The sequence below is a fragment of the Xenopus laevis genome, chromosome 2L, assembly GCF_017654675.1.
Source record: "Xenopus laevis strain J_2021 chromosome 2L, Xenopus_laevis_v10.1, whole genome shotgun sequence".
NCBI classification, from domain to species: domain Eukaryota; kingdom Metazoa; phylum Chordata; class Amphibia; order Anura; family Pipidae; genus Xenopus; species Xenopus laevis.
This window is the reverse complement of record NC_054373.1, coordinates 65,245,407-65,389,585: the sequence shown is the minus strand read 5'-3', so window position 1 is coordinate 65,389,585 and position 144,179 is coordinate 65,245,407. Positions and strand designations below refer to the sequence as shown.

Sequence of the window (144,179 nt, the reverse complement as noted above, 5' to 3'; positions counted from 1 at the left end):
GTCTTCTGTTTGAGGCCTGCCTCATTTAATTCTTCTGGCTCTAATATAGAGTTGATTACAACATGACTGCCGCTGCTGTTGCTACTAATGCCTCGTTATTTGGCCAAAGTCTTCTCTGTTTGAGGCCTGCCTCATTTAATTCTTCTGGCTCTAATATAGAGTTGATTAAAAGTTACATGACTGTTGCTGCCGCTGCTGTTGCTACTAATGCCTCATTATTTGGCAAAAGTCTTCTCTGTTTGAGGCCTGCCTCATTTAATTCTTCTGGCTCTAATATAGAGTTGATTAAAAGTTACAACATGACTGTTGCTGCCGCTGCTGTTGCTACTAATGCCTCATTATTTGGCAAAAGTCTTCTGTTTGAGGCCTGCCTCATTTAATTCTTCTGGCTCTAATATAGAGTTGATTACAACATGACTGCCGCTGCTGTTGCTACTAATGCCTCATTATTTGGCAAAAGTCTTCTCTGTTTGAGGCCTGCCTCATTTAATTCTTCTGGCTCTAATATAGAGTTGATTTAAAGTTACAACATGACTGTTGCTGCCGCTGCTGTTGCTACTAATGCCTCATTATTTGGCAAAAGTCTTCTGTTTGAGGCCTGCCTCATTTAATTCTACTGGCTCTAATATAGAGTTGATTATAACATGACTGCCGCTGCTGTTGCTACTAATGCCTCGTTATTTGGCAAAAGTCTTCTCTGTTTGAGGCCTGCCTCATTTAATTCTTCTGGCTCTAATATAGAGTTGATTACAACATGACTGCCGCTGCTGTTGCTACTAATGCCTCGTTATTTGGCCAAAGTCTTCTCTGTTTGAGGCCTGCCTCATTTAATTCTTCTGGCTCTAATATAGAGTTGATTACAACATGACTGCCGCTGCTGTTGCTACTAATGCCTCGTTATTTGGCAAAAGTCTTCTCTGTTTGAGGCCTGCCTCATTTAATTCTTCTGGCTCTAATATAGAGTTGATTAAAAGTTACAACATGACTGTTGCTGCCGCTGCTGTTGCTACTAATGCCTCATTATTTGGCAAAAGTCTTCTGTTTGAGGCCTGCCTCATTTAATTCTTCTGGCTCTAATATAGAGTTGATTACAACATGACTGCCGCTGCTGTTGCTACTAATGCCTCGTTATTTGGCCAAAGTCTTCTCTGTTTGAGGCCTGCCTCATTTAATTCTTCTGGCTCTAATATAGAGTTGATTACAACATGACTGCCGCTGCTGTTGCTACTAATGCCTCGTTATTTGGCAAAAGTCTTCTCTGTTTGAGGCCTGCCTCATTTAATTCTTCTGGCTCTAATATAGAGTTGATTACAACATGACTGCCGCTGCTGTTGCTACTAATGCCTCATTATTTGGCAAAAGTCTTCTCTGTTTGAGGCCTGCCTCATTTAATTCTTCTGGCTCTAATATAGAATTGATTTAAAGTTACAACATGACTGTTGCTGCCGCTGCTGTTGCTACACATGCCTCATTATTTGGCAAAAGTCTTCTGTTTGAGGCCTGCCTCATTTAATTCTTCTGGCTCTAATATAGAGTTGATTACAACATGACTGCCGCTGCTGTTGCTACTAATGCCTCGTTATTTGGCAAAAGTCTTCTCTGTTTGAGGCCTGCCTCATTTAATTCTTCTGGCTCTAATATAGAGTTGATTACAACATGACTGCCGCTGCTGTTGCTACTAATGCCTCGTTATTTGGCCAAAGTCTTCTCTGTTTGAGGCCTGCCTCATTTAATTCTTCTGGCTCTAATATAGAGTTGATTACAACATGACTGTCGCTGCTGTTGCTACTAATGCCTCGTTATTTGGCCAAAGTCTTCTCTGTTTGAGGCCTGCCTCATTTAATTCTTCTTGCTCTAATATAGAGTTGATTACAACATGACTGCCGCTGCTGTTGCTACTAATGCCTCGTTATTTGGCAAAAGTCTTCTCTGTTTGAGGCCTGCCTCATTTAATTCTTCTGGCTCTAATATAGAGTTGATTAAAAGTTACAACATGACTGTTGCTGCCGCTGCTGTTGCTACTAATGCCTCATTATTTGGCAAAAGTCTTCTGTTTGAGGCCTGCCTCATTTAATTCTTCTGGTTCTAATATAGAGTTGATTACAACATGACTGCCGCTGCTGTTGCTACTAATGCCTCATTATTTGGCAAAAGTCTTCTCTGTTTCAGGCCTGCCTCATTTAATTCTTCTGGCTCTAATATAGAGTTGATTTAAAGTTACAACATGACTGTTGCTGCCGCTGCTGTTGCTACTAATGCCTCATTATTTGGCAAAAGTCTTCTGTTTGAGGCCTGCCTCATTTAATTCTTCTGGCTCTAATATAGAGTTAATTACAACATGACTGCCGCTGCTGTTGCTACTAATGCCTCGTTATTTGGCAAAAGTCTTCTCTGTTTGAGGCCTGCCTCATTTAATTCTTCAGGCTCTAATATAGAGTTGATTACAAGATGACTGCCGCTGCTGTTGCTACTAATGCCTCGTTATTTGGCCAAAGTCTTCTCTGTTTGAGGCCTGCCTCATTTAATTCTTCTGGCTCTAATATAGAGTTGATTACAACATGACTGCCGCTGCTGTTGCTACTAATGCCTCGTTATTTGGCAAAAGTCTTCTCTGTTTGAGGCCTGCCTCATTTGATTCTTCTGGCTCTAATATAGAGTTGATTTAAAGTTACAACATGACTGTTGCTGCCGCTGCTGTTGCTACTAATGCCTCATTATTTGGCAAAAGTCTTCTGTTTGAGGCCTGCCTCATTTAATTCTTCTGGATCTAATATAGAGTTGATTACAACATGACTGCCGCTGCTGTTGCTACTAATGCCTCATTATTTGGCAAAAGTCTTCTCTGTTTGAGGCCTGCCTCATTTAATTCTTCTGGCTCTAATATAGAGTTGATTTAAAGTTACAACATGACTGTTGCTGCCGCTGCTGTTGCTACTAATGCCTCATTATTTGGCAAAAGTCTTCTGTTTGAGGCCTGCCTCATTTAATTCTTCTGGCTCTAATATAGAGTTGATTACAACATGACTGCCGCTGCTGTTGCTACTAATGCCTCATTATTTGGCAAAAGTCTTCTCTGTTTGAGGCCTGCCTCATTTAATTCTTCTGGCTCTAATATAGAATTGATTTAAAGTTACAACATGACTGTTGCTGCCGCTGCTGTTGCTACACATGCCTCATTATTTGGCAAAAGTCTTCTGTTTGAGGCCTGCCTCATTTAATTCTTCTGGCTCTAATATAGAGTTGATTAAAAGTTACAACATGACTGTTGCTGCCGCTGCTGTTGCTACTAATGCCTCATTATTTGGCAAAAGTCTTCAGTTTGAGGCCTGCCTCATTTAATTCTTCTGGCTCTAATATAGAGTTGATTAAAAGTTACAACATGACTGTTGCTGCCGCTGCTGTTGCTACTAATGCCTCATTATTTGGCAAAAGTCTTCTTTGTTTGAGGCCTGCCTCATTTAATTCTTCTGGCTCTAATATAGAGTTGATTTAAAGTTACAACATGACTGTTGCTGCCGCTGCTGTTGCTACTAATGCCTCATTATTTGGCAAAAGTCTTCTGTTTGAGGCCTGCCTCATTTAATTCTTCTGGCTCTAATATAGAGTTGATTACAACATGACTGCCGCTGCTGTTGCTACTAATGCCTCGTTATTTGGCCAAAGTCTTCTCTGTTTGAGGCCTGCCTCATTTAATTCTTCTGGCTCTAATATAGAGTTGATTAAAAGTTACATGACTGTTGCTGCCGCTGCTGTTGCTACTAATGCCTCATTATTTGGCAAAAGTCTTCTCTGTTTGAGGCCTGCCTCATTTAATTCTTCTGGCTCTAATATAGAGTTGATTAAAAGTTACAACATGACTGTTGCTGCCGCTGCTGTTGCTACTAATGCCTCATTATTTGGCAAAAGTCTTCTGTTTGAGGCCTGCCTCATTTAATTCTTCTGGCTCTAATATAGAGTTGATTACAACATGACTGCCGCTGCTGTTGCTACTAATGCCTCATTATTTGGCAAAAGTCTTCTCTGTTTGAGGCCTGCCTCATTTAATTCTTCTGGCTCTAATATAGAGTTGATTTAAAGTTACAACATGACTGTTGCTGCCGCTGCTGTTGCTACTAATGCCTCATTATTTGGCAAAAGTCTTCTGTTTGAGGCCTGCCTCATTTAATTCTACTGGCTCTAATATAGAGTTGATTATAACATGACTGCCGCTGCTGTTGCTACTAATGCCTCGTTATTTGGCAAAAGTCTTCTCTGTTTGAGGCCTGCCTCATTTAATTCTTCTGGCTCTAATATAGAGTTGATTACAACATGACTGCCGCTGCTGTTGCTACTAATGCCTCGTTATTTGGCCAAAGTCTTCTCTGTTTGAGGCCTGCCTCATTTAATTCTTCTGGCTCTAATATAGAGTTGATTACAACATGACTGCCGCTGCTGTTGCTACTAATGCCTCGTTATTTGGCAAAAGTCTTCTCTGTTTGAGGCCTGCCTCATTTAATTCTTCTGGCTCTAATATAGAGTTGATTAAAAGTTACAACATGACTGTTGCTGCCGCTGCTGTTGCTACTAATGCCTCATTATTTGGCAAAAGTCTTCTGTTTGAGGCCTGCCTCATTTAATTCTTCTGGCTCTAATATAGAGTTGATTACAACATGACTGCCGCTGCTGTTGCTACTAATGCCTCGTTATTTGGCCAAAGTCTTCTCTGTTTGAGGCCTGCCTCATTTAATTCTTCTGGCTCTAATATAGAGTTGATTACAACATGACTGCCGCTGCTGTTGCTACTAATGCCTCGTTATTTGGCAAAAGTCTTCTCTGTTTGAGGCCTGCCTCATTTAATTCTTCTGGCTCTAATATAGAGTTGATTACAACATGACTGCCGCTGCTGTTGCTACTAATGCCTCATTATTTGGCAAAAGTCTTCTCTGTTTGAGGCCTGCCTCATTTAATTCTTCTGGCTCTAATATAGAATTGATTTAAAGTTACAACATGACTGTTGCTGCCGCTGCTGTTGCTACACATGCCTCATTATTTGGCAAAAGTCTTCTGTTTGAGGCCTGCCTCATTTAATTCTTCTGGCTCTAATATAGAGTTGATTAAAAGTTACAACATGACTGTTGCTGCCGCTGCTGTTGCTACTAATGCCTCATTATTTGGCAAAAGTCTTCAGTTTGAGGCCTGCCTCATTTAATTCTTCTGGCTCTAATATAGAGTTGATTAAAAGTTACAACATGACTGTTGCTGCCGCTGCTGTTGCTACTAATGCCTCATTATTTGGCAAAAGTCTTCTTTGTTTGAGGCCTGCCTCATTTAATTCTTCTGGCTCTAATATAGAGTTGATTTAAAGTTACAACATGACTGTTGCTGCCGCTGCTGTTGCTACTAATGCCTCATTATTTGGCAAAAGTCTTCTGTTTGAGGCCTGCCTCATTTAATTCTTCTGGCTCTAATATAGAGTTGATTACAACATGACTGCCGCTGCTGTTGCTACTAATGCCTCGTTATTTGGCCAAAGTCTTCTCTGTTTGAGGCCTGCCTCATTTAATTCTTCTGGCTCTAATATAGAGTTGATTAAAAGTTACATGACTGTTGCTGCCGCTGCTGTTGCTACTAATGCCTCATTATTTGGCAAAAGTCTTCTCTGTTTGAGGCCTGCCTCATTTAATTCTTCTGGCTCTAATATAGAGTTGATTAAAAGTTACAACATGACTGTTGCTGCCGCTGCTGTTGCTACTAATGCCTCATTATTTGGCAAAAGTCTTCTGTTTGAGGCCTGCCTCATTTAATTCTTCTGGCTCTAATATAGAGTTGATTACAACATGACTGCCGCTGCTGTTGCTACTAATGCCTCATTATTTGGCAAAAGTCTTCTCTGTTTGAGGCCTGCCTCATTTAATTCTTCTGGCTCTAATATAGAGTTGATTTAAAGTTACAACATGACTGTTGCTGCCGCTGCTGTTGCTACTAATGCCTCATTATTTGGCAAAAGTCTTCTGTTTGAGGCCTGCCTCATTTAATTCTACTGGCTCTAATATAGAGTTGATTATAACATGACTGCCGCTGCTGTTGCTACTAATGCCTCGTTATTTGGCAAAAGTCTTCTCTGTTTGAGGCCTGCCTCATTTAATTCTTCTGGCTCTAATATAGAGTTGATTACAACATGACTGCCGCTGCTGTTGCTACTAATGCCTCGTTATTTGGCCAAAGTCTTCTCTGTTTGAGGCCTGCCTCATTTAATTCTTCTGGCTCTAATATAGAGTTGATTACAACATGACTGCCGCTGCTGTTGCTACTAATGCCTCGTTATTTGGCAAAAGTCTTCTCTGTTTGAGGCCTGCCTCATTTAATTCTTCTGGCTCTAATATAGAGTTGATTAAAAGTTACAACATGACTGTTGCTGCCGCTGCTACTAATGCCTCATTATTTGGCAAAAGTCTTCTGTTTGAGGCCTGCCTCATTTAATTCTTCTGGCTCTAATATAGAGTTGATTACAACATGACTGCCGCTGCTGTTGCTACTAATGCCTCGTTATTTGGCCAAAGTCTTCTCTGTTTGAGGCCTGCCTCATTTAATTCTTCTGGCTCTAATATAGAGTTGATTACAACATGACTGCCGCTGCTGTTGCTACTAATGCCTCGTTATTTGGCAAAAGTCTTCTCTGTTTGAGGCTTGCCTCATTTAATTCTTCTGGCTCTAATATAGAGTTGATTAAAAGTTACAACATGACTGTTGCTGCCGCTGCTGTTGCTACTAATGCCTCATTATTTGGCAAAAGTCTTCTGTTTGAGGCCTGCCTCATTTAATTCTTCTGGTTCTAATATAGAGTTGATTACAACATGACTGCCGCTGCTGTTGCTACTAATGCCTCATTATTTGGCAAAAGTCTTCTCTGTTTGAGGCCTGCCTCATTTAATTCTTCTGGCTCTAATATAGAGTTGATTTAAAGTTACAACATGACTGTTGCTGCCGCTGCTGTTGCTACTAATGCCTCATTATTTGGCAAAAGTCTTCTGTTTGAGGCCTGCCTCATTTAATTCTACTGGCTCTAATATAGAGTTGATTATAACATGACTGCCGCTGCTGTTGCTACTAATGCCTCGTTATTTGGCAAAAGTCTTCTCTGTTTGAGGCCTGCCTCATTTAATTCTTCTGGCTCTAATATAGAGTTGATTACAACATGACTGCCGCTGCTGTTGCTACTAATGCCTCATTATTTGGCAAAAGTCTTCTCTGTTTGAGGCCTGCCTCATTTAATTCTTCTGGCTCTAATATAGAATTGATTTAAAGTTACAACATGACTGTTGCTGCCGCTGCTGTTGCTACACATGCCTCATTATTTGGCAAAAGTCTTCTGTTTGAGGCCTGCCTCATTTAATTCTTCTGGCTCTAATATAGAGTTGATTAAAAGTTACAACATGACTGTTGCTGCCGCTGCTGTTGCTACTAATGCCTCATTATTTGGCAAAAGTCTTCAGTTTGAGGCCTGCCTCATTTAATTCTTCTGGCTCTAATATAGAGTTGATTAAAAGTTACAACATGACTGTTGCTGCCGCTGCTGTTGCTACTAATGCCTCATTATTTGTCAAAAGTCTTCTTTGTTTGAGGCCTGCCTCATTTAATTCTTCTGGCTCTAATATAGAGTTGATTACAACATGACTGCCGCTGCTGTTGCTACTAATGCCTCGTTATTTGGCAAAAGTCTTCTCTGTTTGAGGCCTGCCTCATTTAATTCTTCTGGCTCTAATATAGAGTTGATTAAAAGTTACAACATGACTGTTGCTGCCGCTGCTGTTGCTACTAATGCCTCATTATTTGGCAAAAGTCTTCTGTTTGAGGCCTGCCTCATTTAATTCTTCTGGCTCTAATATAGAGTTGATTACAACATGACTGCCGCTGCTGTTGCTACTAATGCCTCGTTATTTGGCAAAAGTCTTCTCTGTTTGAGGCCTGCCACATTTAATTCTTCTGGCTCTAATATAGAGTTGATTACAACATGACTGCCGCTGCTGTTGCTACTAATGCCTCGTTATTTGGCCAAAGTCTTCTCTGTTTGAGGCCTGCCTCATTTAATTCTTCTGGCTCTAATATAGAGTTGATTACAACATGACTGCCGCTGCTGTTGCTACTAATGCCTCGTTATTTGGCAAAAGTCTTCTCTGTTTGAGGCCTGCCTCATTTAATTCTTCTGGCTCTAATATAGAGTTGATTACAACATGACTGCCGCTGCTGTTGCTACTAATGCCTCGTTATTTGGCCAAAGTCTTCTCTGTTTGAGGCCTGCCTCATTTAATTCTTCTGGCTCTAATATAGAGTTGATTTAAAGTTACAACATGACTGTTGCTGCCGCTGCTGTTGCTACTAATGCCTCGTTATTTGGCAAAAGTCTTCTCTGTTTGAGGCCTGCCTCATTTAATTCTTCTGGCTCTAATATAGAGTTGATTTAAAGTTACAACATGACTGTTGCTGCCGCTGCTGTTGCTACTAATGCCTCATTATTTGGCAAAAGTCTTCTGTTTGAGGCCTGCCTCATTTAATTCTTCTGGCTCTAATATAGAGTTGATTAAAAGTTACAACATGACTGTTGCTGCCGCTGCTGTTGCTACTAATGCCTCATTATTTGGCAAAAGTCTTCTGTTTGAGGCCTGCCTCATTTAATTCTTCTGGCTCTAATATAGAGTTGATTACAACATGACTGCCGCTGCTGTTGCTACTAATGCCTCGTTATTTGGCCAAAGTCTTCTCTGTTTGAGGCCTGCCTCATTTAATTCTTCTGGCTCTAATATAGAGTTGATTACAACATGACTGCCGCTGCTGTTGCTACTAATGCCTCGTTATTTGGCAAAAGTCTTCTCTGTTTGAGGCCTGCCTCATTTAATTCTTCTGGCTCTAATATAGAGTTGATTACAACATGACTGCCGCTGCTGTTGCTACTAATGCCTCGTTATTTGGCAAAAGTCTTCTCTGTTTGAGGCCTGCCTCATTTAATTCTTCTGGCTCTAATATAGAGTTGATTTAAAGTTACAACATGACTGTTGCTGCCGCTGCCGCTGCTGTTGCTACTAATGCCTCATTATTTGGCAAAAGTCTTCTGTTTGAGGCCTGCCTCATTTAATTCTTCTGGCTCTAATATAGAGTTGATTAAAAGTTACAACATGACTGTTGCTGCCGCTGCTGTTGCTACTAATGCCTCATTATTTGGCAAAAGTCTTCTGTTTGAGGCCTGCCTCATTTAATTCTTCTGGCTCTAATATAGAGTTGATTAAAAGTTACAACATGACTGTTGCTGCCGCTGCTGTTGCTACTAATGCCTCATTATTTGGCAAAAGTCTTCTCTGTTTGAGGCCTGCCTCATTTAATTCTTCTGGCTCTAATATAGAGTTGATTTAAAGTTACAACATGACTGTTGCTGCCGCTGCTGTTGCTACTAATGCCTCATTATTTGGCAAAAGTCTTCTGTTTGAGGCCTGCCTCATTTAATTCTTCTGGCTCTGATATAGAGTTGATTACAACATGACTGCCGCTGCTGTTGCTACTAATGCCTCGTTATTTGGCCAAAGTCTTCTCTGTTTGAGGCCTGCCTCATTTAATTCTTCTGGCTCTAATATAGAGTTGATTAAAAGTTACAACATGACTGTTGCTGCCGCTGCTGTTGCTACTAATGCCTCATTATTTGGCAAAAGTCTTCTCTGTTTGAGGCCTGCCTCATTTAATTCTTCTGGCTCTAATATAGAGTTGATTAAAAGTTACAACATGACTGTTGCTGCTGCTGCTGTTGCTACTAATGCCTCATTATTTGGCAAAAGTCTTCTCTGTTTGAGGCCTGCCTCATTTAATTCTTCTGGCTCTAATATAGAGTTGATTAAAAGTTACAACATGACTGTTGCTGCTGCTGCTGTTGCTACTAATGCCTCATTATTTGGCAAAAGTCTTCTCTGTTTGAGGCCTGCCTCATTTAATTCTTCTGGCTCTAATATAGAGTTGATTACAACATGACTGTTGCTGCTGTTGCTACTAATGCCTCGTTATTTGGCCAAAGTCTTCTCTGTTTGAGGCCTGCCTCATTTAATTCTTCTGGCTCTAATATAGAGTTGATTACAACATGACTGCCGCTGCTGTTGCTACTAATGCCTCGTTATTTGGCAAAAGTCTTCTCTGTTTGAGGCCTGCCTCATTTAATTCTTCTGGCTCTAATATAGAGTTGATTTAAAGTTACAACATGACTGTTGCTGCCGCTGCTGTTGCTACTAATGCCTCATTATTTGGCAAAAGTCTTCTGTTTGAGGCCTGCCTCATTTAATTCTTCTGGCTCTAATATAGAGTTGATTACAACATGACTGCCGCTGCTGTTGCTACTAATGCCTCGTTATTTGGCAAAAGTCTTCTCTGTTTGAGGCCTGCCTCATTTAATTCTTCTGGCTCTAATATAGAGTTGATTTAAAGTTACAACATGACTGTTGCTGCCGCTGCTGTTGCTACTAATGCCTCATTATTTGGCAAAAGTCTTCTGTTTGAGGCCTGCCTCATTTAATTCTTCTGGCTTTAATATAGAGTTGATTTAAAGTTACAACATGACTGCCGCTGCTGATGCTACTAATGCCTCATTATTTGGCAAAAGTCTGGTGGGTGTCTATCAAGGCTCCTACTGCTGTTGCTGACACTACTGCTGCATTGTCGGCAATTTTTTTTTGTAGTTGAGGCCTAACATGGTTTCTAAATAGGTTGCTTATAATTTTGCCGCTAAGTTGGCTAATTTCTTCTGGTGGTTGAGGCCTAACATGGCCTCTAAAAATGTTTCTTCGAATACTGCCACATTGTTGGCTAATTTCGTCTGGTGGTTGAGGCCTAACATGGCTTCTAAAAATGTTTCTTCGAATACTGCCCCATTGTTGGCTAATTTCTTTGGTTTGAGGCCTAACATGGCTTCTAAATATGTTTCTTCGAACACTGCCACATTGTTGGCTAATTTCTTTGGGTTGAGGCCTAACATGGCTTCTAAAAATGTTTTTTCGAATACTGCCACATTGTTGGCTAATTTCTTCTGGTGGTTGAGGCCTAACATGGCTTGTAAATATGTTTCTTCGAACACTGCCACATTGTTGGCTAATTTCTTTGGGTTGAGGCCTAACATGGCTTCTAAAAATGTTTCTTCGAATACTGCCACATTGTTGGCTAATTTCTTTGGGTTGAGGCCTAACATGGTTTCTAAATAGGTTGCTTCTAATTTTGCCGCTAAGTTGGCTAATTTCTTCTGGTGGTTGAGGCCTAACATGGCTTCTAAAAATGTTTCTTCGAACACTGCCCCATTGTTGGCTAATTTCTTCGGGTTGAGGCCTAACATGACTTCTAAAAATGTTTCTTCGAATACTGCCACATTGTTGGCTAATTTCTTTGGGTTGAGGCCTAACATGGTTTCTAAATAGGTTGCTTATAATTTTGCCGCTAAATTGGCTAATTTCTTCTGGTGGTTGAGGCCTAACATGGCTTCTAAAAATGTTTCTTCGAATACTGCCACATTGTTGGCTAATTTCTTTGGGTTGAGGCCTAACATGGTTTTTAAATAGGTTGCTTATAATTTTGCCGCTAAGTTGGCTAATTTCTTCTGGTTTTTGAGGCCTAACATGGCTTCTAAAAATGTTTCTTCGAACACTGCCCCATTGTTGGCTAATTTCTTCGGGTTGAGGCCTAACATGGCTTCTAAAAATGTTTCTTCGAATACTGCCACATTGTTGGCTAATTTCTTTGGGTTGAGGCCTAACATGGTTTCTAAATAGGTTGCTTATAATTTTGCCGCTAAGTTGGCTAATTTCTTCTGGTGGTTGAGGCCTAACATGGCTTTTAAAAATGTTTCTTCGAATACTGCCACATTGTTGGCTAATTTCTTTGGGTTGAGGCCTAACATGGTTTCTAAATAGGTTGCTTATAATTTTGCCGCTAAGTTGGCTAATTTCTTCTGGTGGTTGAGGCCTAACATGGCTTCTAAAAATGTTTCTTCGAATACTGCCACATTGTTGGCAAATTTCTTTGGGTTGAGGCCTAACATGGTTTCTAAATAGGTTGCTTATAATTTTGCCGCTAAGTTGGCTAATTTCTTCTGGTGGTTGAGGCCTAACATGGCTTCTAAAAATGTTTCTTCGAATACTGCCACATTGTTGGCTAATTTCTTTGGGTTGAGGCCTAACATGGTTTCTAAATAGGTTGCTTATAATTTTGCCGCTAAGTTAGCTAATTTCTTCTGGTGGTTGAGGCCTAACATGGCTTCTAAAAATGTTTCTTCGAACACTGCCCCATTGTTGGCTAATTTCTTTGGGTTGAGGCCTAACATGGCTTCTAAAAATGTTTCTTCGAAAACTGCCACATTGTTGGCTAATTTCTTTGGGTTGAGGCCTAACATGGTTTCTAAATAGGTTGCTTCTATTTTTGCTGCTTAGTGGGCTAATTTCTTCGGGTTGAGGCCTGCCTCATTTAATTCTTCTGGCTCTAATACAATTGATTACAACAATGCTTGCTGGTTGGTTGTCAAATGTATTCACACTATTATTACCCCTGAAACGACTGCGGCCAAAAGTCCTGTGCCTCAGTCATTATTCTTTCTTTTGAAATGATAGGAGTGCTCTAAAAATGTATACAGGGAGGGCATGTGTATGTAGCAGTAACTGAGTGAAACATAGGTGCGAATTGCTCTTCCCATTGATTTCAAAGCAAAACATGGCATATATACATTTATCACTGTGTACAAAGCTTAAAAGTAAGGGAAATGTTTTAATGGTAGCCCCAAAGCCATGTCTGGTCTGGGAGTCAAAATAGGCCCTGGCATTCAAATTACACAGAGGCCCAAACAGGCCCCAAACATCAGCCCAGTAAATTTGACTGGAAACCAACCAACCTGGCAACCCTGGGTGACGCAAACATAGCCATAAACACAGTTTGCTTAATGGAAAGAGGAATTTCATTCCTAGATGATGTCCATCTTAAATCCCACTTTCAGCTGCATCTGCTATTTTGCAACTTTCAACTTCACAAGCAGTCTTGTCCCAGTTTGCTGTCCATAACCTTCAAAGAGAACACACGCCATCCTTTGTTTCCAAACACTTTACACAACGTATTCATAGATCCAGTGCAAAGCCCTTAAATGGGTGGTTCACCTTTAAGGTAACTTTTAGTATGCAATCGTATGGCAAATTCTAAGCAACTTTTAATTTGGTGTTAATTATTTGCCTTTTTCTTCTAAGTTCTGACTCTTTGCAGCTTTTAAATGTGGGTCAATGAGTTGACCCCAACTAAAAAGCAAGTACTATGTCAGGCTACAAATGTATTGTTAGTCATTGCTACTTTTTTCCATTTAGGCCTCTCCTATTCATATTCCAGTCTCTTATTTAAATCAATGCATGATTGCTAGGGGAATAATGTTACTTCTAATAGTGCCTAGTTACCAAATATAGTGTGACTTAATATCATAATTTATTTAAAAAAATCAATGTATTTGAGTGTTACAGTAGTAAATTTATCAATTTCGTCGTCGTCGCGACGAGATTCGTCGCCGCGCGACGAGACTCGGCCGTGCGCCGTGCGCGCGTCAAAAACGGGCGTCGCCACTATAAATAGCCCCGCCCGTGCTTACAGTTGTAGGAGTGCAGTTTGAAAATGGCAGGACCTGGCATGATGAACAGAGACCAGCTACGGTACTTTGTCAGGTACCTCCACCAGGAGGGATACGACAATATCCCTCCTGGTGTGAGAGGCATCCAGGCGCTCCGGCGGAGCATAATGGAGAGGCTGAGGCGCAGGCTGCGGAGGGAGTTCCGCTTGCGCTTAAGCCTAAGGGAGCTCCAGAGGATCTGGAGTGATCTCAAAAGGCGCCACTGCGCATTTGTTGAAGAGCTGCGCGTGGAGGTTGAAGGTAGAGTTATTTAAAAAGAAAACATCTTATAATGATTTTACAGCAAAAATGTATTTAAGTGAATACTGTAATTAGGATTGGAACAGTTGACTTTGACTGACTGACATAATTGCAGACAAGTTAGATAACAAGTAAATGAGCTGTCAAATGGAGATTATTTAAACAGATTATAATAGATTTATTTAAATGGAATACATGGGTTTCCCTTCTTAACTACAATAAAGCCACTTGATTCCTATTTATTTTGGTATTTTGGAGCAAATGTGTATTTGTTTAGGCCTGTGACAAGGCTAATAAGAATTTTACTTCACATAAAGGTAGATTTATTTAAACGGAATAAATAGGTTTCCCTTCTACAATAAAGCCACTTGATTCCTATTTATTTTGGTATTTTGGAGCAAATGTGTATTTGTTTAGGCCTGTGACAAGGCTAATAAGAATTTTACTTCACATAAAGGTAGATTTATTTAAACGGAATAAATAGGTTTCCCTTCTTAACTACAATAAAGCCACTTGATCAGGCTCGGATCTGTGGAAAGGCCACCAAGGCCCGGGCCTAGGGCTGGAGGATTTTAGGGTGGTGGCATGCTGCCCAACCACACCCATATTGGTTCAGAAACACTGGGGATGCACAGGAGATACAATAGTTTCCCATGCAGCAATCCCCATTGCTACTGTCCAGATGATAAAAATTTGCCCGAATAAAGGGGAGGGGACAGGGGCGACGAATGGCAGTGGGCCTAGGGGTGCCTACTATGTAAATCTTGCCCTGCACTTGATTCCTATTTATTTTGGTATTTTGGAGCAAATGTGTATTTGTTTAGGCCTGTGACAAGGCTAATAAGAATTTTACTTCACATAAAGGTAGATTTATTTAAACGGAATAAATAGGTTTCCCTTCTTAACTACAATAAAGTTAATTTTCCTGTAGTTACAACATGACACCTTATCCTGTATAATTCATACTGTACAAATGCAATTGCTGTGTTACTCAAACCTGACGAGGCAGCACCGCCTCCTGTCCAGGCGGCACCACCACCTCACCGGGCAGCACCACTACCCGAACGGGCAGCGGCACCACCACCGGACCAGGCACCACCACCTAACCAGGGGCTCAGTGTAGGCACACAAACTGAACATGCCTACTATGACTCCTGGTCACCCTGGTCCACCAGGTCAATGCCATGCGCCAGGATCTGGGAGAGGTCAGGGACATAGTGGAGTCCCTGCAGAGGGTAATTGCTCCTCCTCCTCCACTGTAATTTATTTTTTTGACCTAGCAGCACCGTTGTGCTATTTTGTAAATTAAAAAAGTTTTTTTATATCTCTATATTTTGAGTTCATTTTTCATTTGACTAAACTAATACTCACATGGTACTTGAAATTGTTTGGATTCTAATAACACAACGATGACTATTCTTAATCGGAGTCATTAAAATTACATTACATAGTATTTCAGAATCATTACAATTACATGAAAATATAAGGTTCATTCACATAAACATATGGTTTATTCATTTTTATCTGAGATACAAAGCATCCAGATACTATCTGTTCAGATTTATTAGTTGTACTTGTGTTAGTAATCTACTATTAGATATATAAAGTACAGTTGGTACTTTTTGGTTAAACAGTGATATAGAGTAGTAGTAGATACCATTACCAGTTGACCAGAGGTAATGTAAAAAATCCACAAACGTTAAAAGTTTAAGAAACTTGCAAAATGGGAGCCATTTTTTTCAAGATAGGAGTCCTCTAACACTGCAGGGCATGTGTGTAGCAGTATACTAAGTGAAACACGCATGTGTATTGGTCTTCCCATTGAGTCCAATCCAATTCAGCACATTCAGACACAAAGCAAAAGATACCATATTCATTTATCATCACAGACTACAAAGCTTGAAACTAAGGGGAACATTTTTATCTGTAGCCCCAAAGGTGAAAAAAGGTTATACAAACAAAACACCCATAGAAGATGGGTTTCATCAAATTGCACTGCGCGTCAAAAATAACGTCGCGCGTTAAAACACTTATTTGCGTCCGCGACAAAATATTTTGACGCGAGACGAAATCGGGCCGCACGTCGCGTTTCGCGAATTTTTCGCCGTTTCGCGAATTTCGCTGGAAATTCGCAAATAATTCGGCGAAGCGAAACGCGACAGATTCGCCCATCACTAGCTCTGAAATATAAAGTGATATGTTTTACATGGACACTAGGAATATAGCAACTTGAAGACAGCGCAGCATCACAGCCATTGCCATAGTCTATATATGCCAGCAAACGATCAGCAGCTTTCAGGTTATCAACCCTATTGTGACTGTTGGAGCTTCATCATTAAAATCAGTTTGTGCATCATAGATGCATGGTATAGCTGTTTGCATTAGCACTTGGCATCCTGACTCCAGCCTGCAATTCTGCAAACTTCCAGCTAAATCGGAATTGTGCTACACAATCTGGGGAAGCCGATACACTGCAAGAAATAGAATTCCTTTCAGATCAGGGAGTAAACCTTGAACCCAGCGCAAAATCAAAGACACACAACCAAATTTACTTGGAAGGTTAAGCAAAGGTTTGAGACTGATAAAGAGGAATTGCTTTCTAGTTTTAACTATTTGTGGTCTAAAATGGTTAACTATATGCCTGCCATTTCTCAACCTGCCTTTGGTCCTCTGCAACTCAACGCTACTCTTAAACAATCAATTGCTACCTATGAGAGTTACCAGCAACTGTTTCAATCGGCTTCTCAGCTGGGTCAAGTTGTTGCTATGGGTGACTTCAATTATCCAGACATTAACTGGGGTAACGGGGTTGCTAAGACAGAAAAAGCTAGTAGGTTTTTATTCCAGCTCGTTCAAGAACCTACTAAGAATAACTCTCTTTTTGACCTTGTAATAACTAATAATACTGAACTCATTTCTAACATTTGTGTGGGTGAGCATTTATTGAATAGTGATCATAACAGGGTCTCCCTTGAGATTCTGTTGCAGAAGCAATTCTATAAGGGAGTAACTAAAACACTTTATTTCAGACGTGTAAACTTTGAAAGTATAAGGGCATCTCTGCAACAAATTAATTGGGAAATGCTTTTCACAGGGTTAAACACAGAACAAAAATGGGAAGTCTTTGAAATGCTGCTTAATAAATATACTTGTCAGTATATTCCACTTGTAAGCAAGGAACGTCGTTGCAAAGCAAAACCTTTTTGGTTCAATAGAAGCGTGGTGTTGAGGTGGGTAAGAAAAGACGTGCTTTTAAGGCTTTCAAGTTAGCTGGGACAGCCAAATCATTTATAAGGTACAAGGAGGCCAATAAATCATGCAAAGAAGCTATAAGCCAAGCTAAAATTGCTATAGAAAAGGATATTGCAGCAAGCAGTAAAAAAAAATCCAAAAATATTTTTAAAATATGTTAATAGTAAAAAAATTAAGCAGGAAGGGGTGGGACCCTTACTATCAGAGGTGGGTCAGCTGGTTGATGAAAACAAAATAAAAGCGCAGATTCTGAACTCATATTTTTCATCTGTCTACACAAATGAGGAACCAGTAAGTGAAGGTTTCCTTCTTAATAGTCCCAATTCTAGTAATACAACTAATGATGCATGGTTCACACATGAAGAAATTCAAAAGAGACTAGAACATGTTAAGATTAACAAAGGTCCGGGGCCAGATGGTATTCATCCCAGGGTAATTAGCGAGCTTAGCCCTGTGATTGCCAAACCTCTTTACTTAATTTTTCAGGATTCATTGAGATCTGGCATAGTGCCGAGAGACTGGCGAATTGCTAATGTGGTGCCTCTATTCAAAAAAGGATCCCGTTCTCAGCCTCAAAACTATAGGCCAGTTAGTCTGACGTCAGTGGTAGGAAAGCTTTTCAAAGGGTTAATAAAGGATAAGATACTGGACTTCATAGCAAATCATAATACTATGAGTTTGTGCCAGCATGGTTTTATGAGCAATAGATCTTGCCAGACTAACTTAATTTCTTTTTTTATGAGAAGGTAAGTAGAGACCTCGATTCTAGGATGGCAGTGGATGTGACTTACTTAGACTTTGCTAAAGCATTTGATACAGTGCCACACAAAAGGGAACTGGTTAAATTAAGAAATGTTGGCCTGGAACATAGTATTTGTACCTGGATAGAGAACTGGCTAAAAGATAGACTACAAAGAGTGGTGGTAAATGGAACATTTTCTAATTGGACCAGTGTTGTTAGTGGAGTACCGCAGGGCTGTGTACTAGGTCCCTTGCTTTTCAACTTGTTTATTAATGACCTGGAGGTGGGCATTGTAAGTACTGTTTCTATTTTTGCAGATGATACTAAATTGTGCAGAACTATAGGTTCCATGCAGGATGCTGCCACTTTGCAGAGTGATTTGTCTAAATTGGAAAACTGGGCAGCAAACTGGAAAATGAGGTTCAATGTTGATAAATGCAAGGTTATGCACTTTGGCAAAAATAATATAAATGCAAGTTATACACTAAATGGCAGTGTGTTGGGAGTTTCCTTAAATAAGAAGGATCTAGGGGTCTTTGTAGATAACAAGTTGTCTAATTCTGGGCAGTGTCATTCTGTGGCTACTAAAGCAAATAAAGTTCTGTCTAGCATAAAAAAGGGCATTAACTCAAGGGACGAAAACATAAATATGCCTCTTTATAGGTCCCTGGTGAGGCCTCATCTGGAGTATGCAGTGCAGTTTTGGACTCCAGTCCTTAAGAGGGATATAAATGAGCTGGAGAAAGTGCAGAGAAGTGCAACTAAATTGGTTAGAGGGATGGAAGACTTAAATTATGAGGGTAGACTGTCAAGGTTGGGGTTGTTTTCTCTGGAAAAAAGGCACTTGCGAGGGGACATGATTACACTTTACAAGTACATTAGAGGACATTATAGACAAATAGCAGGGGACCTTTTTACCCATAAAGTGGATCACCGTACCAGAGGCCACCCCTTTAGACAAGAAGAATAGAACTTTCATTTGAAGCAACGTAGGGGGTTCTTCAGTCAGGACAGTAAGGTTGTGGAATGCACTGCCGGGTGATGTTGTGATGGCTGATTCAGTAAATGCGTTTAAGAATGGCTTGGATGATTTTTTGGACAGACATAATATCAAAGGCTATTGTGATACTAAGCTCTATAGATAGTATAGGTATGGGTATATAGAATTTAATTAAAAGTGGTGAGGGGTGTGTGTATGGATGCTGGGTTTTCATTTGGAGGGGTTGAACTTGATGGACTTTATCTTTTTTCAACCCAATTTAACTATGTAACTATGTAAATACACCAACTTCTAAAAGCACTTCAAAACTGCAGTCATAGAAAGAAGCAAAGGTATTTGATGAGCTGAATCTAAACAGAGACAGCTTAGTATTGCAAACAAAGACAAAGGCAGAAGTGAGAATTGTAAAACTTCATGCATCCAGATCTCATGGTTCTGTATCTAGTAGACACTCCACAAGATCCCCTAAATCCCTACATTCCGTCAACAGCTTATTCAGGCACACGCTGAAGTCACCAAGGTCCAGGCAGCCTTTGCTAAAGGGAAAGCAGAAATGGAAGAAAGGAAGCAGAAGCCACACGCAAGGAAGCAGAAATAGAAGCAGAAGCTCCACGGAAGAAAGCAGAAATGGAGGCCTTGGTAAAGCAGTGTGAACATGCCATAAATCTGGCAAGGTTGCATGTCTTAGCAGAAGAAGCTAGTGAGAATGAAATAATTCTTAGCAGTCTAACAGACATAAAGTGCTTTGAATGCATTGCCAACTACGTCATAAATTATAGCAGAAGACATTAAGTTGCATATAATGTAAAAGGCTCCATAGATGCTACTCCAAAACTTCAGCTCCTGGCCAACATGGCTGTATACAATCCTAAATGATCAGAGTAACCAATCTCTTACAAGAACAAAGTTTTATGACCTGTTTACCATAAAGGGAGATGCCCTTCCCTACAGCCTGGGCACCTGTGCCGGTACTATAGAAGTCTATGGAAGATGAGTCAGTGGTCTCGTAGTAACTCCTGTGAATGGCAGTATAGAAATATCATTGCCTGCTCTCATTGAGTGCAACCAGATTCCAACTAAAACAGATCCTACTCCTACAGCCACTTCTCACCACCCTCACTTGAAATTTTTAGCTGATCAGCAGTACCTGCCTTCGACAAAATTCTGACATCCTTCTCCTACTTGGCAGAGATATTCTAAGAATGCACAAGGTCCCCCAACGAATCAATGGAACTCATGTCCCATATGCCAAACGCCTGGACCTAGGCTGGGTAAGCATAGGCAATGTCTGCCTGGGAAAAATTAGAAAGCCTACAATGGTTTCTTCCTTTAAGACATACGTTTTGTGTAATGGACGCAATTCTTGTTTTGAACAGTGTCCACTCCATTACTCTTTGAAGGAAATACTCTGAAGTAACGGTATGCAACAGAGCGTCACACAAGGTGATAACCTCGGCATCACAGTTTTCGACGTAACCACTTGTAGATCATACAAGCATAGTGGGAGGAAAAGGCACTTAAAAATAAAGAAAAAAAGTCCCTCATATACATTAGGTAGTATGAATCTCATATGAAGATATAAGAATTTTCAGGTAATGTGACTTGTCAGTGAAACATAGGGTATTGTTAATATTCATGTCATGATGTATCTTTTGGACTAATTTCTTTGAATCCTGGTCCATTGTGAGCAGACAGTAAAGGTTCTAAGCAACAGAGAGCAACAAATTGGTTATATCTGCAGTATCCTATACTCCATCCCAGGCCCGGACTGGCAATTTGTAGGTTCTGGAAATTCCATAGGGGCTGCTGTAAGTTCCCATATACAATCACTATTTATTGGGCTGATAGATGGCTGTTTGGGCCTCTTTGTACTTGGAATGCCAGGGCCTATTTTGAATCGTAGTCCAGACCTGCTCCATCCTATACATTTTAACCTTACCACTGGAAATTCCTAGGCCATGACAATGGCATAAATACACACCAAACAGTCCAGTGGCTATAAATTGCATTTAGTGTAAAGCCACACTGGGCATTTTGCTGTCCAAGTGAAAGAGCTTCACGCACAGGCAAAAAATTTTACTGCAACAAAATATTATGTGTGCTGAATGTATGCTCAGAGTTAACAATACCAAGGTATTAGGAAGATTGCCTGCAGTTTGCGGACATTTGTATGTTCTACCATTTCATATCTTAACACAAGCAGGAGAGATTCTGTGGTTTTTAATTTAAGCTATGCTACAACATTAGCCCCAGTTTGTTCTAAAATCTTTTACATGTATATTTCAGTTTGATTAGTTTCTCCTAAAAATTACAGTTTCACTAAATTACATAACTTTCCTTTTTAATTAAATTACATATATGTGACATGTGCTTTATACAACTGCTTCAATCACTACCTTAATTTGAAGGTTTCGAATACGCTTTTCAAACCCTTCTCCCTTAATATGCAGCACGACAGTTTATGAGTAATTGGTAAGGGAGAGAGAGAGAGAGATATATCAGATTTTCAATAATTTAATGATCTGATCGATGGGATGTAGTTAAATGCAAGAGGCAGCATACAAGACAGAAAGGGTATACAGTGTGAGGGCCAAATATCTTAAGCTGAATTAACATTCATGTTCTCCATTTGAGAATCTAAACCACAATTTTCTGTCTTCTTTCCTCTTTCCTGTTGCTTCTTCTGCTTTTTGGAGAGTTCCTGGTCAATTGGAGCTGGTTTTACAAACTTTATAATATCCTTTAGACCTAAGAAAGAAGAAAAGATGGAATTTGTAAGATTCACCAATAAAAATGTTTCTCTTTATCACTCTTGCAACATTTTTCAAGAACTTTTATTTCTTCTACATTAAAGGATATATGAAGCAGTATACCCTTCATTTTATACATCCCTTCATTGTATTCAAGGCTTGCACTGAATATACCGTTTGCCTAGTGTTTTAAGTAGGAAATATTAATTACATTTTTGATTTCTTATACTAAATAGTCCAAATCTGAAAGTAAAACCCCATTCTACTTTCTACTTCTTGAGAACACAGTAAAACAAATAAGCATCCACTGAAAAACCCTCTATATAAACAACTTCTCCCCTTCCCAAGTTGTAGCTCTTTAGGGTGGTGGCACAAGTAGCGTTCCGGGGAGATTAGTCGCCCAGCGACAAATCTCCTCTTCTTCTGGCGATTAATCTCCCCGAAATGTCTTCCCGCTGGCTAGAATGTAAATTGCAGGCGGGATGGCACTCGGATCCCTTAGTTTTTCCGAGGTTGCCCAAAGTTGCCTCACAAGGACTTTGGAAAACTAGATCTTTGGACCTTGTGCAATATTTTCTACCTAGAGCTAAGCAAAACGCACATTAGCACTATCTATGGCCCCGGACAATAACAAATGAGCCCTTACACATGCAAACAGCTTCCAACATAAAGCTCACCAGTTACAAGCTTTTTCACGGTTAAAAGGAAATCAACAATCAGAATTTCTCTCATCTATAAAACTCACCTGGAGGCATAAAGTCCCTGAGTTTCTCTGGTATAACTATGCCTTCCTCTGTCTGATAGTTCTCTAGGATTGCGCAAATTACACGGGTTGTGGCACACATAGTAGCATTTAACATGTGTACGAACTCTACCTGTGAGACAAAAAGTTAATTCTAATGAGTATTAAACATTACACATACATTTGAATTTATACTTTATATTCACTTTGGGGTAAAATGTTGCATGCTGTAAAAGAAATATGTTAATCTCATTCAGATCCAATCAAATAGTGTATACTCATATTACTCTTTTTTTATCTTAAATGCCTGCAATATTGCAAGAATGGCAAATTTAGGTTTTCAAAGTAAACCTTTACTAATAAGATGAAAACGGAATTACACTGCTATAATTATGTTCAAAGAAATACGGTTGCTCTTTCTACTGTGTTACACCATGTGAATTGCAAATAATTTATTCATACATTTAGGTCATTTAGGAGTTTTAATAATAGAGCACATCCATCTCAGTTCGTAATGATCTCATGTTCTTAGAATTAACCAGCACAGTATCATGCAAAAATTGTCGGGCAGATACTGCCACAACTATTTAGTTCTTATCCCTGTCATATACAGAGTTGTGATGTGTGGGTTGACCCAAAACCTGTGGTGACCCGTGGGTTGACCACTGGCTGGGCGTGCTCAAGGTGGAAGTACACCCCTCCACTGCTCCCAATGATTACCGCTCTTGGAACTAGTGGCGCGTACAGAAGTAGCATACAGAGCGAGAAGTTGCAGGTCCAACAATGGCAACATTTTGCAGGTTAGGGTCAGGTGCAGGTTAACATTTTGAGGGTTTTGGTTTTCCTAACCTGCACAATACTACAACGGATGTTTTCTTCATACTCTTTTGCTGGGTGCTGTTCTCAAGATGTACCACTAGCTGGCACAACTGACAATGCAGATAATATAGGGGCTATAGCAGTGAAGCAACAGTGGCACCATGTGTTTTATATGCAATATCAGCAAGGTTCACAACTGATTATGACAATTATGTCTTTTCTCTCTAAAAATAAAGGATGGTTTCTCCACCGGCACGTGCTATGAACCTGAAGTGGAGGACTGGGAGCAACATAAAAACATAGATCAGGCATGAAGGGGTATTTTCTTGTTGCCTGTCTAATGTTCCAAGACCAGTTCACATCAACTGGTGTAAACAACAACAACTCTTTTACATTGTGTTTCATGTTTGTGAAGAAGGTGTCCTGCAAAATTTGGGCTCTGTACAGTCATCACTATATGAAAGGTAGGGCACTGAAAAATGTATCAACGTTATATTTTAATGTTTTATCTAATAAACATGTCTATTTTTTATCTGCCCTGTTTCCCACAGTTCATCAGTACCTTATCCATCATCTTCTTTGTCTGTCCATAGCGGATCCGCAGCCGACGGGCTTGGTAGTCAGTGCAGTTAGAACAAGAGACCAGCTCTCTGAATGCACTGGAGCCAGGAAACCAGGCCTCTAAATCCAGCTTCTTACTGGCAGCATGATTCAATGAGCCTAAAAACAAAATAAATACTTTTTGTCAGGACATTGACTTTTTTCAAGAAGGGATTGCTCTTTCTCTCTTTATACACCAAAACAGCCGAAAAAAATAGTAAAACTATTTTAGAGTAACAGAACTGGCGACAAACAAATGTGTTGTAACTGGTATAAATAGCTAAATCTTAACCTTTAATAATTAAAAGTGCATGAATGATTATACTCATTATATGAAAAAAGATATATAAAGAAAAATTTTAATTTATCTCTAACCATCGACCAACATAGGCGGCTATTATCATCGTTGATCATCCTAAAAATAGGCTTAATCGGAGTACCTGAAACAATATTCACAATACGATATGGGATGCCCAGCATCTGGTAAAATGATTCGGCTGTCATAATCATTTCTTCTAACATTTCCCAGGACTTGTTATCATGAGGTGAGGCATAAACAAACTGCTCAATCTGGTAAAGGTTATAAGAAGACAATAAATAGTACCTTTGGGATACAATAAATCGCATAAATATACCAGTAAACCCTCAAGGTAGTGCTGCTCTGAGTCCTCTGTCAAAAGAAACATTCTTTCCTATTGTGTACATATGGGCTTCTGTATCACACCCTGCCTTCAGCTTAAACCTCCTTGCCCCGGGCATGAGCATGCTCAGTTTGCTCGTCTCCCCCTCCCTTTCTCTGCTGTAATCTGAGCCCAGAGGTTTAAGTGAGCAGGGAGAGACTCAGGCAGGAAGTGATGTCACACCAAGCTAATACTGCAGCTGCTATCCTAAACAAACAGAGAGCTTCTACAGCTTTTTTACTCAGGTATGGTAAAACATTCTACAGAATAAATATAGCATTCTAGCTTGCACTATTGCAACTAATCTATTGGCAATAAAATGCCTCCGTAGCTTTCCTTCTCATTTAAAGGACCACATACTTGGTTCAAAAATGGTTCAAATCAAGTATGAAAAGGTGGAATATGTGACCAAACCAAATAAGCTTTTACCTTCTCAAACTGGTGTACTCTAAATATGCCTCGTGTGTCCCTTCCATGGGACCCCACTTCCTGCCGGAAACAGGTTGATAGGCCAGCATATCGTATAGGTAAATCTTCAGGCTTCAGCCACTCATCCCGATGTAATGCAGCTATTGGCTGTTCTGAAGTGGCTATCAGGTACTTCTCATCTATAGAGTTGTCATCAGATTTTTCACTGCTTTTACCTATCACCTTTAAACAAAGAAGATTCATATAAAAATAAACAAAAATGCCAAGCCTACTTAGAACGTTTATAAGGCTTCTGAACTTAGGTATTCAAAAAGCAGCCCTAAGGTATGGAATTGCTTATCCTTTAATCAGATCAGATAGCTCCAATAATAATTGGAAGACTATTTTTCATAGAGTCCATTTAAGCAAATATGAAAATAAAGCCCTAGGTGAAGGGAGGAAGTGCATATCAAGAACTGAGGATGGGGGCAGCTTAGTATAAAGTTGTGTTGGCTGGAGTCAACAGAAAAGACTGTGTTTATCTGCATTTCGATCAACAGTAGACTTTTTAAAATGTATTTCATAAGTAACAACCCCCTTCCTCAGGTAGACAATAAGAAACAGAAGGAAACTGTGTCAGACTGGGTGCAGGCACACGTAGCGGTTTCAGCACTAAAACGCTTTAGTATGCATATTGGAGCTGAAACTTATTCTACACGCCTACACTTGTGTCAAAGCATTTTTCCCGCAGGTTGAGTCCAGCCTATAGCTTTATTGTTGTTTTTTTTTTTTAAATAAAGCTATAAAGCATTTGCCTCGTAAATGATAAAAATAAAGAAATTTAACCAAATTACCTTGAAACTTGAAGGTTCTATGGATATCACTTTAATTTGGCCATTCTATTTAACCTACAAATTGAAAATCCTGCATTCTACAGACTGCTCAAGCACAGGAACCAGTGATTGCCAGCATTTTGAGGTGGAAGTAAATAAACAATACAGCAGGACGATTACAGCAATTCCAAGCGCAGCCTGACTCTGTATGTATTGTCAAATACTGACAAGAAGTAGCCAAGCAGCAGCCTGGTATATGTCACTAAATATTTCACATGAAGGCTCCCACTCAAAGGGGGTTATTCATTAAGGATTCAAGTTTTCGAGTTTATTTTTTTGGTCAAAAATGACATTTTCTGGTTAAAAAAAAAACAAACCTCAAATTATTCGAGATTTACTAAACCCAGACCCTGCTTGAACAGCTAGAATCACAAAAAACACCATCTAAAACATGTTGAAATTATGGAAAAGTCAATGGCAGAGGTCCTTTGAACCATATGAAGATGTTAATAGCCTTCATGATATTAAGGTTTTTTTCAGGAGGGTTTTGTCTGAAAACTCAATAAATTCAAGCGATTTAAGTTTTTTCCCGCCAGAAACTCAATCGATTTGAGTTTTCGTGTTGTTAACCCGAACTCACCGATTCAAGTTAATTCCATTCCAGTTTTTTCTTAAATTAAAATGCATTCGAGTTCTGAGTTCATTTGACCTCAAAAAACTCTTAAATTCGACGTTTGATAAATAACCGTATTTGAGATTGTGAATTGCCTGCTACTGTAACAGACCACTTGCTCTGCCAGTGATCCCACCACAAGATAGAGTGATCCTTCTTTTACAACACTGTACATTTATTAGTGGACTGCGAGCCATATTTCTGTACTATGGCACTGGAGTCATTTATTGATTGTACATAATATTCTGATTTTGTAATTGTATTTGCATATCACATCAATGCGCAATATGTTGGCGCTCAATAAATACATAATAATAATATAAAGATAATGGACAATGTCTTGGGTCTATACTATCATATATTCGGTAACACAAGTTAATCTTAGGAAAGATCCTTTGAACGCTTTGTTAAACAAAGGTATATTTAATGTCAATACTACTACAAGAATTTTGATAAACTTTATATTTTTAGCAGCAAAGATCACAATATAACATTGGAAATCACAACTGGTTCAGATTTAACACTTTAAGGATAAACTAAATTGGATAATGGTTAATGAAAGACTAACCAATACTTATAGATAAAAATGACAAATTTAAGGAATTATGGGAACCGTGGTATCGATATTCATTCCCAACTACAGAAACCCCTATGATCTTTTTGTAATCACTATATGATAGCAATATATGCCGGTGTTCATTATGTTACACTGTATACTTTCTCAGATGTGGAATAACTAATACTTAACAGTTGTATTTCAGGTAATTCCTTCAACTGTAAGCCCATAGAATTATCTTCTATTATGATATTTAAGGGACCTTGCGGAAATCACTCTAGAGCATGCAACGCTCAAAACAAATGTTTCATAATACATAATATGCTGTCAAAGTTACTTTTGGTTTATTTCCTCTCTTTCTTTAATCGGTCGGTCCACTGGATTGAGACAGAACCGGCTCCATTTCTACTCTTCTCTCTCTCCATTCCTTATCTCTAAGTAAATGCTTGATGCTATTACATAACTGTTATAACTATTTATTCTTCTTAAAATGTTAAAACTCAATAAAAAAAACTATTGAAAGAAAGATAATGGACAATGTTGCACAGGCTTAAGACCTCAAAGGTGGTTTACAAACACTATTGAAATGTCTACTTTCACTAGGAAAAAAAACCACAAGGTAATATTTGATGAAATCCTATCGCAAAAAAAAGTTCTCTGCATCTCTATAAACAAACTCTGAAAATCATACACATCAATATTACGTTGGCCACAGAGCAACATTAAGTTGGGAAGATAACTCTAGTGACCAACAGATGTAATATGTAAACTGCAAAAAAATGACTCAGGCAACTAAAAGCAATTAAAAAAAAAAAAAATCACATTTACTATCTCAAGTTAAAAAAACATTGGCTTTTTGTGGGGAACCAATGTTTTTTTAACTTGAGATAAGAACGGTGATTTTTTTTGTATTCTTATTTTTAGTTGTGCGAGTAATTTTCTTTGCAGTTGACAGATCATAAACATACCTTGTACAGTTCTTCATCAAACTGACTGAGCTGGGCCACCTCCTGCATGACCTCTTTCCTCATGAAGAATGGGGTATATATTGGGGTGTATCCCTTTTCTGCCAGAGTATGCAAAGCAAGCTGTATTAGGGCCTGCTCTAGAAACACCAGTGGACCCTAAAAAAGAAGAAAAGTAGCATTCACTACTTAAAGGACCATTAACCAATTTAAAAAAAAATAAATAAAATTCTTAGTATAGAACGAAAAAAAAAAAAAACACAAAGACAAATTAAACTTTTAAATCACTATGTCTTTATTAAGAAATAACTTTCCAAAACTCCACTTGTACTCCTCTTCAGAAAAGGCGACAATCCATCATGCTGCACTCGATTTCTCCTCCCTGGCTGATGCCTATAAGGAAGGCAGGGAGGAGAAATAGATCGCCGCACGAAGGATTGCCTTTTCTGAAGAGGAGCACAAGCAGAGTTTGCGGAGATCCGGTAAGTTATTTCTTAATAAAGACTTAGCGATTTAAAAGTTTGTCTTTGTGGTTTTTTTTTGTTCTATACTAATGAATTTAAAAAAAAAAAAAATTGATTACTGGTTAATGTAAAGAGTATGGATGCCACCCAAACATATATACCTATATAATTATTATTATAATAGGAAATATAATTCTAAGCAACCTTCCAATATACATTAGCTTAAAGCCAATGGTTTTAAAAGTCAAGAAAAAATATAATTGATACTCGAAGCAATGTTTTGTCTGTTGCTTTTTATTCTCTGCACTGCAGGTTCTGAAATGTACAATGTAGCAGTAGTCAGCCGTTTAACAGCAAGGCATTGTGGGAACTTGAGCTTTGGCTGAAGGAGATTTGAATTCTGCTAAAGAGTCAGAACCAGCATTGTAGGAAGGGACAAGCACGGAAAAGTTTCCAGTGTGTGGATCTGCCATAAGTAAAACTGTAGAATTGCTCAGGGGAGGCACAAAGGCACCATCTTACCCTGTCTTTAGAACCTCTTCTGTCAAGTTTTCTGATATTGCCCTTGTGGGAGTATGCGCAACTGAAGCAGATTACAGATGCAGAATCAACAGCACATGCTGCTGGAAGAAACACATCAGCAAACTGACAGAAGAAAATCTGAAGACAGCAGAAGGTGGCCTTTGAACTCTGCAGCGCAACTTGCAGTTTATAGCAGGGAACTTTTCAAAGTAGCAGGGAGGGATAACAATGGAGGTGGGTGGAGGAGGGCTGAGGAAGGGCCTCTTAACAGTCATGTGGCACAGTACAGCTCATGGAGAAACTAACTCAACAGCTAATAACTAATATAGCTTAAACAGGTTAACACAGCTTCCAAATGTAATATACCCCATGACCCTCACCTTTAAGAAATATCCTCTGCTCCCAGCTACTACAGCTCCTTTTTCACCCTCAAAGCCATCCACCATAACCACAAGGTCCACATGCGAGTATCTCTTTTGAACTTCACAGTCTCCCCAAGTGCGTTCCACCTTGTTATCATTGTCCTGAAATTAAGGTATCTAGTTTCAGTGTTATTCAAACAAAAGGAATCATGCTATTTTCAGGGATTCATTACATTATGTTTTCCACAAAAATAATAAGCAATAACATTAATAAAATTGGTAAGCCATCATACCACATCAAGGTAAACCCCATATGTCGGTCCCTAACTATTTATCTCCGGTCATTGTATTCAAAGGCTGGCACCTCCCTGCATGGTAGCATTTCTTGGTATAAGCGTCTCCTGACCTGGGCATTGTTTTCAGTCAGAGGGCTTAGTCCTTCCCCTGCCATTAGCTTTAAAAAGAGATTGCCTAGACCACACTGCATTTGTTCTACAGGCTTAATCCTCCCCCCGCTTGCGGCTTTTAAGAGAGAGAGACTGCCCAAACCAACACCTATTTTTAAAGGTGTGGGACCACCATTTAAAGAGACAGGTGTGGGGGTGCTACAACCACATGGAAGCTTGGCCTACAGCATAATTACTAGACTTCGGCAGAATAACTCTGCTACAATACAAAATGCAAAAAAGGGGGGTGTGGGAGCACTTCAAGGCTAAGTAAAAATATATTTAAATACAATGGAAGTGCTACTGATCTGGCCAAATTAACTAGACATAGAGAAAAAGAAGGGAGATTGATCAATGCACATTACCAGGGTCCCCTGTCTCATAAGCAATCCAGTATCACAAGCATGAAAAAGGTTTCTGGTGTGCCAAATAAGTGATTGCCGATTTGGTAGTCCCTATGTGGACTGGTAGTATATACATAGGAGGCTCTGTTTCACAGTGTGCCTTGTTTTTATTCAAGCAAAACTTGCCTCCAATCCAAGAATTAGAAAATAAATGCCTGCTTTGAAGCCAGTGGGAGCAACATGCAAGGGGGGTTTGGGAGCAATATGTTGCACACAAGCCACTGGTTGGGAATCACTGATCTTGGTCATGTACCCAGTTTATGAAATGGGCCTCAGTGCTAATACAGAAGGGATGATTGTAAATACCTATGCAATACTAAATAATTGAGAAAACTTGCAAAGATGTGTAACGATACATCTTTGAGGTAGTCATCTAGTTTCATGGTAGGATGTATAGATGGTTGCACACACCGATTCCAGGAAGCAGATCAGGTCACATAAACCATTTAGTTTTACTGCTAGGTGGTAGAATAACGTTTCTCTTTCCTAGAAATACTAGAATATTTTCTCTTTGCTGTAAGTTCAAAGTGGAGACATCTTAGCATTTTTACAACCTGCTTAATATTTTAATAATGTATTACTGTCAAGGGTTAAAGGACTTTACATCATCCGAGTAACTATTACTGCGATTATGGCGAAATAAACAACTTCCCTTCCAATTGAATATTCTGGAACATACCTCATCATTGCTGATAGGCACTGTTGGGTGAAGCAGGTTCCCAATCTCACGTAAACTTTCAAATCTCTCCCCTTCCAGCTTGATACGTTCTGAGTCAGTTGCGGTTATGGCTTCATCTATTAAAACCCGCAGTCTCTTTATCTGTGTAACTGACAAAGCCTGCAGAGGTAAAGAAATACACCACAAAAACAGGTAAGTAAGTACATTAGAGGACATAATAGACAGATAGATCAACAGGGAGATCTTTTTTCCCATAAAAAGGATTACCGCAGAGGCCACCCCTTTAGACTATAAGAACAGAACATTAATTTGAAGCAGCATAGGTGGTTCTTCAAAGTGAGGACAGTGAGGTTGTGGAATGTCCTGCCCAGATTCTGTTGTGATGGCTGATTCTGTTAATGCCTTTAAGAGCGGCTTGGATGATTTTTGGACAGGCATAATATCATAAGACTATTGTGATAGTTTGACAGAGGAGAGTCAAACAGAAGCAGAACTTGCAAATGGCCACCTCAAATACCTTTTCTCGTGATTGGACACACCAGCCTATGAAGTTCAAGGCTTAATGAGCTAATCCAACCATTTTGGTGTTGCCAGTAATCAGTATTGAGCAGTTACATGCATTCAAATGAGCAAAATTGCAAATTGCAAATTTTTGCACAGCCAGTTTTTCACATTTGATTTAATTTCATAAAACTGAATACCGTTTCACTAAAAATCTTTGTTCAGAAAACACCCCAGTACTCAGATGTTACTGCGAAACCAAAGAAATACCACGGTTATCTTTTTTGTTGAAAGTAGAGTCAATTATTATGCAGGCTGAAAGGGGTTACCAATCTTTTTCATTCAATCACAAAATTAGAGTGCTCACCCCTCCAGTATCCGCTTTCGCAGTGCCAGGTGCTGAACTGTGAGACCCACTCCTGTCCTTGGGCCAAAATATCATTCAAGGAAAAAACAGCAGCACACCGGATCCAATTGAAGTAATGTGCAAAATTCAAACTTTTATTAAGCCCATATGCAAAGGCAACGTTTCGAGCCCAACCGGCCCTTTATCAAGCCCCTTGATAAAGGGCCGGTTGGGCTCGAAACGTTGCCTTTGCATATGGGCTTAATAAAAGTTTGAATTTTGCACATTACTTCAATTGGATCCGGTGTGCTGCTGTTTTTTCCTTGACCAATCTTTTTCATGTGACTGTATTAATGATTGCGTACAATCTAGCTTGTTTTCTGTGTGTCTAACATTATTTTTACATTCCAGGTGTACATAGTATATCACAGTGATCCCCAACCAGTAGTTCGTGAGCAACATGTAGCTCTCGAACCCCTTGGATGTTGCTTCCAGTGGCCTCAAAGCAGGAACTTATTTTTGAATTTCTGGGTTGGGAGCAAGTTTTGGTTGCATAAAAACCAGGTGCACTGCCAAACAGAGCCTTAATGTAGGTTGACAATTCACATAGGGGCTACTAAATGGCCAATCACAGCCCTTATTTGGCACCCGAGGAACATTTTCATGCTTGTGTTGCTCCCCAACTCCTTTTACTTCTGAATGTTGCTCACGGGTTAAAAAGGTTGGGGATCCCTGGTATATCAAATAAAAGCAATTGAAGTTACGCAGCCAACTAGGCCATCAGGAATAAGGGTTTGTATGACTATCCACTGGCTTTAGAATAAGATTACGATAAAAGATCAAAATTAGAGTTCTACTACTGGGTATTATGTTGCATAAATTTTGTATGTTCAGGTCTATAAATACTTATAAATCACTTGTAACTTTTTACCTGCAGGAGGGTTGTTACCCTGAAACGTTGTGCACTATCCTTTTTTCTGGAATAAATGTGGCTATAAGTCTTGCACCTTCCTTACTTGTGTTGCCTCATGTACCTAAATTCATGTTTGCAAGTTTTATATACTGAACTTATTGCACCAGCCAAAAGTTTCAGCTTCTCAATAGCAACAATAATCCAGGGAGTCGGTCCCTAAGCTCAGTAACTGACAGCAGCACAGAGCATGTGCAGTGAATCAGCAGAAAAGAAGATGGGGAGCTACTGGGGCATCTTTGGAGACACAGATCTTTACTGAAAAAAGGGCTGTGGTTGCCTTGGTCTGGTACAGAAGCCCAAAATATAACGTACAACATTTCTAGTTTAACTTTCCTTGTCCTTTAATAAATGGTGCCGATTTGTGAAACGACTGTGGCCATTTGTGCACAACTGTGGTTGCACTTTTTAATAAGAGACCTAATGCTCCAAAAATTTTTTTTTTAAAAAAACGACATCTACAATAAATTATCAGAAGCGCTTGAAAGCCAAGGGAAGATTGGAATTAATGAAACAAGAATGCAATACCAGACAGTAAAGCTCATTTATAATTATATCAAAAATTATATTGTGGTTAAAGCAAAGGCAAACAGCGTACAGTAATCTTTACTCACACTGAGAATTTCAGCTGTCAGCTGGTCAAGCTGGATATTTTCAGGAAGCACATCACTGTCTCCCAAAGGTTCCTTTTTCTGTAAAAGCAGACAAACACCAGAAAATGAAAACAGGTCTGGACTGAGAATCAGGCGCTGGCATTTCAAGTACACAGAGGCCCAAACACCACCAGCCCAATGGTGACTGTCCATGGCAACTTATAGCAGCCCGCTAGCATTTGCCAGAATCCACAGGCCATTCTGGGCCTGAATGAAAAGCTGACTGTAGAGAAAGTAATACAGCTATTTGGAACAGTCTTTGTTTATAAAAGTGATATTTGTTTACGAATGTCAGTTAAATGCATCATACTCATGGACTAAAGAGCACCAAGGTGGCTGAAATCATCCCTTGTGCAATAGCTCTAAGACTTGTTTGCCCACCTTTACCATATATTTTCCTGGCCACAATTTTCCCAATATCCCATCTAGAAACTATTTTAGATACTAAACTAAAGTGAGTACACCAATTTTTAAAGGGTAAGGAGTACAAAAGGTATAAATGGAAAAGGCCAAGAAGCACCATTTTCTAGCATAATTGTGCCTTACTTAGTAGGATACCATTGTAGGATTAATAATAATAACATGCTCAGCATCATTTCTCTACATGATTTTATCAGGACTAGTTTGCATCAATCCCCCAATAATCTATAAGGAAAATAAAGCTGTTTTTACTGCACATTTTTCACATTCTCCTTTTGGAGAATTAATCCTGAGCAGCTACTACGGCAACAAGGAACTGACTCCAGTCAGTGGTATTCATGAACAATAGACTCATCTCCCCTAATAGAAGGCATTTCACTGTGTTAGCAATAATCAGATTTTGTAAGTGTGGCTTTAAGTATTTTTTTTTTTTTTTACAAAGCAAGCAATTTGCGACAAAAGTGGTTATCATGTGGCATAATATACAACAGACACCTTGATCAATTCACCATTTTACAGAAATGTTACACATCTTTTCCAGCATTACATAGTATGATAAATAGACCCCTAGTGTGGAAACATCCTAGATGCATTCTAATGCTACTTACACTTCCTATTATTAGTAAGTTTCCTGCTTTAAAGGACCAGCGACATCAAAAAAATTAAAACATTTTTTTTGATGGTACTGGTCCTTTAAACCCCTCACTTACAATTAAATGCTGCTAAGATATGGCTGTAGCCCAAAAGAGACTCTAAAAGGCAACATAAACCAAACATTCCATATGCAGCACTGAGCTGAATGCAGTGATTTAGAAAAAAAAAGAGAAATCTTATGGGGCGGAAGACAGCCAAGAACATATAGCAAAAATTGCTGGATTTGGAATTAAAATGACAAACGGCATAAGAAGATATCAAAAAGTATTTACATATGCAATGCACAGGTAATTCAGAAATATAGATCAAGGATTACGAAATTTTACCTTCATTTTCTCCCCGATGATTTTGCTGCAAAGATTTTTCTGTTTATTAAGATTGTCTGCCTGAAACCGGCCTGCAAGGACACAAACAAACCAATAAGGGGTAGACAGTATTAATAAATTAAGATATTAAATTAATTTAAGATATAGAGAAGAGCAAATCCCTAAAAAGGAAAAATACATATACTGTAGATATTTTATGCATGACTATAGCTATGGCACATGGGTGTTTTGAAAGCCATTGCCCTCTGACAATGCATAGCAGTGGTCAAAAAGGCCCTGTCCTTATGGCGCCACCTCTGCTTTTTTGCACCAAGTTCTGCCTATAACTGTTTTTTTTTTTGCATCAAATATGGTGAGCAACACTATTTTCTGTTAGATGGTAGCAGCAGACAAAATGTTCAGTATGCTATAGTCCTGTCTGAATGATTTATTTGTGCAGCTAAGAATAACTAATTTACCTTGGGCTCTTGTTCTTATAGTTGTGGTCAGGCAACCATCAGGGGGGGACAGGGGGGAGAGTTGTAGGGGGCCCCGAGGGTAAGGGGGGCCCGGCCACGATTAGCCAGGTCCTCCATCTTTCTGAGAGCTGCTGACTTCGGGAAGGCATGGACGTTTAAGGGGCCCTGGCCACCGATTTTCTTATAATGTGTGGAGGGGGGACCCTGGCCACCAATTTTTTTTTCATGTGGGGTCCTAGCCACCAATATTTTTTAATGGGGGTCCTAGCCACCAATATTTTTTAATGGGGGGGCCCTGGCCACAAATGTTTTTTTATGGGAGGCCCTGACCACCAATATCTTATTTTTTTTGTTTTTTTACTGTGTGGTGGGGAGGGCGGACCTGTAGGTGGGGCTTGCGGTGGGCGCAGCCCAGGGGGCCCAGGAAATTTTGTCATATGGGGCCCTGCGATTTCTGATGGCGGTCCTGGTTGTGGTATCTGTGCCAGGTCCGGACTGAGAATTAAAATAGGCCCTGGCATTTCAGGTACACAGAGGCCCAATCAGCCCACACAGAGGCCCAAACAACCATCACCAGCCCACTAAATACTGACTTTCTATGGCACCTTATAGCAGCCCCTCTGGCATTTGCCAGAACCCACAGATTGCCAGTCCAGGCCTGATCTGTGCCCCTACAAGGATTGCTTTGCACTGCTGCTAAAGAAATTGTATATACTTGGGTGGGGAAAAATTCATACTATCTGATTGATCAGTCAATTCTCCTAAGGCAGCAAGAAAAAAATAGAACAGCATACCTCCCAACATTTTAGAAGTAAAAAGAGGGACAAAAAATACTTTTCCGCACGTAGCACAGCAAATTTTTTGACCACACCCCTTTCTGTGGCCACACCCCCTAATTACCATGTTTGTTTTACAAAATTTGGCAGGTTATGAAAGTTTGAAAATATTTCTCCTTATCTAAACTGTGTTTTTGTGTCTCAAAATTGTTACAAAGTATCTTATTTGCACCTGTTAGCTGTTCTGGGCTCTCTGCTAAAAGCCAATTAAGTGAGAAACTTTGTTTCTTTTTCTGGCTGTTCAGTGCATAGAAAAGAGGGACTTTCCAGTACAAATGAGGGACTGCAGGTTGAGCTGTCAAAAGAGGGACTGTCCCTCCAAAAAAGAGACAGTTGGGAGGTATGGAACAGAGTTTCTTAAAGCACAAAGATAGTTAGATGATAGATAGATAGATAGCTAGATGATAGAAAAAACAAATAAAAGGAAATTGTTATGTTTAATACTCTTGGTCTGCTTTTTGAGAGATTTTCTTACTGGGGATAAGGTGAGTCCAACAAGGTAGGCAAAAGGCACATTTATTAAAGGGTCATTTACAATAGCTGACTAGTAACAATTAGTCAATTTCAGATCAACCTAACCCTATAGGAAGTACACATTGGTTGTGGCAGGAATTAGAAAGCTAGAAGAGCTCAATTCCCCGGTTCCGCCCCCTCTTGCTGCAGGATTGCATCAGCACACAAAGTAACACGTGGACACAAACGCATACGGTGCCCGACGTGTGTAACTCCGGGTTTCTCTCTCCATCCCTGCAACACAGAAGCTGCTTCAAATGCATTTACAGAAGCATTAGGAAGAACCACATACTTCCAGGTGCGTTAGGGGACGGAGTATAAATACAGTGTATGTGTTTCCAATTCCAAAACAGCAGCTGCGGCAGATCAAGCATTTTTACCTTGAGATTATGTGCGTGTATATCAAAGAGTGGCACTCACACTTTCTCCAGGCTGTGTCTGAGTTCAGCAATGCGTCTACCAGTCCCGGGTCCTTGAATCTTTTTCTCTGAGTCTCTCTGATGAGCTCCGGGTTTCCTCCCTTGTCCTCCCGGAAAAGATCTAAATCTAAAACCATGTTGACTGCGGCGATGCTCAGCTCCCGAGATAAATGAATTGGCTTCCACTACTACTGTATAGCAGATATCGCTTGTGGCTAGAGCCGGATACCCGCACTGTCAGAAGGAGGAAAAAAGGGAATTTTCGCGCATGTGCAAACTACCTCAGGCGCGCCCTGCCCTTCCGCGCTTGCGCATTTTCGTATATGGCTGCTTTGCTCTCCATTCATTTGGTAATAAATGCCTTTATTAGGTTTGGTGGGAACTGTTTAACTGTTATATCTTGGGGTGGGTTTGCGATGTATAAAAGAAAAGTATTGCAAAAAAAATCAATATTTTTCCAGCTAAAATCTAAAAGTGTATCTTAAAGGGGTGGTTCACCTAGTTCTTACAGAATGGCCAATTCTAAGCAACTTTTTCAATTCATTGTTTTTTTTTTTTATAATTTTTTTAATTATTGGCTTTTTCTTCTGACTCTTTCCATCTTTCAAATGGGGGGTCACTTAAAAACAAGTGCTCTTTAAAGCTACATTTATTGATATTAGGGATGCACCAAATCCGGGATTCGCCCTTTTTCAACAGGATTCGGCCAAATCCTTCTGCCCTGTCAAACCGATTTGGAGGTTCAGCTGAATCCAAAATAGTGGATTCGGTGCATCTAGGGATGCCACCTTTATGTCTGGCTGAGACCGGACGGGGGGCGGGTCGTCAGTGGGCGTGTCTGTGAGGTCAGTGGGCGGACCCGTGCCATCAGTGGGTGGGGCTATGACGCGGCGATTGCCCGATCGCCGTGTCAATCGAGGGAATCCCGCCAGGTTTTCCTTATTTGGAAAACCGGGCAGGAAGTATAGACCCGGGCAGCCCCTCAAAATACCGGGCTGTCCTGGTCAAAACCGGACAGGTGGTAACCCTAGGTGCATCCCCAATTAATATTGCTACTTTTTATTACTCATCTTTTTATTCAGGAAATCTCCTATTGATCCAGTCTCTAATTCAAATCAATGCATGGTTGCTAGGGTAATTTGGACCCTAGCAATTGTATTGCTGAAATTGCAAACTGGAGAGCTGCTGATTAAAAAGCTAAATAATAAATAAAAACACAAAAAAATATAAAAAATGAAAACCAGTTTGAACTGGCTCAGAATATCATCCTCTTCATCATACTAAAAGTGAACAATCACTTTATGTGTTCAAACAAGTTTAAAATAGCTTTTCCCCCAGAGTTTGTGTTAATCGATACCTCCCAGTGTCTATATTTTTTATCCTGCATAGCGGCATTTGGAGGAGTGTCAAACTGGACACGATTAGGGATTAGTAAAATCAATGATTCATTTTTGGAGGCTAGCAATCCAATTTCCTCATTGATTTTCTTGAAATTACTTGGTCCAGTGGGTGCATCAGCCAATTGTCATTTTGAAACAAGCTACCAGCCCTTGACACACAAATGTGCCAATAGGTCCAGGTGATTGCCATCAAAATAAATAAGAAGTTCCATGTGTTTATTGTGTGAACTAAAAAACTGGAATCACACCAAATAACCTTTTTTAAAGGAGTGCACTCTTTCAGCTGTAGTCAGCATCAGCCATAAAGAACCGATCAACACCAGGCTCTAAATACTTAGGTCTGTGCTCTGCAAAAAAGTGCCTTACTCTGACGATTAAACAAGTGGTTGGTGCTATATGTACTCTAAACACATAAAGCTGGGGATGTTTATCACCTACAGTTAGGTACATAAATATTTGGACACACAACTTTTTTTCTAATTTTGGTTCTGTACATTACCACAATGAATTTTAAATTAAACCACTCGGATGCAACTGAACTGCAGACTTTCAGCTTTAATTCAGCGGGTAGAACAAAAAGATTGCATAAAAACTAAAGCCTTTTTTTTTTTTTAACACAATCACTTCATTTAAGGGGCTCAAAAGTAATTGGACAAATTAAAAAACTGAAAATAAAATGTTAATTTCTAATACTTGGTTGAAAACACTTTGTTGGCAATGACAGCCTGAAGTCTTGAACTCATGGACACCACCAGAGAGGGTTACAGAGAACAGGATGGAAGAAGAAAATAGTGTAGAGAAAATTAAGGTAGAGAACAATAGCAGACTAAGAATTTGTGAGAGAATGATAAATAATGTGGGGTACTATAGAATATGCTGGGGTTGTGCTTTGTTATGACACACAATACACAGGCAGGCTGCTGTGTTTGCAGAAGCAAAATTGGCAGCCAAGAAAAGTCATAGATGCACAATTTTAATTTTGGGGTTCCCACAGACCACATACTTAGGTAAATCTATACATGCTGGTTATCCAACTTTTCATTAGAAAGAAATACCAAAATGAAAATAGCAATATGGCTGTGCATTAAAGAAGAGGGAAAGCTACAGAGCTGTTTATTGCCAATAGATTAGCCACAATAGTGCAAGCTATAACACTATATTTATTCTGCATAATGCTTTACCACACCTAAGTAAACAGCTCTAAAAGCTCTTTGTTTATTTAGGATAGCAGCTGCCATATTAGCTTGGGGTGAAATCACTCATAGTTCATAGATTACACGAGGGAGGGGGAGAGAAGAGCAAACTGAGCATGCTCATGCAGTGCCCTGGAGGTTTAAGACGAGAACAGGAAGTCTGATATAGAAGCCCATGTATACCCAATAGAAGGAAAGAAATGTCTTTTTTGTTTCTTTTGACAGCAGACTCAGAACAACATTACTTTGAGGGTTTACTGGTGTGTTTATATAGACCTTTCTGATAAAGCTTACTTAATTTTAGTCTTTCTCTTTTAACAAAACTCAGCAAAAAGGAGTGAAAGGGGATATAAACCCAAATATGGAAAAGTTGCAGAGATCTGACTGATTCAAATGAGAGATCTGATATTTCTGGTAGACATGGAAGTTAAGTAGTTAAAAGCATGAATCTTGCACTCATGCACTCAGTGACACGACTTTGCGATTTCATAGGCAAACTAAGCAACAGTATGCTGAGCTAGGGAAATATGTTTCTGACTATATTAAGGCTGAGTTTTTGGGATAATGTTGTTTTGAGACTTTCCTTTAAAGTGGGTGAAACCAGAAAGTGTTGGTGGGTGAGGTTTATTATAACAGTAGGTGTGGCTTATAATTGTGGGAGTGGTTTAATTTTAGCATGATACACTATGCACATACAGAATCCTTCCTCTTTTTTTCACCCCAATTCAAACATTGTGGAGAACAAAGGATAACGAATAAAACAGAGATATAAAAAAAACTGCCAGAGAACAAAACAAAGAGGTACTAGAAGGAACATGGCAGAAGAAAAAAGTAAAAAAGGGGGTAGAAAAGAAATGGGATAAGAGAAGCAAGTAAGGGGGGCAAATTCATCTTTAAAAATATGAACACCTTGTTCTGCCAAGATGATTTTAAATACTTTAGGGGGAATATATGCTTCATTCATTAGCACACAAAAAATGTTTGCAAAAACGCTTGCAAAGGTTAGCGACCATGTTTTGTGCCATTTTTTGATTAAAGACCTGAATGACATCCTCGCAAAGTTTGAGGCCAATTTGCTTTTTCGAACGTTCACAGTGTATGTAATAAAATTTCGGATCGCAAACCGTTTTGCAGATCAGGTGTTAATGTTCGCAATGCTCAATTAAGATTAGCATTAGCAACGCAATAAAAGCCTAACGAAGAATATTACATTGCGACAGGTGAATTTTTATTTGCACATTATCTTTGCTAATTTTATTGCATTTCCCCCCCTTTATGTACGTTTCTTTTTTTTATCCCTAGTCCCAAAACATGTGCTATCAGGGGGGTTTATCTCCTGCCTTTATGTATGACAACCCATGTTGATCTGCTACAGCATGATAAATCTCCATAACCACGGCTGCATTTTCAACAATTCCTTTTACTGTATATACCCTGCTGCACAATTCCTTTTATATACCCTGTTGCACTAAAGCAATAAAGACTGCTGCATCTCTGAACTACAGCCAACAGAACCAATGAGGGTCAGACTGACCTGTTGCCAACATTTTCAAGGCTGCGCATCAAATGACAGTTACGGTGCCAAATTAAATATCCATGTTTTTCAATCACATCTTCAGACTTTGAGGCCAGTGTCAGATGGGAAACATTGATAGTTTATTGTAACGCTTAACTATAGTTCATTCTTTATAAAGGTTATCTGCTGCAGGTTTTATCTGCCACAGTGCTGTCAGGGGGAATGCTGGCTTGAGCTCCACTTTGAGGTCCAACCTTTGGGCTGTGCCCCTCTTGAAAGCACAACCTTTGATCAACATGAAATGAATGCAAATATGAAAAATATATATTGAATATATTCACCCCATAGCTCACTCTAACTGACCTTCAAGATGGGCTTTCAGGGGTATCAAAGAGAGCAAATAGCCACTCAGCCCCACAGTTTTGGAATCACTGTTCTAGGGGAAGATTAAAAGGGAAGGAAATGTGCATCAATTGGGGGGGTTGCCAAATTTAGGGAACCCCCCCAAGGATTGTAATGAGTTAACTGATACCCCGGACCGGTGCGCTTGTTAGTTGAAAACTGCACTAGCCCGGGGTACTTGCAAGCAAGCTGTTCTCTTCCTCTCTTCTTTTTTCTTCAAGTTCCAGCAGCCAATTCATGCTGGTGCCCTACTATTTGGCATCCCCCATGGTTTGGACATTTCCTTCTCCTTTAAAAGCATTATGACTGCTAAAAGGCAGAGCATCCCACAACCTCACAGTAAAAAAACAATTGCTTTCAGCTCTTGTTCTTTCTAGGCACGTGTATTTGCAAAAAGTTATAAAGTCCCCTCAAAAGTGCATCTTCTCCAGAGGAAACATTTTTCAAGATGGTCTTTCTTTGGAGTCTAAGGGGCACATTTACTTAGCTCGATTGAAGGATTAGAAGGAAAAATATTTTCTTGGCTACTTCGACCATCGAATTGGCTACTTCGACTATGACTTCGAATCAAACATTTCAAACTAAAAATCGTTCGACTATTTGACCATTCGATAGTTGAAGTACTGTCTCTTTAAAAAAAAAACTTCGACCACCTACTTCGCCACCTAAAACCTACCGACCACCAATGTTAGCCTATGGGGAAGGTCTCCATAGGCATTCCTAGCAAATTGTGATCGAAGGAAAATCGTTCGATCGATGGATTAAAATCCTTCAAACGATTTTCTCTTCGATCGTTTGTTCGATTCAAAGTCGAAGGATTTAACTTCGATGGTCGAATATCAAGGGTTAATTAACCCTCAATATTTGACCCATAGTAAATGTGCCCCTAATTGTTCCATTCTATTTACTGGTGTACATGGTCATGAAAAGGGCACTTTTTAAATACAGTAGTTATCAAATATATTAAAAGCTGAATATATTGATTAGTTACAATATACATTATACAACACCAAACAACTGATTTTATTTAAAAAAATGGCTTTTTATTTATGGCATTAAAACACTTGAACTCTGTAGAACAAAACGAAACTGAGATGCAACAAGTGTACACCATCTTCAAACATATAAATATAAGCAACAAAGAAGGTGGTCCATGACATTTAAAACGGCAAAATATTCATCTGTATGGACTGATTGGCAGTTTAAGAGAATATTGTGCTCCACTGATGGATGAATGTTGTCATACCTTCTTACTTGTATAGTGTATGGTCAATGTCAGTGGCATAACTTGAAGTCACCAGGTACCCTTGCAAAATTCTCCAGTGGAGTCCCAGAGTGCAACTTCAAGCAGCCCCTGGGGCCACCCAACCACCCCCCCCCCCGTAACTTGGTTGTCCTCTCGCTAATTTTTGCAGGTGGCCAAGTTGAAGGAATTGTGGCAAAGGGGGGGGGGACTACCATATGGCAGACCTGGGTGGCTGCATGGTCTGTTTTACAGTAGTTATGCTACTAAGCAAGCAGTGTTACTTTGTTAGATAGAAGTTGATGCTCTTAAAAGTACTTTTAAAATAATAGTATTGTGCCTGCCTGTAATTAATCATTTGAAAATGTTTTAGGTACAGTGAGCACCTACATTTTAGTGCTCAAAGAGATAACATGGTTTTTCCCAAAGTCACTAACATGTGTTCCAAAACCGGATTTTTCCCAGATTAGGTTGCAAATTTAGTGCTCAGGGAGTTAACTAATTGACTTCTCCTTCCCTCTGATATGGTACTAAAATCTTATTAAAAGTGTTTCATGTCCATCTTATGATCTTTGGGAATTTTTCCTGTGTGGATAATCTCTGAGGCTAATAATGATGAAAGCTGGTTGACATTCTGAACACTGATAACACATTTGACAATCTGATGGAACCATTTGGTTTAATTACATATCCATGTCAAGGCCTCCTGATGACTTTAGAGGTACTGAATCAAATCCATCTGATGATCTCTGAAACAAAAATATTGCCATAAATTAGATATAAGTACCATAATAGTTTGTAGTAATTTGGGGAAGCTACTTATGAGATAACTACAGGAGGTGTGGTAAAGTACAAAAAGACAAATTAATAACAGAAAAAAAAGACAGCAGATGTACAGAAATTAGGGATGCACCAAACCCAGAAATAATTATTTACAGATTTAACCCTTTTAGAGATTGTAAACTCGACAAGGCAGGGACCTTCTACTGTGTCTCTTACCATATGGCACTTAATCTCTGTATATTTATAATTATTATAGTTATTGCCCTCTCTGTGGGTACTTTTCTTAACTGTAAAGTGGTACAGTGCTGCGTATCCATGTGGCTCTTTATATATAAAGTTATACATAGGGATAGGCTAATTTTTTCGCCTTGTTTCGCCACGGAAATGACGTCCATAGACTTGTATGGCGTTGTGCGTCAAAAAAAAAGATATGCGACAAAAAAATTTCGCCACGCGTCAAAAACATTTTGACGCCCATAGACTTTAATGGGCGTCAGCGACATTTCGGGTCAAATTCGCCCATTCCTGGTTATACATACATACCCTGACAGCTGATTTTCTATAACACAGTTACCAATTGCTACCACATGTTCAACATTTTGTGCTCTTTAAGTTAAGGGGCATTTTTTTTGGACAGCCTAAATGTTTGTGTTAGTCAACTTTTGTAACAATAGAACTCTAAACATATCAGAAATATATTTTATTACATGTATGAAAATACAACTGATTATGGAAAGCCCCAAGTCTCCTGAGTGCCAATACCAAATATGTACATTTTATGGAGACATCTGACTTGTATGGACCAAAGCCGTACACTGCTGAATGTTTAAAGCATGGCACCAGCATACTTTGATTGTAGGATGAAATGATAATGATTTGGAAATTGTTGTAAAATTTGCAGTTTTTAAATGAAATCTCCGAAGATCTACTCAAGACATCTTATCACCCATTTTTTATTTGCTACAAATACAAAACACCCTAAATATGAATACTGGGGTTTTCTGAATAGGCTACTTCCCAATATCCATATCCAAAGTATGTGGCATGCGGAGACCCCCAAAATCAGAATAGTGCACACAAATGTGTGTTTCTAGTTTTGTGTGCAAAAGTGTACAAAAAATGTTTACTATGGCAATGGGGACCCAATTTTAGTTGTCCAGTAGGAAGTGTTTGGGGGGCACTAGTGGAGCTGCAAAGAATAACTTTTGTCATGTTTCTGCAGTCCAGGGTTGCTCTGTCGACGAGCAGGTCCCAGGATATACGTAACAGCCCTCTTTGTTGTTTAAGGGGTTGTCATTCTGAGCCTCGCCCAGTTTGCTATTCCAGCAAGTGGCAGTAAACAAAAATACAAATTTACTAGTACTACAAGCCTTTTGCCTCCCAACAGGTCAAAGCTAAGCATTTAGCAGGCAAAGCGTTGAAGTCACATGGTGTTTAGGGATTTGGGTTCAGATTGTCCATTGGATTGAATCCATATTTACTAATGAATTAATTTTTTCTCATCTCTGCTAAAGTTTGCATACATTTTTACATACAATTACACCATTCTGAACAAAATGTGCCACATTTATGGGGCATAAATACTTAGGGCAGATTTATCAAAATGTGAGTTTAAATCTCTGCAGATTTTCCCCATAGAATTGTGAAGACGTGCAGTATTAGCATGGAAGATATGACCTGGATAAAGTGGACCCTATGGGTAGATTTATCAAAATATTCATTCCTATGGGATTTTTAGAATTGTTGTATTGATGGGTGAAAGTTAGAACTCACCATTAGAACTCACCATTCCTACAACCCTGTAGGAATGAATAGAATGCGGGTGAGTTTTTATTTATTAAGCTCAAAACTCATATTTTCATTAATCTGCCCCATCATTTTTAAAATGGTAATTTGCCAGCCTAGGCTTTTGGTGAAAAAGATGCATTTGTGCTCTTGATAAATTGGTGTAGTTCCACATTTCGCAGTGGTAATTACACCTGTTAAAAAGATGACAAAGTATCTGCCAATGTGAAATTAGTATACTAAAACATGTCATATTAGTGTTTATTTGCTGTGGCAAATTTTAGAGGCCTATTTATCAACGGTCGGTTTTATTGGTTATAGGTTTTTAAAACACAACTAAACTCCCAAACTCTAAAACTGCTAATTTCATGACATATAGTAAAAGATCCTAATAAAAAAATGACTATCTAAAAATTACGCTGAACGATGCACACAAAAAAAATAGAATACCTATAAAACCTTTAAGAATTCGAGTTGCTCTCACAATTAAATCCAAAAACCTCTAAAAGTCCAAATTGATTTAAACGGTCCAATAGGATCAGTGGAGCTCTCACTTGCTTCTGTAGGACCTCGACAACTTTTAACTGGTGAAGTTTTGTATTAGTGTTTTTTTATGGTTTTTACACTTAATAAATCTTGAATTTTTAGAGCTTTTTTTTTTTTTTTTAAATAGGAAAACCACAAATTTTTAGAGATTCGTGAAAAAAATGAAACTCAATTGTTAGTAAATAGGACCCCTAGTTTTTTCTAAAAATATGTCAAATTTGACGATTTAGTAACTATACCCTGAACCCTGTAAAAAGTGCAGAACTTCAAACTGAAGGCTTGATTATGTGCATCCCTAACATCTAAATTGCCAAAGAGGTAGTCTAAACTTCACCTTTCCTGAGAAAGACATGAACTTCTGTAACAGAGAACGGTTGTTGTTGAAGATTAGCTCATCTTCTGCATCCTCTCCCTCCATAATCGCACAGCTGTCGGCAGCTGGAAGCTCCCCTTCTTTAGAGGGAGCATTCATCATTAAGCGTGAGTACTTATACTCCAGTCTAGGAAAAAAAGGGAGAGAATATGTTCTTGTTATTCATATTCTATGAAGGGGGAACTAATTATTGTTTTATGTAAACAGTGTTATCTGTGCTTGAATTTAATATTTAGGAGCCCAATGTGACAGTGGAAAAAAAGTTGCAAATTTTGTAGTTTGATCCAGTGCACATTGTATGACCTAAAACGTCTTAATGAAAACGTTATTTAACTCCACAAAATTAGCCACCTTTAAAGAAGAACTAAAGCTCAAAGAAGTAGGCCAGAAATGTTGTATATTATGTTTTGGGCTTCTATACCAGCCAAAGGAAGCCACAGCCCTTCAGCAGTAAATGTATGTGCTGCCAAAGATGTCCCTATAGCTCCCCAACTTAATTTATGCTAATTGCACATGCTCTATGCTGCTGTCAGTTACTTAGCTTAGGGATCACTGCACAATATACTGTATATATGTATAAAATCACAATATGAGGCTGATTAGTTCATAATTCAATTTACTGGTATATGGCAGCTCAGAAATCAGCACAATTAGCACCAGAATGTAAAAATCAGCCCTGTAGCATCCGCTTATATGGCTGGCAAACCTAATTTTATGATTTACAACTACCACTAAGCTTAGCTTTTCAACAGGTGCTCAAAGCACGACTATCCAGGCTCATTAATAAACACTGGGCAAATTTGCACCTGGGCAGTAACCCATAGTAACCAATCAGTGACTGACTTTTTACAGGTAGCTGCAGGTTGAACAGTGAAAGCAAGCATTTGATTGGTTGCTATGGGTCACTGCCCATGTACAGATTTGCCCAGTGTTTATAAATGAGCCTGTGCATGTCACTCCTAACAAAAAGCTCAAGATGGGAAACTCCTGTGACAAACTGGATCATTAGTACCATAGAGTTACCGTACTAAACCTCTAGTCTGGTTCAATTAGTTCACTATATAAAATATGGCATTTCTGGCATTTTTAGGGTTTAGTTCTCATTAAGCATTAAAATGCACTATGTGTAATTGTGTACAATATTTCATAGCAATATTTTTTCTGTTTACAACTTTATTACATTTCCCCTTAAGAATACTGTTCTTATCATAAAGTTGCAGAGCATACATTAACCTTACATAAAAGAGCTTTCTATGTAGCTAAAGGAGAACATTTCCACTTACCTTTGATTTTTCCTCCAAAAGTAGCCAGTAAGCACAGTAAGCAGCAAAGCAGTGCAGATACCACCGGACACACCCACTTTAAGCCAAAAGTCTGCAGTCTTACAGATACTGACAGTTGGACTTGGTAGATCTACACCACCAACACACATGCGTGGTTCTCTCCACATTGGGGAAGTCCTCTGAAATGATAAATTAACACAGCATATGTAGTGCTTGTTGGTCATGTGTTTTATAAAGTATATTCATTTAGAACATCCAAAATGTTTTTTTTTTCTAGACCAGATTTGTAAAGAGTTGTGAACCCTCACCTAAACTACACATTATTACAGCACTAACTAGTGGTCTATATGCAACCACAGAAGTAAAATGCACCCCTGTGACCTGCTCAAAAGTTAATTTTTCATCGGATGACATTACCATTTATCATAATGATCCCTCGAACTTGTACTACAGGTATGGGATACGTTATTGAGAAACCTGTTCCAAATCATGGGAAAGCCATATCCCATAGACTCCATTTTAACCAAATAATTAAAGCTCTTAATTTCCTTTTTCTCTGTAACAATAAAACAGTACCTTGTACTTGATCCCAGCTAAGATATAATTAATCCTTATTGGAAGCAAAACCTGTCTATTGGGTTTAATTCATGTTTAAATTATGTTTTAGTAGACTAAATATGAAGATATGGCATAGCATTCTGAATAACAGGTCTAATACTTAGGTGTGTCTTATAATCAGTAGCCTACATATAAAAAGTTGCAAAGCACTACTCTAATATCTGTGGCATTCCTTTTTAGAAGTCTTTATTTTCTGCAGTAGCACACAAAGCGATGAACTAAGATATAACTCTTATTACCTGAAGACCATGCTGGCATTCACCAGTGATGATATGATAGTCCTGTTCACTACAAAGGGGGCATGCCGCCTTTGTTTCCCACAGAAAATGAAATGTACACCCATCACAAGTTCCTTCTGGACAATTACTGTTAGAAGAGACAGTCAAAATTACCATACATTTTTATATTAAAATACCAGAATATTAACTTAAAAATTATATGTAGAAACTAAGTTATTTGATCTTATTTACATACCAGTATATGGCAATTTATTACTGATCTTAATTTTTTTTGTGGCTTTGGAATTATTTATCCAACAGCTCTTGAATTTGAATTGACAGCAGCTATCTGGCTGTAGGGTCTGAGTTATTCAACTTGGCTGTGGTTTATGACAGGAAAGATTGGAAATCTCAATATGATAAGAGTAAAAATACAAATAATTGACAGTATAATTATAGCCACCAAGAGCTAGTTTTTTTGGTTGCTAGGGTCAATGATCCACAAGATCTCCAAGTGTGGGAGGCCATGTTGATGTAGATGCATGAACATAATGAGAGACTGCCCTGGTTTGCTTACTAAATATGAGTGTGAGGAAGGATCAAGAGTGGACACAGTCAGCCGGTGTTACACTCCCACCATGTTTAAATTGGGGGTGGAAAAAGTGGAGGGATGTTATGTATTCCACATGTAGTACAGTGTGCTAAAAATAAGCCCCTGCCGCAATTATAAGTCACACCCAATGTTATAATAAGCCCCACCCACAAACATTATCTGGTTTCACCCACTGTAAAGCAAAGCCATTTTGCTATTTCTATTTTCATATTACCTTCTTATAAACAATTTAATGCCCAGTATTTAAAGATTTACCTAAGTATCTGGCCTGTAGGGACCCAAAATGCAAAATGTGCATATGACTTGGTGTCCAATTCATCTTCTGAAAATACAGCACCCTATTGTGTGTTGTAACACAGCACAACCCCAGCATACTCTCAGTCTGCTACCATTGAATATTTTTATTTTCCCTTTTTGTTTCTGATTTTCTTCTTCTGTTCTCTATAACCCTTTTTGATACCTCCACCTTCTTCATCTCTATACAATTTATCCATCTCTTTTGTACTTCTCTCCCACCAATTGTTTCTCTCCTTTTATCTTCTAACATGCTTTTCTAACCCCTCCATTTTATTTGCATGCATATGTGTGGAGGAACAAAACAAACCTCCGGTATTACAATAAAAAGTTCTGGTATTCAAAACTCTTGCATCCACCTCTGAGGGGATACTATTTCACAGAAATAAAGTAGTGAAGGGATAGCATCCCTCTACATTCCTCCTCAATTTTAGCACTGCCCTACATGCATGTGACAGACATGTACAGGTATGACTATGCATACTGGCATACATTCTCTAGCCAGATCCTCTGGTGGGTAAAGCAATGCTTGCATGATAGTTGCCCTTTAAATTGCATAGACAGATTTTATTTTAGTTGATTTTAATATCTCCCAACATTTCAAAAATAGAAAGAGGGACAAAAATAGTTTTGACACGCTCATTTTATGGCCACACTTCCTCAATACCACATCCATTTTACATTTTTGACAAATTTGGCAGGTTATGGAAAGTCTGAAACATTTCTGGGGGTTTGAGGGTCAAGTTGTATGTGTCATTACAGTTTTGCTAATGAAGGTGAATTGACCTTTAGGGCAGTGGCCAACGGGGAGATATGTCATCTGTAATTATTTATGCACGACTGCGGGTAACAAATCTCCCAAAATGCCTCTGCACTGGAAATAACTGGAATAGTTGTTGGTAAAAGTCACCCAAAGCTTCCTCCCAAGGCAACTTCAGGCGACTTTGGCAGAACAAAGAGATGTGATGGTTTTACCACCAGTGATTTTAAATATTTCAATGGGAGAGGCATTTTCTGGACATTTGTTGTCCTCAGTTGTGAATTTTTTTCATGGATGACAAATTTCCCTGTCAGCCACTGCCCTTAAACTGCAAGTCTCAGTTCCCCCAAGAAAACTGCTTATCTTAAATTGTTACAATTGTATCTTTGCTTATAGTAAATTAAATTGTTACAAATGTATCTAAGTGCATGTGTCAAGTATTCTGGGCTTTCTGCCAAAAGCCTCTTATTTAGTTACATTTCAGAAAGATTGTAACTTTTTCTGGCTGTTCAGTGCCAGAGGTCAAAGAGAAACTCAGGACATTTCAGTAATAATCCGGGACTGCAAGCTGAGCTGTCAAAATTGCGACTGTCTAGTGAAAAACAGGACAGTTGGGAGGTGTGAATTTTACAAATTTTATAACTATATTGTTCATCAAAAATTAGATGTCACTTACTAATGCTCCTGAGCACTAAAGGGTGTAAAATCGCCAGGGTATAGTTGCACTCTGCACCACATATCTAATTAAAAATCCAGCACAAGATACAGAGACAAAAGCAAGACAGCCCTGTCATTACCGTCTGCCATAGGGCAGGCAGTTAATACAGGCATGGCCCTCTGCCCTGGTCTCCTCTCATGAATACAGCCCTGCCAAACACAGACAGTGCTGATTTTATCATTGCAGGTCTTTTTGCTCAATTCTGTAGCGCAAGGGCATGTGGGCACACATGGCTAGGCCAGGGAGTATAAAAATGACATGGCATGGCCTGATACTGGCAGACTGCAGATAAAAAGCAAATAGGTTTTCTAAGAGGGAGATTTTATATGTTTTTCTCAAACTTTTTGAAACAGGTGTCTTTGGAGCAGGGTTGGGTGTGCTGTGGGTCTAGCCAGGCAGACATGTAGGGCCCCATGGTTGATTATGACAACCCTGGTGGTGCTATGAGACAGGAATGCTCTGTTAATTTTGTGGCACTCTATTCTGGAGTGGGGGGTGGGGATGGCACATAGGCATACAGCCTACTGCCCCATAACTTGCACATCATTCTCTGAAACCCACTCCACAATCATCTGATTTTCTCCCTGCATTTAAACAATCACTTAAAACACATTATTTTAGTGACACTTACCCTTAGCTAGCTCAGTATTCCTTGCTAAGTTAGCTCAGCATTTCTTGCTATGCTAGCTATGGGTAAACATTGCTAAAGAAATGCAAAGCTCTATGCCACTTTCATGCTTCTGACTCCTGATGTAACACTTTGTGGCTCATAAACTATCTCATTGTAAGCTCTGTTGACTAGGACAGTTTCTACCTCTTGTATCAGTTATCAGATGTATGCTTTCTGCATTTTAAATATAAACATCTATACATCCAAGCACAGTGGAATATGTTGGTGCAATAATTTATAAATATGTGATGATGACACTAATAATATTAATGTCAATAACAGCAGGTCCAGCAGGCAGGGGGATTGGGGGACAGATATTTCTCCAATGTCAGAAATACACCAGCACATAAACACTTCCTGGACCTACTGGGCCCCTAATCCGCTGCAAAGGTGCAGAGCACCAGTATGCCCCAAAGGCACTACCAAATGAGTAGGTGTTAAACTTTAATATTTTCACTATATCAGTGTCAGTAGAGGACAATTCTTACCTAGGAGGGGACAATTTGTCCAAAGCACTCAGTTGTGGATTACAACGAAGACGAACAGTTGTGGCACGGCCAGAACGGCAAGAATCAGTGACATCATTGGACCTACAAGGTTACACAAATTAAAGGAGAGGTAAGCACTCTTTTCCTTTACAAGATGCTGCGATGCAATTTTCTTGCTAATGCAATTTTGTCTTTAAGCTCACACATACATTTAAGGGTGGGACGAAACAAAATACAGTATGTCCCTATGCTGTGTTTAGTATGGATAACCAAGAATCTTCTCACTACAATAAAAATAGTTGCAAAGCAAGGTACATAAACCGAGTTCTGGGTAGAAGCAATATCTCTCTAGTTGTATCTGGTCCCTTGAAACACACTATTAGCTGATTTTTTCATACTGTCTTTTCATTTATTTAGTTCAATGGCACACAGGAAGATTTTGAGCATTTTCCCGTGATTTTATTTCAGCACAAAAAAACATTTTTTAAAATACTTGCAAGTGTGGGAAGTGTGTTTAAATTCAAGAACCTTTAATGAAAGGCATCAATCTGCACAGTGACTACACAACTGTATTTGCAGCTGAGGCCATAAATGAACCCTAAGGATTAGTGTGCCAAGACTAAATCTTTGTTGAGCTATAGTTTTCCTTTAGATGTCTATCATGCTGTTGCTTTGGCTATATACATGTGTTCTTGGGAAGTATGGCAACCAATCCTTGGAATTACTTATAAATGAGCAGGGCCCACAGTCCTAAAAAGTATGAAATTTGGGTCAGAAAAAAAAATCTAAACATCTCAGGTTCCAGAATGGGAGGAGGTAAAGAAAAAGATAGTACATTGAAGTATTGATGAAGAACAGGAAGAGAGTGTGTAGGGCATGGTGGCATACACTGGGTCTATCGATTTTAATGAGCTAAAATATTATGAAATGATAGCACTAATAGCTGTACTGTACCTAAAGTAGAAAATAATGTCTTGTATCCCTGCGTTCTCTCCAGGAAATAAGTGTGCAGAAATATTACCAAGAGTTATTGCAGTTGTCACACCTGAAAGAAACAAAAAAGAAATACATAAAATATAATTTCTCTTTTTGTCTCCCCACTTAATGCACTGATAATTATATAAGAATTTATAAATTTAAATTTTACCAAGTAGATGATCAGCAATGCTGACTGGCTGAGATGATATTGTGTGGCCTGATGCATCTGATTGTACGATAACGGACTGGCAAATGTAGGAAGCCACAGAGATCCATGATTCTGTCTCTGATCCTCTGCCACCCAACACATTATCCACACAAGATGCTAGCCTCTTTCCCTAACAGGAGGAAACAACAATTTTGCATGTAAGACAGTGTAATGCAGCATATAGAAATGAAGATTTACACTGCTGCTTATTTTTACCAACATGCCATGGGACTGTGGACCCTCAAGTCACAACATATTAGGCACACTGGACTTATGGCCAATAGGGTGCTTTGTTAGTTAAGTGTACCAGAGTTATTCACTGGTATTCCGTTATAGCATGTCTCTTTGGAATGCTTCTTCTGTATAAGGTACAAAAGAGGAACATAGTTAAATGCCAATATAAATAACATTAAAACCATTTTAGTTTTAGTGTCAGTGATGCATACTCTGGAAAGGTGCTGATAAACTAAGCTAAGGGCTTGTTGCAAATCAAGTAGACTAGAAAATGATGTTCACCAATCATAGAAGCTGATGCTACAGGGCTGATGCCCTCCTTGAAAAGTGTTCTTCAGTCTGTTTGGAAAGAATACTGCACAAACTTCTTATATGTTGCAAATTTGACTAAATTACACACAATAGGGCCATTAAGTCTTCTGGCCAAACAGTTAAATAATTATGCCAATTACAGACCTGGTTTCCACAAAGACTGATGCTGAATTGATGATTGTATTTCTTGCCCTTGGTGGTAAAGCTGGGTTGTCCGGAGAATGATGTCACATTAGGAAGAGTAGAAAAATTATATTTCAGCTGCCCCTTTCCTACTGGTACAGTCAGTAAACAATCACTAAAACATGCTGAGTGTGCCTGGGAAATACGGAATATTCAAAATTAGTTGAGAAATACTATAAGCTATGACATGCACAATTGTGGTAATTAGTTTTATACCCCTGGCAGAATTTGAGAAATGACATTTTTGGAAAATATGATTGATTCTGCAATACACAATTCTTTTATTTTGTTTTGAGTTTTTTTGAATGTAGGGAGCTAGCACACGGGCAGATCCAGGGAGATTTAGTTGCCTGGCGACTAATCGCCTCTTCGAGCATTTCGATTTCCAAAGTCGCCCGAATTTGCCTAACGAGGAAACATCAGACGACTTCGAACATCGAAGCACCGCAAGTGCAATGGCGCTAGAGTTTTGTCATTATAGCAGGCGGCAGACACAGCGAAGGCCGTTCGGGGAGATTGTCGCCCCGCAGAAGAGGCGATTAGTCGCCAGGCAACTAAATCTTCCCGAATCTACCTGTGTGCTTGAGGCCTTAAGGGTTACACTAATTTTGCTGGTGGCAGAAGCATGGGGAAAGCAAAAGAACTGTCAAAAGATCTGCAAGCAAAAAATACTTCAACTTTATAAATAAGGAGAAGGATATAAAACGATACCTTAAGATCTGAAAATGCCCGATCATAAAGTGGAAAAGTAGGCATTCTATTAATACCAAGCCCAGGTCATGCAAACCAAGAAACCAAGAAACAACTGCCAGGAAAACTTGTCAGGATGAAAAGAAAAACCTACAAGCAACTTCTACAGAAATACAGGCTTCTCTGAAACAAAGTGGTGTGGCTGTTTCAGAATACACAATAATTTTCGTATGATACACATAATTTTCGTACGATTAATGTCATGGCCAGAACATCGTCTGATTTGTTCTTCTATTACTGTATTTAATCTGAATGGTTAGTTGCAGGTTGGAAGAATGTGCCATACGATCATTTGTACGATCTGAGACTAGAATCTTCATGTCTATGGCCAGCTTTAGATTAAGGGCACACAGAGTGGTGATGTGGACACCCACTCAAAATTTTAAAGTGATGCTGACACCAGAAATTATACCTTTTTTACATCTATCATAATATTGGTTTGCATGTTAATTATAATTTTGTCAACATGACCTATAGGTAACTTTTAATGTTCATTCATATTTTAAAAAGTCGTTTTTTAGTGTCACTATCACTTTAATGTCTGCCAGACAGGAAAGTTTGAACCCTGTCTTTGTGTCACACCCTAGACCAGTCTCCATTTAGAAATGTTCACGTCTACCCTTAATCAGCAAATATGTTTTAAAAGCATTTAGATCTTTGCCACACAGATGTTTTGATCACTACTTCCCTCTGGCACAGAACAGCGGCAATCACCTATATGCCATAAAACTAAATGCTGTTAAAACATTTATGCTGATGAAGTGTGAATACAGTACTTTCAACATCTGTATAGCCATATGTCACATTTAAATGCAAATTATTAGTAAGGTGGTGTTCTCTGAATGCTAGATATCTATGTATTGAGATTTATTTTTTTATTATACTTAACCGTTACACATTAAGGGGCAGATTTATTAAGGGTTGAATTGAAAGTTTATGGTCAAAACTGTCAAATTCGACTAGGGAATTATCCAAACTCAATTCGAGTTTTTTTAAAAATTCAAATTAGATTTTTGAGATTTAGCAGACTCTGGCCCTTTAAGAATTCGAATTAGACTATTCGCCTAAAACCTGCCGAATTACTGTATAAGTCAATGGGAGAGGTCCAGTGACCAATTTGGAGATGGTTGTAGTCTTCCTGACATTCAAGTTTTTTCTGAGAAAAAAACTCGAATTAAGTTGGGTCGAGTTTTCGGGTCAGTAAAATTCGTTCGAGTTTTAGATATTCTATTTTTTATTAAATAACCCCCCAGTAAAATTTCGAATGTATTTGAATTTAAGGGAGTTTACAACTCACATGAATTTGAAATTCTTCCCTTGATAAATGTGGCTCTACATGTGTCTTTTACATTGTTCTTGTTTTCTCAATATGCTTTTTTGTATCAGGTCAAATCTTTTATTGTCCAATAGTCATGATATTTACTTACATCATTGCTTTGTGTCCCTGGGCCACATGGCACACAGGCTTCCACTCCATAGGGCTGGCGTGTGTTTAGTATTGTATTTGATGGGCAAGGGGTACAACTACTTGTCTTCTTGTCAATGTAATGCCCCGGAGGGCAAGATATACAAAGAGAGTCTGTGCCTAGGGCACAGGGCTGGCACCATGATGCTACACCATCATTTGTATTAGTAATATCAATAGAATAAATCTTAGCCATATCTTCTGTGTACTTGCGACCCTGCAAATAGAGAAAGTGGTATAACATAAAGACAACTGCAACAACTTTATTCTGAACTAGTGAAAGTATCATGAAGCATGGGAATATCACATATAGAGCACTTCAACAGATATACATGTACATATACAGTATACTGATACATTTGAGAACCAAAACAGAATTATTTCAGACTTGGACTGTGAAAATGCTACAGAACAGTAAAGTGGTTCCTACTCACCATTTCTCTGACACTGGTTCGTTGGAACGCCCAGGTGAAGGTAGTGTTGGTATTCTTTTGTATACGATAGGTATATGATTGCTTCTCCTGACTACCTACCCAGTTCTTTATAACTGAGTTCAGCTCTGAATTCACAGCCTAAGGTTAAATCCAAATTGATGATACATGTTTAATGATCCCGCAGAAGCTTTTACTGTATTCAAGTGTTCACTTTTATTGGTATTTATTTTTTTCTTATCTTTCTTTTCAGGCCCTTTACTATTCTTTTTATATTCTGGCTTCCAGACCTCTGTCTGGTTGCAAAGGGGAATGTAAGCCTTAGCAACCAGATAGCAGATGAAATTCTAAGCCTGGGGGCTGCAAAACAAATAACAAATTAAGACTAATTGCAAATTGTCTTAGAATAATATGGTCGGCATCATACACATTTTCACCCCTTAATAAAGGCATCTGGCAAAGGATAAATAGAGAAAACTACTGGAATCAAAATACTGACCTATTAGGTAAACAAAACAAAGGAAACACAGGAATAACATTCCTCAATGCACTTCATTTCAGCCATAGTTTCAGTGTCAAATTAGGCCTTCTACAACCTACAGAGAAGCTGGCATCAAGAACTCACTCACAACAATTCAATGCTAACTGGAATAGGGGTAATAAAGAACACATTTATAAATGTGACTCGGATGGAAGGTGTTTTGTGCAAAGGAGCCCTGTACTTTATACCTGTCATTGACCAAACTATAACCAAAGTGTTCCCTTTGCACATTGGACCAACATATGCTAATCTTCACTGAAGAAAATTATCAACTGAAATAAAATGAAATCATTTTCATCCACATAGCATACAGTTTTGTTAGGAATGGGTAAAAACAACTGGCTGGAAGCACATTTATTTACTGAGGTTTTTTTTCTCAGTCTGCTTCAGTGTATGGCCTACCATCATAAAGTAGAGCTGGCAGTTCACAGAACATTTCATATCAAATATGAATGTAATGTGGGAAACCTCTTTATTTTCTGCATCTTGTGCAACAGATCGTGGGTGGCTGCAAGAGAAATATGAAAGAGAATGAATGTCATTATATTTGCCATCAGTTTTGTGTCTATGCCGATTGTTGACCCCTTGCCTTATTACCTGAAACTGGGAATATTCATGGTGAGCATCATATAATCATTGTCTGAAGATCCTGCAGATGTATAAATATAATCACCAGCTACCTCCCATCCTGAGAAAAAAAAGAGCTGTTAGCTTCAAGGGGGGAAAAAACAGCTTTGACCTTTTGAGATTTCTCACAGAAGAAATTTAAAGGTGAGGGCATGTTCATGGTAACTCGGGGCAAATTCACTAAAGGACGAAGCGCCTAACGCTAGCGTTAATTCGCTAGCGTATCGCATTTTCTTTAATTTGCAGATTCACTAACGGACGCTGGTGTAAATTCGCTAGTGTTACTTCGCACCCTTACGCCTGGTGAATTTGCGCAACGGACGTAACTACGCAAATTCACTAAAGTGCGCATTATTCTGAACGCTACCTTTTACGCCAGACTTCCTTTGCCACCTCAGACCAGGCGAAGTGCAGTAGATAGGGATTGCTTCCAAAAAAGTTAAAAAAAATTCTAAGCCCCAAAAAACGCTGCCGTTTTTTCTTTTTTTATGGGTGATAGGCTGAAAAAGATCGAAATTTTTTTTGGGGCTACCCTCCTTCCCCCCTACATTTCCTAACTCATGGCACCTTAACTATACAGTGGGCACATGTGTAGGGCAAAATAAAAAATTTATTTGCTGTTTTGAAGGTTTCCCATATACCTCCATTGTAACTTCAATTTGGCGCCGTATGCAAATTAAGCATTAAGCGAATTAACGCCATCGCAACTTCGCAACCTTACACTTCCCCTGAGCGCAACTTCAGATTTTAGTGAATTTGCGCAGCACTGTCGAAAATACGCCTGGCAAAGTGCGGGGAAGTGAACGCTGGAGCAACTACGCATCTTAGTGAATGTCCCACCTTGTGTTAAAAAAGTAACCAGTGTTTATACAGTATATTTAACCTGCCATATTGACCAGAAAAAGTAGCCAAAGTGGCAAAGTGCCATCACTTGCTCCTTTACTGTATATCACATAAGTGTCTTAGGGGTATATTTATCAAAGAGTGAAGTACCACTCTTCATTCATTTGTATGGGATTTTGAAAGGCGTTTTTATCAAAGTAAGAACTTTCACCCATTGATAAATACTCTTTTAAAAATTCCATAGAAATGAATGGAGAGTGCCGAATTTCACTTTAAAGGACTGTGGGGATCTCTAACTTCACTCTTTGATAAATATACCCCCTTAGATGTTAGTTGTATCTGTTATTAGTAAATTATAAATAAAACACTGTACTTTAGCAGTAAAAAGTACAACAAAGTTAAACAAGAACAGATCCAAAGGCTTTCTTTAATGCCTGCATTGGCGATTTTTTTGCTCCCCTACAAAAATGTTTAAAACATTATCCTGCACCACAACCATTCACCTTTAGAGTTGCTACACAACTCTTTTTGTTGTTTTTTTTTTTTTCATTTTGTTTGCCACCTTTTACTATACTTTCAATCCATCCAGGAATGCTGAGTTTTTTCATATTTTCCTGCAGTCAAATGGAGAAGAGTCTGCACAAAGGAAAATTGATATTCATACACTAGCCTATTTATGAATTGCCCATGTGGGCCTGTTTGTAATTCCAGGGTTCACTGGAAAAAATGGATACTGATGCTGTTACTGATGCATGGCACGTTGGAAATTAACCATCACCACTAAGAGATAGGGTACACTAAAAGCAGGCACTCATGTGCACCTGTAATGGCACGCCATGCTTCAGTTGTGATAGATGCCACTTAACATGCACCCCTCACCTGCTAGGGTGCTGGCGGGGAAAACCTGCACTATGGGCAAAAACATGGCTATTTGAGACCAAAAATGCTGTTTGTATTTGCTTTTGTGTTTGTTTATAAGGCCTATGGAAAATACTGATTCTTCAAGCCATAAAGCATTACTGAACTGATGTTTTATGGAAGAAAGGTAGGACACTTCTATTTGCAAGCTATTTGCAAGCTTCTATTTGCTATTTGGATAACTTTCTCAACTTTTAAATTCAACCTTTTCCCCTCAAAACGGTTCTATTTTATTAAACATTCCTATATCTATAAGGCTCCAATGGTACATTTAGTCTGATGATAATCCTGTATCTCTTTATGGTACAAACCTGACTCACAGTGCAGGGAGCATTCTGTAACTATCACTTGCACCAAAGCAGGCTCCCTATAGCCTTTCTGTGCACACAGTTGGCAAGTTGGCAAATAATGCCATTAATTTAAAGGGGTAGAGTCATGCAGTGGCACTATCGGTTTCTCTTTGACGCACATGACGCCATAACGAATCATAGTACTTTTGCAACATTCATACAGTGGAAAAAGTGTAATTATTTACCTGATGCACCCTGGTACTCATAATTGATGCCACTCATCACTGTGCGCTTCATGTTGCTTGGGAGAACATTCCACCACTTGTACTCAAAGCCTAAAACAGCTTCTGTGCCAACTGGGCAACTAATGCAGGCTGCAGGAAGTTTACATAGGAAAGAGAATTAAGAAAGTAAGCCATTGTGTTTACAGAAATCCACAATGCTTTGTATATTTATACTCATTTTAACATCCCTCAGTTGTAAAACCTGTCTGCGGAGAATTTATGATGATGCACACCTATTAACCTATAAGCCATATTTATCATATGTGATGATTCAATAATGTAAATGATGTATTCTATGACTGGACGCAGAGTTTATTTCTACATTAAAAAGGGAAAGAAGTCATATGCAGACTGACATTTTTGCTGCTTTAAATAGGAAAGTCATTATGTCTGCATATCAGAACTCACTGGTGCCATTTGAGAATGAATCTTGAGGGCATGGTTCACAGGAACTGGAGTTTGTCTGGTAGAAGCCTGGGTTACATGGAGGGCAATTCTTCTTAACAACTGAGGTTGGCAGTGACACAGAGTTTGTCACACTCTCGCTACACATCTTGGGCTCAATCCATTTATACATCAGTTGGGTCTAAGAGTGAGATAAATACAAATGTGGCTTATTGATATAGCAGAACAACACTCACTAAGGGGCAGATTTATCAAGGGTCGAATTTCGAGGGTTTTTTAACCCTTGAATTCGAAGCTTTGCGATAAAATCCTTCGAATTCCGAATTTGAAGGATTTTAGCGCAAAGCTTCGATCGAACGATTGAATAAAAATCGTTTGATCGAACGATAAAATCGTGCTGGGGAAGGTCTTCATAGGCTAACATTGCACCTCGGTAGGTTTAAAGTGGTGAAGTATGAAGTCGAAGTATTTTTTAAAGAGACAGTACTTTGATTATCGAATGGTCGAATAGTAAAACGATTTTTACTTTTTCGATCGAATTTGACCAATTCGATGGTCGAAGTACCCAAAAAAATACTTTGAAATTCGAATTTTTTTTCATTCGAATTATTCACTCAAGCTTAGTAATTCTGCCCCTAAGAGTCTTTATAAGTACAAAATGTTACTTGCCTCCCCATTGGCATCACAAGTAGTATGTGTGTAGAAATAATCTTTGTCTGTACATGGAGGGCGAGGGCTACACGAAGAAGAACCAGAATCTAAAAAGAGGGAGTGTCACTCAAGTTAACAAAATGGCAGATGCAACATGCTTCAGAACTATTATTTCTACTGATTTAATTTCCATTCACATTCAAACAACCATGCCCAAAATCAGTTACTGCCAATTTCTTCTTCATCAAATAAGGGGTAATAACAGCTAAATCTATACTTATCAACCAAGTAGGTATCCTTTGTTAATGAATGCAATCACAAGTTTATAATGAGGTGTGTCAAATAGAAGTACAGTTAAAGTACAATCAACATTAACAGTCCATTACATTGCTGTTACCCTTGGTTCATTTCTACAGAGAGAGTGCTTCTGATTTCTCAGCTGTTTTCCAAAGTGATGAAGTGGGGTACCTAACGGTCCATGGCGACCAGCTCAGTGCATGTTTTTTGCTTTATCCCTTTCTACAGGCTACTATTTTTTCTTTAGTGTACAATGCATTCATTTGTTTAACCTATTGCTTAACTAACGAAGCCTCTGCTACTTTCCATTTAAAGGTAATAAGCCTCCTCGCATGAAATAAGGCTTTGATTAGAAATGGAGCTGTTGCAGGGCTGAACCCCTGCTTTTTCCCTACATACATATCCCAGAGCCTCTTCATGTGGCATTGTGCAGTGATCTTTTAATACTATTATTCAGTGCTACATGTGTAATAACTATACTGCACCATACACAAAAGCCACTGTCACAATATTTTCACAACATTTACATTCTGGAATGATTGTTACCATATTAAAAAACAAAAATAAAATACTACAGAATAAAGGATTAAACTATGTCACATAAAAGTTTGTGCCTTGCAGCCAGTTCTGAAATGCATAAGTCTAAAATAAAGCAAGATGTGTGAATTTACCTGAATATTTATCAGGGTCACATGAGATGCAGGAAGAAGCTCCTCGGTTAGAGAATGTGTCTTTTGGGCATACTTGGCAGGTTGATGTTCCATTGGTAGAGGCAAATGTGCCTGGCTTACAGGGGAAACATTCTGAGGTATAAGCAGCACCTGTGATAAAAAAAGAGGCATTACCAGAAAGATAATATAATTCACAACACCAAAAGTTAAAAGAGCTCTTGTAATGTGCAGTTGCAGTGTGCAAAATTGTTAAGCATAGATCCAGCATCACTGTGTAGTTGTTCACCCTTGAGTTAACTTTTAGCATGATATAGAGAGTGTCATTGTTAGACAGTTTACAATTGGTCTTAATTTTTATTAATTGTGGGTTTTTTTAAATATTTTTTTTTTAATCAGCATTCCAGTTTGGAATTTCAGCGGCTATCTCTTGCTAGGGACCAAAATACCTTAGCAACCAGGGAGTTTAACGGATGACATGTTTTGTAAACAAGCCATAAAATCTCCATAGTCTAGTACACATTATTTTTATGTTTTATGTAATCTTTTACTGAGTAGTCCAACAGATCACTGAATATTATTACAAGTATTTATTTACAAATACATACAGACAGAGATGTATTCTAAGTATAGGCCCTGATGCATTAATCAAATTAATTTGTCAAGACTGCCAGCAATATGTTTGCTTCTAAAAACAATAAGACATTAAATTCCATTCTAAAAATTTGCTTTTTCTGTGTATATTAATATACCTGTAATCTGTATAGTCCTCAATAGCACAGGTTTAGGAACAACACCTCCCAAGTAGAAAGCTGTCGTTCTCCAGTAAAGAACATTATTGCCTTTTGTCAACTTTACCTGCAGAGATATTCAGAAAATGCAAAGACATTACAGTCAAGTCCATGCTTAAATGTGACAGAGAGTACTGCACTTATACTTTAACTTAATGAAATGAGTCAGAAAATATAGTACAGAGGTAAGCATATCACCCTGTAAATGCATTAGTGGCCACTTGCCTACTTCAAAGCAAACACAAGTCTGAAGTATATAGGAAAATCTGGAATTCAATCAGGAGAAAAGTTTTTCTCCTCAAATTGAATGAAGGGCCATTAAGTGTCCAAAATTCTGAAAAATGACTTTCTTTCTGACTTCCTGTCTTAATAAAAGCACACTTTATAACTCGATAAATTCAACCATATCCAAATATACTTCAAAAAAATGTCTCTTCACTGAGGTGCGATGATGGATTATAAATAAGACAATTGTTTAGTTTACAGCATGTTGGGTTTTAAATAGGAGCAAATTATCACCTCTGTAGTAGCTTTCAGAGACATAGGAAAATTATGCATTTAAAAAATGGAATTTACACCAATTTACAGGTTTATAGATAGTTAATTTCACAACAGGTTATACAATATAAATGAAGGTGAAGTGCTATTATAAAGATAGTGCAGCCATTTTTCCATCTCATTGACTATGTCACATATCTTAAATTTCCTTTGATATATTAATATGAGTGCAGAGGATGTATTTTATTTTCTTTATGAATTATATATCACATATTCATGGTACCCCTGCAAATATTTAAAAAGATTTGTGCACTCCACTCTGGAACATGCTTTAAGTATTTGGGACTGTACTAAGAAAGGTAGCCCATAATGCCCCAGGCCTTGTTAGAGTGTACCAATAGTGTGATTTTCAAAAAAAAAAAAAAAAACACCCATATGGCCTTACAAGTCCATTAAAATGGGACAATGCTTTTCTGCTGCTCCATCAGAAACGTTTAGTTTTATGCAAGTCTACCAGTTCAAAATATCAAATATTCCCTAATATGCCAAAATTCTCATATCTGTAAGCAATCTGTAGTATTTATTCCTACTCCAAGGCTGTTCTGTCTCTGTTATATTAAATCATATTAGAGGTGTAGTGCCCATTGTCCCTTCTATATGTTAGGGCCTGGTAAAGGGATCTTGGACACCTTTTGGATGAGCAAGACTGGCAATCAATTTTGGACCATATAGCTATTAGCTCAGTCTATCACATCTTTAATTGACTCCTGGTACAAAGTTCTTCTACACTTGTACATGGCACTGGTGAGTCTACGTAAAATAAACAGCGGGTATAATCAACTATGTTTTAGTGGCTTTGGAGCAGAGAGTACAACTTTTTTATACATTCTGGCAATGCCCAAGGGTCCAAAGATTTGTACCAAGTATTAACACAATTATATTTTTACTCATCAGTCTTGATCACTGGACCAAGCTTTGATCGGTAATAAAATCCCAAATATAGACAAAGAAGAAGTCTTCTCATTCAAAGTTATATACTTAAAGTATAAAATTAACTGGATTCTGGTGAATGAAACTTTAGGACACATTTAGGGGGTAATTTACTAAACTCTGAATGCAAAAATCATGAAAAATTTGTGATTTCTTTTATAAAAGCGTACTTTTGAAAAAATCCAAAAATTTTTGGAATTTATTAAACCCCAAGGATCAGAATCTGAAAATCCGGCATCTCAGACCTAGCATATAAGTCAATGGGAGAAGTCCGAATGATTTTTTGATGTGGGCTGGGTTTTTGGCAATACCCAGAAGATTTTGGGTAAAAAAAATCCAAAATAATTGGTGAAAATGGGATGAAAAATCGTGAAAATCTGACTTTTCACGATTTTTTCAGATTTTTTCAGATTTTTTGCCACAAACAAAATTTTCGGGAAAGTGTATTAATAAATAAGCCCAAAAAACCCTTGCAGATTTGGTTGGAGTTTTTTTCAGAAAACATTAAGATAAATTCGGACTTTCAAAAATAACTCCCCAAGTGTCCTAACAGGCAAATACAGTTTCAAAAGATTTGGGACCAATGGATATTATATGCTACCCTGGAATGGACCGATCCCTCCTGTCTGTTTAACCTAATAAATATATATATATATATATCCTTATATCCTACAATAGGGGGTACTTTATTCACTGTGTGTATATATATATATATATATATATATATATATATATATATATATATATATATATATATATATATATATATATATATATATATATATATATATATACACATAGTGAATAAAGTATACCATATATATATATATATATCTATATATCCTTATATCCTACAATAGGGGGTACTTTATTCACTGTATATATATATATATATATATATATATATATATATATATATATATACACATAGTGAATAAAGTATACCCCCTATTTTAAAGTACCCCCTATTTTACAATAGGGAGTACTTTATTCACTGTATATATATATATATATATATATATATATATATATATATATATATATATATAGTGAATAAAGTACCCCCTATTGTAAAATACAAGGATATTCTAAGTCACTGAGGAGTTCCATGACCATATAAATTTATACAGGTCATGGAATTCCGAGGATACTTCTAATATCCTCATATTTTCCAATAAGGGGTACTTTATTTATTATAATACACAAGTTTTAGGCGTCATGTGACAAAAATTACATCACTACTCACCGTTTATAACTGATGATATCACTAGTCACCGTTTATAAGGATATCATTTACAGGATATTCATGGCTCTTGTGTATTATATATATAGATATACACACTGTATATTTGATAATACTGTTTGAGAGGGCATCACTTCCTTGTTGACTAAAACTAGACGGCTATCAGTGATGTGAGCTTAAGTTAAAGGAGGTGAATTGATCTTGAAGCATAATAAATGGAAACCTACTGTATATTCAACCCATTATGAGTGAAGACAGGACCCGGGAAAGTTGAACAAAGCCCGAACGGTTATAAGTTTCTTGATTACATTTACTTTACCCAATTAAAATAGTTATAAAATGTTTCATCATGATTTATCATCCTACCTAGCTTTTATTCATTTTCAATAGAGTAGAAAAACAGTAAATTATCATTATTACTCACTTGTTGAGAACTCCATCCTTGTTCTGTAGTTCTCATCCATCTGGAATCTTCTTCTCTTGGTTGGCACTGATCATTTTGAACCTACAGATACAATACTAAAGGTCACTTTAAAATGTTAGGCCCTCTAATCAACGGGAAAGTTACCTGTATTTATTATCTTTACCAACAATGCTGCAATACTTTGGGTAAAGAAAACACTTCTACAAAGCTCTAACAAGGGAACATCATTTTTGATCAAGGCAAACTGTAAGCAAAATAATGTGGTCACATCTCATAAGATTTGCTTACCTACAGTATACTGTTACTACATTATATAAGCAGAGGTTGAATTGGTCATAGCATTCTGCAAAGGTAGTTTTAGAAAAGCAAGTGATACTCACAAAGAACTCAAAGCCAATGTTACTGTCTGGGTATAAGTATTCAAAGGCAACAAATCCCTCCTGCTTCAGGTTGATAGAATACATCAGAGTGGATGAACATTCATCTGTGTTTGAGGCAACATATTCACCATGTGGTTCCCACTGTGACCTTAGCAGGAGACATAATGGATGACATGAATAGCGGTAAATATTGAGTCTACCTATGTATACATAGCAATAAATAGTAAAAATATTGCACCAATAGGGCAGAATGGGTATGAAAATTTGATTTTTTTTTTTAACCAGGAAACTAGAGATAAAACAGATACATTTAATGGTAGACAGCCCTATCCAACTCACAATGGCAAAGGCAATATGTAACACCAAATGTAATTATATCAAAAGGTATTGCTCACATGCTACAGTTCATGTTGATACCATCCTCTGCTGTGTACTGATTGCTGGACACTGAAGAGAAGCCGTGTGGAAGCTCTTCCCATTCATCAAAACGCACACCAGTCCCAAGAGAGTAGGTGCCTTCTCCACATGGCATACATTTTTGCTCCTCCATATCAAGAAACTGTCCTGCACTGCAGGAGAATGCTAGGGCATAGAGAGAACAGTATATTGTGTTAATATTGCTGTTGTATATCCTATGTGCTATTTGACAAATCTAATTTTAAATTTTGAGAAGGGGTATACAATAGTTGCTAACACCCCACGGATGCTACTGAGAAATGTTATCTAACTGTTTTAGCAAATTGTAATAATTCAGAATCTGCACGTGGATTACTGAGCTGCCAGACTGAAACATCAAAGATAGAAAATCAAACTTAAAATTTCAGTTTTGGAAAAACAGTAAAAAATAAAAAAGCAATTGAAAACAACTGAACCGAAAAAAATGTGTGTAAATTGAACAACCTCTTTACCAATGTAGTGTCTTTAACAGTTGGTGATAAATTTGCTAGAAAATTTTAATTTTAGTAAGTTAAAGTGGTATCAGCATTTCACTTGAACCACATTCAGCTTGGCTTCGGTTTTGATAAAAATTGTTGGGGTTGATTCTTTTGAAGCTTCCTTTTTCACAGGAATGTCCAGCTGAAAGTCCATGGGCCCAATGTGGTGCAAAGTTTTTCGAGACCCAAAACATGTCAAATAGAGGAAAATTGGACCACAGATGGTAAAATCTTTTAACTAAATTTTTTTAAAAATCACATGGGAAGACCTGAGTTTTATTCATTAAAAAAGTAATCAAAATATGTTGACTATGTTGTTAGAGGTATGTTGTTGTTAGAGCATCTGTAGAAAATATTTTATTTTGCCTACTGTAGACTTACTTAACATAAATTCAACATACACGGATTTGTTTACAGAGTTAATAAAGGTGTATTCAGACTGCAAGATCAAAGAAAGCATATCTATCTTGGAACAAAAATGCATACGACGATTTTTCACATTGTTGTGCAGAAATGCAGCCAATACTAGGCATCAATCAGATGGATGATGACTGCATGCAGTACTTTATAGTGCATGCAATTACTATAAATCTTCTTGCATTGTCACCACCTGTATGACCTTGCCTCCCCAGATATCACCTCAGAATTCCATGACTTCTATTGTCTGTATATGGCACTTTGCCTGTGATTTCATGCCTTTATATGGTCATATAACTACTTATTGAATAATACAAAACATTTTCATCAATTCTTTATTAACTCAGTTATCACCTTTTGGTTTGTACCTCATAAAAGCATTAACCTAATTCGTGACCCAGTACTTTGATGGCTCTTAACTTTACCTTCTTAACCTTTCAATCTATCATACTCTTCCCAATATTACTATATTAGCTTGCTAATATAGAGCATAGGGCAGGCAGAGTATGGCACACAAGGAGCATAGGGCAGGCAGAGTATGGCACACACAGGGAGCCTGTAGAAGGCAAAATACATCAAGAGACCGGGAAACCTATCAGGACCTCTAAGATGAAAGTTCATATTGTGCTGCATACAGTGACACTTCTGGTGCCCCTCCAGCAGTTTGTATGAGGTATGAATAGGTGAACAATATGGGCACTTTCAGTCTGAGGTGTGAACAGTACAGGGCTTTAGGGTTGTGAACAATAGAGGTATAACAGGTGTGAACGATGCAGAGAGTATTAAAAGTGTGAAGAATGCAGGAGTTCACTGTTTGAATTTGAGGTGTAAACAATATAGACAATGTCAGTTAATCTCACTACTGATACCTGTTGAATCTTACAAAGGGTAAGGAGTCACTGCAGGCTGTGGAGGACCACACAAGGGGGATCTTTGGTCAGATGTGAGGATGTGGCCTGCCAGTTGGACAGCACTGCTATACAGTATTTAACCTTCTGCATTTATTTATACTGCTTACAGTATGCTTCTCTCAATCTGCATGGCTGTTTGCCATGTATATTATTTTAAATTTGTATTTAAATTCAAAGCAGACCATTATTGACCACCTACCTCCCCAAAATTACCATCCTCTCCTACATACTTACAGCACTCTGTGCCCTTGATTGGATCTGGGAGCCCAGTGCAGAGTCCTGGGGTATGAGGAACTGCCACCCGCCACCTTGTTCCTGAGCGGTCACACTCTGTATATTCATAGTGGTACTCTGACTGTAAGGGAGAAACATTAACATATAACATACACAGAGAGGAATCACTGGACCATATTTTTTGTGTTCTTGCAATAGACCTGATTTTTGTAAAAATATACATTGTTTTATGTAGAGTCAAATAGATACAAAAAAGTCTGAAAGTTACACAGACTTTACTAAAAATAAGCAAATGAGGCCTTTACAAAATGACTTTGTTGAGATGTAAAATATATTTTAATGGGGCAGAATACCCTCTTGTCCATCATATATTCAGTGAATCATTTTTGTGCTGAACATACTTTTTTACCATTGTTTTAATTAAGAAAAAACTGTGGTATTTGTTGGAATCTTAAGCAAAACAGGAAAAACAGAGAAACTGCTTTCATTTTTAAGCTTCTTGGTTCTGACAAGTAATTGTATGCAGAGGAGATCTGTAGATCACAGTTAATTAGATCACAGATAAACCCATCACAAAATGAACTCCTCCTATCTGCAAGTCAGAAACACACAACAAAGAAAGTGGGTTGTTTATACAAAGCTCGCTATTTTTATTTAAAGGGAGTGGGTTGTATATACAAAGTTAATCAGTTTTTAAAATATATTCATAAATATATAACAATAATTATATTATATATATTATATTCATATATATTTACTATTTAAACCAACTCATGTGATTAAGGTTAAAACAAAATGATAAGAAAATAGAAAAGAAGAAAATATGATTTTTTTAAAAAAATCATAGGTAGAATGCATTTTCAGCACAAATTAAATGTATTTATTTTGCTATTGTACTGTATATTATCCCTTTAACAACTAAATTGTTACTGTAAAATGCCTAGCGTCATCCTTGGTGACAGAAGAACTGTCTGACACAACAGCTGTCCTTTTTATCTACTGATCTGGTGTGATAATTCGAAACATTGGAACATAACCTCTCTCTTAAAGCAATTCCGATATAGCATAGCCCAAGTAGCACAGTTGCAAAGTCTCATATGGTCCTCTAACTGAGGTTAAATGGAGACACTTATGATGATGTTAAAAATGTTCCTTAAACATTACACAGGCAAAATGTCTGCAGTTGTGGCAAAGCCAGTGAGACAATGCAGTGTACACAAGCACTTTACTTATAGTTGCTGTAGGAGTGCTCCTTTATGATCCAAAGTATAAAGTATACAAAGTATAAAAAATGAGAAGCAAAGCACCATGCTTTTCCACACAATGCAACTCATTCATTTGGCTTGCCTCTATAATCTGCCTAATAACTTCCTCAGGTCCAGAGCAATAGCTTTAAGCCTTCTCAAGATGAGACTATCCAGAATTCTTGAACAAAGTTATTCCAGAACGATTTAGAGAATGCAACTCTGCCAATACCAGTGCCTGACAGGCTGAAGGCAACATGGGAGTGTGCATTAATGACTAGCCAGTAGGGTACACTAGAGTACAGCTAAACTTTCCTTTGGTCTATACATTTTAAAGTAGGAATATTAATTTGTGATAATTAATTAGTGTCATTCTGGAATTTGCTCAGATTCACCAATTAAAATGAATAAATAGAATTACTATGATTAAATAATAGTTTTTACTAAAAGAGCTTGTGTTTTATTTATTTTTTCTTCTTGCTTTATATTTATACAGGAATCTGAAAGTATGTGTCAGTGTTTGCTTTGGCTCTGAGCATGAGGTAGAACAAAGAAAAAAAAAGAAACCGGATCCAGGATACTAATTGAGGCATGAGGCATATTGTTATAAAGGAACAGTAAAGCTTGAACGTATCGTGCATTTTATCAAAGCTATTGTTATGATTTCTGAAGATATTTATAAAAAAAAGCATGCTTACTATTCATCTGTTATAGAGCAGACCCACAAAAAATAAGAAAAAAAGGTTAGAAAATTTGCTTTGAAAAGAGTTTAGAATGGATCATGGGTGTGGCTGAACTTAACATTGGAGGAGTAACCCAACTGCCACACTGCCAAGCTTTTTTCATCCTCAGCTACTATGTTACTCTATACATGATCCCTTTTAAAAATACAGAGAAAAAAGGATGTCTATAATCTACAGACTGGATAATGTAATTAGGTTACACAACATATATTGTAATATTTTTGAGAAACATTGTTTGAGAAGGTCTGTTGAAATAATTAGTTGGCATACAATTATCTGTTATAATACATGGGTGGCAATTTCAGACCACATTAATATAATATTATGTAGTAATATGAGCCTGTATTTAAAGTTAGGCAAGCTGCTGCCTAGCATTCTCAAGCTTTCAGACAGGTTGCATAAGTTTTAGGGTTGTTCAGCTTGCAGACCTCTGTACATAGAATACAATACCCAAGAGCTCCTGGAGGTTTTAAAAGAAAAGCAAAACAAAAATGAACATTAGAAGTTTGAGTTCACCTTTTTATTCTTATATTGTACCTAGCAGGTACAATATATAGCAAGAGAATAATAGCTGTCAGTTCTGTTGTTTTAAGATCTGCTTGTGGCAATTTTGCCAGACAAGACGATCTATCAATTTATGGCCCCCCCCACCATTTCAAATGTACTAACAACACAAACAGAGCTCATTTTGAAGCAAAACCCAAAAATATGCATTTTGAAAATCAGCCCCGTGTGTGCACTGATGGCGAATGCCATGTCTATCAGTAAATTGTAAAGACAGGGATGGAAGGAAGAAAAAGATAGGGCTTACTAAGACAGCACAATTGCATTAGTGTAGTTACCAATAGCAATTAACTGTACTTTTATTTTTCAACTGCTAGTAAACTGACCAAAAATGATTGCTGTATTGCTGTGGTTGCTATTGGTAACCACAGTGGTGCAGTGTAGTACTCATCATACTAAATAAATCCCATTGTAATCATGTTTTATGCTTGCAGTGAGGAATCATGTTACTCATATTACTTTATAGCAGATAGTTGTAAAAAGCACGTCTTACTTTAAGGAAGGAATTATAGACATAATCTCAGTATCAGGGCAACTGTCCAACAAGATTAAAGTGGATCAAATTCTATTTACCTAAAAGGATAATTAACTTTACCATGCTGCTGTTCAGGACCGCCATCAGAAATCATAGGGCCACATACGACATAATTTCCTGGGCCCCCTGGGCTGCGCCCACCGCAAGCCCCACCTACAGGTCCGCCCTCCCCACCCCACAGGTGCGCCCCCCACCACACAGTAAAAAAACAAAAATAATATTGGTGGCTAAGATTCCCACATGTTAATAAAAAATAAAAAGATATTGGTGGTCAGGGCCCCCCACAAAAAAACATTTGTGGCCAGCCCCCCCCCACATTATAAGAAAATTGGTGGCCAGGGCCCCTTAAACATCCATGCCTTCCCAAAGTCAGCAGCTCTCAGAAAGATGGGGGGCCCGGCTAATCAAGTAAGTGTGGCGTGGCCGGGCCCCCCTTACCCTCGGGCCCCCTACAACTCTCCCCCCTGCCCCCCCCTGATGGCTGCCCTGCTGCTGTTTGAAGATACTTAACCTCTGCCTGGTTAAACAATGAGAGTTTTGGTAAACAGGGAGATTTCAGGAATTTTGCATGACATTTTTTTTACTCACCCGACCATTACATTACATTAAAAATGCCTCATTATATTAAAATGCTTAAAACCACCTTCCCCACCCACCATTGGCACCATGTAAATAAAAGTACTAGTAACTTCAAAAATTAGAAATCATTTTTTAACATAATGTTTGTCTATCTGTTGACTGAACACCTTGAAATAAACTATTTTTTGGCAACAAATTTCCTGTTGTATATAACAAGAGTTTTTCATTCTACATTTCTGTTGATCATCACAAAAGGAGCATCACATTTGTAAACTTATGTATACAGATATGGAAAAATTTGAACAGGGGATGTGAAGTGACAGAAAAATAGACCATACTATTGCGACAGTACGTACTATTATAACCTGTATATGAATGTTTTTCCTTATAACCCAATTAGTGTATAAAACGTCAATGTAGGATCATATGAGTAGGTCCAGTGAGCCCAGCTAATAACATGCACTGCTATCACTGTAAAGAACTGAAAAGAGCAGTGAGATTGTATAATAATTATATATACATATGTATGATATAGTATATATGTATATGCTGTATTCAACGCCTTTCTGTAGCACTACAGTGACATCTTCGAAGAATTCCTAGCATTCAACTCAACCACCAGCCCCAGCCATGTCCTTCTTGATGACCTTCTGAAATGCTTGTCACACGGTTTACAAGCGCTGATCTGAAACCACCCTGAGAGTTAACATAACCAATAAGCATTATGTTGCATGGAAATGCTTGGTTCCCTATTGGCTAGAACCAAACTAGTCTGAAAGCCAAGATTGGACTGCAAATGCTGTGCATTGATGGTAAATAGTGATTTGCAGGCTTGGGCCGACTTCTGGACAGGCCCCTGGAATGTTTAGACTTACCTTTTAACATGTGCCCACCCTGTCTGCGATCTTACAATGCCCCTCTTTCCCCTACCTTCGCCACTTTATATAGGCTTTATAACTGAGGCACACTGTGTTAGGGTTGGGTGCAGATCAAGAAAGGGCAGGTTAGGATCGGTCTGACTTTTTGTCTACCCACACTTTTTGTCTACAATACGCCACTCCCCAGCCACTCTCCTGAAAGTGCAGCAGGCAGAGAGGAACACAAGCCTTACAAGCAGGTGAGAAGACAAGCAGGAATGGGGTGTTGCATACAGGCAATTTTGTTTGGTGGGGGGGGGTCCTGGTGGATGGAAGTTATGCCACTGCCTAAAACCCAGTGAGAAAAGAAACAGTCAGTATTAAAAACCCCAAAACTCTAACCCTAACAATCTTTAGTAAGATCCAAATCACTTATTCTAAAGTCCTGCAAGAATAACCCAAAACACTACGGGGCACATTTACTATGGGTTGAATATCGAGTGTTAATTAACCCTCGATATTCGACCGTCGAAGTAAAATCCTTCGACTTCGAATATCGAAGTCGAAGGATTTACCGCATTTCCTTCGTTCGAACGATCGAAGGAAAAATCGTTCCATCGATCGAACGAAATTCCTTCGATCAATAAAACCTTGGAAAGCCTATTGGGGACCTTCCACATAGGCTAACATTGATGCTCGGTAGGTTTTAGGTGGCGAAGTAGGGGGTCGAAGTTTTTTTTAAAGAGACAGTAATGCGGCTATCGAATGGTCGAATAGTCAAACGATTTTTAGTTCGAATCATTCGATTCGAAGTCGTAGTCGAAGGTCGAAGTAGCCAATTAGATGGTCGAAGTAGCCAAAAAAAAACTTCTACATTTTTTTCTAATCCTTCTCTCGAATTTAGTAAATGTGCCCCTACCTGTAATAACTTTTAGTAAAACATAAAATTTTAACTCTAAAGCCTTGGGAATAATCCAAAAATACTAAGGGGCCTATTTATCATGCTGTGTAAAAAGTGAAGTGAAGAATTACCAGTAATGTTGGTCATAGCAACCAATCAGTAATTCGATTTCAACAAAAGCAAAGATCTGATTGGTTGCTATGAGCAACATTGCCGGTAATGTTTCACTCCACTTTTTACACAGCACGATAAACAGATACCCAACTGTAATGTTGTGCTAAACAAACAGAAAAAAACTCTAAAAATATTTAGGAACAATGAGATTCTGACACAAAGCTCAAACCTCAAAACAATAAATGTAATATATTTTGGCACACCGTTCTCTCCAAGCAACCCAGACTTGCTGCAGTTAAAGCATCATTATGAGAAAGCAGAGTTATAGGGAAAAGGGTCATAAACGTCTAGTTTTACTCCCAGCGTTTGTGCAGGACAGCACTGGGCTGTGAAGAAAGTGTAATGCAGATACATAACCACAAGACCATTTCCATGGTGATATGTTCTAATAATTTCATATGATTTTCATCCACACCTTAGTAGGAGCTCTTAACTTTCTCACCTCACAAACACCCCTGAATATACGTCACTGGTTTTTGTACTTTTCTATTACCCATGATAAGAGGCTTTTTTTTCTTCCATTTCTTCAAACTTGCTTCTGTAGCTATTATATTAATACTATAAAAGTGGCAGTCTTTACCTGAAGAACACTGCAAAGTGTAATGATCCCTGTTCTGAAGTAAACTATCTCTAGAGCTATATTAGGTACCAGGCAGGCTTCAAAATAGATTTAAATTATAACAATGTAAATTTCCATAAATAATACATTCAACAAGACACTGTTTGTCAAAAAAAAAAAACACAAGTATTACCATCCAGCATTGTGTGTAGCAGGGACAGGCTAAGGATTAGGTAGATCCTGGAGTAATACATCTCTGTGGGCTTTGTCTAGTGATGGAGAGTTGGTGACCAAGAGGCAGGCTATACTACCCAACAGAAAGTGGGAGAAGGAAAAAAGAAGGGCCTGTGAGTATTCTGTTTGTAACTGACCTGAGGCTACTTGTGGGATGTACTGATTGTTATACCACTGAGCACACACCCTGCATATTTGAAGGGATTGGCATTCTGAGAGTGTACCAACTGTTTGATAAATTGTTTCACTGGTTTTAAGAACCACTGGCACCCAAAGGTAGAGGCACCTCTAATCCATACACCTGTTACACAGATATTATAGCCAATTATATAGCAAACTGTTGGCCTTATTACAAGAGGAAAATTCTTCTGTCTATAGAAAAATAGGTAAAATCAGCATTCTCTCCAACAAAGAGATGATGCATCAAAAGTGCATGCTATTATTATGCATATATGCAAGTATAGATAAGTCCCACGGACCTCCCAACTGTCCCGTTTTGAGCGGGACAGTCTCTCTTTTGACAGCTCAACTTGCAGTCACACGTTTGTAATGGAAAGTCACGATTTCTCTGCACTGAACCATACCTCCCAACATTTTGGAAGTAAAAAGAGGGACAAAAATTTTTTTCGCACGTAGCACAGCAAAATTTTTGACTATGCCCCTTTCTGTGGCCACACCCCTAATTACCATGTTCATTTTACAAAATTTGGCAGGTTATGAAAGTTTGAAATTAATTCTCCTTATCTAAACAGTTTTTTGTGTCTCAAAATTGTTACAAAGTATCTTATTTGCACCTATTAACTGTTCTGTGTTCTCTGCTAAAAGCCAATTAAGTTAGAAACTTTGTTTCTTTCTGGCTGTTCAGTGCAGAGAAAATAGGGACTTTCCAGTACAAATGAGGGACTGCAGGTTGAGCTGTCAAAAGAGGGATTGTCCCTCCGAAAAAGGGACGTTTGGGAGGTATGCTGAACAGCCAAAAAAGATGCAATGTTTCTAACTTAATTGGCTCTTGGCAGAGAGCCCAGAATAGATACTTAAGATACATTTGTAACAGTTTTGTCTCTTGGGAGAATTATACTCACATCTTAAAGGGCAATTCACCTTCATTAGTAAAACTGTAATAAAACATAAAAACTACATACAAACTACAAACTTTCATAACCTGGCAAATTTTGTAAAATGGGCATGATAAATAGGGGGTGTGGTCACAAAAGGGGCATGGTCAAAACATTTCACCGCACTACGCACGGCAAATATTTTTGTACCTCTTTCTGTTTCCACATGTCGGGAGATATGGGTTACTGCTCTTCAAGAGTAAATTAGTCAGGCCCCAGTTGTCAACCCAGAGATAACATCATGCCTCATACACTTACAAAATGGGTGTGGATAAAATCTCTGCAGCCTAGCATGAAGTGAGCTTACCATTAGGTCAGTGGCAAAGCAGGCTGTAGAAACCAGTGGAGTAACTAGCGGGGGAGCAGAAGGTGCAATTGCACCAGGGTCTGCTCCCCCTCAGGGCCCGCCTATGATCATGCCGCAGCGTGGTGATAAGGAAACCGTGAATGTAGCATGTCTAGAGGTAGAGGGGTGGGGGCCCGGGTGCACATCCTGCGCCCAGAATCGATTAGTTCTGTTACTGGTAGAAACACAGGTGGAGAAACATCTTGGCGTGATACTGACCTCAAGGGCAACCTCTACAGCAAATACCCCAATAACAACTATTTAGTTTAGATATCTGAATGATTCTGAGCTGCCACAAATATCTTTGAGATGTGTTTGTGATCTTATGTATAATGAATTGTTGTTAACAGCTAGTTATTTTAATGTGATTCATTTAAGTATTGGAAAATAGGACAATACATTTTTTTTTAATATATATTTATGATTTCATAATTGGATAATTTGTTACACCTTTTTGCTCTATTTATACTTTTGTTATCCCCAAAGCGATCAAAGGTGACTGGTGTTTTTTTTCCTTTAAATCTAACGTGTACATTTCCGAAGGTATGTCAATTTTATATTTATTTTTTTGTGATTATCCAGGATCGCTGTATGTAAAGTGTTTTACTGTTGGATTGCAATTGATCTGGATGGATTAGTATTTTCAGGAGATTTAACACCCACTGAAAATCTGCACTTCCTGCGAGTGACGAATGTCCTGAAAATACCTTGCCATCTCTTCATGTATCATTACCCTAAAAGGGTTAGACACAACAAATGCACCTGATTACAGCACACTATAAATATTTTTTTAAACTATACATGGAAAAAGCTGGGAGGAATATCCTCCGTCTCATACCAGCCAAATGCAGGAATATTTTGGGACACCGTAGTTTCTGACAGGAAGATGCAGGGTACCATCTATTTCTAACAAGGAAAAAAACAGGTTGCAGGTTGGGGATCTCCCAGTAAAGATATAGACACTGGACCTAATTTACTAAAGAGTTAAAGTACAACATTTGACACTATATTTCAGAGACCTGCATGGATTTGTTTATGCAGACCAAACTGGCCAAATGGCAACCTACAGCTACCCACCGGCAGCCAAAGGGTGCCCATGAGGGTGCCTGTGGACCATGGTGGAGACATAAGGTTCAGACATAAGGGATATTCTGACTAAGTCCTGACAGCAGGTACAACGTTTTCCCTGGTAGATTTCACAAAAAAGTTTTTTTTTTCATGCATAAACGACAGAATTGTGTATTATTGTTCTCGCTAATGCCAGGGCTTCAAAACACACAAGGGGTCATTTATAAAAACCAGGCAAATTTGCACCTGGCAGTAACCCATAGAATCCTATCAGATACGTGCTTTTATTGTTCTACCAGCAGCTGGCTGAGAAAAGATAATCACTGATTGGTTGCTATGGGTTACTGCCCAGGTGCAAAGTTGCCCAGTGTTTATAAATGAGCCCCAGAATGACTTAGAGGACAGACTAGGTTGCAGATGCTCCTGTCCTCCAGCTGTACTAGAAAATTGTACATAACCACTTAATTTTGCATTTTAAATACCTCTTTGTGTTTATTGCTTGGAGGTGGATTTGAGACACCTGTATTTCTTTATCCTCCACCCCTAAACTTCATATTTGCCTCGCCATTCTGTCAATCCCTGCACTGGCTTCCGTTACCTTTCAGAATCAAATTCAAATTAATGACACTGACTTTCAAAGCACTTCATAACTCTGCCCCACCCTACATCTCTGAACTCATCTCTATATACTCACCAACCGCTTACTACGCTCCTCTACTGACCTGCTACTCAACTCTTCTTTCATTACCTCCTCACAATGTTCACATTTAAGACTTTGCAAGGGCTGCACCCCTCCTCTGGAACTCTCTCCCACGGTCTGTCCGACTTTCTCCCAACCTTTCTGCTTTCAAGAAATCTCTTAAAACGCACTTCTTTCGAGAAGCCTATCCTCACTCTGCTTAACTACCAAACACAACACCACATACAGTACCACATTTCTCACCCACTTAATTTGATCTTGCCCACTCCCACACCTTGTGTATTACTCTCTTCCCTTTAGGGTAGGGACACACTGGGCGATTTGGAGAGTTTTAGTCGCCTGGCGACTAATCGCCGCGACTTTTCTCCCCGAATGCCTCCCCTCGCTCTGCGCCTGGCTAAAATGAAAAATCGCCTGCGCTAATCACACGCGGCGATTCGTTTTCCGAAATCGCCCGAAGTTGCCTCACGAGGAAACTTCGGGCGACTTCGGAAAACGAATCGCCGCGTGTGATTAGCGCAGGCGATTTTTCATTTTAGCCAGGCGCAGAGCGAGGGGAGGCATTCGGGGAGAAAAGTCGCGGCGATTAGTCGCCAGGCGACTAAAACTCCCCAAATCGCCCAGTGTGTCCCTACCCTTAGAGTGTATGCCTATGCATAGGGCCTTCCTCAACTTTTTGTACCTGTATTGATTGTGATGTATGTAACTCCATATGTTCTATGTATATAATTCAAGTGATTCAGTTGTATAATCACATTTACTTTACAGTGCTACGCAATATGTTGGCGCTATATAAATACATGTTAATAATAATAATACTGTGTACTGCCAGTAACACACTGATGTTTCAGATAGAATAACTTTGGACTGTATTAACTCCCCCGCCCTTCCACCCTCCACCCAAATTCAATTTGTTACAGCAAGGTGATTCAATCTGTTCAAATGGACAGATTGAATATTCAGACCACATGCTACCTGCTTATGTTTTAGCCACTCAGAAAGGTGCTCTTTTAAGGTTTGTGTTAGTTATGGATGGAAACACTTAGGTCTTTATTTTGAGCTTAGCAGGGTGGAAAGTTTCTTCTTCATGCAACTGTCTTCTGGTTCTGTTTCAAAACATTTGCTGTTTGATTAAGATATATTCAGGACAGAAATGAAAGCATACAGCTAACCCTTTGGTCTCCCACAGCAACTGAATCCTGAATGCTTATCTACATATTCAGATCCCAGCAGAGATCTGTATATCCCACACATTAAAATAGTGTCAACAGATATGTTCCCTCTTAGCTGTGTGCACATTAAGGTATAACCAAATGAGGAGCACACAGAAAATTTGTAGACTGAAGGGTTAATATCCGAATGCAAGTAAAAAAAAGCACTGAAATTCTGGGTAGTTAAAGCTGCATTTTAGTTTGTATACTTTGTATGTATAAAAATGATTTGGATGAATGTGAGCAAATAAAAAAACCTTTGCACAGTTACCTGACTCATTTGTTTTACCCACAGTATGTGAAACAGAATTGAATACTCCTAAATGCTTCAGCTAATTGATTCAATTATATTCTGCTTACAATTGTGTTTTATCGCAGTCAAGTGTCACTGTCTGAGTTATTTTAAATGCAATGTGCTGCACTCTTTTTGTGCTTGACGTGTTCATAAGACAATAGAATATAGAGCTGTGTTTGAGGCTAATGCCACACGAGGGCTGTTCTCGGCATTGATGTAAAATGCAGTCAAGCCCTATGCTGGCATCTGCTTCATTCTTCACTTGCACCCAGAACCAGTGAATCGGCCCAGGTGCAGGCATATGTATGCAGGTGCAGGTGATGACGAAGCAGATGCCAGCATAGGGACTGATATTCAGCCTGCTTTTTACCACGGGCTGAGATCAGCCCTTGCGTGGCATTAGTCCTATATCCACAAAAGAACTTGAATTATTAACGCATGTAAACATCTATGTATAAGAACCCTAAAGGCTATTGGCACTTGGGGCTGATTCTTTAAGAATCAGCCCATCGACTGGCATTAGATGTCATGGAACAGATTTTGATACCATGCATTTCGGCACTGAGATCCGCTACACGTACCTGCACCCAGACTGATTGTCAGCATGTCTTTATCTGCAGCCAAGAATCAGCCTCATGTGGAATTAGCCTTAAGGGCTAGGCCACACAGGAAGATTTCAGGGAGATTCGTCGCCTGGCGACTAATCGCCGCATCTAATCTCCCTGAATGGCTTGCTGGTATCTCGAACCCGCTAGCGCTAAATTCGCCTGCGCCTATTCACACGCGGCGACACGTTTTTCAAAGTCGCTCGAAATTGCATTGTGAGGCAATTTCAAGCGAGTTTGAAAAACGTATTGCCACGTGTGAATAGGCGCAGGCGACTTTAGCGCTACCGGGTGCGAGATACCAGCAAGCCATTCAGGGAGATTAGTCGCCTCAAAGACGCAGCGATTAGTCGCCAGGCGACCAATCTCCCTGAATCTTCCTGTGTGGCCCTAGCCTAAAGGACAAGGCAACCCCCATAAAGATAGTCTGTCAATATGTAAGCCTACTAATTTCAGAAGTGCTCACTAGTCATGTCAGTGATGCAAGTTTTCCTGTACCAATCCATTCCTGCCTTATGCATGTCTATAAAACTACAGATAAAGTCTTTTTATCATTACAGTTGTGGGAAATATCAGCGCAGGCACTTTCGCTTCCCGCAGCTATCTTGGTGAAGAGAGAAAATGGTGGCACAACAAAGAAGGCATTGAGAGCTGCTTATTGTATTCCTGAAAAAAGTAAAATAAATAAATAAATAAAAAGAAAACCTAGTGGTTCAGGAGGGACGAACAGGGACTACAAGTAGGCATAGTAAGCATACTAATGGTAAGTATAGTAGGCATGTCATTCGCACATGCGCAAGCACATCTATTGAGAGCTGAAACTGGCCAGGTTGCCTAGGGTGCTGACTTCAAGTGGGAGGATTGCTGTTTCAAGGGGTTGCCTTGTCCTTTAAGGAGCAAGGCTAATGCCACACCAGGCTGAAAACTGGCCTGCTGAAATCTGCATTGTGTGCCTGCACCCAGGCCGAAATAAGCATTCCAGGTGCAGATCGGACAGAATACTAATGCCAGCTTAGGGACTGATTCTCAGCATGTGTAATTCAGCAGGCTGATTTTCAGCCCCGTGTGGCATTGACCTAAGGAATTTCAGCTGGTAACACTAAATGCGTGGCTCAAGTCTTGGTGCAGGAAGGAAGGGTTTGGGTTCCTAGAGCACTGGGCCGATTTTTCGTTGGGGTACAACCTATACAGTCGTGACGGTTTGCACCTCAATGGAAGGGGGTCCGCGGTGCTAGGGGAAAGAATGGCTAAGAGGTTGGAGGAGTGTTTAAACTAGGCAAGGGGGGGTGGGTGAGATAAAGAATTATGGGGAAGCTAGGGTAGACGGGGCAGTGGGGTTAGTAAGGGGTCATGGGGGAGGAGTGAGGGGGGCATACAGTTTACCAGCTAAGGAGGTCCCTCTGTTACAAGGAAAACAGAATAATACTAACTTAACGTATAATTCTTCACTAAGTAATGCAAATTTCAAAAGTAAAAGTAGTAACCTCCGCTGTATGCTGGCAAATGCACGGAGTTTGTCAGGTAAAATGGGAGACCTGGAATTAATTGCATGCTCTAAAAATTATGATATAATTGGTATCACTGAGACCTGGTGGGATGAAACATGTGACTGGATTGTGAATTTAAATGGTTACACCCTTTTTAGGAGGGACAGAGGGATTAAAAAGGGTGGAGGAATGTGTTTGTATGTAAAGCCTAAATTAAAGCCATGCGCTAAAGAAATAACAATAGCTGGCACTGGTGAGGGTGTAGAATCACTCTGGGTAGAGATTTTGACTGGGCAAAAGGTAACAAAAAGAATTATCATTGGTGTATGCTATAAACCACCTTGTATAAGTGTCGAGTATGAAGCCCAGCTACTCTTGCAGATACAAGCAGCTTCACAGCTGGGTCAAGTTGTTGCTATGGGTGACTTCAATTATCCAGACATTGACTGGGGTAATGAGGTTGCTAAGACAGAAAAAGCTAGTAGGTTTGTAAATATGCTGAATGACAACTTTTTATTTCAGCTCGTTCAAGAACCTACTAGGAATAACTCTCTTTTGGACCTTGTAATAACTAACAATACTGAACTCATCTCTAACATTTGTGTGGGTGAGCATTTAGGGAATAGTGATCATAACATGGTCTCCTTTGAGATTCTGTTGCAGAAGCAATTCTATAAGGGAGGACTAAAACACTAAATTTCAGACGTGCAAACTTTGACAGTATAAGGGCATCTCTGAAACAAATTAAGTGGGAAATGCTTTTCACAGGGTTAAACACAGAACAAAAATGGGAAGTCTTTAAAACGCTGCTTAATAAATATACTTGTCAGTATATTCCACTTGTAAGCAAGGAACGTCGTTGCAAAGCAAAACCTTTTTGGTTCAATAGAAGCGTTGGTGTTGAGGTGGGTAAGAAAAGATGTGCTTTTAAGGCTTTCAAGTTAGCTGGTACAGCCGAAACATTTATAAGGTACAAGGAGGCCAATAAATCATGCAAGGAAGCTATAAGGCAAGCTAAAATTGCTATAGAAAAGGATATTGCAGCTAGCAGTAAAAAAAATCCAAAATTATTTTTTAAATATGTTAATAGTAAAAAAATGAAGCAGGAAGGGGTGGGACCCTTACTATCAGAGGGGGGTCAGCTGGTTGATGAAAACAAAATAAAAGCGCAGATTCTGAACTCATATTTTTCATCTGTCTACACAAATGAGGAACCAGTAAGTGAAGGTTTCCTTCTTAACAGTCCCAATTCTAGTAATACAACTAATGATGCATGGTTCACACATGAAGAAATTCAAAAGAGACTAGAACATGTTAAGATTAACAAAGGTCCAGGGCCAGATGGTATTCATCCCAGGGTAATTAGCGAGCTTAGCTCTGTGATTGCCAAACCTCTTTACTTAATTTTTCAGGATTCATTGAGATCTGGCATAGTGCTGAGAGACTGGCGAATTGCTAATGTGGTGCCTCTATTCAAAAAAGGATCCCGTTCTCAGCCTCAAAACTATAGGCCAATTAGTCTGACGTCAGTGGTAGGAAAGCTTTTTGAAGGGTTAATAAAGGATAAGATACTGGACTTCATAGCAAATCATAATTCTATGAGTTTGTGCCAGCATGGTTTTATGCGTAATAGATCTTGCCAGACTAACTTAATTTCTTTTTATGAGAATGTAAGTAGAGACCTCGATTCTGGGATGGTAGTGGATGTGATTTACTTAGACTTTGCTAAAGCATTTGATACAGTGCCACACAAAAGGTTACTGGTTAAATTAAGGAATTTTGGCCTGGAACATAGTATTTGTACCTGGATAGAGAACTGGCTAAAAGATAGACTACAAAGAGTGGTGGTAAATGGAACATTTTCTAATTGGACCAGTGTTGTTAGTGGAGTACCGCAGGGCTCTGTACTAGGTCCCTTGCTTTTCAACTTGTTTATTAATGACCTGGAGGTGGGCATTGAAAGTACTGTTTCTATTTTTGCAGATGATACTAAATTGTGCAGAACTATAGGTTCCATGCAGGATGCTGCCACTTTGCAGAGTGATTTGTCTAAACTGGAAAACTGGGCAGCAAACTGGAAAATGAGGTTCAATGTTGATAAATGCAAGGTTATGCACTTTGGCAAAAATAATATAAATGCAAGTTATACACTAAATGGCAGTGTGTTGGGAGTTTACTTAAATGAGAAGGATCTAGGGGTCTTTGTAGATAACACGTTGTCTAATTCTGGGCAGTGTCATTCTGTGGCTACTAAAGCAAATAAAGTTCTGTCTTGCATAAAAAAGGGCATTAACTCAAGGGATGAAAACATAATTATGCCTCTTTATAGGTCCCTGGTAAGGCCTCATCTGGAGTATGCAGTTCAGTTTTGGACTCCAGTCCTTAAGAGGGATATAAATGAGCTGGAGAGAGTGCAGAGACGTGCAACTAAATTGGTTAGAGGGACGGAAGACTTAAATTATGAGGGTAGACTGTCAAGGTTGGGGTTGTTTTCTCTGGAAAAAAGGCGCTTGCGAGGGGACATGATTACACTTTACAAGTACATTAGAGGACATTATAGACAAATGGCAGGGGACCTTTTTACCCATAAAGTGGATCACCGTACCAGAGGCCACCCCTTTAGACTAGAAGAAAAGAACTTTCATTTGAAGCAACGTAGGGGGTTCTTCACAGTCAGGATAGTGAGGTTGTGGAATGCACTGCCGGGTGATGTTGTGATGGCTGATTCAGTTAATGCCTTTAAGAATGGCTTGGATGATTTTTTGGACAGACATAATATCAAAGGCTATTCTGATACTAAGCTCTATAGTTAGTATAGGTATGGGTATATAGAATTTAATTAAAAGTAGGGATGGGTGTATGTATGGATGCTGGGTTTTCATTTGGAGGGTTTGAACTTGATGGACTTTGGGGCAAATTCACTAAGGCGCGAAGCGCCGAACGCTAGCGTTAATTCGCTAGCGTTTGGCATTTTCGCTACTGCGCAAATTCACTAACGAACGCTGGCGTAGTTTCGCTAGTGTTACTTCGCAACCTTACGCCAGGCGAATCTTCGCTAGCGACGAAACTACGCAAATTCACTAACTTGCGCAGTGTAGTGAACGCTACCTTTTACGCTAGACTTCCTTCGCCACCTCAGACCTGGCGAAGCGCAATAGAGTAGATAGGGATTGTTTAAAAAAAAGTCAAAATTTTTTCTAAGTCCCAAAAAACGCTGGCGTGTTTTCTACATGATGGCTGATAGGCTGAAAAAGATCGAAAATTTTTTGGGGCTCCCCTTCCTCCCCCCTACATTTCCTGACTCATGGCAACTTACCTAGACAGTGGGCACATGTGTAGGGCAAAATAAAATTTTTATTTGCAGATTTGAAGGTTTTCTAGGCATTTGTAGTGCAGATACGTGTTCCTCCATTGAAATTTGAATTTCGCACCGTATGCAAATTAGCCTTCGCTAGCGCAACTTCGCTTTATATAGCGAAAGAACGCTAGCGCAACTCCGCAACCTTACGCTACCCCTGTGCGCAACTTCGGATTTTAGTGAATTTGCGAAGCGCTGGCGAAACTACGCCTGGCGAAGTGCGGCGAAATGCGGCGAAGTGCGGTGAAGTTGCGCCTGGCGCAACTTCGCATCTTAGTGAATTTGCCCCTTTGTCTTTTTTCAACCCAATTTAACTATGTAACTATGTAACTATGTAACTATTGTTCACAATCAACATGACAGATACTAGGAATTGCTGCCCTCTCAATGCTATTGCTTTTTTTTTGGAGTGCAGGTCAAAGTACATTTGGTAGTATACTAGAAGCAGATTATTCACTTGTAGCTACACAATCATACAAACATAATGCAAATATAGAAACCCAACTCAGAATGAGCAAACTGGTTCTAGTTCCATTTACTTTATATTAAAAACTGTTTTATCCTCAGATTACACACACACAGTTGGTTACTTTGTTACAAAATGGAGGCTAATGAAAATAAAAGAAAGAGAAAGTGTACATTTTAGTGAAAAGCACTTAGCTAACCTGAGTAATGATGACAGGTAGTACCTGTTTGGAAAGGGTGTGCGAAGCAGGTGTAATGTGTTTGCATTTATGTCCTTAATCTCCTTGCTGCCTTCATTTATTTTCTTTCCACTAGGAATGGAGGTTTCAGTCCTTGCGAGTAATTGTATAATAACTATAAACAGTCCAGCATCAGGTTGTTTCAATTTTATTGCATCTACAATTAGGTATTTGGTGTAAAGGCTGACAGGCCCTAGAGCAGTGATCCCCAACCAGTGGCTTGTGAGCAAAATGTTTTGTGGAGAAGAAAAAAACTCAAAGTTTTAGATTTATCATTCCCCCCTGCTAAAATCCGAATCCGAAAATACGCCATCTCAAAATTGTTGAGGTCATGTAGAAGGCAATGGCAGATTTCCCTGCAATTGTGATTTTGCCTGGAAAATCTGAAAAATTCGGGGTGTTCGTCCGATAATCCGAAAAAGTCGATAAAACTGAGTTTTCGTATAATCAATCATACGATGTGAATTGACGATTTTGTTGTGATGTTTTGTCTTTTAGCCCAGAAAAATTATTATTAAAAGGGAGTTTGCTCGGATTTGTTTTCAGAAAAAAATAGATTAAATCAAGTATTAGTAAATCAGCTCCTAAATGTAATTTTTTTTTTCTATATTATCGGTTGTTTAATATGTTGTAAGTGTGAGTGTTTTAATATGATATGCTTTTTAATTATTTGCAAGCATGCAAATACCATCTAGTATTTTTAAAGTCCCTCTAATTGCACAGTATGCAATTCTTTTTTTTAGACTGATTCAATGCTAGAGTATGTGATTAAAGGGTTGGTTACGTTAATTTTTAGTATGTTATAGAATGGCTAATTCTATGCAACTTTGCAATTGACCTTCATTTTTTTTATTTATTATTATATTATTATTTTTGAATTATTGTATTCTGACTCTATACGATTCTCAAATGTTGGTCACTGACCCATCTAAAAGACAAATGCTCTGTAATTCTACATATTAATTGTTATTCCTACTTTTTATTTCACATCTGTCTATTCAGGCCCTCTCCTATGCATATTCCAGTCTCTTATTCAAATCAATGCATAGTAGCTAGGGTAATTTGGACCCTAGCTACAGATTGCTGAAATTGCAAACTGGAGAGCTTCTGAATAAAAAGCTAAATAACTCAAAAACCACAAATAATAAAACATTAAAACCAATTGCAAATCCCTCAGAATTTCTCTGAATTTCACTCTTTACATCGTACTAAAAGTTAATTTGAAGGTGAACAACCTCTTTAAAAATCCATATGTTACTTGGACCATATTTATATCAATAGTGCAATAAGTTATTATACAGTGAATACTGTACCCCCTGTTGTAAAATACAATATAAGGATATTTTAAGTCACCAAGAAGTCCCACAACTGTATAAAAGCACAAAGCCCAAGACTGTGTGCTCTTATACTGGTTATGGAACTCCAAGGTGTCTTAATGTCCTATTATTTTACAAAAGTGGGTACATTAAAAAACATACAAGCGATTATTTAAACACAAAAAGGAGAATGATTGTCACTTCATAGTTTCAGTCTACAAATAATTCAGGTGCTAGTACTACAATTTGGCCAAAATATCCAAGCTCATGTGCCATGTCAAGGCCCTGTTAATATTCTAAATTTATACTGTATTCAAAATCATTTGTCCCCCAGCAAACAGTATAACTGAGAAGTAAGAGCATATTGTACTTTCCCTTAACTTTGAAGCTGTAGTGAAAAAGGGCAGAGAGCTTTTTAGCTCTAGCTAACTAAGATACACCTGTACTGAGTCAACAGTGTAGCACTGGCCAACTGCTAGAAATACATTTGTCAGAACTTGGGCTAACCTACATTCAGGTGTTGAACAGCTGCTGGAAATGATAAAAAGCCATAATTTGAACAAAAAAAGGAGAGTGATTGCCAACACACAGCTTCACTGTTTACAAATAATTGTTGAAAAAAATTTGATGTAAGTGCCACACTTTGGCCAAAATATGTAAGGTCATTTAACTTCTGATAATGTGCTTTGAAAGAGTCAGTCATATTGATGATATCACTGAATAAACCATGTTAAAAATAACTACTCTCAAGGGCTACCTCTCGCACCCGCTGTCTAGTTCCTGATGGACCCCAGCCTAAGTTTTAAGTTGCCCATACACTGAAAGATCTACTGATTGACGAGTTGATCCCACTGTTTAGCCCTTGGGCCAAAGGATTGGATCACAATGGTAGGGATACAGCTGATACAGCTCTCATCCCAATGGGATTTTTCAACCTGCACAACTGACAGATATTGGTTGGTAAAAACATTGAAAGTCCCCATACACCTGTCGATAAGCTGCCATCCCAGCCCATCAGCAGCTTTATTCAGCCCATGTATGGCCACCTTTACCAAATGAATGGCACAAGGGTGCATTGCACACAATTTAACCAATCATTTAATTCATCATAATTTTATTCTGGATATTATATCTTCAGTAGTTCATGGTTATTTCCTTTCTTTAAAGACTTCATATCACGTTTTAAATTACTACACTGTTGCTCCTCTTAATAAATTACCTTGCATAATAAAGCTTAATAAAAACTTGACTCCATTATGTAAGACATTAGTGGAAAAAAATGCAAATAGTTTTTATTTATGTATTGTGAACAGACACTGACTCAACCTCAGAAAAAAAATGATATTTCATTTGCACCCCTGTATATAATTAAATAACTTACTGAAATTACTCATTTTGTATAAAGAAAATCACACCACCTACAAGCATTACTCAAAAATATGACTACATTTGCACAATGCACAACTAAAATTTGTAATTTCATAAACTGTCTAATGAGCACAGTGGTGGGTTAATCTCCAATCCCTTCCTACCCTAACACCTGACTCTAGACCCCTCTGCCTATCTACCTGTCTGCAGTCTGTCCCCACTCCGCCTACATCCCCATTCCACATCACTGGGCACCATGAAAATTATAGTTGACTGGCGGAGGGGTGACATTTTGGAAACCTGCAACTGAATTAGAACTGCAAAATGCAGCTTTCTATCATTATTGTGTGAGTTTTCATTTATTAATACCTTTCATTACATAGCATCCTTAATATATATCATAATACCAAGCTGCAGAGAGCATACACCTCCATATTTTTTTAATTGCCTTGCCATACTTCACTTTATACATGTCTTTGTTTATATATTTTGTAAAAACTATAATATACATGACCCTTGGTTACTGGTAGATTATTTTGTGCAAATAAATGTATAAAAACGTGTTCCAGTATGACCAATTAGATGGCTATATTTTCAATGAATAAAATCAGTTTACATTAACATAGAAGATATTTAGTAAAATGCTATGTTGTTTGTACCTTGCAACTTTTTAATATATATTGTCTGAGAGTGCTCTATATCATGTACTGTATAACATATGGCATTGCCACGTGACTTTTAACAGCTGCCATGTAATTAAAAGATAGGAAATTCTCAGGAACTGGTATATCAACTCTTCTTTCTCACAGACCAATAAAACTAGTATATACACTTTCCAAAGTCTCCATTTTATTTATTTGTACTAACAAAAAATAATAAGAAACCCTATATCACAAGTCATGCTACTTCTTGCTGTTGCTACTTACTTCTTTGCAAGCATGAAGCTGTTGTCCATAAACATGAGTGGGAATATCCAGCAGCAACCATGGAAGGAAAAGCAAGAATGCTTGATGTAGAGCCAAAAAATAATACTGCTTAAGCATGGTTCCAGAACAACTTCCAGAACTGGTTTGCAGGGGAGAGACTGCTAGGAAAGGTGTAAAACAGAACAGGTGCTTCCAGCTTTTATCAGGCAGAGAGAAAGGATCCTGGCATCAGACACACCCCTTAACAAGCTCTGCCCTTACGCTAGGTGCTTCATACACCTTTCAACCCCTTCAACGCCACTGAGAATTAGCTCTAATTGTTTACCTTCTTTTCAGGTAGAATGCATAAAGCCATGTCTGTGTGTCTGTACATGTGAGTATGCATACTCATTAAATGACATATTGTTAATACATTGCATTTTCTTTTAATGTTAGTGCAGACTAATAGAATAATATTATACAATAAGTAGCACTCAGTAGCAGTGTCATAAGTTATAAATGCTTAGTGATATCACTTATATCATGACCCTTTGAAAGGATGTATTACTAAATAACATACCCCCTAATTTAAAATATAATAGAAAAGAACCCTGAATATACTGTAAATTATTCCTTACACACAGTGCTTAGTGATGTCATCAGTTATATTTGGTGCTTTGTAATCTAATATCTGTCACATAAATGATATACCCCCTGTTGTAAAATATGAGGACATTAGGACCTCAGAAGTCCATGACTTGTACATGGGGTACTACTAATATTCTTATATTTTACACAGTGCTGGGCCAAATTCTATTGTGCTCAATGCCTGGTAGTGGCCATCCCATCCCCCACCACGGGTCACTTGCAACCTCTCTCTCCCCCACTGCCACTGCTGTCTATCTATCATCTATCCATCCATCCATCTATCTATCTATCTATCTATCTATCATCTATCTATCTATCTATCTATCTATCTATCTATCTATCTATCTATCATCTATATATACAGCACACAAGCACAGATACATATACACAGCAAGATCCGCTGAAAAACCTCCAATGACAATTATCTATTTGATTCTGCATCAATTAACTTAGGGGGGTGCTGGTGCAGGAATTCTGGAATTACCATCTGGGTTTGAGGTGGTGGTGGTAGCTCCAGGGCCCCATGCGCCACTAGGCACAGCAGCACTCAATTTGGAATGGGAAGCAGAAGGAGCGCTAAACGGGGGTGGAAGGAGGTTATGTGCAACTGGCTGTAAATAATTTTTTGGGCCCACAACTGCAGTCATAAATGATCCCTATAATCTCTAAAGCCCATGGACAGGTTGGATGCTATAAAAAAAAATCTCCCCCAGGGCTACATCTAGGCTAGCCCCTAGCTCTCCTTTTACAAATGCAGATATGAGAGTCTATTAGTAAGCATGCATTTTCATGGATACCATTCAAGTGAAAGACAACAAAAATAAAGCACAACTTAGACCAGAACTGGTCATATCAACCAAGAAATGCAAATGCCTGTATTTCTAAGAATTAAACTTTCCACATGAACACACAAAATGCATCTATTTTTTGTCTGCAAAGTTAAAAATAAATGAAACCCTAATTATAAGCAGAACCTAATGAACATCAAAACATCAATGTTATTGTATCTAAACGTCTCACTGTAGCCTCAAACTAATTCTACCATAGAATAGCTCCTATCTTATAACACATAAATATTTCAAACAAGCTTTTTTAGTTGGGCCCATTTGAAAATAACTTGAAAGTCCATAAATACCCAATTATTAATTAGCAAACCCCTGGGGCTGATTTATTATTAACCAAGCCTGGGGTTCAGCTGAAAAATTGTCACTAAGGCTACGGCTATGGCACACAGGCTAAAAACTCTGGCTGAGAGAAGCGGATCTGCTCCCTGCTAGGGATGGGCAAACTTTTTCACCTTGTTTCCACGTGGAAATTACGGCCATAGACTTGTATGGCGGCATGCGTCAAAAAAATGTCACTGCGAGACAACATTTTTTGATGCCCATAGACTATAATGGGCGTCGGCGACAATTCGCTGGAGGCGAATTTTTGGCAAAACAAAATGGCTCAAATTCCCCCATCCCTGCCCCAGCTCCATTAATTTGAATCCAAACACAGGGGAACTGAAGCTGAGGTCAGCCCAAATACAAGAAACAAGGGATATCTGGACAGATGTGAGCTTCAGCTCCTATGTGTGTGACCTCAAACAGGCTGATCGATTTCAAATAAATGTTGCAGGGGCATTGAGCAGATCTGTTTCTATCAGCCAGCATAAATACCCAGGCTGACAACAGCCGTAGCAGGGGCGTAACTACCGGGGGAGCAGGGGGTGCAAATGGGCCAGGACCCGCACCCCCGCAGGGCCCCCCCCCCCGGAAGATCGTGTGCGCTGCAGCCAGCTGGAGTCGGCTGCAGCGCACAGAAAAATAGCGCACACGAGGGTAGGGGCGGGCCCGTCTGCACGGCTCGCACCAGGGCCTGCCCCCACCAAGTTACGTTACTGAGCCGTAGCGAAAGTGAGTTATTTAACGTGCATGCAATTTCTGCCATTGATTTCCACAATTGGGATATTTTGTACCACAATCTGTTGCAATTGATGCCACAAATACAAGCTAAAAACTCACTTGTGTTTTCTAACATCATTTCAGCCAAACCCACAGCATGGCTAATAATACCAGCCCATGAATGTATGTGATTATCTATTACAGGCTATTTTCAGTCCCAAAGTACCAACCAGGGAATGGTAAACTGGAGGTACCACAGAACAACCACTCATTATATAACACTCAGCTGTAGAAAAGAGGCAGTGAATGCAGTTGTGGTTAATGAACATCCATTGCAGGCTTTAATAAAATGATTTGTTCTTTAGTGCAGGGGAAACATAATTTTAATGTGAGTGCAATAGAGAGGCATATGCCAATTTATAAGAGGTTTACATTTATAGTATTGTACACTGATTAAAAAAACATATTGACATACTGTATATTAGAAAGGTAAATATAAATTGATGGGAAGGTAACTGTAAATTAGATGAGAAGGTACAGAGACATATTTGGAGGCACAGATCTTTACTGCTAAAGGGTTGTGGTTGCCCTGGGCTGGTATAGAATCCTAAAACATAATGCACATTTCTGCCCTACTTTTTTAGTTTAGCTTTAGTTCTCCTTTAAATGAAACATACACTCTCAGAAATGGTAATAGCTTTATCATAGAATAAGGCTACATGAGTAACTAACTACAGAAGCTCCAGTACTGGCTGCTTGGGTGTACTTGCAGCATTGTTGACATTATGGAAAGCCATGCAATCATTGGCTGTACCACAACATATTACAGTACACTCAATTGTTGGACAATTTGATGTTCGGCTCTGGCCATCATGAATCAGTCTCTTGGCGAATACCACGTGCAGCATCCATGTTTATTAGTGCTATTGCTTAGTAAACACAGGGATGATGGCAGAGGATTGGCCTTTTCTCTAAAAGTGTTTTTGGAGCAAGAGGACATAAACAAGTTGTCAATGAGAACATTAGAATGTGAAAAATTAGAATCTTAGGATAGTCAACTTCAAACTCTAGCAACAAGGGAAGCAACCAGGTCCGGCCTGAAATAAAATTCAAATAGACATTTGAAGTACAGAGAGGCTCAAACAGTCTTGGCACTTATATACAGTTAACAGCAGCACTTATTACACTCCTATTTGTCCCAGTAAGTATGTCTCTTAGCACATGACAATAATCCTTCATAAATACAGTATGTCTGTTTATATTTATTTATTGCATTCTATGTCCTCCCTGTTTTTACATTAAGAGGTCTATTTATCATGCTGTGTAAAAAGTAGAGTAAAACATTAACAATGATGTTGCTCATGGCAATTGAAATCTAATAGCTGATTGGTTGCTCTGGACAACATCACTGGTAATGCTTTACTTAAAGGAGAAGGAAAGGTTAAAACAAAGTAAGCCTTATCAGAAAGGTCCACCTAAATATACTAGTAAACCCTCAAAGTAGTGCTGCTCTGAGTCCTCTGTCAAAAGAAACACTGCATTCCTTTCCTTCTATTGTGTACACATAGGCTTCTGTATCAGACTTCCTGCCTTCAGCTTAAACCTCCTTGCAAGAGCATGCTCAGTTTGCTCCAGGGCTGGATTTTCATAGCGAGTGCTCCTAGGCCCACTGCCATTTGTCGCGCCCCCCTCCCCTTTATTCTGGCAAATTTTGGTCACTTTAAATCTCACTTCACTTTTTACACAGCATAATAAATAGACCCCTTACTGTATTATTAAAAATAAATGTAGCCTGTAAAAAGACATACATACATCTTCTCATTCCCCTAAAGCACCAGGGTTCAATTACACACCACAAAACTACATTTTCATATTGTATAATTTTTAATTCACTTTATGAGCTCTCATTTTCATCTTAGAGTTTATCCTTTAAATCCCAGCCCAGTTTCTATGTGCAGCAAACCAAATAATTAAATAAATTAAAACACACACACAAGAGGATAAAACAGCTTTTTTTGATGCATACCAAAACACTTTTAGGTGAACTTTATGTACAGATTTTTTTTATTTCTGCACATTATATATTTAAGAGCCTTACAGTTACAGTGAAACCTCTGTTCCGTACTTCGGTATGTGACTGTAATGGAGTCTACTGACCTGCTCCAAGATGGCGTCCAAAATGGCGATTCCTCTTCCCTGCACATGGCTCCGGGTGGTCGCAATCATCCTGCATCATCTCCTTCTTGCCCTGTGATTGGTCGCCGGCGACGGAACGGACGCCGGCGTCAGAATCGGGCGCCGGCGTCAAGGCGTCAGCGTGGGGACGCTGGCGTCTGCGTCTGACGCCAGCGCGTCAATTTTGGCGCCAATAGACTGGACTATAAAGACCCTCATTTCCATCCTGACCTTGCCCAATTATAGGTCTATTTCATATAGTTCCTGGGTGCGATATATTCTGTTTTGCTTATCCGTGTTTGAACCTTGCCTGTTATCGACCTTGAATCTGTACTGCCTGTCTTGACCATTCTGCCTGTTTTACGACCATTCTTTGATAAACCCTTTTCTGTACCGCGAACTTGGATTGTTGCCTTCTCTTTGGTCCTTACTTCAACTGCGCCTTCGGGCATTACAGTATAATTGGGCCATGGACCCCTCGGAGGAGGCTCAAGTACCCCTCGATGTCGGAGGGGCCATTCGGGGATTGGCTTCTCGCATGAAATCCTATGAAGCCCAGCAGTCTCAAATTGGCCAGGCAATTGATGTTATCCTGGAGAAATTGACTGCCATGTCTCCAGCGGCTCCTGCGGCTGTGCCTGTTCCTGCCATTCCTGCTCCTCTCCAGGTGTCTGAACCTCGTGTTCCCGCTCCACCTCTTTTCAGCGGAGACCCAAAAGCTTGTCGTGGTTTTATTAACCCAATGTGAAATTCAATTCACTCTGCAGCCAGGCCAGTTCGTCTCCGAGCAGCCAAGGTTGGTTTTGTCATCTCCCGTCTGCAGGGGAAGGCTCTGGAATGGGCGTCTCCCCTTTGGGAGAAGAGAGACCCGCTGATCGACAACGCCGGGGCCTTTCTCCAAGAACTCCGGACGGTGTTTGACGCTCCTGGTCGTACTACTGCAGCCTCGGCTCGACTGTTCCAGCTTCAACAAGGCACTCGCTCAGTTCCCGAGTATGCCATTGAATTTCGTACCCTGGTGGCAGAGACCTCCTGGAATAACGATGGTTACCACGCGGCCTTTTACAACGGCTTGGCTATACGCATTAAGAATGACCTCGTTTCCCGGGAAATTCCTTCTCGGTGGGAGGATCTGGTGGCCTTGGCGGTGAAGGTGGATACCCGGCAGAGGGAGTTCCAGCTTGAACTCGACCGAGAGCGTACAAAGAGGTACCCCCGGTTCCAACCTTCTTTGGCCCCCCCGCTTCCAGAGACCCCTGCTTTTCAATCCTGTTCCCCCTGAGCTTCCTCCTGCTCCTATGGATTCTGCTTCTTCCTCCTTGCCGGCTGAAGAACCCATGCAGATTGGGCGGGCCCGCCTGTCCGAACAGGAGAAACTCCGGAGAAGGGCTGCCGGCCTGTGCCTTTACTGTGGGGGTAAAGCCCACTTTGCCCAGGAGTGTCCAGTGAAGCCGGGAAACGCCAAAGCCTAGGTAAGCTCGGGGAGACTTACCTGGGTGGGATTTGTCATTCTCCCCATTCTTCTACTCTACGTTTCCTTCTTCCGGTGCAGATCCAGTTTGGCTCTTTAAAGTTTTCCTCACAAGCCTTTCTAGATTCCGGTGCTGCAGGAAACTTCATGGATCGATCCTTTGCAAGACGTCATTCCATCCCTCTCCAACCCTTGGCAGTTCCTCTTCGTGTCCTGGCGATTGATGATCGTCCTCTGTCGTCTGCCTTCGTCTCGCATTCTACTCAGGAACTTTCTTTTAAGGTGGGCACCTTGCATTTGGAGAGATTATCCTTCCTCCTCATTGATTGCCCTTCCACTCCGGTTGTCCTGGGACTGCCATGGTTATGTGCACATAATCCAGTCATTGACTGGTCCACATTGCAAGTTTCCAGATGGAGTCCTTTTTGTTTACAGAACTGCCTACCCACTGTTCCGGTTGTCAAAATTTCCTCTGTGTCCTCTAATTCTTCTCTTCCCTCTGTATACCAAGCATTTGCCGATGTGTTTAACAAGTCTTCTGCTGAGATTCTTCCTCCCCATCGGCCTTACGATTGCCCAGTGGAACTTCTATCCGGCTCTATGCCCCCCAGGGGCCGCACCTACCCACTCTCTCCTTCGGAAACTTCTGCTATGAAGTTATACATCCAGGAGAATCTTCAGAGAGGATTCATCCGTCCTTCCACCTCCCCTGCCGGTGCAGGTTTCTTCTTTGTTGAGAAAAAGGATGGTAGTTTGCGGCCCTGCATCGACTACAGAGGACTCAACAAGATCACAGTTAAAAACAGGTACCCTCTTCCTCTTATTTCTGAACTGTTTGATCAACTTAGGGGTGCCAATATCTTTACAAAGCTGGATCTTCGGGGGGCATACAATCTTATCCGGATCCGTGAAGGGGACGAGTGGAAGACCGCCTTTAATACCCGTGATGGACATTATGAGTATTTGGTCATGCCCTTTGGTCTCTGTAATGCTCCTGCGGTCTTCCAGGAGTTTGTTAATGATATTTTTCGGGATTTGTTGGGTCTATGTGTGGTCGTTTATCTGGATGACATTCTTGTTTTTTCTAAAGATCTTTTGGAACATCGTGCCCAAGTACGTGAAGTCCTCTCCAGACTAAGGAAGAACAATCTCTTTGCTAAATTGGAGAAATGCACTTTTGAAGTCTCGTCTATTCCTTTCCTTGGCTATATCATTTCTCCTCTAGGTTTCAAGATGGATCCTGCCAAGGTGTCTGCAATCCTGGACTGGCCTCTTCCTACTAGTGTCAAAGCCATTCAGAGGTTTGTCGGCTTTGCCAATTATTACAGACAGTTTATAAAAAATTTTTCTTCCAGACTTTCTCCAATTCTGGCCCTGATTCGTAAGGGGGGCAAACCTCAACACTGGTCTCCTCAAGCCCTGGAATCCTTCAAGTCCCCTCAAAGAGGCCTTTTTCTTCCGCTCCAATTCTTCGGCACCCAGAACCTCTACATCCCTTCTTCATGGAAGTCGACGCCTCTGATGTCGGAGCTGGAGCAGTTTTATCACAGAGATCCATTTCTGACGGTAAACTCCATCCTTGTGCGTTCTTTTCTAAAAAATTTTCTGCCCCTGAACAGAACTATGATGTGGGGAATCGTGAACTACTTGCCATCAAATTAGCCTTGGAGGAATGGAGACACTTACTGGAGGGTTCTTCGGTTCCTGTGACGATTTTTACCGACCATAAGAATCTTGAGTTCATCCAAACCCTCAAACGCCTGAATCCCCGGCAAGCCAGGTGGGCACTTTTCTTTTCCCGTTTTAATTTTGTCATTACCTTTCGTCCTGGCTCCAGAAACAGGAAGGCCGATGCCTTATCCAGAAGCTTTATTCCCGAAGATTCTGTGTCCGAGGAACCTGAACCTGTGGTACCCTCCATCAAGATTATTGCTGCCTTGTTCCCTTCCTGTGCCTCCCAATTGTTGTCCGCTCAAGATTCTGCTCCTGCGGAAACTCCTCTTGGTGTTGCTTTTGTCCCTCCAGAATTTCGTCTTGCTATTTTGTCTCAGTCTCATAGTTCCAAACAGGCCGGACATCCTGGAATTCAGAAGACGACCGAGCTCTTATCTCGTCTTGTATGGTGGCCAACCTTAAGAAAGGACGTTAAAGATTTTGTCTCCTCATGTTCCACGTGTGCTGTGTCTAAATCCGGACATTCTCCTCCCAAGGGTTTTCTTCTTCCACTGCCCATCCCATCTCGACCCTGGACTCACCTCGCCATGGACTTTATTGTCGATTTGCCCATTTCCTCCGGCCACACTGTCATTTGGGTTGTTATCGACAGATTCAGTAAGATGGCTCATTTCACTCCTCTCCGCAAACTGCCTTCTGCTCCTGAACTTTCAGAACTGTTTATTAAACATATTTTTCGCCTCCATGGCTTCCCAGCAGAAATTGTGTCCGACCGTGGTCCCCAATTTGTGTCTAAATTTTGGAGGTCACTGTGTAATGCTTTAAATATCTCTCTTCAATTTTCTTCTTCTTATCATCCCCAGTCCAATGGTGCCGCTGAACGTGTTAACCAGGCCTTGGAGCAATTTCTTCGTTGCCATGTGTCTTTGTGTCAAGACGACTGGTCGGACCTTCTTCCCTGGGCGGAGTTTGCCCATAACAATTCTTTACATTCTTCTTCCCAGAAATCTCCTTTCTTCTGTGTGTATGGCCGGAACCCATTGGCATTCCCTCAGGATCTCTTACTCACAAATGTTCCTGCTGCTAATGATCAAGCCGCTCATATGCTGGCCATCTGGCAGGCCACCACTGCTAATCTGGAAAAGAGTTCATCCTCTCAAAAGAAGTTTGCCGACAGGAAGAGAATTGCCGCCCCACCCTATGCTCCTGGTGACAAGGTCTGGTTGTCTACACGGAATATTCGCCTCAAGATTCCCACTCCTAAGCTTGGCCCCAAATTCATCGGTCCCTTTCCCATCATCGAGGTCATCAACCCTGTGGCAGTTCGTCTTCTTCTTCCTCCCGAGATGCGGATCCCTAATGCCTTTCATGTGTCTCTCCTTAAACCTGCAGTGTCTTCCCCCTCTTCTTCTTCCACAGCTCCTGTTGTTATCGATGACCATTTAGAATTTGAAGTCAGCAGGATTCTGGACTCTCGTTTTTCCAGGGGCGCTCTCCAGTACCTTGTCGAATGGAAGGGTTTCGGTCCCGAGGAATGCTCTTGGGTGAAAAAGTCGGATGTCCATGCCCCCATCCTTGTTCGCAGGTTTCATAGGCAGTTTCCTTCCCGTCCTGGTCCCGGTGGTCCTGAGGCCCCCCCTAAGGAAGGGGGTACTGTAATGGAGTCTACTGACCTGCTCCAAGATGGCGTCCAAAATGGCGATTCCTCTTCCCTGCACATGGCTCCGGGTGGTCGCAATCATCCTGCATCATCTCCTTCTTGCCCTGTGATTGGTCGCCGGCGACGGAACGGACGCCGGCGTCAGAATCGGGCGCCGGCGTCAAGGCGTCAGCGTGGGGACGCTGGCGTCTGCGTCTGACGCCAGCGCGTCAATTTTGGCGCCAATAGACTGGACTATAAAGACCCTCATTTCCATCCTGACCTTGCCCAATTATAGGTCTATTTCATATAGTTCCTGGGTGCGATATATTCTGTTTTGCTTATCCGTGTTTGAACCTTGCCTGTTATCGACCTTGAATCTGTACTGCCTGTCTTGACCATTCTGCCTGTTTTACGACCATTCTTTGATAAACCCTTTTCTGTACCGCGAACTTGGATTGTTGCCTTCTCTTTGGTCCTTACTTCAACTGCGCCTTCGGGCATTACAGTGACAAACCTAGTTCCAGAGTTAACTAAGGTTTCGAAAGATAAAACTGAAATGACTGAGAAAAATAAATCAGAAGACCCAAAGGAGATAAAGTTCTACAAGCACAACATATTTGTAAAAGGTAGTTTAAATTATGAAACTAGTTGTCATTTTTTACTTCATGTGACTTGAGACATTATAATCTATACCTATACCTCCACAGCTTGAAACATATATGTAGTAGTTTGTATCACTTTTGAGTCTCCTGCATTATATTTTCTCAGAAGTATTTGTTGCTTGGTGCATAGTGTTCAGTGCATGTACGTACAGTACATTCATATAAAAAAGTTGTTGTGCAATGCTGCGGCATTATATTTCAGCTTCGACATGTCTAAGCTTATTCATTTTTAATATTCCTGCATGGCCCTTCAACAAGTCCAACTAGTAAGGGATAAACAGTATTTCAAAATAGTTGCATCATCATGGCTTGCATAATACAGGACTCAAGTCTAATAATTTCTCCTTCCCAATTGAATTTTATTATTTAGTAAGTACTGCAATTTTAGGAATCAACTGAAAAATATGAGGGGCAGTCACCACCTTTAGGAATCTTACCTTTCTTAATATGAACTGCCAGGGGCACAGCTAGGGGCATATAGGCCCTAGTGCAGAAATTGTGGCCAGGGCCCCTTCTTACCACATTGAAGTACATGTGTACCTAGGAACATTGGATGTATCTGTGTGATTGTTGTTCATATGTTTAACAAGTTCTTGAATCTACTTTTTTTAACCCAGCTGCGGGCAACACAAGTACTGTATGCTGTGAGCCACAACCAATTTCACCTGCTCTGAGTGGCTTATTCCAAAATAAGTTGCCATTTGCATTACTGAAGCTGTAAGAAATAGCCATTTTGGGTATGCCATTATGTTATGTTACATATGTATTTGTTTGTGGCCTTGTGCATATTTTTTTATATATTGTCTGCAAAGTTAGTCTTTCAGGTAGCTTACAATCCACATTCTCCCTTACCCGAATTCCCATATCAAAGGTTGTCTTGGAATTGTAGTTGGTTTTTACAGGAGCTCTAAAGCTGATTTTGTATGCAAAAAACTTGCTCAACAGGATGTGGGCAAGTTGGGGGATTTTACCACTTCCATCTTATCAGTGAGCTGTGGGGATAGTTGTGGAAAACCAGGATAAAAGAGAACACTGGATATTAGTGAAGGAGAGCATGAGGCGAGAGGATGCTATAGAAGAGATGGAGGAGCTGGTGCAAGACAGTATGTGAAGACTGCAGACCAGAGGGAACCCATAATGAAGCTGAACTCTATTCCATTGCTCTTCTGGTAACCATAGTGTAACTTTAGAACATTTGTAACTGTGAATTTTGTAAATATTGTTTTAGTCTAAGTGTAACGATTCCTTGATGTATTCAATGTATACAATGTAATCACTTTAATATACACTTATTGGTGTGGATTCTTTGTCTGCTTGCTCAAAAAAAATATGAAACCCTAGTAAGAGGGGTGAGATATACAGTATTATTATTATTATTATTATTATTATTAATAATAACAATACAGTATGTCATAATCTTACAAAGTATAGGAGTTGTTTGCAGTGGGAAAATATTAACCATTTATTTCACAGAATACAGTACATAATGCAGATAAGCATTAAAAAGAGCTAGTTTTAAAGCATAAAGATTGTGCCACATGGGGACTGAAATAAGCCTGCTGAAATACGTAATCTGAAAATCAGCCCGTACACGCATTAGCCTTCTCTCCTGCCTGCACCCAGGAATCGTTGTGTTGGGCTAATGCCTTTGTACGCCTATGCAACCTATGAAGGCTACTTCATTATAGTAGGTCGGACATCCCCAAACTTTTTCACCGGAGAGCTATATTCAAATGTAAGGTAGTGCCTAATAAGGACATTGATTGGCTATTTGGTAGCACCATGTGGACTGGCAACCTGCAGTAGGCTCTGTTTGGTAGTGCACATAGTCTTTAGGGTAGTGGCACACGGGAAGATTTGTCTCCCGTGATTTTTTATGCGTGACTGTGGGAAACAAATCTTCCAAAAATGCCTCTCCATTGTCATGCAAATAAAGGAGTGATTTGCATGTCTTCACCCATGATGCCTTATGGGAGAATTAAAACTTTCATTTTTGAGATTTAGGCAGTGCTATGTGTATGGCACAAGACAAGTAAATGCCTTCTGTTTTCAGAAGGCTTCACTTTGTATTTATTTGCTTGTGAAGGGCTTTTTGGCTGCTTTTTGCCCATCTCACCCTAACCAGGTTTCTCTATTTCTCCATTGTCAATGGAGAAGCATTTTCAGGAGGTTTGTCGCCCGCAACCACTCATAAAAACTTGCAGGCAACAAATATTCCCATGTGCCAGCATAATTATGCTACATAAACTTGACTACAAACCAGGAATTCAAAAATTGGCACCTGCTTTGAGGCCCCTTAGAGCAACATCAAATGGGTCAATGAGCAACATGTTGCTCATGAGCCACTGTTTGGGGATCACTGCTAGATTTCTACACTACACCATATTGTTAATCCTATATAGATGGGAAAAAACATTTCAGATATTTAGATTTTATACAGGATTGTAATCAGGAGAGAATGTGTTGCCTCTCATAGCCTAGATTATTGATTTAGGCCATAATGAAGGAAAAGGCAACTGCACAGAAAAAATGAATGCTATTAGCACACAGGTTGTTTTCTTTGTCGGAGTAGATATGTCAAAAGAGAAAAGCTAAATCACTGGCTTCTGCCCCTCTATCTTACGGCACTGACAGGCACCAACTAACCAACTGCATCGTATTTACATAGCAAACAAATCTCCGCCCAATCATTTAATATTCTACCAACCGCTGTGGTTCTCCCACAAGAGTAAATACATTGATTATGAGCTCATTCAATTGTACTTCAGTTTGGGAATCATTATTATCTGTAAGACTTTTTAGAAGTAAATACGTTTTGGAGGGTTTGTGTCAGTGGTGGCCTACCCATCCATCTGCATTATGATTTGATCATCTGAGTTGCACACAAGCTGTAAATCAAGGGTGAAAACCTTTCTTCATGTGGCACTTCACCAACAGTGGAAAATAACCACAGATGGTAGATTTAAGACTCAAATAAATGGAAATATCACCAAGGAGTTCCATGACCCTATAAAGGCACAAAGCCAAAAATGTTCTGTACCCAGCCTCTTATCACAGTTTGTCAGCTACAGCTGCAGTCTGGACAACCATCAAATAAGCTGTTATCTCACAATCCTGTGCTCTGCATGTGCAAATAGGTTTTGAGTGGGGGTTGTGCAGCTTTTAAGTACAGTGTGTTTCCTTTCATAGGTAAATGCACATCATTATCTGAACTGGAAAGTATATACTGTATCTGTGTGCTCAGAGGGTGTGCCTAAGTACACTTTATGGGTTTGTATATGTGGGTGGAGTAGAAATTGGGTGTATCCATCAAACACAAATAGGTAATTTGTACAACTGTGAATTACACATTTGCATATATAAATCCATGGTGCTGGCCGTGTGCATGCTGCACCTGCTACCCCACAAGAGCCCAATGCACATGCTATGCACAGTCTGGGCACTGTAAAGCAGCAGCTGCAACTGCAGCAGGCAGTATTGTGTCACAGTGGGGTAACTGGCACCCTCAGGACTGTCCCAGATTTCTTTGCCTCCGCTTTGCAACCCATCCAGTTGCAGCAGGCACAGGCAGTGGTAGAATGGCTTACCTAGGCTACCTCATCTGCAGCTAGGGTTGCCACCTTTTCTGGAAAAAAATACTGGCCTTCTATATTTATCTTTTTTCCGTATTAATAACATTGGGATCAACCATAATTTTTACCTGCCAGGCCGGTAAAATACTGGCCAGATGGCAACCCTATCTGCAGCAGGCACCAGTGATCGGCAGGAGGTGATGTCATCTGCTAGCGCAGTGTTGGGGGACACCCCATCCCCTTTATTATTTGATCCTGAGGTGGACTTGGGCCTAGACACCCAGGATCTTCTTGCGGAGCATACAGGTATGAAAGGTGGATTCCTGTCTGATGAGAAGACACAGTCATACACATTATCAGCAGGGGATTTTAGGCAGGGTCTGCTAATGGCAGGGCAGCAGGCTGCTGGTGTGGAGTCAGACACCATCATGCTGGATGTAGATGCTACGTATGATGTAGGGTCTAGTCTGGGGGAGGATTTTGAGAATGACAGGAACAGACTCTAGATGCCAGCGCAGGAGGATAACAGCAGCAGGGGGGGGGGGCTGTGTGTTGTTGTTGATGATGATAATGATGATGTAGAGCTGGCCCCACAGAGGCAGAAGACCCCCACCAACCACTGCAAGGGGGCCAGGCAATGGGGTAGTACTGCACCTGGGTCCAAAGGCTCTGGCACATATGGGACCATCAGCTTTAAGTTCCGATATGAAACATCATCACAGGATGATGAGGGAGCAGCACCAAAGTGTCAGGGCACAGAGGGGCAGTGGTACTTCCTGTCCAACTTCCCCCATTTCTCAGGGTAGAGGTGCTAGCTCTCCATCCCCTGTAGCAAGGGAAGAGGATTCTGAGGCTCACAGTTGGAGGCAGCCACTGTGGAGTTCTGTCTCTTCTGCAGCCCACTCTGCCTCCTCCTCCTCCTCCTCCTCACTGCCATCTTCTGTGTGGCCCCTGTCCCTCCAGCTTTCCCTCCCCCAGTTCTTCAGCTGCAAGGCATCTAGGCTCAATGTCTGGCAAAACTACTGGATGACGCAGCCCCCTTCTGACAGATGATGGCTTGCGCTGTCCCTAACTGGCGGATCCCCAGCCGCCATTATTTTGCCAGGAAGGTATCCCTGCCCTCCACCAGCAGGTGGTGGAGAATGTATCAATGTCGATGGATCATGCTGTCAGTGGCAGGGTGCACTGTACCACGGACATGTGGACCAGTATCATCCTGATGAGTGCTGGGGAGGGTGTGAGTAGGGGAGCTCCTCTCAGGCTAGAGGTGTCTCCCCATGGGGTAAATGGCAAACACCACTTCCTCACTCTCCACTATGGATGAGCCACCCCTGAAGCATCCCTGCAGTTACGCTTTAGTGTGGCACAAACACTGTCAGGCTGTGCTGCAACTCCTCTGCCTGGAGGAGAGGAGTCATACTGCACTTGAGCGACTGGCTGCCTTCCAGACTCAGGTGCAGCGGTGGTACAGTCCCAGTCAGCTCCAAGCAGGTAGTGTCATATGCAACAATGCCACAAACTGCTGGCCTCCCTCCACCTAGGCCGAATGACTCGGCCTAGGTGGAGCTTCGCACATGTTCTCAACATTGTGGTGCAGTGCTTTCTGAAGAGCTACCAAGGATTGGGTGACATGCTGGAGAAGGCATGTAGGATATGTGTATCGCTGGGCAGTCAGCAATTACCTGCTGGAGCGCAGTACCAGGGGTACTCAAGGAGTGATCCCTGGATCTGTTTAATCAAAGACCAGGAGGATTACTGGGTGGCCACTATGCTTGACTCACAGTACAATGAAATGGTGGGGGACTTTCTGGTACCCAGCCAGAGAGAGAGGAGGGTGGGTCACTTGAAGAGGGTTGTATGTTCTAAACTGGTGGAGGCCTTACCCCAGTTTGACACTTCTCAAGGCTCCAATACCCCACACATGCAGCAGAGACAGGGGCCTAGCAGCAGCAGTGCAGGTAGAGGTTGTGATCTCATGGATGTGTGGAGAAGTTTCTTCGAGCCTCAACAGCCAGCAGCAGACCAGGTCAGCAGCCAAAGTCACCACCAACAGAGGCCGGAGAATATGGTGGATGACTACATGGGGTCTGTGAGTGTGCAGGACACCATGCGCACTACTGATGACTCAATGCATTTCTCGAGGCTCGACCAGTGGCCAGAACTAGCACAATACAATCTGGAGGTGCTGGCTTTCTCCCCTGCCAGTGTGTCCTCAGTGCTGCAGGTGGGGTGTCACTGAGAAGCGGACATAGCTATCCACTGGCAGCGTGGAAATGCTTGCATTCATCAAGATAAATGAGGCATGGATAAGCGGAGATATCCAAGTGCCCATGGCAGACATCAGAGATTAGCCTTATCTCTCCATTGCTGCCTTATATTTTTCTCTTATAGACTCCTCCTCACTATTCCCCATCTGGCTGCTATTTGTGCTGCTACTACTACTACTACTAGTACTACTACTGCATTGTCTGCAATTTTTTTCTGGTTGGGGCCTGTCATGTCTAATACTACAGTTTAAGGTTGCCATCTGTCCGGTTTTCACCCGAAAAGCCCGGTTTTCAGGAGGGCTGTCTGGGTGAAAACTGTCTGTCCAAATTTCCAAATTAGGAAATCCGGACGGGATTTAAAGTGAATGGCGCCGTGATCAGCCAATAGATGATCGACATGTCAGACCCACCCCCCAACATCATCAGACCTGCCCTCTAACCCCACGCCCCGTCCTGTGTGCCACATGGCAAAAGGCAACAACCCTATTACTGTTGCTGATACTACTGTTGCATTGTCATTGGGGGTCTGTCAAGGCTTCTAATAATGTTGTTACAACTACTGTCGCATTGTCAGCAAATTTATTCTGGTGGGGATCTGTAAAGGGTCCCACTAGTGTTGTCTGTCATTTGCTGTCTGTAATATACAATTTTCATCTTGGTGGGGCCTAGTTGTCACTCAAGTTGGGTTCTACTCTCTACTCTCCAATTGTAGAGAATGTAGAGACACCTGCATTCATAACAATATCAGTCTCTTAAAGAAATGCTTAAATCTTTCAAAGCTATTGTTGTCACATGCCTAGTGGTAATACTAATAAAGTCCTGTTGCCTCTAAAAGTGCTCTCAATGTGTGCTTAAATGTAAAATCATGTCTCTAAGGCTGTTGCTCTCTTATTCTAATTGCGCTAAAGTTGTCGGCAATTACGGAAATGAGGTCTCTGAAATGAGTGTTGCCCATATCACGCTACCATGCTGTTGTGTGCGGACTGCTGGCACATTATTACCAAAGTCCTGCTGCTGGGTGCTGCCTCTAGGTGCGCTTTCTAGAGATGTCTGCAATTACACAAATGAAGTCTCTGAAATGAGTGCTGCCTCTTACATGTTTGCTGAGATACTATTACCCAAGTCCTCGTCATCATACAAATAGCACTCTCTTCAAAGTCTTCTACTAATGCTAGGGGCAGATTTACTAAACTTGAGGGAATAATTCGAATTGAAAAAAAGATCAAATTTCGAAGTATTTTTTGGGTACCTCGACCATCGAATGGGTCAAATTCGATTGAATTCGATTGAATCTAATTATTCGAACGATTCGAAGTAAAAATCGTTCGACTATTCGACCATTCGATAGTCAAAGTACTGTCTCTTTAAAAAATACTTCGACTTCATACTTCGCCACTTTAAACCTACCGAGGTTCAATGTAAGCCTATGGGGACCTTCCCCAGCACTTTTCTAAGTTTTTTTTGATTGAATAAAAATCCTTCGATCGATCGATTAAAAAACGATGTTTATTCGATCGTTCAATCGAAGTATTTGAGGTAAATCCTTCGAATTCAATATTCGAATTCGAAGGATTTTTACTTTGAGGGTTGAATTCGTGGGTTTATTAACCCTCGAAATTCGACCCTTGATAAATCTGCCCCTTAGTGTTGGGTTCTACTTATATTGAAGGCTTGCATTATGTGTAAGGAGGGACACAAAAAGCATAATCGATTTAAGGCCCACTCAAATCAATAGCAGATTCGAACAAAATAGACGATTCGAGTCATATCAGATGATTGTGCGTCGAACTTGATGCTCACGCAAAGCCAGTAGAAATATGCAATGTCCTGCACTTACACCTATAGGAGTGGAAAACTTTAATAGAGAGAAGATGGCAGGACCTGGCGCTCTCAGTCCCCTGCAGCTGCACTTCTTAATCATGTTCCTGTACCAGGAGGGGTACAACAACATCCCCCAGTATTCAGGAGCTGAAAAGGAGCTACGGGCAGAGGCGGAAGATAGATTTTTTTAAACAAAATAAATAATTTATCCAGGGCCGGATTTACATAGTGGGCACCCCTAGGCCCACTGCTGTTCATCGCCCCTGTCCCCTCCCCTTTATTCATGCAAATTTTCATCATCTGGACTGGAGCAATGGGGATTGACGCATGGGAAATTTAAAAAAATTATTGTATCCCCAGTGTTTTTGAACCAATGTGGGTGTGGTTGGGCAGCATGCTGCCCCCCTAAAATCCTGCCACCCTAGGCCCGGGCCTAGCTGGCCTTTCCAAAAATCCGTGCCTGAATCTATCTTCTTAATTACAATAAAGTCACTTGTTTCCTATTTATTTTGTTATTTTTGAGCAAAAGTGTGTTTAGGTGAATACTTTAACATCAGTCAGGTTGACTGTCATATAATTGGAGAGAACAAGGAAATCAGCTATCAAATGGAGATTATCTGCTGCAAATAACTGGCCCCATATCCTTATCGATAAAAGTTTTCTGTAGTCACATCACACACTTCAGCCTGTATAATTTGTATTGTACAAATGGAAGGGCTGTATTACTCAAACTAATGTTATTTTATTGTCAGCTGAATGGCTATAGTAATATATAAACTATAGATGATACATTTTGCTTAAACAGAAACAGTTACTAAGTGTTATAGTAGATACCATTCCAGAGTAGTAGATACCATTATCAGAGATAATGTCAAATATCACAGACATGTTTTTTACGAAACTGGCAAAATGGGAGTCTTTCTCTATTCCTCTAACAATGTAGGGCATGTGTGTAGCAGTATACTGAGCGAAACATGCATGTGAATTAGTCTTCCCATTCCAATGCAATTCAGTGACTTTTGACATCAGTGAAAAATGTCAGATTCACTTAACACAGTCAACAAGAGTTAAAAGTAATGAAGCCATCTGTATTGATAGCCCAAAGTTGGCACGAACAAAACACCCATAGACTGAACTTTAATTTCTCTGAAATGTACTGCGTGACAAAAATATTTTTGAAGACAGAAGGAACAGAAAAAGAGAATCGCTCAGTGGTGCAGTTTTTTGCTAACAGGAGCACCAGGTCCGGTGTATCGGGTAAGTAATAAAAAACTTTTGACTCCCCCAAGAAATTTTGACTTTTCTTCTTCTTTTATAGCTGTCCGCAGGAGCTCACCCTCTTGGATCTGGATAAGTTATCCTTTGCATGTCAGTGACTTTTTGACATTTGACTATTTATCTGACCACTTGTCACAGGACTGGTGTGTGATAACTTCCAGAGTGTGGGTTACACAAAAAAGGGTATTGTTATTTAAGGGGCAGTATTATTAGAAGCAGACTTGATTTTTCGTTTGTGGTCCTTATTTATGAACAGCAAGTAATTCTGGATGTCTATTGAACATCCAAATAAATAGTAGGAGATACTTCCTGATATGAAAAATAGGGCACATAAATGTAGTTAAGTCAATATGTAATAGGTAAAATAAATATACTCAAATATTCTGAACTTGAAAGAGCCTGAGGGTAAAGGTTGATGGGCAGCTTTATCAAAATGTGTGATTAGAACTCACCACAAAAAAACTCACCCACTTTGTATTCATTCCTATGGGATTTTTTCGAAGCATATTTATCAAATGTAAACTTTCACCCAATCATAAATGTTACATAGTACATGGTAAGTTAGGTTGGAAAAAGACACACGTCCATCATGTTCAACCTTTTAACCTGCCTAACTGCTAGTTTATCCAGAGGAAGGCACAAAAACTCCATCTGAAGCCTCTCCAATTTGCCTCAGAGGGGGGAAAAATTCTTTTCTGGATGTGCATCTAAAAATTTCATAAGAATCAATAGAAGGGATGTGTTTTCCTGTGGTGAGCTCCAATCTTACATTTTGATACATTTGCCCCTAAGTCTCACTTAGGTATGACCCTTCATATGCTAGAAAACCTCAGTCAATGCATTCCAGGAGAGGAGTAGAGAGATAATCTGGATCCCTCTCATCAATCAAATTATTGCTTTCAGTATTCAACCTGGATCCCTATCATCAGTCAAAGGATGGCTTTCAGTGTTCAACCTGCGGTTGGCTGAAAAAAGAGAATCACTGACTGATTGCTATGGATTACTGTCCAGGTGCAAATCTGCCCAGTGTTTTTAAATGAGCCCCAAATGTATCTATCCATTTTGCTATAACTCCTTAAGAGGACAACGGTCCAGTACAATGCAAATAGTGCTGGACAGCTCTTAAGTAATTAAACACATATCTTGAAAAAAGGACAGTATCTTAAAAAGCCACCAGGGCCATGAGTTTCAGGGAGTGAGAAAAAGTTATTAATAAGGACCATTGTTTTATTTAAAGGGATACTGTTACGGGAAAGCATGTTTTTTCAAAACGCATGAGTTAATAGTGTTGCTCCAGCAGACTGAAATCCATTTTTCAAAAGAGCAAACAAATTTTTTTATATTTAATTTTGAAATCTGACATAAGCTAGACATATTTTCAGTTTCCCAGGTGCCCCAGTCATGTAACATGTGCTCTGATTAACTTCAGTCGCTCTTTACTGCTGCACTGCAAGTTGGAGTGATATCACCCCTCCTCCTTCCCTCCCACAGCAGCCCATCAGTAGAGCATGGGAAAGTAACAGCTCCCTGGTAGATAAAATAACAGCACTTGATCTTAAATTGTCTCCTGAAATTGCACTACTTGACTTTCAAGTAATGTCTTCTACAAGTTGTTTTCCAATGACAAAGATGTGGAATAATTATAAAAATTTTAAACATCTAGCCTTTGCTGCCACTCGTAAATCTATCTTCCTATATTGGATTCAAGATACTTACCCAGATTTGAAAATTATCTTATCATATCTTAGATCTTTATGTATAGATGAGGCAATTGGCTTTAGGTATGGTAGTTTAAGTTTACGGGAACATTTTCTTAAGCTATGGTCTCCATATTTTCAAATTCTGGAGTCTGATGATAAAGCATATATAGATAAGTTTCTGTATAATTCTGACGAAGACTCTTCTCTTTATACCCATTGCAGTTCCAGGATTAACTGATGATGTGATAATTTAGTATATTATTTTAATAAATACTTGTTTGTCTGGTTGGTAGAGAGGAGGATCTTATTTTAACTTATCTTATTTGATTTTTCTTGATGAATATTGTTAAGGTCAATCTTTGGTGTTTTGTTCAAAATGAATTGTTATGTAATATTCCTTTTATTGCAAAAATCTACAAATCTCTTGATGAGCTAATAATTTCATGCATTTATTCTTTTTGTTTATTAAAAATGCCAATAAACATAATTAAAAAAAAAAAAAAAGAACAGCACTCAATCCATGTACCACTACAACTCCTTTCTGAAAGCACATGACCAGGCAAAATGACCTGAGATGGTTGCCTGCACACCAATATTACAACTCAAAAAAATACACTTGTTGGGTTATGAATTAAATTGTACATGGTAGAGTGAAATATTTGCTGTTTTAACAGTGTAATTTAGAAATAAAAATGACACTAAAAAAACAAATCATGACAGAACCCCTTAAAGAAAAGATCAGGCATTCATGTTGGAATATAGAGCATAACAGTATTTATTAACAATAGTGCAAACCATTTAAAAAAGTGTTTTTGAGGAATAGACCTTCCTTCTATAGATACAGAAAAGTTAGAGGATCCCAATGAACTATGTAGACAGCACAGTTTGGTGCCCTCTTGTGTCCATCGTAAAAAGTGCAATATTAATATATACATAAAATATTATTTATTATAGAAAATTAAAAATACATTTGGTGGGGCTTAAAGAGCAAGTTTACAAGAAGCTACTTTGCAGTTAAATTTACTTCAGTTTGAGGTTGGTTGGGTTTGAGCAGCTGCACATGAACTTATAGCCTAAACAGATGTTGTTTGTGCTGGTGATACTTAACTTCTGTGCAGGATGTTGCTGATTAGACTTAACTGCAAATGTATTTGTTAAATTTAAACAAGTACAACATTGAGCCAACAGTTGCAGATGACAGCTGACCTAAACATACCCAATTAACATGTGTCAATTGCTTTGACAAGATCAAAGTTGTAGACTGCTGACCCCATAGCAGCATATCTCACCGACTTTAATTCCATCCCCTCAAAGCCATGCAAGAGAAACCCACCCCCATACAACCAGCACACCACGACCAGAGCCTGTTAAAATCTTGTTTAGAAATCCATATTAAGGATGTCCAAACCAAACTGTTAGGGTCAGGGCACACGCTCAGATTCGGGGGGATTAGTCGCCCCAAAGAAGAGGAGATTTGTTGCCGGGCAACTAATCTCCCTGAATCTGAGCGTGTGCCCTGATCCTTATCCTTTTCCATTTCTCTCTACCTGACTAAAATGCCCCCTATCCTAATGCAGAATGCAGAAACAGGCATGTTTAAGGTTTTTGTAGGACCTATTCATTACTTATGGGCTCCTAACCCTATGCCAATGTTGCCTGGAAATGACATCTAACCAAACTATAATTAGTCCATCAAGCAAGGTGCAGCAGCATGCTGGGTCTTGCTTTATGTTATATATCAATTTTACATTGTATGGAGATAGTCCACCAGCATGGATTATGATGATTTTGAGTCCCGAGACATGCCCCTGTGTAAGAAGACTTCATGTAGGATGCCCCTCCATTTTATACATTTAGTACTTGCTCCAACTGTGAGCCCAGTTGGCAGTCATAAGGGCAGATGCTGGTATGAGTGGACCAGGATCAATACACATGAGAGGGGTACCTGAAAGAACTGGAAAGGAACTTAGCACAATAAGTATAGGCAAATGTAAGTCTTAAAATGATCAGATCCCCACCTGCCAATATGTTTTACCTTTTGTTTTACCTCTTTGGTGGGTAAGCCTTGGTGAATTGCCAGGCTGTCACAGCTCCTATGCGGACAGGGTGCATACTGTATAATAAAGTTTCCAAGACAAGTCCAATCAAGGTTAGTGAGAAAACTGATTTGAATTGATATTTAGAAAGGAAACTGCCATCAAAGTGATTTTAGCTATGGACCATGATGAGGTGGACGTAAATGTAGAAATTATGATAAAAGGGCTAGGGGGCACAACACCCCACCAGTGAAAAATAGGGATATTGACTTTTCCTTCCTGTCATTATTTGAGAACCTGATTTTAATTTTTAATTAATGGAGGATTCTGACCAGTTGTTACTAGACCAGCAATGGGGTATGCTGTATGCCACAATGTTTCCTGTATCCCCACTGTCAATCGGGCAGAGGGCCAGTCATTTTTTTTGCTGGGGGGGGGCATAAAAGGATAATTATGCCTATAGATAAACTAGATTACAACTATAGATAAAAAAACAGAATGCACTGGACAAGAAAAATGCCACTGTCATGCAGTTACAGTATGTGAAGCTTATTAAAACTTAATAAACCACTTGTAGTATCAGATAGCACATTTCCACTCTCCCAATACTCTTGGGAGCACATCCCTAAGGACTGGCCATACTATATATCTATAATTACAGCTCAATAACAGTTACACAGTCATTCGTTGTTAATTTACTGTCACAGCACCCTTTTACTAAAAGCAAGAGCCAACATTTAAATAACAGCATAGTTTCTAATGGATGCACACTAGCATGGCATTATAATTTATGGGTGCTTTCCAGATCCTATGTCCAAGCAAAATATCAATAACCCATTCATTAGAACATCATCATTTTTGCCACACCACAGTATGTACCCCTTTGTTGTACATACTGAAGAGCATAAAAAGCACAAAAGAAGAACTGTACTTAAGAAAAACTAGTGAGTGACTCATAATGATGAACAAACAGCAATAACTGACCGCAGATCATACCCAGAAGTAAGACTGTTCCCCTCCCTTTCAGCAGAGCTATCTGTGGACTAACACAGGAGCACCCATGAGAAAATTGTGGTGCTGTACCAGTGGACTGTGAAAACTGCCCTGTGGGGAAGAGTTTTATCTTTTGAGCAGTTCAATAGGGGTGTACACATGAGGTCAAGTCCAAGGTTGGAAAGGAATGGGACCAGAGATTTTTAATTGGAATATTTTACACATTTTAGTGGATTACTGGCAACAAAACAAAGTTGGCAAAATCACTTTGAGGTTGAAGACACACAGAACTACTAGTAGCAGCTACTTATCACGGCTACAAAATAGACAATAGTGATAATTGGCTTTACTAAGACATTATGGGCTAGATTCATTTCAGTGAGAAAAAAATTATCTCACTGTTTACTACGTGAAAACTCATGGCTGAGAAAAAAAAAACTTTTCTCCAAATTCAGTTCCAGTTTTTACCCATAGACTTCAATAACATTTTCACGTGATAATAAGGTGAAATAAGTTTTCCCGAGTTGAATTGCATCTCAAATTGAATCTCAGCCATGAGGGAGATTAGTCAACCAGCGATAAATCTTCTCTACTGGGGGGTGACTTATCTCCCCGAAATGCCTTCCTGAGGCAAGAGTGCAAATCGCGGGATGGATGAGATATCACATCGGAATTCCGAAGTAGACCAAAGTTTCCTCGTGAGCCAACTTTGGACGACTTCGGGATTTTGAAAATGGAATGTATGCCATCCCGTCGGCAGGAGGGTATGAGAATCACCGGCAGGAAGGCATTTCGGGGAGATTAGTCGCCCGCAGTAGAGAAGATTTGTCGCTGGGCACAGGGGTTGGCTATTCCAACAAGACAATGACACTAAACACACTTCAAAATCTACAAAGGCATTTATGCAGAGGGAAAAGTACAATATTCTGGAATGGCAGTCACAGTGCCCCGACTTGAATATCATCAAAAATCTATGGGATGATTTGAAGAAGGCTGTCCATGCTCAGCAGCCATCAAATTTAACTGAACTGGAGAGATTTTGTATGGACAAATGTTCAAAAATATCACCATCCAGAATCTAGAAACTCATCAAAGGCTATAGGAAGCATCTAGAAGCTGTTAGTTTTGCAAAAGGATGCTCAACTAAGTATTGATGTAATATCTCTGTCGGGGTGCCCAAATTTATGCACCTGTCTAATTTTGTCATGATGCATATTGCATATTTTCTGTTAATCCGATAAACTTTATGTCACTGCTGAAATACTAATGTTTCCATAAGGCTTGTTATATATTAAAAGGAAGTTGCTACTTTGAAAGCTCAGCTAATGATAAACAAAACTCCAGAGAATTTAGAGGTGTTCCCAAACTTTTTCATATGCATATATAGACAAATACAAGAGGTTCTCTGCACTCAACCTATTATCAATATATTAAGGACATTGAAACATTTTATGCCATAAGCTACTAAAAATGTCTTACCCTTTAAACAAAACAGGGATTGTTTGTCCATATATTGCAATATATTCAAGATGGCCAACTACATCAAAGTCAACCCTGGTGTGGCCAGTTCCTACACTCAACTTCCATCTGATTCATTAAGAATTCTATTGCTTCATTATACATTTTATAAAGGGACTAAGTTTAACCGGCAACTTACTTGCTGCTTTCAAAGTAAAACTTCCAAACTTGGTTGCGCTTTTATTGGCCTCCTGTATAAATTATAACAAACAAGGGAAAGTTGTGCTAACCACTTATTTTTAAAATATATACAGGGTCAGACTGGGGGGCCTGGGTCCCTGTCGAGCCAAGCCCCCTCCCCCGCACATACGCCTACCTTGTATTTGCCGCGACCTGCAGCAAGAAGATTAGCACAGGGAACAGGTCCACAAAAGCCATTTGTGTATTCTCCCCATACATGGGTTTCCCCATGGTACTATGGTCATTGATAAACTTACCATAGTATGTGTGAATGTGATAGGGACCTTAGATTGCAAGCTCTGTTAGGACAGGGGCTGATGTCATTCAGACATGAAAGTTAGGGAGCTAGGCAGGTGCAAGACTCAGCAGGGCCCTGTATTTTTTGCCTGCCACCTATGGCAGGCTTTATGCACACAGTTGTTCAGCACCTCCAGTGCTGCACCTTGTATACTATACTTTGTACATGCTTTACCACACTTCACTCAAATCCTTTACAAATACTCTATACATTGGCAATAATTGTGGTGTGATTTTGCTCCCTAGTCCTTTAGCACCTGTGGCATGGGTTTTGGTAAATTACCCCTCCTATGTATTGTGTGCCATTGCTCTTAATTGGGTACAAAATAAAATTGAAAGGTGCAAAGCAAGGCTGCCATCAGAAATCATGGGTCCCCTTATGACAACATTGTCTGGGGCCTCTTGACCCCACCCATCAACAAAAGGCATGCCCCATCAACAACAGACACCACTCCATCAACAACCGGCCACGTCCACCCCAACCCAAGTCACCCAAATGGACAATTTGCCACTCACGCAACAGTAGGTTAGTGATTGTAATTTGATAGTTTGTGATAATGTGCAGTGTATGCAATAAAACTTCTTAATGAAACAGTTGTTACAATTGCTCCAAAAGTTTATGCCACCTTCAAGCAGGTCTTAACAGTGCGAAATGCTCAATTAAGATTCACAATGCAATAAAAGCCAAATGAAGAACAATGCGAATTTTTATTTGCAAATGTGTTCTCTTTTCAAATATTATTACATTTTCCCCTATTTGTTTTGTTCTAGTATAGAACAAAGGTCTCTCCTTCCTGTGGAAGTCACTTCAAATGTTTTCTTAATAAAAAAATAGGCACCCAAAAATGTCTAGTTGCAAAACAAACCCAAATTGTGCATTTGAAAAGTTTCTGTAGAACTATTCAGTGTCACACCTCCCCTGCTCTTTGGCTACTGTCCAGCACTATGCCACAATCTCTTAGCAACATGTCAACAAAAGGGCAGATATATGAGCCAAGAGTATTAAGCATCGGCATCTGCTTCCACAGACTGTCTCCATACACTCGATCCGGACATCAAATGCCACATTCCAGGGATCCATATCCTTTCCCCCAATATGAAAATGATGACACTTTTCAAGGAAAACAAATGCAGGTAGGAAGTTACTTACATAATCTACATTTAGGAAATAGCATTAACTAAAAGCGTAAAAATTGTCAGAACGGTTAAACCAATGACAACCAGTCTATGTTTCTGTATGGTGAGTTTTGCCTTCCATAACTATATCATGTGACTTATTATATTCTCTAACAAACTGAAATGTGCTTGAGTATAAAACCGTTTTCATAATAAATATAAGGAATGCAGAATGAGTATTTTCAATAGGAGGTTCATCACCGTAGACATGTATTTTATCCACCACTGACTATACATTGGCTGTGGTTATAAGTTTTTATTGATTACTTGAGCACACACCGGTTTAGTGCCAGATGGAGGTCTGAGACCATGCCATTTGATTTCTGCTTTTTTTTTTATTTATGTTTGTCTCTAGCAACAAAGTGATTTTGTTTTGTCTGTTGCTTGACAACCTCATACAAATGGCAGCTTTCCTAAACAGATGACTTGCACAAAATGTTCTAACTTTATTACTGAGCACAAACTGCAACAACAATAAACAGAGATGTTCCAGTATATGCAGTGACAGGTGCGTGATCTCCAATAGTTAGGTACAAACAATGGAAAACATTATAGGCCATTATAGCCAAAACTTTTTCTCACTGAATTAAATCTGGCCCTATGTGTCTTTACTGTATATTTATATTGGACAACTAAATAGACTGTTTCTTATTCATATCAGACACTGCAAGTCACTCCAAGTTTTTGTAGGATAACTGGAAGAAACCCCCTCATACATAGCATGCAAACAGAGCCCAGCTTAGGGATTCCAACCACTGCAAGGCACAGAGTTCTAATAAATACAATATACCTACAGGGTAGTGCAAACATACAAGATTAGTGCCTTTGACTCATAGCACCTTAGCATCTGACAAACCCCTGTTGGATTAAATGTTTGGAGTAGCTACTCACATATTTTTGTTTATATGTAGAATGTATTATTGCTCCTGTAAATAGAAAAGCACCCTAAGAGTTTAATTTATGGAGTTTAGATCCATATAACTATTAGAATATAATATACTAATAATGAGACCTCATAAGAGTAAATAAGAGCAGTGTGGCTGGATGCAAACTTCTACATTGCAAATTGCCCCTCACTTGGCACCTTAAACACAGGTTTTTGCACTTCAGAATGCAGCGATGTATCGCAGGCTGGGGGCAGGACACGGGCCATTGGCCGTCACTAGTTTGCATGTTTTTTAGAAGAACAAGCCAAACAGCCCCAATGTGAGCAAGATGTAGCTGCACTCTGTCCTTATGGAAAGAATTAAGTACAGGGCTTGCACCTTATGCTGGATTCAGTGCAAAGCACAGGTTGTATATATTTCTTGTATTTATGCACATGTATATTGGAAGTTTGGATTATTGGGTGAAGTGTTCCCAACTTCTGAAGAGTTTATACATAACATATTATCATATGATTAAACATTACTTTTGTGAGTAGCAGTCTCACTGTTTATGTAAAAAGAACATGGTAAGACCTGAATTTCCTGTTGGAAATTGGATGTTTATCTCTTAAAGAAAAAATGTAAATTGTAGCACAGTATGTAACTCCCCCTATGGTCAGCTTTTTTTTTTTTTTTTTTTTTGGAGGTGAATTTATTATTCAGTTTCAACAGGAAGTATCCTATAACAGGGATATACTAAAGAGTAATTAATATTTGACATGATTATCATAATTGTATTGACAATAGCTGAAACATTATACATAGACATGCAGGATTCTTATTTAGCCAACATATTATTATTATGTTTTAACTAATTATGGGCCGTACTATTGCATATTATTGTCAACAGGGCTGAACAACTATTTAATATAATGGGACAGAGAGAGGGTTCAGAGAAGGGCAACTAAGCTGGTAAAAGGTATGGAAAATCTTATCTACGAGGAAAAACTGGCCAAATTGGGGATGTTCACGCTGGAGAAGAGACGTTTAAGGGGTGATATGATAACTATGTATAAATATATAAGGGGATCATATAATAATCTCTCTAATGCTTTATTTACCAGTAGGTCTTTCCAGCTGACACGAGGTCACCTATTCCGATTAGAAGATAAGAGGTTTCGCCTAAATATTCGGAAGGGTTTTTTTTACAGTGAGAGCTGTGAAGATGTGGAATTCTCTCCCTGAATCAGTTGTACAGGCTGATACATTAGATAGCTTTAAGAAGGGGTTGGATAGCTTTTTAGCAAGTAAGGGAATACAGGGTTATGGGAGATAGTTTGCAGTACAAGTTGATCTAGGGACTAGTCCGATTGCCATTTTGGAGTCAGGAAGGAATTTTTTCCCCCTTTGAGGCAAATTGGAGAGGCTTCAGATGTTTTTTTTTTTCCTTTCTCTGGATCAACTAGCAGTTAGGCAGATTAAAAAAATAACTAAAATGTTGAACTTGATGGACGTGCGTCTTTTTTCAACCTTACTTACTATGTTACTATGACATGACACAGCAACAATGTACAATTCTCACAGCAGCCACTCACCACCTGAATAAATTGATTTGTAAAGATTGGCCAGCACTCTTAAAATATTTAAAAGCCTTTATTCATAGGCACAGAGCATGACAAACATTTAATAAAAAGCTTCTTTGCTGCTTTGTTCTGGCCTGTGGCCATTTGTGAATAATGACTTTTAAATATAAAAAACATAAAATAATAAACATAGCAAAAAAAGGTGTAAAACTTTATCAATGTTGGTGTTTAATTATGAGTGAAGCAATTGGTGAACTTGTAGCCAAAAATGGTTTTCCATGTATTTAATTTAATTTAACATGCAATGATTGATTACATGGTGTCATATTTCAATAAATTATGTTACAGTTTTCTGTATATATCCATTTTTGGTATGATTTTCAGCATGTTTGCTTGCCAATCTTATTTGTCATCAAAATAAATAGTTTGCTGTTTGCTCATCTCTTGATGCAACTTCATAGCCTAATAACCACACTTAAAAGGTTAAAAGGAATTTCTTTATTTGCATGCCATTAGGTGACTGGGTATGTCCCACTAAAACACTGCCATGCGTCTGTCGCCTTTGACAGTGAAATGAAATGAGAACTTTGATCTGCATGAATGGATTTTACCATCTGCATAACCTTATGAGAGTAGAGATAATTAAAAAAATTTCATGAACATAATTTGGTCTAAACAGAAACACATTTTAACATTTAACTACAATCATTGTATGTATAATTTTAACTGTATAGCTCAAATTAATCTTTAGATAATCTTGTAGTTTTAAAAAGATTATTTGCAACAACCGGTTTCACTTAAGGTGAAAAGATAAAGTTTATTTGACACAAGCTCCATGGATTCTGAACTCATAAAGAGTCAGAACCCCAAGCAAAGAAATCACAGAGTTTTATAAAATTGGGAACATATGACTAGGGATTCACTAAATCCACTATTTGAAATTCGGCCGAATCCCCGAATCCTTCAAGAAATATTCGTCTGAATACTGAACCAAATCCTAATTTGCATATGCAAATTAGGGATGGGAAGGGGAAAAGTGGAAAAAACATTTACTTCCTTGTTTTGTTACAAAAAGTTATGTGATTTCCCTTCCTGACCCTAATATGCAAATTAGGATTCCGATTCGGCAAGGGACGAGGATTCAGACAAATCCAAATCCTGCTGGCTAAATCAAGAACTGAATCCTGGATATGACATAAGAGCTTACTGCATAAAAGGGTGTTACCATTGCAAGACCATAGAGATATCGCTTCACAACACAGAAAACTAATTCTCTCTCACATCGAATCCAAGATAATATAATTGTTAGTAAAAGGTAAGATTTTTAGACACTTTCACACCTTGAAAAAGAAGAATATTGGGAAGTTATATTAAATCTTATATTATATCTATAGGGAGAATCTTGGTTTAGGTTCTAAGCAAACTTCAAGAAATCATCATGCGAACACAGTTGGGCTCATTTACAAACATAGATGCTAACATGCAAAAGTACAGTTACCAATAGCAACCAACCAGGTTTTTGTTTGTTTAAATGCAAAAATAATTGCTAATTGGTCACTATTAGCACCTACACTTGTTCAAGTCCCTTATCTTAAGATCCCTTATCCAGAAAGCTCTGAATTACTGAAAGGCCATCACCCAGAGTCCATTTTAAGCAAATAATTTTAAAATAATTCTAATTTTAATCTTTTTCTATAGTAATAAAATACCTAGTACTTGATGGTAACTAAGCTGCATGAACCCATAATCATTGTCAAACAATCCTATAGGGGTCATTTAATATTTAAATGATTTGGCAGATTTAATTTATGCTGATCATAATTATAGAAAGATCCATTATATGGAAAGCCCCTGGTCCCAAGTATTCTGCATAATAGGTCCTATACATGTATTCATAAACCAGCCCCTGTACATTACAAAGAAGAGCTTCTATGGGAAATAATAGCCTAAATGCAGAGATGAACAAGTCATTGGCATACAACCAAATTCCAGTTCCACCAACTGGAGCACATAAGTAATATTTAACTTAAGATCTGTAATAAAATGCAGATAGATGAAATCTATAACTAGGATATATTTCCCCTCTAATCATACACATATAGGTAGGCCAGTTGTTACTTTACAGGTGTTATTTTCCATATTCCTAGGTATCACTAACTATAACTCCTAACAGTGTAACATATATTTGAGTAGAGAACTGCCCATCCCATGATGTCTATGGAAGTCTAGAGGATGTTGGGTGTTATAAAAACATTCAGCCTGTGGGTCTTCAAGTTATCATTTTCTTGTTTCCATGTTGTTTCCTTGAAAGTCCATTTTTTTTATATTGGTTTTAAACAAATTTCTTTCTGTAGAGAACAAATGGTAAGCAAAGTAACAGCTTGCCCCAAAAAGAGGAACCTTGGCATCGCCTAAATTCTACAGCAACACTATCAAGTGACAGGAGAGCAGTATACTACTATGACCCAGAAGTAAGTTACTTTCATCCAATGATCAGCATTTTCCTCCTTGACATATTAGATCCTTATGTTCTAACCATAAACATACAGAGTATACAATTGAATATTGTGTGAAAGTGTGTCCTTCTGAGATTAATTATGGAACTATATGTATATGGAAAAAATATATATATATATATATTATTTTATTTATTTCATCTAGTTGGTTGATCCTATAAAAGGGCATCTCCAAAAGCTTTAGGGGCTAATAACCTGTTGGTGCAAAATGCATTTATGGTCTTCACTTATATAATGCAACAAAAAATGTAAATGACATTTTATCCCCCAGTGGACTCTCTATCTGTTTCTGAAGTGCTCAGATAAACTAGGACCTGGTCCAGAGAAATTTCTCTCTATGCAGCATACTCTCCTTTATCGCTGCAAAAAAAGGTCAGATTCTATACATATGCAGTATATTGGGGGTTCATTCCTAAGCTCGGGTAAATGACAGCAGTACAAAGCATGTGCTGTTATGATGGGGGAGCTACTGTGAGCAACTTTAGAAGCACAAATCTTCACAGCTAAAATGCTTTAGTTTGCTATGGACTGGTGTAGAACCTGAAAACAAAATGTGTAACATTTCTACCCTGCATCTTTGTTAGGTTTTAGTTCTCCTTTAAGCGTGGTTGACAAAATGTTCCATATGAAATTGCTTATACTGTATATGTGTAATACTCAGAATTACTGTTCAACAAGACAATGCAGGTTCACTTAGCCATCTGAAAGGTTGTTAATATTTACTACACTGCTGCTTGATGTCTCTGGCAGAGAGAAAGATAAAAGTGACGTTACTGGGTTATTGTCTAACCTATGACACACACAGAAATACTGTCTTCTACGCAATTACCACAGTACTACAGTCTTTTAATGGTACTGCCTGCTGGGCAATTTGGCTTATGCACAATATCCTTTTCATTAATTATTTTTAATTTAAAAAAATGTTTAATTTGGCACTTGAGAGGTTTTATCCAGTAACCAAATAAAATGTAAAACTTTTTTCTAGGCTCCATCTGACAGCTTGGATTTTACTTTAAAGTCATTGTATGATCACCATACTGGCCTTCTGAATGATCGCAATGAAACTTTGTATCAAAGAGAAACATTAACAGAGAATCATGGGTAAGGGAATAAACTGTAGTAATGCCTTTTGGGGTACTTTTGGGCAAAAGAACAGTTCCCAAACGATTGGACTAGACAGCGGGCAGGTAGGACTGGGTGGATGACAGATTATCCAAAATGTCACAGAATGTGGCCAATATAATTAAAGTACATTTAAGGTATAATTAAGTAAATAGTAGCATTATTAACATGTATTTATAAAGTGTCAGCCTTTTCTGCAGCGCTGTACTACAACTGCATGTATACAATGAGCATGCAGATTACATTCAAAAGTACAAACAATAAGTGATACAAGAGGTAATGGGGCCCTGTCCAAAAAAACGTACAAAACAACAAACAAATGGCAAATAAAAGTGGTACTGAAGTTTATGTGGTGGTACGGCCCAAACAGCTCTATTATTAATCATCTCCATTACTATATCCGTTGTAGGAGAATTTTGAAAAACAGAGTGAAAGAGATCAAAGTCTCACAGGAGGAGGTTCCCTCTGTCAAACAGTGGGTTAGTCCTCAGAGAAGCAATGCATATAGCATAAATGGTGCTATTGGTAAGTTATGCGTTTTTATTCAGACAATCCCAGTTCATTGCTACTTTCCTCATGATAAAAAAAGAAAAATAATGCCTTTTGAGGTAAATCTTTTTTTCTTAAATGGGTGGTTCACCTTCAAGTTAATTTTTAGTATGTTATAAAATGGCCAATTCTAAGCAACTTTTCAATTGGTCTTCATTATTATTTTTTTGAGTTCTCTTCATTGCTTGTCACTTGTTATACTGAAGTTGACCTGCCTATGGTAGTGCTATCACAAATTTCATGGGCCAGTGGAGCCCACCAATCATATTTTTGCCTTGAATCCACTGGTACTTTAAAATCGGCCCTGTTGTCAGTGTGGCATGTGGTTCCATAGGTAGAATCAAATTTCAGCTGCTGTGTGGCTCTTAGGCTAATGCCACACACTAGTGATGTGCAGACTGGCCTGATAACTGTGGGTCAGGCAGGTTCGGGCCAACCTCAGCACACCATTTGTGGGCCGTTGGTGGGTTTGGATTGAGCTCTTCTGCCTGCTCTCCCCGCCCATGACCTTACACTGCCAGCTTCCTGTTTTCTTTTTTATACTAGCGCTCGCCCTTGCCCCTTTTGTAACGTCATTGGTGTGGCGGTTCTAAAAATAGAGGGGAGGAGGCGGATGTGGGCAAGTTTAGGCAAGGCATCAGTCAGTAAATGAATGGTAATGATTTTGGCACAAAATGCATACTTTTGCCTGCCAAATCCTATCCATGTGCACATGTCAGTTTACCAAGAAGAAGGAGCAGATGGGAATACTTTTCTTTGCCTTTGTAGAAAACACAAACCTAAAAAAATGCCAATCATCAGCCTTGTATGCCATTACCCTTACAAACAACATGAATGTCACTAAAAAAATGCCACACATGCCTTGGTAGCAATAGTGTGTGTGTGTGTGTGTGTGTGTGTGTGTGTGTGTGTGTGTGTGTGTGTGTGTGTGTGTGTGTGTGTGTGTGTGTGTGTGTGTGTGTGTGTGTGTGTGTGTGTGTGTGTGTGTGTGTGTGTGTGTGTGTGTGTGTGTGTGTGTGTGTGTGTGTGTGTGTGTGTGTGTGTGTGTGTGTGTGTGTGTGTGTGTGTGTGTGTGTGTGTGTGTGTGTGTGTGTGTGTGTGTGTGTGTGGGGTGCTAGGCAGGTATCTCATATGTAGCCATTGAACTTCCCCCACCTTCAGCAAGTCACAGAATAAAATCACAGAATAAAAAAATGATATTCTAATTTCATTAACTAAACATTTTAATAAAAAGTAGGATGACACATTAAATTTAAAAACAAGCTATTTCTTTACCATCTCTAACAATAACAAACAGGTATTTACAAGATTTACATAATATTTTTTAATTACATTTATTTCTTTCCTAGTGAGTCATCATACAGCTGCTACAAATCGTGGATACTCCCGTAAACAGGATGGAGGTTACTACAGCATCTGACCAGCAACATCAAACAACTTCTTTTGTGCTGAAAAATAAACAGAAATGCATTACTAATGTTTCTTTGTACAATACATTATTGCATTGTATATAACCCAATATACTTAGAACAATAAGGCTAATTGCATGCTGAGCTGTGCCTCGGCATTTGCTCAACAAATGGAAAAAAAAAAGCAAAGGCACAGTCATTTTGTGCATACAGCTTTTTAAAATGCCATCCCCTTTAAAAAAAAAATAATGATTGTTCTTATATTGCAATTGTGTCAAAGTCATGCCTGGTATGGCTAGTCCTACACTCACTTTCATTTGGTTTATTCTATAGGGACAAATTTTTCCAAAGTTAAAATTCCCAAATTATTGTCCTTCATATAGGACACCACAGCGATCACCCGACTGACGTTGGAATGCTGGGAGCTACATATATATCATATGGCCACACTCTACCATAAAAGCCCAGTGTAGTTACAAGTTTAAAAAAAACTACATTCTAATATTTAGAAAGCAACACGCATATACAAAAATAATAATGATCTGTTATTTCACTCGAGTAGAAGCTCCTTCATAGGTTGCCATAATCCTTAGCATAACTAAGCACAAGGATTGTCTGAACCAAGAAGTCCAGAGACATTGATTTCATTTGCATGCAATTAGGGTGCTCCAGAAAAAGTTTCCAGGATCCTCCTGCAATAAATGCAAAGTCCATTTAATAGACATAGCATTGTCACAATATTATGTTATAAGAATAACCACCCTATTTTCTGAATCAGACTCCATGTGGATTATTAATTGGATAATCCATGTTTCTTTTATACCCTTTCCAATGCTTACATACAGTGAGTTATATAGAATAACCTCTCTTTCAGGAATCGATTTGCCATGTAAATCATTTGTTAAAAACACCCTTTCTATTATTGTTAATTTGTATAATGTCTATCATTTAAGAAAAATGTAGCCCCTTCTTAAATCCCATATGATAGAATTGATTGGTGGCTTCCAGGACAGGAAATGTCTCTTTGGCAGAGAATGATTTTAGAATATTTGATTATTAAACTGGTCCTCCGGCAGCTGTTAAAATACTGTACTGCTAGTGATTGATTTTTACTATACGGATGGTGACAGTAAGCTCTAATAAATGAGGCAAATTACTGTGGTAGCGCTTTGTATCTTGTACTGTGTATAAGTGTCTCATAGTACACACAAAGCTTTTGATAATGTTGATTATAACATAAATTATATTTACTCCCTATTCTGTTATTACAGTGGTTCAGTTGTGTTGGCTCCAATCAGCTTAGCATGCTCATATTATCATATCATATAATAAGGCAAACATCTTACTGATGGAGAAACAAAGGTATATAGCTAGCCATTTGTTATCCTGATCACTCTGCTATAAAGGTGACTTCTGACTATCTCCATGCCTTACATTGCAATGATATTTAATATGGCACTGTGGCTTTGTGACACAATGTGTTGATAATAGCATAGTAATACAATGCTTATAATTTGGGGCAGGGATGGTGGGTATATTCTGTAATTCTGCCTGCCAACTGCATACCTTTGTGTGAATGCACAGTGTAGAACATCACAATGAATTTCTATATCTATGTCAACCATTAAAGGCAGAGCATGTTAAACATAATGCTACATTGAAAGACAAAAAAAATACTTGAATAAAACATGCAGTCATGGGAAGATGGCCAAATCACATCCTTAAACAGGAACAGATCAGAAAAATAGAACCCTCCATGAGTTTAAAAAGTTTAATTGAGTCTGCATAATGTAGGTACAATAAACATTGGCAGAGATTTGCAGTCTATTTGTGACCACTAGATTGAGTGATATTCTGAGATCTAGAGGGAAGAAAATTGCATACGAGGATTAATTACTAGGACACACTTATGATTGCAACCACAAGTGTGGTCACACTATACTGGAGAGAAACAACCATTTTGTTCAAAAGAAAATAAGGGTAATTTGCCTCACAAGTGCAGTGTGCAAATTGCAGTACAGGAATGTGCCTTTTTTTTAACCCACAAAACTGTGTTTTTGACTCCCGCAGTTGTGTCTGAAAATGTACGCAATTGTATATGTGCATTTTGACAATTTGGACAAAAGTGGCCTTTCCACTTGCCTCTACTTGGTTTTTATATGATGTTTGCATGTGATTATTTGGCACAAGTTTACTCTCAATTGTAGGGATGCACAAATCCACTTTTTTGGATTCGGCCGGACACCCGAATCCTTTGTGAAAGATTCGGCCGAATACCGAACCGAATCCGAACCCTAATTTGCATATGCAAATTAGGGGTGGGAAGGGGAAAACATTACTTTTTTACTTCCTTGTTTTCTGACAAAAAGTCACGCAATTTCCCTTCCCCCCCAGTCGGGCAGAAGGATTCGGCTGAAATCCTGCTGAAAAAGGCCAAAACCCGAACCCAATCCTGGATTCGGTGCATCCCTACTCAATTGTCAATTGCTGCAGACCACAGTGGGAACTCTAGACTTAGTGCTATGTTCAGGATGGCAATGACATCAGGGTAACCCTGTATTAATAGGTGCATTTGGGTATGATTCACAGACCAGGCAGTTGCACTTGGCACAAATGCGCGAACGTACATGGAGCAAGATTGGACACTAGTACATTATATGAGCAAAAGTCCTATTATGGGTTCTTAATCAAATTACTCAGCATTTTGCAGTTCCCGGTACTTAGCTTCACCACAGAACAGTTCAGCTGCTGAATAGCTTCTCTATGTGTCAGCATTCCCAAACTGCAGCCGTACTGCTCAAGCAGAGCTCTATATTAAAAGCTCCTAACTAAGCAGGGCTTGTTTTAGCCTTGGGTAGGAACAAAACATGTGCCCCCGTCACATGTGACAAACATATAGATACTACCATGCATAAATGCTATAATACTGTCCAGTATTGTGCTTATTGAGATTAGTTTTAATTATTAGGAAAAGGAGTTTTCAAGAGATAAAAATGAAGATGCTTTTCTCACTAAACTGTATCTAGTGCTTTTAATGATATTTTAATGGCCTTCAGGGACACTGAGAAATATCTTGTTTGGTCAGAGTCTCTGTGAGCCACTCTGACCAGACAATGCAACAACAGGGTCGGACTGGGCCATCTGCTCCCTTAACTTGTCCACCCCCGGGCCCCGATCACTGCTGCAACTAAAGCACAGGTACCTGGAGGGGGATTGTGGCTGGGGCCTCTAGGGTGGTGGCCACAGAGGTGGGGAGGGGGCCATGTTGTGGTGCCAGCACCAGTGGGCCATTGGGCCTCCAATCCGACACGGTGCAACAATGTCAAAACTGTGAGTCTCCAGCATTCTGCATGCTCCTGGTAAGTTCCTGAGAAAATGGGAACTAGAAGATCAGGTGCAAGACCGAGCTGGAGGTTTTTAAAAGCACTGAATACTGTAGTTCACTTGCAGTTCTCATCACTATGCACTTAGTATAATTTTTGTCCCTAGAAAAAGATCTTTCTGCCAGCTTCTCCAATCACAGTGCAGCTCACTACTGCAGATAGTAATGTATAGCAAGCACATCACTTAGAAAAAGCAGTGGAGATGTGGGCAGGACTGGGGACATGGAAGAAACCAAACACTTGGATTTCACTTTGGTGAGGTATCGAGCTGCATAGCTGGGAATAAGAATGCAAGAGAGATGGAGAAAGGGTTGGTACATACAGATGTACAGGTTGTACACAATAACGCTTTACAGCCATGGAACCCTGACCAATATCCATGTACTATGGATCAGACTGTAAAGGGATTGGGCATGTGGAAATATTATCTGCCAATGCAACATATCTGCCAGTATATGGTGCATTAGCAAATAAAGCTGCAGCATCTCATCACTTCCTCATGTTCAATTACTTGGGCTGCCTGCCTGAATGACTGGAACAATAGGAAGGTAGCCCTGTAGTCTTTGGTTCCTTATATGGTATATGGATACCTACAAAACTAATCCTTTGTTTAGCTATATTTAGACTTTGCAAAGTGTCATCATTGGATCTTAGTACATATTAAAGTTGACCAATAGCTAGGTTCCTTACTTAGCCGCTATAACCATAGGACCTCCAACAGCTTCTAGGTATGCTGCCATGTTATTACAGTAGTTTTTTCACTCTGTACAAGGTATGCAGAACTGTAGAGGCTTATATCTGCTATACCCATTTCTGTATATAATTTATTGGCTGATGATACAGGTATGTAAGTACCATAATTACATTTTGTTAATTTACAGTTAATAATTAAAGAAGCTGATAAATCTGATAATTTATCTGGTAAATTAGCTTTGTTCAGCCATCCACAAGTACAACAATGAAAACAAACATTTTGTAGGCCACTGTGTGATATATCGCTAGTGCATATTTGCTGAATGTTAGTTATTGAGACCCATATGGGTCACTTACAACCATAAGCACAATAGTGTGGTCACTAATTTCCCCGCAGTCAGTTGCACAACAAAAAACTCCCATTGATTCAAGTTACTTGCATCAATATGCGCTCTTTTAGCTGTGCTTGTTCCTATTAAGGGATAAATTACATCAATTGAAGTAGGAAAACCCTGGAGCTACCACCACCTCCAAACCAGGCAGTAACAAAAGAGTTCTCACATCGCCTGAGTCAATCTCTGCAGCACTTTTGCGTCTAAATGTTTGTGTGCATACATCACTCAGATCAAACACAGGAAATTGCATTAAAGTAGAAACGTAACGGAGTCAATTTTAACACATCAGCCACAATTGCATCAGGTGCACCTCCCCCTCATTATGGCAATTACACTGAATTGTAAAATTGCATTAAGGGTTATTGCATCTGAAACTCCACTTTGCTCGCTACAGTGCGTTCATTAAATGATCCCCATTATGTTGGTACAACTTGGAAGTAACGGTGGCTACAATAGTGTAAGTGTACAGTACATCAGCAACATAAAGCATCAGCCAATAAATTCTGCATCGAGTCACTATTTAAAGGACAAGGAGAGTTTCATTCATTTACAATACAATTTGTTAGGCACCCCCCAGTGAATCCAATCACTAACCTTTGAACGCAGGACAGGGTTTATCTTTGCTGAAAAATGCATTGGCCTGAGAAATATTCCTTTTCCATACAGCTCTCCAGAACTGTGAGCATGCACAATAGAGTGAACGCATACATTTTACTATACTGCACATGCGCAAATTCCTGGATGCAAAAGAGAAGCACCAGGCAGGTATAAGGATATTTATTGTATTCACTGAGGGCACCAAACAAATTGCCATCGGCCAGTGAATTATACTTTTATTATCCTTTAACATGGTGCCATCTGTAGTTGTGCTTAGACCCAAGGGAAAAGAGATTTTTTATTAGTGCAAATTATGTGAAAAACTATGTACCCTATGGTCCCTCTTAGCAGTTGCTGAACAACAACACTCAGAACAAACAGAAAATTAAAGGGCCACAGCTGGGAAAATAGATATTTATAGTAGATCAGTTCTGGGTGGCTGCGCAGAAACCACTGTAGTCTGCAGCGTACATCTATAATAATATTAATAATGAATTACCATACCTGTCAACACCCCTAGATATCCCCCAGCATTCTTGTCATGATATGTAATTTACCAGTTTTTTTAAAAATTCACCCTCAGAGTAAGATGTGCGCATGTAATGTCTAAGAAATATCTACACATGTGCAGTGAGTGACAAAGAAGCAGGAGGTAAATAGGATATGCTCCCACACCATATACACCACGGACACAGTAGTGAATTTATAAAAGGCTAGTCCCACTCCTGTGCACCCAGATGAGTGCAGATCCAACTACTCATGCTCCTTCCGCCAGGTCTGGCACACGCCATGCCTGCCTTCTATCTTCTCCCAGTCCCTTGTTCACCCCATACCCAGGGCAAATAAAAATAAATACGTTTCAGAAGAATTTAAAAAAAGCTAGATGGGCCCCTGATCACACTGCCCCTAAGCTATAGCCTAGTTAATCCTGTGCATTAATCTGCCCCTGCACTGGCACATTGTAAGTGGCACCCTATATATGCTGCTGGTTTCCCAGGACATCATCTTGCAAAGCTGCCATCTTTGAATTAGGCATGCAGCTTATGAATCAGTTTTGAAAGGATTAAGGCAGCTATCGACCTCTCCCTTTAATACTGTGGGCTACAAGAAGTGCATTATTTGAGGCCTATTAGTAAAGTCCTTCAATCACACATATAGCTGGTTGATATCATTTACAAAGCCATTTCTTCCTCCTATAGCTTGGACATTGGTATGAAAGATACTAAAAAGCCAATAATTTGTTTCAGTGTGCTGATTGGGAACTGAAAGTTTCTTTAAAAATGTCCTTTACAATGCAGATAGACACTGTTCTTTTTATAATACACCCAATGCAAATGTTTTCCAACAGTCTCCTGGCAGTTTGTACAGTAGAGGGGGATGCCCATTCCTCAGAGGTCATACTGTCACTGTTAGCAACTGATGCCATATTTAGAACCTGCAAAAAGAATTTCCCCACCCCCGCCCCTATCACTCTTCTCAAGCCTCTAGCCCACTCCCTTTCTTTAACACCCTTCATCTACATTTACATTCACTCTTTCATTCACTGTTCTACTGCCCTCCATACATTCTTTCTCCTCTGCTTTGGACTTTTTCTCTGTTTATTCACAATGGCACAGAGGCAAAATAATTCACAGTCTTCCAAGGATCCTATCAATAACACAGAGAAAGCAGAGAAAGAAGAGAAAGCAGAAAATGGCGAGGGAAATTCCAAAAAGAAAGAACTAGAGGAGTTGCCTCCCTTTGAAATAGTGGAGGGGTAAGTATTATCTATGTTGCAAAAATTTTTATTTGACCATAGAAGCTCTTCTAATGCTTGTTGCATTTAAATTAAAAAAAAAGGAACTACAAGAAATGACTACACATTAGCTAGTTATAAAACTGTGAAGCAGTTTTGATGTGAGTTTTCTTGCATTTCATCTGGTTGTGGAAAACATGACTTGGGCCATGGATACAACTTGATTTATTTAAACTTATAGTTTAAGGGGGTTATTTATCAAATGTCGAGTTTGCTGGGAGTTTTCTACCTTGAATAAACTCACAACTTGGATGGTTTGCTTATTTATGAAAAAGCTTTAATAAAAACACAAATGAATGCAATAGAGAGGAAAAACTTGAATACTCAAATTGATTGTGTTATCGGCAGAAAAAAAATCCCTTGACTACCTTTGATTGCCTGAGTTTTCGAGCGCTAACCACTAAAAAAAACCCGAACATAAAGAAGGCTAAAAACTTGGCTCAAGGGACCTCAGCATTTGACTTTAGTTGGTGTTTTTTTGGATTTTGGCTTTTTGCAGTTTAGGGGCATAATAAATCCTGTAAAAAAAATTTCCCCAAAAAAAATTTAGTTTTTAGTGAAACTACCCTCGAAAAACGAATTTTCAGGAAAAAACACAACTCAACCTTTAATAAATAACCTCTACGGCTCAGGCCACACTGGGCATTTTGGGGAGATTTGGTCGCCTGGCGACTAATCGCCTTGTTTCAATCTCCGCAAATGCCTTCCTTGACTCTAAAATGAAAAAACACTGGCGCCAATCACATGCGGCGATTTGTTTTCCGAAGTCGCCCGAAGTTTTCTTGTGAGTGTGCTGTGTGAGATGGGAGTGGGGAGTTTAGTAAATGTTTTATGTTAATTTAATACATTCAAAATGAGATCACACTTGGTAACTTAGCTCACACCAATGGCACAGAGAGAGAGGTCATCAAAAGAGCAGCCTAGGATAATTATTAAATCCAACCCTCCTTTTCTTACCTTCCATCACTGTATCTTGTTTCATTTTATTTTGCCAGTTCTGGCTGCCACTGACAATGACAGTTGGTTCCAGCAAGCACAGTATTTTATTTTTAGTTTCTTTGGTAGGGCTTTTTTTGGGAAGATCATGTATTTGTGTTATCTTAGGTGTCACAGAACAAAGAACAGGTGAGGGTTTTATTTAGACAAGTAAAACACACCAGAGCCAATATACTGTAAAAAAAACAAGGACCTCTACTTAAAATAATATTTACATATACAGAATAAAAATGTATCTTATACCAATTTAAAATGAATTATTTAACTTTTTTGTTGTAACTGGTCCTTTGTGTTTTTTAAATACTCAATGCAGGGAAAAATACAAAGGTGCTGAAATATACACACAACTTTTAATATCTATTTTTTATTCCTACTTTGGTGTCTGAATGCAGTGTTTTACAGTTTGAGTCAATAAAAAAGGTTTGTGGCTTTCAGGCCTGGTTCATATTGCAGACTGATCTGTTCACCAAGTACAATTATTTGGAATATTTGCCCAATGCGAGAAGGCAATAAATAGTTGATGTTCATTCATCGATGGGTGGCCTGTAAGTTTGTAACAGTTATGCTGTCTAAGATATCTGACATTTTGAAGGGCTATCATAAATTGCTTTGTGCAGATACCTATCTTTTCCTGTTAGAGGTGGGAAAGATTAAAATAATACGACTGGGCTTCCTTAGCCTTACCTATGATTTGTTTTAAATCTATAGTCCTAAGCAACAACTGATTTGGAATGGGTGCTCTAAAAAACAAAACAACATAGCCCCCATCTCTACCCAAATAGTACAATGCTTTATATGTGTGCTTCAGTATGTCTTTATAATCAGTGTTCCATTACTCAGCACTGTGATGAGAGATCACAGGTGGGACCCTGACCATAAGTGGGATGGGGGGGCACTAAAAATATGAATTAACAGCCCTAAGATCATCCTATATTTTTCATTTTCATCTTCCAGAGGTCCTCTACTTATGCACACCTAGGTGCAAAAAAGGGACATACAGAACATAGATAGATAGCCTCTATGCTTTATGCCTCTAGATTTTAAAACCATTTAACCAGTCACAGGTTTTCTAGTGTGCCTTCAAATCAGAACCCTGTTTTTTACATTCATTATCAAAGGTTCAGGACAAACTGATCAGGCTGTGTGGAAATGTGTGGAATTTAAATAAAGCCTGTTCTAAGAAAACAAATTGGCTCTAAGTGCAAGAGGTGGTGGAATATGTTGTTAAAGGGATAGTTCACCTTTGAGTTAACGTTTAGTATGTTATACAATGGGCAATTCTAAGAATCTTTTCAATTGATCTTTATTATTTATTTTTTAAAGCTTTTTAATTATTTGCCTTCTTCTTCTAACGATTTCCAAATTTTCATCAAAATAAACAGATAAATAAAGAAGTAAAAACAGGTGGTATGGTTGTTTTTGTTGTAAAATAATATTTTTCAGTAAGAAGTAGTATTACATATACTTAGCGCTGATGAAAATGATAAAATGCACAGTTGTCTTTCTTTTATTCTTCATCCTGTTGTCAAAACAGTACACCACAAAGTATGTCTGAATGAGTGAAAAATAGTCTATTTAGTTGCTTATGTGATGTGAAGTAGACAAGGAAGACACTGTCATGTTGCCATTTTTTTTACCCACAATGCAGTATTTCCCCATTTCAGGCATGACTGCAGCTGTGAGACGGAGTTTTGTTTGGCTCAATTGTACTTTTTGCATTAAAACACAATTTTGCTTGAATATCAATGCAAATTGGATGCAATTTCACTGTCAATCTTCAGTGTTGGGATATCATTATTACTGGTGTCAAAATTACATCTGCACATGATTCTTTAGAATCTTTCCTTTCTCTTGTCCATTGACCCAGACCACTGTGGGAACCCTGGAAATATTGCCAACTTTGTGGTGGCAGTGGCTTCAGAGTTTTCCTGCATCAATAAGCGCACTGTGAGCAACAGAATAGTGCTGTGCATTTGCGCCAAAATATGCCATCATTTTGCAACCGTAGGTATGGTTGCTTTTTAAAGATTAGTCCCTATTCTAAAGAATTGTGCCTCTTATGATGCATATGAATTCTGAACAACCATTATCGAGAAAATGGCAGTGTTACCACTGGAGCCTGCATCATCAGATGCAGTGCACTTGCACCTAAAAAATTATGCACAAACATTATTTTGATGTCTGATCTTATGACATTGACGAAGGGGTAATGACAGATGCTGCACATAAGGCAAAAGGGATTTTACCAACAGTTGGAGGATACACTGGGCTCCAAGGGACATAGGGGCACATTTACTTACCTCCAAATTTGCGCTAGTGTTGCCTTTGCCGCACTTCACCAGGTGTAGATTCGCCAGCGCTGCGCAAATTAGCGAAGATCCAAAGTTGTGCACAAGTTACCGATCGTTTGCGAAGTTGCGCTAGCGATGTTACGATCAGCGGTTTGAAGTTACGATAGCGATCGGAAATTTGCAAACAGCGCGAAATAGAAGTTTGAATGGACAGGTATGCTGCAGCAAATAAATAACACTACACAAGCCCAGGAAAACTTAATAAAATTATATAAAGGTGTTCTAATGCCACAAAACAAAAGTAGGGGGGAAGGAGGGTACCCTAAAAAAAATTCTGATCTTTTTCAGCCTGTCACCCTATAAAAAGTAAAAAGCTTTTTTTTTTTTTTACAAACTCCTATCTACTCTATTGTACTTCACCTGGTCTGTCCAAGTAAACTTAGGCGAAGCCGCACACCACACACTCCCAAAGGTTCTTATCCTGGTGCCCAGTGATAGAGGAATCGGCTGCCTCACAACAAGGGTAAGAAGAATTTCACCGGCACACAGGAGTTGCAGTAGCAGGGCAAGCCCTTGCAATTTTATTATGCAGTAGAGCAACGTTTCGGGGTCACGCCCCTTTGTCACGCCCCTTACGCCCCTTATGCACAAACTCCTATCTACTCTATTGTACTTCACCTGGTCTGACCTGGCGAAGTAAACTCCGGCGAAAGAGGTAACGTTCATAAAAAATAAAACTTAGTAAATTTGCGCAATTTCGCCCCTTCGTCAGAGTGCAACTTCGCCCTGCATTAGGCTGCGAAGTTGCGCTAGTCTATCTACTTCGCTAGCGAATTTTCGCCAGGAACAATTTTAGTAAATTGGCAAAGTGGCAAAATGACGTAATGCTGGTGAATAGCGTTAGCCACTTCACCGGTTAGTGAATTTGCCTCAGAGCATTGCAACACTACTGTATCTCACAAATTATTTTATATTAGCTGAATCTGATTATTGTTGATGGAGGTATAGTGAAAACAGGACATTCACTTTGAAATAATATGTAACTTTAAATAAGTAGTAATTAAAGAAAATCAATTCAGAAAATGTTGCAGGCATAATAACATTGTGATGGTCACATAATGAGCTATATTTGTTTCATTGAGATAATCTTATCTTCTAATTCCGTTCTATATTTGTCCAGAGATATTAAGGGAGTGTTCATGATTACACAAACCATATAACCTAGGAGAAGGAAATAAATAGAACACAAATCAGCAGATGGGATCAAGAGGGACAAGAATCTGTAGGCTTTACTAAAACTAAAAAAGCCTCACTGAAATATACTTTCAGTGTCGGACTGGCCCACCGGGATACCAGGAAAACCCCCGGTGGGCCAAGGTGTCAGTGGGCCCTCTTGCTTCTAACCATTTAGCCTATATCATGGTCATTCTCTATGGAAAAATAGAGTATAGTAAGTAGATATAAAAGACTAGGAGAATAAAGAAGTTGAATTGGGAGAGGAGGAATAATAGTCTGAAAAGTGGCCCAACGGTCTAAGGTTTTCTGGTGGGCCCCTGGCATCCCAGTCCAACACTGCATGTTTTATATTAGATTAGACGCTAACTGCTTTCCATTGGCTGCCTCTTTTCTGTTTTCTTTATCAAACAAAAATAGTTTTTCCTGTTAAACTTTACAGTTTTACTGCATGTCAACATGTTCTCATATGTTCTCACAGTTAATTCTGATTCTTACAGTGTTGCCTCATAGGCCTCATATGCAGTAAAAAAAATAGATACTTGCATCTGAAATTGCATTTTGCACACTGCACTTGCATTCATAAATGACCCCTATAAAGTTATGATTAGTGAAAACAATTACAAGTGAATACAAATAAAATAAAAATACTTGTAAAAAGCAAATGTGAAGATGACAGTATCACTTACTAAGTCATTGTGTTCTATCCTTTTTTTTCCAGGAGTCGCATCCCTGCTTCTTCTTTCATGTTTCAGTTTAAGAACGTGGAGTACAGTTCTGGACGTAACAAGACTATTCTGTGCTACACTGTGGAAAGACCTGAGGCTCAAATATTCCATGGATATTTAGAGGATGAACATGTCTCAGCTCATGCCGAGGAAGCTTTCTTTACATCTGTCCTGCCTCAGTTTCTCACCTCAGGGTCAGTCACTGTAACTTGCTATGTGTCATCTAGTCCATGCGTTACTTGTGCTGCCTCCATAGCTCAATGCCTGCGGAAAAACAAAACTGTACGAATACAGCTGGCAGTGGCCCGGCTATTCCAATGGGAGGAGCCCGAGATCCGAAGGGCCCTGAAAGGCCTCCGCTCCGCAGGTTGCCAAGTCAGAATGATGAGGGGTGCTGACTATATTTATGTGTGGAAGAACTTTGTTGAGCCTGACATCACCCTGGATGATGAGGGAATGGAGGTAGTGAAGGATGAGCATCAAGACTTCATACCCTGGGAAGATTTGGAGGAAAACTCCAGGTATTATGAAGAGAAGCTGGCAGAGATTCTAAGATAAAGGAACAGAACTTTGGCAAAAAAGTGATATAGGTTGATTGGCGTTTAATTTTTGGACAGTTTGTTATGTGTGTGTGTTTGGTTTCTCCCTAGTTTCTCTAATATCTTCTGTGGGCAAAAATGCCAGTTTTTAACAAATAAACCGCTGCACTTACATTTGGAGTTTTTACTGTAGAATGGTAAATAAACTGTATGAAACCAGACATACCAACAGAAAATACTGCTGCTTTGTGCAGGGCTGTTGACATTACAGCGGGGCATCAGGGATGTTTTTCAATGAGTAAGTCCAGGTTTTATTTTTGCTTCACTTGCATATTTGATGAGGATACACTGAAATCCTGTCTAACCATCCATCTCAGTTCCTTGGTCTCTTGTTATTGTATAATAGTTAGTCCTGGGTTAGAACAAGCATCAAAAAGAGGTATTATTTGTAAAATGGATTTCTTATAATTAACAGTCTGCTTGTTTTCTCGGCTGGTCATAGACTAGTAGACTAGGACAAATTTATTTTATGTAATGTAATAAATAATATACGCCCAGTGAAATGTGTATTTATTTATAAAATGGATATTAAGCCATCAGTCTTAAATTCCAAGTTCTGGCATCCTCTCAAATTCAGAGAAATATTAGTCAACAGGCCCATTGGTGGCCTCATACAATCACAAATAAACTGCCCACTCAGTCTGAAGAGGCCAAATCTGAATCTTAAATATGTCTGTGTATGGGTAATTTATCTAAAGTACAACTTAGTTTCCTGCAGGTTCCAAGCCATTCAATATATGCTGGACCCCCCCCCCCCAAATAATTGTTAGATATTGAATTCCCTAAAAGGCTGTGGACAATGTGATGTTTCCAAATGGATTTGATATAAATTAAGTTAATATTTAGCATAATTACTTCCAGCAACCATCATTGATCAGTTGGAATTTATCTGTCCAAAACAATCATTCATAAATCTATTATTCCAATATCCTTTTAATGGATTGTAGGTGTATGTTATGTCATAAATAATTGTTCTAATTATTATATAATAATTATTTATTCTTGTCAGTAGTTTTAACATTTTTACTTTGTATTTAGAACAGTGACACTAAAAAAATTAAAGTGTTTTCTATGCATTTACCCAAAACTGTTAAACTGTTAGAAACACTGCTGTAGTTGATATACAGACATATCAATTCAGCCATATTTTATGGGAGTCACCCTATTTTAACCCCCCCCTTACCTGGTTACCCTTAGTAACAGGCTTGTTACTTGCTGCAATTTGCATCCAAATTCTTACATACCCACTTCCCTGTAACGTCACCTGAAATCATCAGAATCTATGGAGCATGTCGAATGATCAGGAGGGGAGCAGGGCAGGGCAGGGTATTGTTTATTTTTGGTGCTGGGTGAGCAGATATAAACTTTACAAGTAAAAAGGATGTTATTTGTCAAAGTCTGTTTTTTTTACTATAAAATCAAAATTAGTGGAAAAAAATAACTCAATTGTTCGACTTTATTAAACCCAGAGGCTGTTAACAGTCAAAATTAAAAAGTATTCCAACTCAGACCTGCCTTCATGTAAAAGTCAACGGGCGATGGGTTTTGTGCAATAAGCTATGTTATGTGTCTGACATGATTTCCTTAAGTATGATTTCCTTTTCTTAAACATCGCAGGTCTATTTGTGTAAGAAAGATTTAGGGAAAGATTTTTTTTAAAGATTTAATGGAATATTTTGCAGGGTTCTTGCAACTTCATACCCATTTTACCTTTGAAAAAACAATAATCCAATTGGATTGTTCAAAATTCTTACTGAAATTGTCCCAGTTTTTTAGATCCCTAAATGAGTGTTCTGTGGTAATGAATTTCATAGAAGGTTATGTAAATGTATTTCTTTTTTTCTGCAAAAAGTTGATTAAAATATGTTTTGATTCTTCTTAATTGATTTGTGGGAAAAGAAATTCAGAAATATATTGTTCCAATATGGATTCACAAACCTGCCCCTCAGATCATCCTAAAGATAGCCATACACACTCAAATATAGTGATTATCTGTGTGTATGGTCATCCATCCACAGACCCTAACTGATATCCAGGTTCTATGCATATCAGTCCATTTTGGAATCAAGCTGATTTGGAAATTGTTATTGTTTGTTCCTCTTCACTATCTCATCTGTAGATAGACCACACCTGATGTGATTGCCTTAAAGGACATGTAACCCCCCCCCCACCACACCACACACACACACACACACACACACACACAAAAATTATTCTCTTTGAAATCTTTAGATACTTGCCACTAGCCACAGTAAGGCTGCAGCATACCCTTAATCACTTAGAAATCCTTCTACTCCTCTAACTCACTCTGCCTCCTCCCTCAGGAATGTACTGTGTCTATTGGCTCATGAGCATGCTCAGTTCTTCTCAGCTCAGCTTACTAAACACTCCCTCCAGTCTAACAGCCAATGAAGAGATAGAATTGTTAAATTCATTTGAATTTTACTGAGGTCTATTGTTATGCATCTACATTCATTCTCAGTGGAGATACAGCTAGCTCTCAGCATACTCTAGTACTGGCACAAAGCAGGTTTTTATTTTAGCAGCTCCCTGGACCTGCTCATTTAAATAGTTGTGCATTGTCAGCACAGTGAGTGAGCAGAAATATCTGGCTGAGCTGGCAGTTTTGTTAAATGTACATCTAGATTCTAGAAAGTAACTATACATACGGTTACAATTTTGCAACATTTAGTTGATACATTTCTCAGCAGCATCTCTGGAGTATTGGCAACTATTGCATCAATTCTAACAGCTGCCTTTAATAAAAAGACAGAGATTCTGCTCAGCAGGGACAATAAGAAATGTATCAACTAAATGTATCAATTTAGAACCATTTACAAGGTCAGCAACCCCCCCATCCAGAGCTGCTTTAGAAGGTGAAAAATATAACTTTGCACTTGTCACTGACAGCCATATTTTTCATTCGGCACTTCAGCAGTGCACCCAGTGAAGGTCGGCGTAAGTTCTCCCAGCAGGCCCGGACTGGATTGTAGCATATTCCAGAAGGGCTGCAGCGAGATGCCATAGAAAGTCACTATTTATTGGGCTGATGGGGGGCTATTTTTGCCTCCTAGTACTGGAAATGCAAGGCCTGTTTTCAGTCCTAGTTCAGACCTTGCTCCCAGAATGAGTACTAAGGGGTGCACTCTTGCATTTGTGTCCCACTAACCCCTAAATGCACAAGTAAATGTACAAGATGATTGCAAATAAAATGATTCACAAAATATCTAGTTATGTAGGTTAAGATCAAATCATGGGCCCTTTAAATATACCATAAAAAATATTTTAGGGGATTTCAGTCTGCATAAACACAATGACAAAGCAATAATGTGAATAATTGCATAATAAGATGCATTATGTTGCTTTGCTAAAATGTTTAAATATTGTTTGTTCACCCAGAGATGCACAATGATGTGACCTCTTGTATACATTTAGGCTTCTGTTGTTCCAGTTGTCCCAGCTGCCTGAAACATTTGCAATCCCCAGTAGGGATGTAGCGAACGTCGGAAAAAAAGTTCGCGAACATATTCGCGAACTTGCGCAAAAATGCGAGCGGTTCGCGAACGGTTCGCGAACCCCATAGACTTCAATGGGAAGGCGAACTTTAACATCTAGAAAAGACATTTCTGGCCAGAAAAATGATTTTAAAGTTGTTTAAAGGGTGCAACGACCTGGACAGTGGCATGCCAGAGGGGGATCAAGGGCAAAAATGTATCTGAAAAATCTGCCTGTGTGTGCTTGGAAGAGATAGTGTAGGGGGAGAGCTGTTAGTGATTTCAGGGACAGATGATAGTAAGTTTGCTGGCTAGTAATCTGCTTGATACTGCTCTGTATTGGAGGGACAGAAGTCTGCAGGGATTTGAGGGACATTTTAGCTTAGGTAGCTTTGCTGGCTAGTAATCTACTGTTCTCTTTAAACAACTGCCATACGTTGACCTTGTAGGCATTGTTTGCCCAGTTTTTTTGGACGCAGCCACTGAAGCACAGTTGCCAGAAAAAATATGCCATATAAATGCTGAAAATAGTCATTTTTCGCCATACGTTGACCTTGTAGACATTGTTTGCCCAGTTTTTTTGGACGCAGCCACTGAAGCACAGTTGCCAGAAAAAATATGCCATATAAATGCTGAAAATAGTCATTTTTTGCCATATACGTTGAGTCAACGTATGGCAAAAAATGACTATTTTCAGCATTTATATGGCATATTTTTTCTGGCCTCTGTGCTTCAGTGGCTGCGGCCAAAAAAACTGGGCAAACAATGCCTACAAGGTCAACGTCGTTGGCGTGCAGTAACCCTCCGAGATCCACCCCTCATTCATTTTAATAAAGGTCAGGTAATCGACACTTTTGTGACCTAGGTTGAAGAAAACACTGTGCAAATAATGCCTACAAGGTCAACGTATACACTACTACAGCGGTGGATACGGATTACGTAAAATATATGAATGCTGCTTGAAAAAAGTCACTCCGGTGTTTTTTCTGGAGACGGTAATATTATGGATATTTAGACAGAATGTGAACAAGGTCACACAGCTAGATGGCGGGTTGAAGAAAACAGTGTGCAAATAATGCCTACAGGGCAAATAATGCCTAAAAGGTCAACTTATACACTACTACAGCGGTAGTAAAATAAAAAAAAGTAAAATAAAAAAAAAATGAATATTAAAAAAAAAAATTAAAGTTGGTGCTGCTGAACTACTAGGAGCAGCAGATTAGCACACCAGTCCCACTCCCCAACACTGCTAGACTAATAGCACTGGGCTCTTATAGTAGTAGTAGTAGTAGTAGTAGTAAAACAACAAAAAAATAAATAAAAGCAGTCCTTACAAGGACTACTGTTATTGCAGCAGTCAGCAGATGAGATCAGAAGCAGGACAGCTGCCCACTGCAGCTACATACAGAGCACTGCAGTAGAAGGTAGATTACTAGCCAGCAAAGCTACCTAAGCTTAAATGTCCCTCAAACCCCTGCAGACTTCTGTCCCTCCAATAACAGAGCAGTATCAAAACGATTACTAGCCAGCAAACTTTCAACTGTCCCTGAAATCACTAACAGGCAGCAGCTCTCTCCCTACACTATCTCTTCAGCACACACAGGCAGAGTGAAAAAACGCTGCAGGGCTTCGGTTTTTATAGGGAAGGGGAGTGGTCCAGGGGAGAGCTTCCTGATTGGCTGCCATGTACCTGCTGGTCTGGGGTGAGAGGGCAAAAAAAAGCGCCAACAATGGCGAACCCAAAATGGCGAACGTCGCGCGACGTTCGCGAACTTCCGGCGAGCGCGAACACCCGATGTTCGCGCGAACAAGTTCGCCGGCGAACAGTTCGCGACATCTCTAATCCCCAGTGCTTCCAGTCAAAATATTTTAATTGATATATTAATGCACTTCAAGGACAGAGAGATTTTTAGAAAAGGACAGTACATTATATTCAAGTGAGTACTGTAGCATTTATTATGTGTTTTATTATAAACTGTACTGGTTTATGTATGCTTAAATTTCATGTACAAAATCGTACTTGGTTTTTTAAAAACTTTTAAAAAATTTTACTCAAAATTATCAGACTTCAAAAATAACAAAGCAAAGTGGAATACAGTTTTAAGACAGTAAGCACAATGGGCAGAGAAGTCTGCAATCAAGATCTCACAAGTTATTGAATATTAAATGTTTTTCTAGTAACTTTTTGAGTAAATATAGGGGCACCATATGTGTATGTGTGCAAAACACTATGGAGTAGATTCACTAAAGGTGTTAAACGCTGGGGACTTTTCATTAGTGTTACTTCAGCTGTGCGAGCATTTTATAGTGAAGATGCACTAGTGTTCATTTGTGCCTACTGAAAAATTCACTAGTGATCTTGCGCTTCAATTTGCATACAGCGGGTAATTTAAAGTTGTATGGAGGTCTTTATTATAAATGTTGGTGCAAATGCTTGAAGTTACCACTTTTTAAATACATGTCCAGGGAGAAAGTCGGACAGACCATGGTATCAACCATATCCCTACCAAGCATAACCTTTATGGGAATTATGATCGAATCAAAATACACACTTTATATATATTTATATTCATATATTCCAAAGTCAGTTTTGACCTACCCAAACAATGTACTCAAGTTGTCTATGACTTGGCTACCCAGGGAAATTCTAATGTGACTCTGAAGATTCTGAAATGGTCTGTAGGTTAAGTTTAAAAGGTGCAGCTGAGTACAACTGTCGGGAATTTTTTGTCAATAAAATAAAGTATAGTATTCTTCCACAGAGATATCTTGCTTCTACTGGCCCAAGTTCATAGCCTATAGTTGTCTTTAAAATCCTGTCTGTAATGCTGCCATCTTGCCCCCATTTTCCAATATGTGAAGAACAAATAGAATATGTTTCATGTAGGTAAAATTGCAAAGAACTACAGCAATTTTGCCAACCTCCATAAGTAATCAAACAGTTGGAGAAAATGTAATCTACTTGTTATTCTGTAACAGTTGAAAGTACTTTCTATTTACCTGCAAATAAATGGTGGGAGAATGTTTTCATTACCCATGTTTTTGTTTCTGCTACACTTGATAAAGGGCTAGGCCCAAAACATTAAACCACGAAATTACCTGGTCGGGCTTTTTGGGGGCAAAAAGTTACTTTTTTCATGGAAAAAAAAAACTCTAATATTTTGAGATTTATTATACCCTGATGCTGAAAAAAGCTGAATCCGGAAAGCTGTTATCTCAGATATGTCAAGGTCATGTATAAGTCAATGGGAGAGGCCCCTTTCCCAATTAGAAGTTCTCATGATTTGCGCTGGGTTTAACACGATAATTAGAAACTTTCGGATTATTTATCATGTGATAAGAGAAAAAAGTCAGAAAAAAATCGTACA

General features: G+C 39.2%; 4 protein-coding genes across 4 annotated transcripts; 2 read left to right on the top strand and 2 right to left on the bottom strand.

Annotated features, from left to right (window-relative positions):
- Positions 1–21,386: 21,386 nt before the first annotated feature.
- sars1.L (seryl-tRNA synthetase 1 L homeolog) lies at positions 21,387–37,112 on the bottom strand. The gene is given in 11 exon segments (NM_001087018.1): positions 21,387–21,636; positions 22,384–22,513; positions 23,762–23,919; positions 24,240–24,369; positions 24,909–25,130; positions 27,918–28,073; positions 29,281–29,424; positions 30,792–30,950; positions 33,223–33,300; positions 34,662–34,732; positions 36,889–37,112. Coding segments are annotated over 11 exon segments (1,533 nt in total). The 5' UTR covers positions 37,025–37,112; the 3' UTR covers positions 21,387–21,487.
- Positions 37,113–42,419: 5,307 nt separating this feature from the next.
- elapor1.L (endosome-lysosome associated apoptosis and autophagy regulator 1 L homeolog) lies at positions 42,420–89,784 on the bottom strand. The gene is made up of 22 exons (XM_018246475.2): positions 89,588–89,784; positions 68,699–68,819; positions 66,597–66,783; positions 66,202–66,349; positions 65,822–65,902; positions 62,628–62,733; positions 61,879–62,028; positions 60,929–61,017; positions 60,263–60,440; positions 59,816–59,944; positions 57,490–57,580; positions 57,295–57,400; positions 56,355–56,492; positions 55,883–56,137; positions 53,667–53,840; positions 52,938–53,106; positions 52,745–52,835; positions 51,791–51,892; positions 48,269–48,395; positions 47,412–47,590; positions 46,090–46,255; positions 42,420–43,390 (listed from the first exon to the last, which is right to left on the bottom strand). Exons 1-22 carry the CDS (start codon positions 89,702–89,704, stop codon positions 43,325–43,327), a joined length of 2,970 nt encoding a protein of 989 aa, XP_018101964.1. The 5' UTR covers positions 89,705–89,784; the 3' UTR covers positions 42,420–43,324.
- A 26,553-nt stretch (positions 89,785–116,337) lies between these two features.
- On the top strand, positions 116,338–124,671 carry c1orf194.L (chromosome 1 open reading frame 194 L homeolog). Its single transcript, XM_018246474.2, has 5 exons — positions 116,338–116,520; positions 121,366–121,482; positions 122,513–122,628; positions 123,059–123,174; positions 124,548–124,671. The coding sequence occupies exons 1-5, from the start codon at positions 116,353–116,355 to the stop codon at positions 124,616–124,618; spliced, it is 588 nt and encodes a 195-aa protein (XP_018101963.1). The 5' UTR covers positions 116,338–116,352; the 3' UTR covers positions 124,619–124,671.
- A 6,590-nt stretch (positions 124,672–131,261) lies between these two features.
- apobec2.L (apolipoprotein B mRNA editing enzyme, catalytic polypeptide-like 2 L homeolog) lies at positions 131,262–137,815 on the top strand. The gene is made up of 2 exons (NM_001092842.1): positions 131,262–131,431; positions 136,712–137,815. Exons 1-2 carry the CDS (start codon positions 131,283–131,285, stop codon positions 137,274–137,276), a joined length of 714 nt encoding a protein of 237 aa, NP_001086311.1. The 5' UTR covers positions 131,262–131,282; the 3' UTR covers positions 137,277–137,815.
- Positions 137,816–144,179: the final 6,364 nt, after the last annotated feature.

Excerpts from the sequence above, each read along its gene's own strand:
- c1orf194.L (XM_018246474.2), top strand. The coding sequence starts at position 116,353 with ATGTCAACAAAAGGGCAGATATATGAGCCAAGAGTATTAAGCATCGGC. Across the intron at positions 116,521-121,365 it reads TTCAAGGAAAACAAATGCAG|AGAACAAATGGTAAGCAAAG; the intron begins GTAGGAAGTTAC and ends TTCTTTCTGTAG. Across the intron at positions 122,629-123,058 it reads ACATTAACAGAGAATCATGG|GAGAATTTTGAAAAACAGAG; the intron begins GTAAGGGAATAA and ends TATCCGTTGTAG.
- apobec2.L (NM_001092842.1), top strand. The coding sequence starts at position 131,283 with ATGGCACAGAGGCAAAATAATTCACAGTCTTCCAAGGATCCTATCAAT. Across the intron at positions 131,432-136,711 it reads CCCTTTGAAATAGTGGAGGG|GAGTCGCATCCCTGCTTCTT; the intron begins GTAAGTATTATC and ends TTTTTTTTCCAG.
- elapor1.L (XM_018246475.2), bottom strand. The coding sequence starts at position 89,704 with ATGCTTAAGCAGTATTATTTTTTGGCTCTACATCAAGCATTCTTGCTT. Across the intron at positions 59,945-60,262 it reads TTCATTCTCAAATGGCACCA|CCTGCATTAGTTGCCCAGTT; the intron begins GTGAGTTCTGAT and ends AACTTCCTGCAG. Across the intron at positions 53,841-55,882 it reads CAGGGACACAAAGCAATGAT|GCACACTCAGCATGTTTTAG; the intron begins GTAAGTAAATAT and ends CGTATTTCCCAG.